The sequence below is a fragment of the Callithrix jacchus genome, chromosome 1 (assembly GCF_049354715.1).
Source record: "Callithrix jacchus isolate 240 chromosome 1, calJac240_pri, whole genome shotgun sequence".
NCBI lineage: Eukaryota > Metazoa > Chordata > Mammalia > Primates > Cebidae > Callithrix > Callithrix jacchus.
This window is the reverse complement of record NC_133502.1, coordinates 208,545,236-208,676,625: the sequence shown is the minus strand read 5'-3', so window position 1 is coordinate 208,676,625 and position 131,390 is coordinate 208,545,236. Positions and strand designations below refer to the sequence as shown.

Genomic DNA, 131,390 nt, shown 5'->3' with positions numbered 1-131,390 from the left:
GAGATGGGGTTTCACCATGTTAGCCAGGCTGTCCCGAACTCCTGAACTCAGGTGATCCACCGTCCCTTGGCCTCCCAAGCTTCTGGGACTACAGGTGTGAGCCACCACACCCCACCCCCCTGTCCTCTATCTTCACATCTCTCCTCTGAGGCCCAGCACAGCCCTCCTTTCCCCATCTGTTCAGCAGGTATTTCACTGAACACCTACTATGTGCCTGGCCCTGGGCTCTCAGGATTCAAAGCTGAACCCCTTCCAGTCCCCACTCCAAAGAGCTCATGGTTGGGGTGGAATCTGACCACAACCGCGTTAAGAAGTAGATGATGATGGCTCTAAGGGAAGCCATGAGGGAGCGCTGTGGGGGGCTGGCAGCTAGTTGCATGAGTGAATGAGGTGGGTCGTGAAGGGCAGGCAGGGAATCACCTGGCTTTCCAGCATGGGCAGAAGCTCTGGAATGAGAAGGCCAGGGCTGGGGAATCATGTTCAGGGCATGTGGGGGAAAGATGGGGATGAGGCTAGGAAGTCCGCAGGACCTGGACCATGGGGGGTCTCACTGGGCTGAGCACAGGGCTTGGACATTGTTGTATGGGAGGAGGCTGGGGAGCCAGGGTTAGAGGGAGAGTGATTACTGAGGCCAGATTTGGGCTGTAGAGAAGATGACTGTGGCACAGAATCGAGGGTGGGTTGGAGGGTTGCTCACCTTTCACTCAGGAACATAGTGGAGGAAGGGGTGTTTGTCACAGGACCTCCTTCTCCACCCGGCCATCCCCCTTCTGAAACTGCTGGCACCAAAGAGGGAGGAAGATTTGGACCAGGAGTGACTCACATCTGGAGGCCAGGCCAGCAAACCCATCCTGCCCAACCCTGCCTTCCCACCCCCGGGAGCACCTTCCTCCAGATGCTCAAAGCCCACCCTGGTACAGGATGAGAGGGGAGTGTGTAGGGCCGCAAGGTGGACCCAGAGAGGGGATGGTGTGTACCCCCACGAGTGCCCTGCCCTTCCTTCTAGACCAAGTGGCTGCTTGGAAACCAACCACAGCAGCTTCATTTTTTCCTCCAGGCCTCCCCAAAACCTCAACCATAGGAAGGGCTGGGTGGGGCCTGGCCCAGCTCCACTGCCCCTCCACCGTGCCTCCCCTCTCTGCCAGATCAAGGAATGGAGCATCTCAGGCGGAGTCCTAGAACGAGGGCCAGAGGTGCTTCAGGTGTGGTCTTTGCAGGGCTGGGGGCAGGTGGGTGTGGCCACTTTTCCAGCCCAGTAGTTGGTTTCTTGTGCCCTCAGGAGCTGCTCCTACAGCCTCCTCCACCCTGGAAAATGAGCCCAGCACCGAGGAGTGTTTGCTCTTGGATGGAGGTTCACTTCTCTAAAGTGTCTGACATGAGTAGGGCTGGCAGGGAGGCAGTGTGGCATGGTGAAGAGGTCCCCAGAGAGGCCTGTTTGGGAGTCTAGAGACTCGGGTGGTGGCCCTGCTTGCTATATCCCCCCGAGAGCCTCCTGGCAAGCTGCTTCTCCCCACTTGACTCTGTTAAAACGCACGCTCTGAATGAAGAGACCCCCAAACAGGCTTTGTGTGAGCAACACAGCTATTTATTCACCAGGGTGCAGGCAGGCTGGGGCCAAAAATGGAGTCAGCAAAGGGAGGTGGGATACGAGTTGGTTTTATAGGTTTGGGGTGAACAGTGGAAAGTTACAGAATTTACAGTTGGCAGTTTCTTGCAAGCTGGGGGGGGGGTCGTAGGGGGTGGAGTCACCAGGTTGGCCAAGGTCAGTTACAAGGTCCAATGGCCTTGTCAGCTGAGGCCGAACTAAGAAACAACAGAAGGTCTCGGGTTAGTTGGGTGCCGCTGGGGTGGATCCTTCTCCCTTCCAGCTACTTCAGGTTTTCTGATTCCAGAAGGCCCTCCAGAGGGGCATGAGTGATTCATGGGGTCGCCATACCTTATAGCCTCAGTCTCCCTATCTGTAAACCCGGGAGATGAAATCCTGCTTTCCCTGCACGAGGTGAACACAGGCTAGAACTGAGGTCCGTTGTACTAAACAGGTGATTCATTGCTTCATGGAGGCTCAGAATGTTTTCACTTCCTTCTTGTCTCTTTTCCCAGGCTCTTACCTTCCCTGGGTCTTTGCAGCACCTCTGGGAGGTCCACCTGTCATCCCTGACTGGTCCTCAACCGTCTCCTCTTGCCTAGCTTGGAGCAAGAAGCCTCTCCAGATTCCAGTGTCCTCTGTGACGGGAGCTGTGGTTTTCCTGGCCAGGAGGGAAGGCAGGGACACAGAGGCATCATGGACCTCTTCCCCCAAGTCCTCAGGGCCTCCTAGGGGCAGCGCCCACTTATCTTGCCAGGCCCTGTGCCCGGCACCCTGCTTTCATTATCTCCCCTCTCCCCTACTCTGTGTCTGCCAACTGGGTTGAATTTCTGCACAGTGAAGTGAAGCTGCAGTTAGAATCAGGAGAAGAGCCAGGCACAGTGGCTCACACGTAATCCCAGCACTTTAGAGGCTGAGCTGGGTGGATCAGGAGTTCGAGGTCAGGAGTTCAAGACCAGCCTGGCCAACATGGTAAAACCCCGTCTACTAAAAATACAAAAATTAGCCAAGCGCAGTGGTGGGTGCCTGTAATCCCAGCTACTCGGGAGGCTGAGGCAGAATTTCTTGAACACAGGAGGTGAAGGTTGCAGTGAGCCAAGATCGAGCCACTGCACTCCATCCTGGGCGACACGCCAAGACTTTATCTCAAAAAAAAAAAGAGAGATGAGAAGTGAGTTCTGATTTGGGGACTGAATGGCTGCGACTGTACCTGAGGTCCTGGGCTTCTCTGAACCTGGTTCCAGGCATGATAGGTGGGAATAAGGCTGCTGCTTGGAAGATTACAGGAGTGATGTGTAAGGAGGGACTCGATCTTAGTGCTTCCTCCTATGCCCCCCAAGGCCAAGGCCACCACTCCAGGGATTCTCCTCTCCACTAACTGTCCTGAAGTAGAGACAGCCAGTTCTCTGGAATTCCTTTGTCCTAGGCTTGATCTTGGCTGCTGCATAAGAAATGGGCTCAGCTTGGTCCAGACAGGTCATCCAGGCCAGCGCAGCCCTTCCTGCCCTGCCAGGAACATGGGGTGGAGGTGGGGAAAGGGAGGCTGCCCCTCCTTCAGCTGGCAGTGTTGAGGAGGGCGGCCCACAGAGGCACCATCCACACCCACAGCCAACCTGGCTGCTCCAGCCAGGAAAGGTAGGGGAGGTCAGAGCCAGCTCCTGAGTCCTAGAAGTCAGAACGGGGAGGAACTCTGAGACACCGTGCCTGACCTGCTCCCCATTTAATGATGCAGTGTAATGTCGGGGAAACGACCCAGAAAGGGTGGCCACTGGCCCAAGGTCACAAAGGGAGCAAGGGCCGACCTGCTTTCATCTGCTGAGCCAGCAACACCTGGGCTTGAAAAGCTGTATTTTCCCTCCTGCTCTATGAAGGTGGGGGATGTCCCTGGCAACCTGGGTCGTTTTCCAGCCAGGTGGCACTGCAGCCCGCACCCTCAAGCCTGCTCATCCATTCTCTCCTCCCAGCCTTTGTCCGGACAGCCCCCTCCACACCTGCCTTTGGCCTTCCCACTCCTTGTTTGTACCTCTTCTGACTGCAGGCCCCAACCCTCCGTTAGGGCTCCGCCCTCCTCTCAGGTAAGGTCCAGGTGCGGGCCAGTCCCTTTCATTAGCCTCCCCCCCAGGCTCAGGCCGGAACTGTTACAATGCTTTTAGCATCTTATTTTATATTTATTTTATACTTATTTTATGATGTTACTTTTGAGACAGGGTTTCACTCTGTCACCCAGGCTGGAGTGGATTATAGCTCACTGTAACCTCAAACTCCTGGGGTCAAGCAATCCTCTTGACTCAGCCTCCTGAGGAGTTTGGACTGACTACAGGTGCGCACCACTGCGCTTGACTAATTTATTTTTACTTTCAGAGACCCAGGGTCTTGTTATGCTGCTCAGGCTGATCTTGAACTCCTGGCCTCAAGCAATCCTCCCATCTTGGCTTCCCAAAGTGCTGGGATTACAGGTGAGGCACTGTGCTCAGTGAGCATTTTATTTTGAAAATAATTGGGCCGGGCGCGGTGGCTCACGCCTGTAATCCCAGCACTTTGGGAGGCCGAGGCAGGTGGATCACGAGGTCAAAAGATTGAGACCATCCTGGTCAACTTGGTGAAACCCCGTCTCTACTAAAAATACAAAAAATTAGTTGGGCATGGTGGCGCGTGCCTGTAATCCCAACTACTCAGGAGGCTGAGGCAGGAGAATTGCCTGAACCCAGGAGACGGAGGTTGCGGTGAGCCGAGATTGCGCCATTGCACTCCAGCCTGGGTAACAAGAGCAAAACTCCATCTCAAAAAAAAAAAAAAAGAACGAATGAAAATAATTGTTGACACACAGGAAACTTAAAAGCTTTTCAAGAGTTTAGAAAATATCTGACCAGGAGTGGTGGCTTAGGCCTGTAATCCCAGCACTTTGGGAGGCCAAGACGGGTGGATCATAAGGCTGGAGTTCAAGACCAGCCTAGCCAAGATGGTGAAACCCCATCTCTACTAAAAAGTACAACTTTAGCTGGGTGTGGTGGTGCGTACCTGTCATCCCAGCTACTCGGGAGGCTGAGGCAAGGAATTGCTTGAATCTGGGAAGCGGAGGTTTCAGTGAACCAAGATCATGCCACTGCACTCCAGCCTGGGTGACAGCCAGGCTTCATCTCAGAAAACAAAACAAAACAAACAAACAAACAAATAAAAATCCTACTGGTTGGGCGTGGGGTCTCACGCCTGTAATCCCAGCACTTTAGGAGGCCGAGGCGGGAGAATCATGAGGTCAAGCGTTCGAGACCAGCCTGACCAACATGGTGAAAACCCATCTCTACTAAAAAATACAAAAATTAGCCTGGCGTGGTGACATGTGACTGTTATCCCAGCTACTCAGGAGACTGAGGCAGGAGAATTGCTTGAACCCGGGAGGCAGAGGTTGCAGTGAGCCGAGATCACATCATTGCACTCTAGCCTGGGCAAGAGTAATATTCCCTCTCAAAAAAAATACAAATACAAATATTAGCTGGGTGTACTGGCAGGCACCTGTAATCCCAGCTACTTGGGAGCTGAGGAAGGAGAATCTCTTGAACATAGGAGGTGGAGGCTGCGGTGAGCCAACATTGTACCGTACGCTCCAGCTTGGGCGACAGAGACTCCATCTCAAAAACAAACAAACAAAAATTATTCATCAGATAGTGAAGTTTTTTATTCTTCTCACTCTCAAAAGAGTGGTGTATTTTTCCTGTGCGCAGGTCTCTCATCAGGCCCCATTTTAAGTGCTCCGTAGCCCCCGTGGCCAGTGCCCCCCTCCCGACATGGGACAGCACAGGTCCAGCGGCCTCCCCAGCAGACAGCAGGCAGGGAACGAGGCCGACCCCAGAGGGCCAGGCCACAGCAGGGGCTGAGCATGTCTGGTGAACGAATGCCTGGGAGAATGGATGCCAGAATTCACGCATGAGGCCATGAACAGGGCTAGGAAAACTACCAACAGAAGGGAAGCATGTGTCTTAGTGCACCCGGTGATGCTTCAACAGCATGACCGAGACGGGGAAATTTACAATGAACGGAAATGCGTTGGCTCCAGTTCTGGACTCTGGGAAGTCCAATGTCAAGGCACCAGCAAGTTTCCGGGGCCTGCGAGCTGCACTGTCACGTTGGGGTGAAGGTTGCTGGGGAAGCTCAGGGGATGCTGCAGACAGAGCGGCCTGGGATGTGGAGTCACTGCTGCTCCACCACAGGGGACAGAGGAAGCAGGAGTTTAGTCTGACACGCTGCCCCTCCAGCTGGAGGGGAAGAGACAGAGAGAGGGGCTGAAGTCACCCTTGAATAACAACCCCAGTGGTAACCATCCAGTGGGGCCGGCACCCACAGCCTCATAGTCTAGTGTCAGTGCCACCTCTTAGGGCCATTGCAATAGCAATTAACACTGAACATGAGCTTTGGAGCAGACAGACTCTCAAACCAAAGAAGGGGGATGGAGGAAAGGAGCAAGATCCCCTGGGCTCTGTCCTGGCCCCTCCTCCCCCTGCCCCACCCCTGCACTCCTCCTGCTCAGTGTCCCACAGCTTCCCCTGCCCCCTCCTCTTCTCCCAAAGCCTCAACACCACCCAGAGATGAGATTCCTCCATTGGTTCTGAAAGTGGAAGCTGCATAGTGACCAGGAGTACGAGGTCACCTGGTTTGTGTCTTGGAGCCCCTGCCCAGTGTGTGCAAGGAATGTGGCCGAGTTCCTGACTGAGGATGGGAAGGTCACTCTGACCATCTTTGTGGCCCGCCTCTACTACTTCTGGATCCCACATTACCGGGAGGGGCTTCGCAGACTGTGTCAGAGAAGAGACAGTCCACATGCCACCATGAAGATCATGAGATCATGAGTTATGGCAGTGAGAAGTAGGGGTTCAGGGGTGTGGGAGGGAGTGCATGAGGGTCTGCGATGGGTGGGTCTGTGATGCCAGCAGAGGCCAAGTGTCCCAGGGGAGCCTGTGGGGTCAGGTCTGGCCCTGAGTGTAACTAACATCCCGGAGTAGGTCTGGGAGGGGAGGGCCCCAGGGTCACAGGAGAGAGGCCAGCTGGGCCTGACTGCGTTCTCTCTTCTTTTTCTCAGAATTTCAACACTGTTGGGACAATTTCGTGGACAACAAAACAGAGACATTCGCTCCTTGGAATGAGCTGCCTAAAAATTATACATTACTGCGCATCACCCTGGGGGAGGTTCTCACACCTGTAATCCCAGCACTTTGGGAGGTCGAGGCAGGTGGATCACGAGGTTAAGAGATCGAGACCCTCCTGGTCAACATGGTGAAACCCCGTCTCTACTAAAAAGACAAAAAATTAGCTGGGCGTGGTGGCGCGTGTCTGTAGTCCTAGCTACTCGGGAGGCTGAGGCAGGAGAATTGCCTGAACCCAGGAGGCGGAGGTTGCGGTGAGCCGAGATTGCGCCATTGCACTCTAGCCTGGGTAACAAGAGTGAAACTCCGTCTCAAAAAAAAAAAAAAAAAAAAAAAAAAAAAAGAACGAAAATAATTGTAGACACACAGGAAACTTAAAAGCTTTTCATGAGTTTAGAAAATATCTGGCCAGGCGTGGTGGCTCAGGCCTGTAATCCCAGCACTTTGGGAGGCCAAGGTAGGTGGATGATCACTTGAGGCCAGGAGTTCGTCTGGAACTGGTGGGCACAACTGTAATACCAGCTACTCGGAGGCTGAGGTGGGAGAATCGTTTGAACCTGGGAGGTGGAGGTTGCAGTGAGCTGTGATTGCACCATCGCACTCTAGCTTGGGCAATGATACAAAACCTTATCTTTTTTTTTTTTTTTTTGAGACAGAGTTTCCCTCTTAATGCCCAGGCTGGAGGGCAATGGCACAATCTTGGCTCATCGCAACCTCTACCTCCCAGGTCAAGCAATTCTCCTGCCTCAGTGTCCCCAGTAGCTAGGATTACCGGCATGTGCCACTACGCGAAGCTAATTTTTTTTTTTGAGTAGAGACAGCGTTTCTCCATGTTGGTCATGCTCGTCTCGAACTCCCGACCTCAGGTGATCTGCCTGCCACAGCCTCCCAAAGTGCTGGGAGTATAGGCAGGAGCCACCCACCTGGCTAAGACCCTATCTTAAAAACAAAACAAAAACAACAACGAAGTCTGCAGTTGGGAGTTTCTACAGCAGATTTTATATAGCAGTAGCTCAGTACAATCATCAAACAGCTAGGTTCTTGTGTAATCCTGGACTGCGGCTGTATAGGCTGTCCTTGCTCTTAGGTTATACAAGCTGAAGAATTTTCACATGGTGAAACCCCACCTCTACTCAAAATACAGAAATTAAGCAGGTGTTAGCACCTGTAACAGACTCTCAGATGGTTCTGTAAACAAGCTGGGCACAGTGACTCACGCCTGTAATCTCAATGCTTTGGAAGGCTGAGGCAGGCAGACTGCTGAGCCCAGGAGATGGGGGCTGTAGTGCGCTAAGATTGGCATCAATATGGTGACCTCTTGGGGGAGGCAACCACTAGGTCGCCTAAGGAGGAGCTAACTGGCCCAGGTTGGAAACAGAGCATGTCAGAAGTCCCACAGTGATCAGTAGTGGGGTCCTTCCTGTGAACAGCCAGTGAGCTCCAGCCTGGGCAACATAGTGAGACCCTGTCTCTAAAACAAAACAAAACAAAAAGGAGACCCCGTCTCTACAAAAAAAAGTTTTAAAAATTAGCTGGGTGTGGTAGCACGTGCCTGTGCTAGCTACTCTGGAAGCTGAGGCAGGAGGATCACTTGAACCCAGCAGTTAGAGGCTGCAGTGAGCTGTGGCCACACCACTACACTCGACACTCAGCAAGAGTGAGACCATCTCTAAAACAGTAAGAAAAGTCAAACATATATAAAGCAATTAAGCAAACTGGGCAAGTACTAACAACTGGTAAATTTAGGTGAAGGATGTAGCGGTATTCATTGCATTATCCTTGCATCTTTTCTATTAATTTTAAACTTTTCTTTTTCTTTGTTTTTGAGATGGAATTTCTCTCTCGTTACCCAGGCTGGAGTGCAATGGCGCGATCTCGGCTCACCGCAACCTCCGCCTTCTGGGTTCAGGCAATTCTCCTACCTCAGCCTCCTGAGTAGCTGGGACTACAGGCTGCACCACTTTGCCCAGCTAAATTTTGTATTTTTAGTAGAGACGGGATTTCACCTTGTTAACCAGGATGGTCTCGATCTCTAGACCTTGTGATTTGGGAGCCTGGGCCTCCCAAAGTGCTGGGATTACAGGTGTGAGCCACTGAGCCCGGCCTATTTTTAAACTTTTCTAAATTACAAGTTGGGGAAAAACAAACCCGCCAAGTTCTTCCAGTCTTTCTACTCTGCTACCTGCAGCAGTCACCTGTAAATGCTCAGCCAAACCTGATCACAGAATGGCTGCCACAGCTCCCAGCACCACACGCAAAGCCAAGAGTGACTCCTTCCTCTATGTCCTTTACAAGTGAGGCAAACATTCCCAGAAGTCCCTTCATGTTTCATTGGTCAGAAGAGTAGCCAATCACTGACCCAGAGGAATCAAATTACTGTGATTGGTTCACACTCAAGCTTTAACCTCATTAGGACTTAGTGCTCAGAGCCCAAGGACAGTGGCTCACACCTGTAATCCCAGCACTTTGGGAGGCCAAACACTTGAGGTCAGGAGTTTGAGACTAGCCTGGCCAACATGGTGAAACCCCACCTCTACTCAAAATACAAAAATTAACCAGGTGTGATGGCAGGTGCCTGTCATCTCACCTACTCGGGAGGCTGAGGCAGGAGAATCACTTGAACCCAGAGGTGGAGGTTACAGTGAGCCAAGATCGCACCACTGTACTCTCTTGCTCTGTCTCAAAAAAAAAAGAGGGCCCGATGTAGTGGCTCATGCCTGTAATCCAAGCACTTTGGGAGGCTGAGGCGGGTGGATCATGAGGTCAGGAGTTTGTGACCAGCCTGGCCAACATGATGAAACCCTGTCTCTACTAAAAATACAAAAAATTAGCCGGGTATGGTGGCCCACGCCTGTAATCCCAGTTACTCAGGAGGCTGAGGCAGGAGAAACGCCTCAGGAGACGGAGGTTGCAGTGAGCGGAGATCATGCCATTGCACTCCAGCCTGGGCAACAGAGCAAGACTCAGTCTCAAAAAAAAAAGGAGCATCTTCCCTGAGCTTCCTGAGGTTGAGACCTCATCTTCCATCTTCCTGTCTTCCTAACTCCCTCTCAGTGTCTCCAGCATCCTACTGTCAGCCAACACACGTTCAAATCCTGCATAAGGCGAGCTGTCCAGCTGTGCACCCACAGTAAGTGAACATCACACTTCTGACCCCCAATTTCCTATTGTAAAGGAATAATTCGAACATGCCAGGTTTTCCACAGCACTGCAGTCAGTCAGTATACAAGACTCAGCAACGTATAAAGCCCTCTTGACTCAAGGTATCACCATACACAGAAGACACTGGAATGGGAATGGGTCATTTCATTCAGGGAAGAATGTGGCGGGCCAGCTCCAGGGAGAGCAGGTTCCGGCAGGGGGTCTGCCTCCCTCCCCAAGCACAGACTTGAACACATGTGAACACTCCCACTCGCACTTTATTAAGTACGGGAGGACAGGTCACAACAGGGGTGGGGGTGGTGGGGAAGGCCCAGCCCCCACCCACCATCACTGGCACACAGTAATAAATAAATAGCTGGGAGTGGGCATGGGAGAGAGGTGCTACTGCAAACACTGACCTTGAGGAGGGGACACAAAAGCCCCCATTGCGAGCTGTGGCCATCAACACCGGACGGGTGCCATGCCCAGGAAAGGGCAGGGCTCAGCCACAGAAGCCGAAGGGCATCAGTCTTTGTAAAGGAGGGGTGTCTTCAGGACGTGGACCACTCTTATTTACTGACTGAAACCTGGACCCCTGGCTGGTCCTGTCAGACCCAGATTATCAAGGGGCCACTGTCTCGCAGGCTTCTGGATTGTTCTGTTGAGGATCTAAAAGACCACTCACTGGATCACTATTACTTACTTGGGGTCCCAATGGGTCCACCCAGGGACCTAAGACATGCAAAGGTCACTGTCACTTAGGCTTCAGATTGGTGCACTCAGGCTCCAGGACCCGAGTTTTGGTCCTTAGGAATCCAAACTGGTACCCTACAGGACCCAGCATCAGCGAGTCACTATCACTTCGCCTTTGGATTGGTCCACTCAGGACAATAAGGGTTGTGGTTACCTAGACCTCTGGTTGGCAAGGACCCAAGGGCCAGGACCTGAGGGGCGGGGAGAGCTCTAGAAGCCCCAGGGAAGCAGGAGAAGACTAAGTGCTCTTAGGGCTGGAGGAAATCTTCAGGGGGCACCAGAGCCCAGATTTCAAGGAGGGCAGGTGACAGAGCAGGAAATAAGGCCACCTGGCTGGATCAGGCCAAGATGAACCGGTAGGGGACCAGCTTCTGGGATAGCAAAGAGTGCCCAGCCACTGCTGGGAGGGTACTGCAAGGGCTCTCAAACCTTCCCTGGGTCCCAGCCCCACCCAGATGCAGAACTGGGTGAGGGAGCTGGTGGTGCCTGACACAGCTTGTGACCCACTGCCTCCACCTACGGGATCAGGGAGTAGGGAGGGGTGGGCCTGTGGCTGCAGGTGCAGTGGGCTCAGTCCTCCAACCCCTCCATCAAGTCTGCGATGCTCTCCACATAGTAATGGGGCACGAGGTCGTGCTGGCCGGCTGCCAGGTAGGCCTGGGCCTCTTCTAGGCGGGAGACTCCTGTAAGCGTGAGCACGGTGGTCATGCCGCAGCGGTGGCCGAAGAGGATGTCGGTCTCCAGGCGGTCACCCACCATGAGCGTGCGTGCGGGGTCCATGCTGAAGTTCTCCGTGATGCACTCGAACATGTAGGGGCTGGGCTTGCCCACCACCAGGGCCTGGCGTCCCGAGGCCGTCTCCACCGCAGCAGCCAGGCTCCCAGCGCCTGTAGGAAGATGGAGACGCAGTCAGCTGGAGGGCAGCAGGGACTGCATCAGGCCCTGAAACTGAAGTCCAGGGAGGCAGATTGGCACTGGTGCAAAATTAGCTGCAGACATGAGCCAGAAAGCCCACTTCTGAGTCTTAGTGTAGTGGCTAAGGGTAGAGGCAGCAGCCAGATGCCTGTGTCTAGACTCCATCTCCACCATTCTGGGAAGGCTAGTTCACTGCTCTGTGCCTCAGTTTCCCCATCTCTAATATGGGGATGTCCATGGCACTTATCTCTTGCGGGTATTGTGAGGACGGGTGGAGCTACTGCAGGTCAACAGGGCCGGGTTCGGTCAGTCCTGCCCGAGGCTCGCGATTTCACCCTACAGCTGTGGGCCTTTGGGCAAACCACTCAACCCCCCACCGACTTTCTCCAGACTCCTGTGAAAGCTGAATCCAAGGAGCGCCCACCTCCAAAGGGGCGCTGGGCATCACAGGGGCAAGTGCTTCGTAAATGGAACAGCACTTAACAAACAGCAGTTAAGTTCCTGGTGCAAAATTCATGCGCCTGGCATCAAAAACCGGCAGGGTCCCTCTGGAACACAGCAGGGCACAGAAATATTTGCACCTCTGACCCAGTCCGCCTTCCCTTGGGAAAGTGATAACAAGAAGAGAATTCCAACTGGAGACAAAAAGCTGCAGGCTAGAAGATGTCTGGGGCGGCAGTGACTAAGAAGCCAAACTATGGAACACGCCCAAGTGTCAGACAATAGGAGGACTGTTGAGGACTAAAAGCAGTTCTGCCTCCCAGCCCAGTACCATCCTGTCTCACACAGTAAGTCCACTGTGCCTGCCCCACAGACATGTCTTTGTGCCAGAACATTCTGCCTTCACGATAATGTCCCTGAACAAATGATGATGATAATCACCATTTACTAAGCACATTCTAAACTGCCTGGCCTGTGCTGGGTGTTTATGGAAGCCCATTTTACAGATGAGAACGCCAAGGCTCAGGGACGTTAAGTAAATTGCCAGGGTTGCACGGCTTCCTAAGTGGTAGCAAAAAGATTTGCATTCAGGTGGGTCCAACCCAGCTCTGACCTGGGGGTAAAAACTGTTTCACTGTAAGACTTGTTAAAGGAAGGTACTATTAAAAGTCAACTTCTGGGAGGATACAGTGGCCCATGCCTGTCATCCCAATACTTTGGGAAGCACAGGTAGGAAGACTGCTTGAGCCCAGTTCAAGCAATTCAGGTTTCAAGACCAGCCTGGGCAACACAGAAAGACCCCATCTCTACTTAAATAAATATACATACATATATATAATTTTAAAAGTTGGTGGGGTGCAGTGGCTCACACCTGTAATCCCAGCACTTTGGGAGGCTGAGGCAGGCAGGCCAGCCTGACCAGCATGGTAAAACCCCATGTCTACTAAAAATACAAAAATTAGCCAGGTGCAGGCTGGGCATGGTGGCTCATGCCTGTAATCCAAGCTCTTTGGAAGCCAAGGTGGGCGGATCACCTGAGGTTGGGAATTCAAGACCAGCCTGACCAACATGGTGAAACCCCATCTTAAAAAAAAAAAAGAGGCCGGGCGCGGTGGCTCAAGCCTGTAATCCCAGCACTTTGGGAGGCCCAGGCGGGTGGATCACGAGGTCAAGAGATCGAGACCATCCTGGTCAACATGGTGAAACCCCGTCTCTACTAAAAATACAAAAAATTAGCTGGGTGTGGTGGTGCGTGCCTGTAATCCCAGCTACTCAGGAGGCTGAGGCAGGAGAACTGTCTGAACCCAGGAGGCGGAGGTTGCGGTGAGCCAAGATCGCGCCATTGCACTCCAGCCTGGGTAACAAGAGCGAAACTCCATCTCAAAAAAAAAAAAAAAAAAAAAATGAGCCAGGCGCAGTGGCGCATGCCTGTAATCCCAGTTACTTGGGAGGCTGAGGCAGGAGAATCACTTAAGCCTCGGAGGTGGAGGCTGCAGTGAGCCGAGATCTCGCCGCTGCAGCACTCCAGACCGGGTGACAGAGCAAGGCTCCGGCTGAAAAAGAAAAGAAAAGAAAAGAAAAGAAAAGAAAAGAAAAGAAAAGAAAAGAAAAGAAAAATCAACGTATTCCAGGTGCAGTTGCATTTAAAATAGATAAGCAAATAAATAAAAAGGCCCAGACTGGGCAACACCATGAAACCCTGTCTCTACAAAGAAAATAAAATGAAATAAAAAATAAAAAATTGGTCTTTGTGACGCCGACCCCCTAGTCCAGGGCAGTCTTCACTGCTGTCAGCTTGCAAATTCAGCCCTGCAGGGGAGGCAGGAGCAACAGGTGGCCCCTCCATTGTGGAGGGTTTGGGTTAAGACAACAGCAGGTGGCAGCAGAGGCTAATTGGCAGTGGTCAGTGTGTGTGGACGTGTTAATACGCCCCTGAGGGTGTGGACTCTCGCTCTGTTGCCCTGCCGGGAGTGAAGTAGCGTGATCTCGGCTCACTGCAACTTCCACCTCCTAGGTTCAAGCGATTCTCCTGTCTCAGCCTCCCAAGTAACTGAGACTACAGGTGCGCGCCACCACACCCAGCTAAGTTTGTATTTTTAGTAGAGAAGGGGTTTCACCCTCTTGGCCAGGATGGTCTTGCTCTCTTGACCTCGTGATCTGCCTGCCTCGGCCTCCCAAAGCACTGGGATTACAGGCGTGAGCCATCTCACCTGGCTGACCCAGACAGTCATTGATATTAAATCCTGGGGTTACAGGATGGTATTGAGTGAAGAGAAGTAGACACAAGATTATGGTGGGGTGTAGTGTATACAACTGTAGTCCTAGCTACTCTCGAGGCTGAGGCAGGAGGATTGCTTGAGCTGTGATCATGCCGCTGCACTTCAGCCTGGGTGACAAAGTGAGACCCTGTCTCAAAAAAAAAGCCAATTTATGGCTGGGCGCGGTGGCTCATGCCTGTAATCCCAGCACTTTGGGAGGGCCAAGGCGGGTGGATCACCTGAAGTCAGGAGTCTGAGACCAGCCTGACCAACATGGTGAAATCCCATCTCTACTAAAAATACACAATTAGCTCGGGGTGGTGGCACATGCTTGTAATCCCAGCTACTCCAAAGGCTGAGACAGGAGAATTGCTTGAACCTGGGGGGTGGAGGTTGCAGTGAGCTGAAACTGTGCCATTGTACTCTAGGCCTGGGCAACAAGGGTGAAACTCCGTCTCAATAAATACAAAAAATTAAAGAAAAAATGGGGGAGGGGGCTAAAAAAAAAGTTGTACAAACTTACAACTAAATGATAATGCTTATTTTTAATATTTATCTATTAAATAAATAATAAATAAAGAGTCTCGCTCTGTCACCCTGGCTGAAGCACAATGGAGTGATCTTGGCTCACTGCAATCTCCGCCTCCTGAGTTCAAGTGATTCTCCTGCTTCAGCCTCCCAAGTAGCTGGGATTACAGGTACCCGCCACCACACCTGGTTAATTTTTGTATTTTTAGTGCAGATGGGGTTTCAGCATGTTGGCCAGGCTGACCTCAAGTGATTCACCCGCCTCAGCCTCCCAAAGTGCTGGGATTACAGGCATGAGCCACCGTGCGTGGCCTAAATGATAACGTTTAAAACTAAGGTAGTAAGTCCTCAGAACTCATCACTTCTTAACTACAATCACACTGGACTGCCCTCTGCTCCTGAGGTCCCACCATCCCTTGCGATGGTGGAAATCTCGTATGAAGGTGTGTGCTAATGCACATCTCTTCCAACCCTGCGCTCAAGGACTGCTTCTCCCGAGGTCCCACCATCCCTCCCGAGGTCCCACCATCCCTTGCGATGGTGGAACTCTCATGTGAAGGTGTGTGCTAATGCACATCTCTTCCAATCCCATGCTCAGGGACTGATTTCATGTTGGTAGCTCAAGATCGGCTGTACTGAGAATATTTACAGCACAGAAGCCAGCAAATGGTATAATCAAGGCTTTCCTTGCTGTTAAACATTTCTCTGTGCACCACTGTATGACCCCAAATGCTCCAGGCCTCCTGTCTCCCCACAGCCGCAACACTGCACTCAGTTAAGCCAAAGGCAAAGATAGGGAAAGGACGGGGAAGGGGAACAAAGGGGAAAACAGGTGGGGAGAGCAAGAAATCCTCGGCCCTGCTGCCCCCAGCTGAGGAGGAGGAACTTCCCAGAGTTACAGGATCAAGGCCAAGGTAGGCCAGAACTCATGCTTTCAGGCTGGCCCATGGTAACACCCCTGGGAGTTCTCCCGGCATCTCACATCTTGTGACCTGCCTGGCTTTTTTTGTTTTGTTTTTTAAGATGGAGTTTTTTTGCAATGGCGAGATCTCGGCTCACTGCAACCTGTACCTCGTGGGTTCAAGTGGTTCTCCTGCCTCAGCCTCCCAAGTAGCTGGGATTACAGGCATGCACCACCCCGCCCAGCTAATTTTGTATTTTTAGTAGAGACAGGATTTCATCATGTTAGTCAGGCTGGTCTTGAACTCCTTACTTCAGGAGATCCACCTGACTTGGCCTCCCAAAGTGCTGAGATTACAGGTGTGAGCCAACACACCCAGCCAGTGACCTGCCGGTTTTAAGAACTTGGGAGGGAATAAAAATTAGCTGGGTATGGTGGTGTGCGCCTGTAATTCCAGCTACTTGGGAAGCTGAGGCAGGTCAATTGCTTGAACCCAGGAGGCAGAGGTTGCAGTGAGCTGAGATAGAGATCACACCATTGCACTCCAGCCCGGGCAACAGAGTCTCAAAACAACAACAAGAGACCGGCCGGGTGTAATCCCAGCACTTGGGAAGGGCAAGGCGGACAGATCATGAGGTCAGGAGATCAAGAACATCCTGGCTAACACAGTGAAACTAAAATACAAAAAAGTTAGCCAGGCATGGTGGCACACGCCTACAGTCCCAGCTACTTGGGAGACTGAGGCAGGGGAATCCCTTGGTGAACCCTGGAGGCGGATGAAGGCTGCACTAAGCCGAGATCACGCCACTGCACTCCAGCCTGGGCGACAGAGACTCCCTCTTAAAAAAAAAAAAAAAATCCTGAGATGTTTAATTGGCGTTAGAAGAAAAAAGAAAAAAAGAGAGGGAGAGAATAAAAGCTATGTGCTCCTCTGGTGAGCAATTCCTTCTGGGATGGGAAGGGCTTCCAAATATAAAAAATGCCCAGCTAATTTTTATATTTTTAGTAGAGACAGGGTTTTGCCATGTTGGCCAGGCTGGTCATCCCAAAATGTTCTTCTGAGCTCAAGAATGGCCCCAACTCTGTCCTTCCCACCAGGATGGAGCTGATCACCTTTGGGCCCTGTGTCCCACTCCCTTCCTTCAGCTAGTATTTACTAAGGTCCAACCACATGTAGACTCCGGATAGAGCAGTCAACACTACAAAGACCCCGACCCAGGGGAGTGGGCCTCCCAGCAGGGGCATCTAGGAACATCACAGGCCACCATCATCCCACTCCCCTCCACTCTGTAGTCCCTCTCGGCTGGCTGCATGCCATGCTGATGATGTATTCCTAAGACAGTGGGCTTTTCTATTTGTCAGCTCAAGTGGCTGCCATGACAAGATAAACACACAACTGAAAAGGTTGGGGGGGAACTGGGGGTGGGATATTTGCATTATTTCAGCGATAAGCACAATGGAGGCTTATGAATATTTTCACAGCACACCGTTTCAAAGCCACATCATTAAGTTGTGCACAAACAACACGGAATCGCTTTATTTGCTAAGCCTCTGCCTCCCCCTCCAGGCTATGGGAGTGACAGCAGGATGGGTGGGCGGGCACAGCCGGGCGGTTACTGAGACCACAGGGGTCTGGATTCCACAGAGGCCAGAAAGGCAGGCAGGAGCAGGGTCTGGTTTCTCCCTAGCTCCTTGACAACCAGCCTTCCAGAGCCTTGGGGAACCTCTTAACCCACAGCCTTAACCTAAGCCTTAAGGCCTCCAGGGAAAAGCTTTTCAGAGCCATGGCCTAGGGCAGGCAGGAGCTGCTGCAGCTGAGAGCCCTGACCAGAGAACCCTCAACACAGATTTATGGGGAAACTGAGGCTGAGGTGAGACCACATACCAGGAAGTGTGCAGCACAGCCAGGAGACTACAGAATCCCTCTCCGCCACACTGTAACACTGGGTTTACACCTGGCATATTATCACTCTGCCTTGCATCATGCCTCCTCCAGAAGTCTTCCCAGATACCCGTGGCTCTAGGCCCTCCTCACCACCCCACCATAATCCTGACAATCCGGGTCAGGAGTCAGCAAGCAGAGAGGGAGTGACAAGAGATGTGTCCACGTCCCCAGTCTACTGACTGGGTTATTAACCTGTCCACACACACTGACCACTACCAATAGCCTCTGCTGCCACCTGCTCTTGTCTAAGTGGAGGGGCCTCCTTTTGCTTCTGCCTCCCCTGCAGGGCTGAATTCCCAAGATGACAACACTGAAGTGTCCTGGACCGGAGGTCGGTGTCACAAAGGCCAAATTCAGGTTCCCACACTCTGTCACTCTATCACACTATCACAGAATTCTGCCCCACCCATCATAGGGGTGACATTGGGGGGAAGGCCTGAGATAACTGTTTCTATGTGTCAGAGCTGAAACACCAATTCCCAGAGGCAGGATGGAGGCATGTATGTGGGGACACAGGAGGTGGAGAGGCTCACTATATATGTTCTTGAGCAGCTCACTTCCCTTCTCTTAGCCTCAGTTTCTTTCCTTTTTTTTTTTTTTTAAAGACAGAGTTTCCTATTGCCCAGGCTGGAGTGCTGTGGTGAGATCTCAGCTCACTGGAACCTCTTCCTGGTTCAAGTGATGCTCCTGCCTCAGCCTTCTGAGTAGCTGGGATTACAGGCATGTGCCATGATGCCCAGCTAATTTTTATCTTTTTAGTAGAAACAGGGTTTTGCCATGTTGGCCAGGCTGGTCTCAAACTCCTGACCTCGGGTGATCTGCCTGCCTTGGCCTCCCCAAGGGCTGGGATTACAGGCATGCTCCACCACAGCCCACTTTTCCTCTTCTTTTAGAGATGATGTCTCATATGTTGCCCATGCTGAAGTACAGTGGCTTTTCACAGATGCAATGATAGCACACTACAGCCTGGACCTCCTGAGCTCCAGTGATCCTCCAGCCTCAGCCTCTTGAGTAGCTGGGACTACAGACCATTGCCACTGCACCCGGCTGCCTCAGTTGCTTTAATTGAGAAAGGAGGCAATAACTCCCATCTCCAGAGTAATTTGGAAACCAAAGAACATACACCAAGCTGTTTTATTAAGCTCTCTGTAACATGGGGGACTCTGGCTACAACTTACATCATCTGAACACCTACTATGTGCCAAGTACTCAGCTTGATCATCGCCACCTGGATGAAACTGGCACAGTGGGCATTGCCATTTTTCACCCAGGCAGAGATGCTTGGAGGTTATGTAACTGAACACGATTACACAGCTGTGGAGCTGGAGATGGACCTGGAACTGAGGTCGAATTCCACCCCCTTTGCTCCCCACACACCTGCCTACACCCTGCCTCTGGGAATGGTGTTTCAACCCTCACACAGGGGACAATCCTCCCAGGCTTCCTCTCCAACCCCACCCTGATGGTGGGTGGGGCAGAATTCCGCCCAACTCCCAGAGCTACAGCGGGTCTCAGTTTCCTCATCTGTCCAACGAGGACCCCACTGCGGCCCCTCACAGGATGGCGGCTACAGGAATTACCCACCCACCCACACACCAAAGCACCCTGGGCCTCCCTCGCACTCTCCGGTTCCCCACCTGCCACCTGGAGACGCTCCTTCCCCATCCCTCATCCCCAGGCGGGGAGACGAAAGAAAGAGCAGGTGGCCTCATCAGCTTCCCCGCCAACCCCGTGCTCACCAGGGGTCCGGCTGCCGTCGCTCAGCGGGTGCCATGGGTCACGGTCGGTGGCCACGAGCAGGCAGTCGGGGTCGCGCAAGTGTGCACACGCCTCGCTCAGCTTGGCGAAAGAGAAGTGCTCGTCGTAGCCCACGAGCACGGCGCGCACGCGCGGGGCCTCGCCGTCCCCAGCGCCCAGGTCGTCGCCGGGGTCCCCGGCCAGGCGCAGCCCCGCGGCGCGCAGCTCGGCGCACAGCCCTTCGCCACCCAGCACGAACACGGCGCCTGGCGCGTCCGGAGGCCCGGGCAGGCGCTGGCGCAGCAGGCGCGCAGCGCACAGCGCGGAGCTGAAGAGCTGCTCGGCGCGCAGCCCCCTGAAGCCAAGGCGCGCGAAGCGCAGGGCCAGCTCGGGCCGCGCGCGCCGGCTGTTGTTGCTCACGAACAGCGCCGCCTTGCCGGCCCGCGCCAGCCGTTCCAGCAGCTCTGGGGCGCCCGGCACGGCACGCTCACCGTTCCACAGCACCCCGTCGCAGTCGAACAGGACCCCCTGCGCCCGGCCCAGCACGTCGCGCAGGGCCGCGCCGCGCAGCCTCTCGCAGCGAGCCATGCAGCCACCTGGCTGCCAGCCTCCCGCGCTGCGCGCTCTCCGCGGGCACGGCGCGCTAGTCCTGGCACGTTCCCCGCAGCAGCCAATCGGCGCGCCGGAAGGACCGGGGGGGCGGGGAGACGGCCTGTCCTGCCGCCGATGGGGGCGAGAGTCTGGGAGAGGAGCGAGGCTGTGAGCGAACGGAACTTGGAGAAAGGGGCGCAATCTTGGCCACCACCGAGGGCAAGGGACCAATGAAATGCTAGTTTGATCTTTCTCCCCATCCCCTGGCTTTGCTGAGCCAGTCGCCGCTGAGTTTCAACGTCGATTACTCTCTTATAGGGGGTGGGAGACTGACGCTCTTCTTAACCAATAAGAATCTAGAAATATAACCAAAAAAAAAAAAAAAAAAAAAAAAAAGAATCTAGAAATAGAAAACGCGAGGCGAAAGGCCCCGGGCCCTCCAGCCAATCAGAAGCTTAGGAGAGCTGGTTGCTAGGAGAAAAACAGATGCCAAATGAACTGCCTTTGGGTCAATTTTCATTGCCCTCTGAATCGTGGACGCTCCAGTTCTGAGCGAAGTCCCAAGAAACGTGTAGGTATGATGAGGTAGGAGGCACATGGTGCTGGGACCCTTGGTCTAGACCAGTGGTTCCTCACATTGCATTAGAGTCTCCTGGGAACTTATTTTCAGGTATCATTTACACACAGTAAAATGCATAGATATGAAATGTACAGTTCAATGTTTTTTGACAAATGCTTTAAAAATCAGCGATGTGTAGCAGGACAGATTCTCATGTAATTGTTATGGGTGAGGACTGGCCGTTTTTTGGTTGGTTGGTTGAATTACAGGGGTTCTCCTGTGAGGCTAGCGTAGAGAAACGCTGGATAGAGACAGGGAGGCTGTCGCCGGAGCACGCCTGGGGAGGGCTGGAGCCAGAGTGGCCGGGGTTGATTTCCCAGGATGGTGATGGCGCGACCCAGGCTGGCTGGGGCCCTGTTTTAGGGAGGGGGCTTGTGATCTGGAGGCAACCACAGGTCTTGGGGCCTTTGAGGAGCCACTGGTCTGCGGTGTGGGGATGAATGGTGAGCTGCGGTGTCACAGTTTTGAAGTTGTCTGCCAACTTCAGAGGAGGCTGTGACCTCCAGGAGCACAGGAGCTGTAAAGATTTGGGAAAAATCGTACCTTGTAACCCAGTCTTTGAGGCTCAACTACCTCCTATTCCCCAGTGCCCCTGGCCTTTTGGCTCCTGGCCTTTGGATAGGTAGTCTCCTTGGCCTGAACGTTCCTTTTTCCTTAAAAAATTTCACCTTCAGGTCAGTTCCTGAAAGACTTCCCTTAAATATCGCCTCCTCCAAGAAGCTTTCCTTAACCACCCACCCCATACACACGAGTCTAGGTTATATGGCCAACCCCTCACTTGGCTAATATGGGCTCCCAGTGCAATGACACTTGATTTTTTTTTTTTTTTTTTTGAGACGGAGTTTCGCTTTTGTTGCCCAGGCTGGAGTGCAATGGTGCGATCTCGGCTCACCAGAACCTCTGCCTCCTGGGTTCAGGCAGTTCTCCTGCCTCAGCCTCCTGAGTAGCTGGGATTACAGGCATGCACCACCACACCTGGCAAATTTTTATATTTTTGGTAGAGGCGGGGTTTCTCCATGTTGGCCAGCCTGGTCTCCAACTCCCAGCCTCAGGTGATCCGTCCATCTTGGCCTCCCAAAGTGCTGGGATTACAGGAATGAGCCACCACACCTGGCCAAGACAGGGTCTTACATTGTCACCCAACACGCCACTATGCCCAGTTAATTTTATGAAAAAAAAAAAAAATTTTTTTTTTGAGATGGGGGTCTCACTATGTTGCCCAGGCTGGTGTAGAACTCCTGGGCGCAAATGATTTTCTTGCCTTGGCCTTCCAAAGTGTTGGGATTACAGGCATGAGCCACTGTGCCTGACCAGACACTTGATTTGAATAGTCACTCCTGCCTGTCTGTTCAGGAACTCCTCGGGTGCAGAGTTAAGTCTGGGAGCTAGCTCGGCCTGGCACAGAGATTTAGGGAAAGTTTGAGGACAGATCCATCCCTGCTCCTTGGGGAGCCTTGCCAGCCTTCTCCCGGAAGGAGAGTGAGGGGTCCAGGAAACTGGGAACGGTAGGCGCTTCTGTGGGCCAGGGGTGGTTCTTCGGTGTTCACAGGAGAGCAATGCTTCCGTGGTGGGAATCTGGGATATTCCCAAATGAGGAAAAGGGTTAGAAGTTAAGTCAATGGCCCAGAATGTGAGGGACAAGCCAGGCTTTCGAGTCAGAGCTAGGTCCTAATCCCAGGCCCCTGCTGACTGCCGTGGGACCTTGGCAGGTCACTTCCGCCTGAGTCTCGGTGTCCTCACTGGAGAGGGGTAACGGTACTTACTGTACTAGGAGATTAGGTGGAAATATCCACAGAAAAGCAGTGTGTGGTGCAGAGAAAGCTCTAAACATGTTTGCTGTGATCTCATTTCAGACAGGAAGAAAAGAGGCAAAGAATATGTAATTTTTTTCCCTTTATAAAACTGGCTTCTTTATTTCAAGGACAAAGCTATCATTTGGGCAGCTGTTCTGGTTTTGACCAAAATAATTTATTTACCGGCCTTACAAAAAATATGTTGGCAAAGAAGAATGAAAGTCCTGGAGGAGCGGGAATGCCTCTTCTTCCTTCCGGTGCCTCCCCCAGGATCTGCCGGAGAGTGGAGTCCAGTTCGGGGTCCCCAAGCCCAGGGTGGATGAGGAAAAGGTCAGGAAGCGGACTGTCCTGAGCCCTCCTGGCCATGGGGGCGGGCACAATGGGCACAAAGGCACTTGTGGGCAAAGGCTGGCGCCCCACATCCCTTGGGAGGCAGGAGAGCTGTTTTGGGAGGGCCAGGTAGGGAGGGAAGGGATGCTGAGGGTGGCTCAGGGAAAAACTGGCCACTCAGTTGGTCTCTGAGGCAAGACTCCTGGGGCGGGGCTGAGGGGGGATAGTTGGGGGAGTGTGGACCCCACACACAGCCTCAGGGGCTCCTCCCTCTGCTGTGGCAGCCCCCAAGTCCACCTGTGCTGGGGTGGTCAGAGAGGCTGGGCTGGGGGAGGCTGGACCTGGGGAGGCTGCGCTGGGGGAGGCTGGTGAGCGCCGGCTTTGGCGCCGGGCAGGCTGAGGGGGGATGGGGGGCAATGGCGGTGGCACCGTGGGGGCCCGGAGGCTGCTGCCAACCAGACGTCGGGGCAGGGCTTGGGGGGTCCCAGGGCTTCCAGAGCCAGGAGGCAGGGGTGGAGCTGGAGGGGAGGAGCGCGTGCCAGAGACCTGCGGGGGTGGCATGGTGGGCCGGGCCGGCGCTGGGCGCTTGGCTGTGGAGGAAGGAAACGGGGAGGAAGGTTGAGCATCCACGTGGCCTGTGGTGACTCCACCAAGCTCCGTGCCCCTCATAACCTTTGCATCCGCCATTCCCCCTGCCGGGAACAGTTTCCGAGGCTGGCTTCTCATCATCTAGACGTCTCCTTGTGCCCTTCGCCCCCTCGGAGGCTCCCCGAACACCCTAGCTACAGCAGCACCCCATGCACACCCCAGCTGCTCCATCGCATTTTCCAGTTTCATTTTCTTTGCAAGACTTTTTGTCCTCTGAAATTATCTTGTCCATTTATTTTTTATTTTGGAAACGGAGACTCACTCTGTCGCCAGGCTGGAGTGCAGTGGCGCAATCTTGGTTCACTGTAACCTGGTTCAAGCGATCCTCCTGCCTCAGCCTCCTGAGTAGCTGGGACTACAGGCATGCACCACCACGCCCAGCTAATTTTTGTATTTTTAGTAGAGATGGGGTTTCACCATGTTGGCCAGGTCTCGATCTCTTGACCTCATGATCTGCCCACCTTGGCCTCCCAAAGTGCTGGGACTACAGGTGTGAGCCACCATGCCCAACCTAGTTTTTATTTTTTAAATTTTGAGACAAGGTCCCACTGTATTGCCCAGGCTGGTCTTGAACTCCAGGGCTCAAGCGATCCTCCTGCCTCCCAAAGTGCTGGGGTGACAGGCATGAACCCCTGTGCCTGGCCTACCTTGTTCATTTTATTTTACTGTGGACTACCTGCCAGTCCAGATCACGAGGCTCCCATAGCTGCTCCGCCTACTCCTGGCTGTTCACTGTCCACTCAGCGGGAGCACTCCACTGCCTCTGGGGCTAGGCAGGGCCACCCAAAGGTGTCAGTCATCCTCTCACCTGGCTGGCTCTGGGCCGAGTTGACAGGTGAGTGTGCCAGAGGGGCTCAGAAGGAGGACCCTGGTTTCTTCCCACCCCTGCTGCCTCCTCTCCTTCACTGCCACTGCCCTGTTTTCTTGTTTTTTTATTTTTTTTTTGAGACAGAGTCTCACTCTTGTCACTGAGGCTGGAGTACAGTGGCACAACCTTGGCTCACTGCAACTTCTGCTTCCCGGGTTCAAGCGATTCTCCTGCCTCAGCCTCCCAAGTAGCTGATTTTACAGGCTCCCGCCACCATGCCCGGCTAATTTTTGTATTTTTAGTAGAGATGAGGTTTCACCATGTTGGCCAGGCTGGTCTCGAACTCCTGGCCTCAAGTGATTTGCCTGCCTCAGCCTCCCAAAGTGCTGGGATTACAGGCGTGAGAGCCACTGCGCCTGGCCCCTTCACTGTCCTTTGAAGACCCTCTCCTTCTACTGTGCTGTGCGACCTCTGGGCTTCTGGAGGGACGGGACTCCGGTGCCCCAGTACTCACGCCGGCTCCTCTTCAGTGGCCACTAGCTATGTGCCAGGACCAGGCACTTTCTGCAGCACCACTGAAGGCTCCATGCAGCCCCATAAGGTAAGTGCAGTTATTGTCCCATTACACAGAGGAGGAAGGCGAGGCTCAGACAGGTGAACTCACCTGCCCAAAGTCAAAGAGCTCAAATCTAAACTCAGAGCGCCCAGTGGCAAAACCGGGGCTTTTGATCACCTTGACTCCTGCCTCCCTGGCTGCCTAAAAAGATAGGAGGACCTGGGACTGCCTGTCCCCTCCCACAGCCAACTCACTCCTCCGAGCCATGTCCTCCACTTGGGTAGCTGTCTCCGGGGGGCTCCTGGTGACCTTGGGGGAGGCTGGTCTGGGCGGCACCTCAGACTCTGTCCTGCGGAGGGAAGGAGAGGATGAGGCAGACCTGGCCACCTCCCAGAAGCCTCATGGAATCCTGGTGAGGCTCCAGCTGCCAGGTGGAGTCTGGGTCCTCCCAGCACCCGCTCTCTACCACCTTGTGGCTGCTCCTGGGATCTGTCCCCAGGCCACACACCCCTGCCAAAGATGCTTCTGGCATTGGTAGGGGTCTGCGTCCACTGAGCTCCTGGCTGCTTTGTGACTCTGTGATGGAGTCCATGTTCCTCCAGGGACTAGGAGGGAGCCCCACCTGCCTGGGCGGTAGGACACAGGCCCTGACCTCTGCCTCAGCTCAGGGCCTCCACGTGCTTTTTCTGTGGGGGAAGGAGTCTTGTACTGTCACCCAGGCTGGAGCGCAATGGCACGATCCTGGCTCACTGCAACCTCCGCCTCCTGGGTTCATGCGATTCTCCTGCCTCAGCCTCCCAGGTAGCTGGGATTATAGGCACGCACCACCACATCTGGCTAAGTTTTTGTATTTTTTTTTTCCCCAATTTGTGTTGTCACCAATTTTTTTGTATTTTTAGTAGACACAGGGTTTCACTATGTTGGCCAGACTAGTCTGGAACTCCTGACCTCATGATAGGCCCGCCTTGGGCTCCCAACATGCTGGGATTACAGGCATGAGCCACTGTGGCTGGCCAGTCGTTTCTTTTGAGACGATTCTTGCTGTTGCCCAGGCTGGAGTGCAGTGGCATGATCTTGGCTCAACCCATCCTCTCCAAACTGGGAGATCTGGTCTTTGAGATGAAAATACTAATCAGGCAGGGCCCATGCCTATAATCCCAGCACTTTGGGAGGCCAAGGCGGGTGGATCACCTGAGGTCAGGAGTTCAAGACCAGCCTGGCCAACATGGTAAAACCCCGTCTCTACTAAAAAACACAAAATTAGCCAGGCATGCTGGCAGGTACCTGTAATGCCAGCTACTAGGGAGGCTGAGGCAGGAGAATCGCTTGAACCTGGGAGGTGGAGGTTGCAGTGAGCCTAGATTGTGCCACTGCACTCCAGCCTGGGCAACAGACTAAGACCTTGTCTCAAAAAAAAAAAAAAGACTAATCATTACATTTCCAAAAATTCAGCTTCTAGTTCTGAGACATGGGGCCTCAGGCAGGCTGTCTGTGGGACTGCCACAGGAGCCAGCCATTCATACCACTCAGTCCTCACCTTTCCTTGGTAGCCGCTAAGGCCAAGGCTGGGGCTGGAACCAGAGCTGGAGCCGGAGCTGGGGTGGTGGCTGAGGTGGGCATGGTGCTGGGTGGAAGCTCATCAGAGGTCAGCCTGTCACTGACCGTGTCCTGGAGGGTGACGGCTGAGAAGAGGCCTGACACGTTGAAGTCGATGTCTGGGGACAGGAGTAGAGATGGCTCTGAGAGACTGCGCCAGGCTCCCCTCCACCGGCTGGGCCGCCTTCCCCTCCCCTGAACCCATCTGGACCACAGTCAGCTTCCCGGCTCCCGTGCAGCCCCATTGTAGAAATGGGAAACTGAGGCTCAGATTAGAGACACAACTTCCTCCCGGCCTTAGGGTGAGTTTGTGGGGCTGCTGGGGAGGGAGCAGGGCAGAGGGAGGGCACCCTGAAGGGCATCCACTCAGACAAGAGCTTCACCTCCAGGGAAGAGGGTGTCTGCGTTCTGGATCAGCGCCTCAACTACGCCCACCACCTGGATGGAAGACACGGAGGCTGCGTCCAGCTGGGCCTGGTCCCTGGGACAAAGAGACGCATCCACTTAGCAAAGCGTTTGTGACCCCAACTCTCTGTCTGGCCCTGTGCTGGGCACTGGAGACACAAGGGTCCATCATATTAAGTCCTTGTCCTCAAAAAGCCCACAAACCACCAGTGTCACGCACATGCCAGATGTCCCCGTTCCTTTACCCTGACAGACATCACTCATTAATAAGGACCTTCTCCCTCATGGCTGTGATCTAGGCTGCCTCTACCAAGCAAATGTGATCAGCATGTGGAAGGAATCTCTGTGGCCACGTGAATAATGAGGACTCCTCACTGCACTTTGCACTTGAATTTTATTATTTCTTTTTCTTTTTTTTTGAGACAGAATCTCGCTCTGTTGCCCAGGCTGGAGGGCAGTGGCGCGATCTTGGCTCACCGCAACCTCTGCCTCCTGGGTTCAAGCGATTCTCCTGCCTCAGCCTCCCAAGTAGCTGGGATTAACAAGCGTTTGCCACCATGCCTGGCTAATTTTTTGTATTTTTAATAGAGATGGGGTTTCACCATGTTGGCCAGGCTGGTATCAAACTCCCGACCTCAGGTGATCTACCTGCCTTGGCCTCCCAAAGTGCTGGGCTTACAGCACGTGAGTCACTGCACCTGGCCTATTCATTTTTAGAGACAGGGTCTCCTTCTGTCACCCAGGCTGGAGTGCAGTGGCACTATCATGGGTCACTGCAGCCTTCATTCCCTGGGATCAAGCTGTCCTCCCACCTCAGCCTTCTGAGTAGCTGGGACTTCAGGTGCAGGCCACCATGCCTAGCTAATCTTTTTAATTTTTTATAGAGACAGGGTCTTGTTAAGTTGCCCAGGCTGGCTTCAAACTTCTGGGCTCAAGTGATCTTCCCACCTCGGCCTCCCTAAGTGCTAGGCTGACAGGCATAAGCCACTGTATTTGGCTTACACTTTACAGTTTATAAAACATTTCCCAGCTGAGTGCGGTGGCTCACACCTGTAATCCCAGCACTTTGGGAGGCCAAGGCAGGCAGATACCACCTGAGGTCAGGAGTTTAAGACCAGCCTGACCAACATGGAGAAACCCCATCTCTAATAAAAACACAAAATTAGCCAGCCATGTTGGTGCATGTCTGTAATTCCAGCTACTCGGGAGGCTGAGGCAGGAGAATCGCTTGAACCTGGGAGGTGGAGGTTGTGGTGAGCCAAGATCTTACTATTGCACTCCAGCCTGGGCAACAAGAGCAAAACTCCGTCTCAAAAAAAAAAAAACCACACCCACACACACACTGGCTGGGCGCGGTGGCTCACGCCTATAATCCCAGCACTTTGGGAGGCCGAGGCGGGTGAATCACGAGGTCAAGAGATCGAGACCATCCTGGTCAACATGGTGAAACCCCGTCTCTACTAAAAATACAAAAATTAGCTGGGCATGGTGGCGCGTGCCTGTAGTCCCAGCTACTCGGGAGGCTGAGGCAGGAGAATTGCCTGAACCCAGGAGGCGGAGGTTGCAGTGAGCCAAGATCGCACCATTGCACTCCAGCCTGGGTAAAAAGAGCGAAACTCTGTCTCAAAACACACACACACACACACACACACACACACACACACACACACACAATTTCCCAGTTCATCATATCACCCAATTCCCAAAGCAAAAGCCCTCAAAGTTTGTGTAACACTCCCCCAGTTTACAGGTGAGGAAATGGAGCTTCTGAGGGTGACTTCCTCAGGCCCATCTCTGGAAGGTGGAGGGGTGGAACTATTAATAGAAGCTGATCTCTGGACTCCCAGCTCCCACAGCAGGCTGCTAAGCACCTCATCACCACCACTGCCCAGAATGCCTCAGAAATGAACTGCTCAATCCACTCGAAAATGGGGACACCAAGACCCAGGGGAAAAAAAGGCAAAAAGATGGCCGGGGTGGGATCTGCCTTCCTCCTGTCGCCTCCCCCAACCCGAGGCCCCTCACCCTTCTTTCTCAGGTGGCCACAGCAGGTTGGGTCCCAGGACGATGGCGATGTTGCTGGGTGTCATCTTGTTTACCTCCTGCTCCTCGGCCAGCCGTGCCAGGAACTTCATCAAGTACCTAAGGGTGGAGGTGGGCTTGGGCCAGGGCGCACCCAGCCCTGCTAATTCTCCAGCCCAGGGTTTCCAAAGAGTGCAAAAGACGACGCCCAGAATGGTCTAACATTGTCATAGTTAAATCAGCTCATCCACTGAGTGCCAAGCCTGTGGCGGGCACTGAGCTAAACCTACACGGTGGGGACTGTGACAATTGCATTTTCCAGATGACGACACAGAGCTGCCTGCCCAGAGATGGCACGTGAAGCCAGGCAGTATGGCTTCAAAAGTTCAAGGTCTTGTTTATTTCAATGCCTCGCATAAAAACATACAACTTATTCAGTTAGGTGCAGTGGCTCATGCCTGTAATCCAGCACTTTGAGAGGCCGAGGCAGGTGGATCATGAGGTCAGGAGTTTGAGACCAGCCTGCCCAACATAGTAAAACCCCGTCTCTACTGAAAATACAAAAATTAGCCAGGCATAGTAGCACGTGCCTGTAGTCCCAACTACTTGAGGGGGCTGAGGCAGAAGAATCGCTTGAACCCAGGAGGCAGAGGTTGCAGTGAGTGAGATCACACCACTGCACTCCAGCTTAGGTGACAGAGTGAGACCCTGTCTCAAAAAAAAATTAAAGGCCAGGCGCAGTGGCTCATGCCTGTAATCCCAGCACTTTGGGAGGCCGAGGCGGGCAGATCACGAGGTCAAGAGATCGAGACCATCCTGGCCAACATGGTGAAACCCTGTCTCTATTTTAATATTAAAAAATATATTAAAAAAATAAAAAAATATATATATGTATATATATAAAATATATATATATGACTAATCAAAGCTGCATTTTCAGAAATATTTTCTAGGATACAGCGGCAGGGTCAGGCTTAAGCCCAGGCCCCTGACCCCAGCTGGGCTGTGGCTCTGTGGCAGGCTGGGGAGGCGGGCTCCGGCTCACCTGAGGTTGCAGAGGTTCTCGGGGGGCAGGTGGCTGCACACCTCTTGGAGGGCCTGTAGCCGGGCCCCTGGCTCCTTCAGGCTGAGGGGGAAGTGGAGAGACCTGGTCAGCCGGTGAAGGCCACACCTTTGTATCCTCCTCCTCCTCCCCCTCCTCTCCCTCCTCCAACATCCTCACCTGGCTGCTCTCATCCAGTCTTCATAGAGGTCGAAGGTCATCAAGGGCTCTGGCAACTCCCGAAGGTAGGACTTGAGGGCGCCTGAAGCAGGACCGGAAAGGGTCAGAGGCAGTCCCCACCCCACTCTCCCGCTCTCCCGCTCTCCCTGCAGAAGGAACCTCTGGCTCTTGTTCACACTAACTAGGTCTGATCGTTTCTTTGGGCTCCAGGCCCTTTTAAGAAATTGAAGGATAGCGATCTTGTCCCCTGAAAATTGTACAAACATTTTGGGGGTGGCTCACGAGGGACCCTAAATGTCCTTAGTCTCCTCGGCAGAATATCAAGTCTTAAAGCCAGGCTATCTTGGGATCATTCAAGCAGCTGCACCCCTTCACCCCAGCCTCCTGCCCAGGGCTCACGGGATGAGGCACCTGCCACGGCGTGCGGGTCAGAGCAGAACTCCTCCAGGCTGTGGGGGTCCAAGGCCATCATCTGCTTGAGGCGCTTCAGCACCGAGGCCCCAGCAGCCAGACGGAAGAGCCCCTGGGTTGGAAAGGGAGCAGGTGGGAGTCACAGAGGGGTGGGTAGGGCAGGACAGCCTGGCTCCCCTGTAGCCTGGGCTGGGCCTGTGTCCCCACTGGTCTGGCCAGTAGAGTGGGCACCACAGTGTCCATGGACTTCAACTCTCAAGGTCTAGAATTCTGAGCAAAGGGTGGGGCTGGGAAGTCTGGGAGGAGCTGGGAAAAATCATGGGCAAATAGGAGCCCAGTTGAAGTGGAAGGGAGGTCAGGCGCCGTGGCTCATGCCTGTAATCCCAGCACTTTGGGAGGCCCAGGCAGGCAGATCACCTGAGGCCAGGAGTCTGAGACCAGTCTGGCCAACATGGTGAAACCCCATCTCTACTAAAAATACAAAAAAATTAGCTGGGCATGGGGGCGAGCACCTGTAATCCTAGCTAATTGGGATGCTGAGGCAGGAAAATCACTTGAACCTGGGAGGTGGAGGTTGTAGTGAGCCAGGATTGCACCACTGCACTACAGCCTGGGTGACAGAGCCAGATCCTGTCTCATAAACAAACAAAAGGGCTGGGTGCATGGCTCAGGCCTGTAATCCCAACACGGTGGGAGGCCGAGGCGGGCAGATCACCTGAGATTAGGAGTTCAAGACCAGCCTGGCCAACATATGTGACATCTCATCTCTACTAAAAAATAAAAAAATTAGCTGCGCATGGTGGCAGGGGCTTGCAGTCCCAGCTACTCGAGAAGCTGAGGCAAGAGAATTGCTTGAACCCCGGAGGCAGAGGTTGCAGTGAGCCAAGATTATGCCACTGCACTCCAGGCTGGGTGACAGAGCAAGACTCCATCTCTCTCAAAAAAATAGAAGTGTAAGGGAGAAAGGAGGCCCCGGGGGGATTGCTGGGCAGCTCAAGCCTGTTTTGGGGTATCTGCCACCTCTATGGTGTATCTTCAGGACAGGGGGCAACATATTCACAGCAGATCCAGACCCAGCCAGTGTGGGGCAGTGGAGCATCTGGTTTCAGAAGCACCTTCTCATATGACTCTGGGCATGGTTACCTTTCCACCTCTGTCTCCCTCTTGTGAAATGGAGCCAGTAAGGGCTCCCTCCAAGTGTTACTGTGATAAGCAAAGGAACCAAGGAACGTAAAGGCTTTCAGCACAGCGCCTGGTGCACGTGAGCATCGACGCGCGGGAGGGAGTGTAGATGCTGCAGGAGACAGCCATGCCTTCTCCCAGGGACCTGGGCTCAAATGCGGGAATCACAGCACCGGGGCAGGGCAGCATGTGGGGGGTTTGGGACAGAATGAGGGCCCCAGTGTTCCTTCCCCATCTGCCTCAAGGGGCCCCACCTCTTCCTTCATGCCCTCAGAAAGCAGCATCATGACACAGGCCTCGATGGGCAGGGCAATCTCCCGGCCCAGCTCTTGAAGGTGACTTGCCAACGACACCCCATACATCCTGGAGAAGGGGGCCGTCATCGAGGAGGAGTGGTCTGCAGGGATGAGACAGATCAGCGGCCCATGGCCTTCCCACCGCAGGCAGTCAGGCAGGGGCACCCCTGATGTCTTCAGGGTGGTACCACCTGCTACTGACTGTCCAGGCACACATCTGAAATCATCTATCACATCTGTGGACTCGGCCTGCCTCCACTGCCTCTGCCCTAGACCTAACATGCCTGGCTCTAGTCCTGTCCGCTTCATTCCACCCTCCACAGGGCACCCAGAGCAGCCTCTCCATCACAGATCAAATCCAGCTCTTGGAACCCATCCATAGCTCCTTGGTGCCTTTCAGATGAAGTACCAGCTTCTCAATAAGCCCCAGGCAGGGCAGGGTCAGGGACGCGGCATCAACGCGGCTATGGCCCCACCTGCTTGGCCGTGGTTCTCCCTCAGCTCAGTCAGAGCTGTGTCCAGCGAGCTCAGTGACCTGCGATGGTAATCGGCCTGAATCTCCAGGAGCTGTGGGGACGAAGGGACACCCTGAGTGGCAGTGAGGGAAGCCGAGCCTTCCCCAGGGTCCTTGAGAGCAGGCACCCCTTCCACCATCTCACAGGGTCCCAGTGATCCCTGGCTCTGGCATTCAGCCCCCGAGTTCTGGATGGCTGGGGCCCCATCTTGGACTCACATGAATGAAGTAGTTGGCATAGGAGTCCTCCTTGGTAACGAAGTGGTACAGATCAGCCAAGTACTCGTCCTTGGGGACAGAGAGAGGAGAGCTTATATCAGGTGAGGCTGGGGGGTCTAGAGGGGAAGTGGAGGCTTCCAGGGGTTGGTGACCTGCCCCAGGCCACACTACTACAGGTGGAAGTTCCCAGCAGGGCTCCTCCCTCTGCCGAGTTTGGTGCTTGGGGCCAGCCCATGAGAACCCCCTCAAACTCTTCTGCTTCTCAGCCCCATCTCTGTGTCCCCATTGCCTTAGCACAGTGGCCTGTACTCACCATCCAGCCATTCATTCATTCACTCACTCACTCACTCAGCAAACACACAGAGACTCAGGGAACAGACAAAGGCTCCGCCTCCCCATGTTATGCTAGAATGTAGACAGAAAAGGCTACCAGGGAATGGCGGAGCTCTGCCGCCTCCTGGCCACATAGCTGAGGCAAATCATGTCACCTCTCTGAGCTTCAGCTTCCTGGCCTGTGAGATGGGCCCGGCACCCACCCCTGCCACCCCTGCACATCCAGGGAACCCACGTGGCCCTCACCCTGCACTGCTCCACCTTCCTCTTCAGCTCCTCCTCCTCCTCCTTCAGCGTCTCCACCTTGTTGGCCATTGTCGTGTGGCTGTGACTACCCGGGCCGCCTCCCAGGCCTTGACCACTGCCTGAATTCTTGGCTGCCTGACTGAGCCTGGGGATGATCCCAAGGTGAGCTGTCACCTGCCCTGCTGCATGTCCAGAGCCAAGTGTGCCCTCTATAGAGCAGACCACAGGATTTAGAAGCTGCAAATCTGAGTGCTCCACTGGCCGGGGCCTCTGCCCAGCCTGGGCCGTGGGTGCTCTGGGTCGCCCCCTGGTGGCGAATTTGGTGATCACAGACACCCAGCAGAGTGGAGAATGGGGGAGCCACACTGGCATCTTGCAGAACTGTTTATGGCCATCCGAGGCTTTTGGGTGGCCCCAGTACCAGCTGTGAGATGCACGGGCACACCCTCACAGATACCCTCACCACCTGTGTTCCTAGGGACCAGGCGTGCACAAGCACATCCAATGTACTTAGCGAACCCCTCGGCATCCTGGTGCGGCCATCCCTGTGGGCTGACCCAGAGATGAGTCCCCTGAGTGGCTGGGGCTCCCACCTGCTCTTAAGCGTGTTCCAGTCGGACACGAGCTTCTGGAGGCTTTTCTTGTGCTTGAGGATGGCTGGCAGCTCCTCCTGGGGACAGGCAAGGGAGTCAGCATGGTGGAGCAGAGGGAGCCGAAGCTGGGGAAGCTGGGGGCTGGGAGCAGAGCACAGGCTCACCTCACTCAGCCTGCTGAGCGGCTGCAGGACGTCCCTCTCCAGGGTCATCTCAAACTCGGCCAGGATGCGGGCCAGCTGGTTCTGGATGGCACAGCTCATCTCCAAGGCTTTCCTGTGGACACAGCGGCCCATGGGCCCAGGCTCCCGCCGCCCTCACCTCCACTGCAGACTCTTGATGGGGCCTCTCCTCCCTCCCTTCTGGCCCCTCCTAGATACCCTCCCAGGCCTGGCTACCTTCACTGACCTGGGCACCGTCCCCAGCCTGGTTATTCTTCTGATGTGAACGCCCTTACCACCTGCACCCCCTCCCAGCTGAGACTGCGTCTTGGTATAACCAGGTGAGGGCTGGGCACCGTCTGTGCTCACCCCATGCTGGAATCGGGGTCCAGTTCCTTGAAGCTCTCCGCCATCGTGGTAGACAGAGCCATGAGGGGAAGCTTCTTCTGCAGGGAGGGCGAGGCCGGCGGTGAATGTCCATGCCTCCCTCCACCCTGCCTGAGCACCAGGCCGGCCCCTTGGGGCAGGGGAGGAGGGAAACCAGGAGGGCCACGGTCACAGATAGAGTGGAAATGAGATGACAAGGCATGGTGGGGATGACATTTCCCTGAGACCATGTACACAGCCCCTACCCATCTGGGGGCCCCTTTTCCTCTTTCCAGAAGCCATTTGACTGGGTGGGAAGGAATGAACAAGTCCCAGCAGAGACTGGGACACTAAGATGCAGGGAGGGCAGGGAGCTTGCCTCAGTTCACACGGGTGGAGGGAGAAAACAGGAGGGGAGCTGGCCTGGGGGTGGGGGCCCTTTCCCCCGTCCCAGGGCGTATGTGTGTGGCTGACCTGCTGAACTCAAAACTCCCTACGCCTCCCCATTTCCTTGCCTTGGTCACACTGAATTGTCAACTGGTTCCAAAACATGCCCGCCCCCACACTCCCACCCCATCTGGAGTTATGGAGAACACCAGCTCTGGGAGCAGAGACCAGGGTTCAAACCTCTGTTCTGCCACTTACTAGCTATGTGACCTTAGGCAAGTAACTTTACCTGTAAGCCTCCAATTCCTCATCTATAAAACAGTACCTTCCCCTAGGACGTTACCTGTGTTCCATGAGACAATGTGCTAACATGTTAGCAGCCTCTTGATTAATATACAAGTATCCCACAAAAGCCAGCTCAATTGCCACCTCCTTCAGGAAGCCCTCAGAGGCTGCCCAATGGAGAGCCTGCTCTGCGTGCTGATTGGACAGAAGTTCAGGTGCTGTCAGAGGCCTGGCCTTGGCTTACGTGGATTGGGGCACAGAGAAGTGGGGTAGAGGTGAAGAGGAAGGTACAGGGCCGCTTCAGGGCAGTGCCAGAGGGGCCTTGGAACAGAGCAGCCTCCATGCCCTTGTGCCAGATACTCAGACTGGCAAGGAAACCCCAGCCCCAGCCTTGCTTCCCCATTGGACAGGCCCCTCCTTCCTGGGACTCCCGCTCACCACCCGCTTGTCCATGTCTGCCCCACTCTGGCCCTGCAGACAGGCCTGCAGGCGCTTGTGGACGTTGTGGGCCGCTCGCTTGGCCGGCTCCAGCCGCTGTTCCACCTGGGAAAGAGGTGTGATTAAGGATCAAGAGAGAGGCCGGGCGCGGTGGCTCACGCCTGTAATCCCAGCACTTTGGGAGGCCAAGGAGGGTGGATCACGAGGTCAAGAGATCGACACCATCCTGGTCAACATGGTGAAACCCCATCTCTACTAAAAATACAAAAAATTAGCTGGGCATGGTGGCTCATGCCTGTAATCCCAGCTACTCAGGAGGCTGAGGCAGGAGAATTGCCTGAACCCAGGAGGCGGAGGTTGCGGTGAGCCGAGATCGTGCCATTGCACTCCAGCCTGGGTAACAAGAGCAAAACTCCGTCTCAAAATAAATAAATAAATAAATAAAGGATCAAGAGAGGCTGTCTCCCACTGAGCAGGAAAAACTTTCTCCTGTCCCCTGGGGACCCCATGGGCAACAGCTTAAGGAATGACTCAACAGGGCCCCTACCTGGTGTCCCCGCCCCAGCCCTGTGCTCCAACAGCCTGCACAGGCCTGCCTTCCCATCTGGCCCAGGCACATACCTGCAGCAGGTCCTCACCCAGGAACTCAGCGGTCTCCGGGGTGCTGCGGGAGCGGGGAGAGTGCTTCTGCTGAGCCTGCCTGGGTTAGGATGCCCCCTGCACCCCCCATCCCCGAAGCAGGCCACCTGTACCCCAGTCCTTCCAACGTCCCTCCCAGGTGCGGCCCGCCCTGGGTGGCCCAGTTGCTTCATCCCAGTCGGAGCACATTCCATGGGGGTGGGAATAGGATACTTGGGTTTTTCCTCCTCCACCCAGAGCCCCATCCTGAGAGAGGGCGGGCAGACAAAACTGAAGAGGAGGTTGGGAGACCTGCCCAGGGCTCAGCTTTGGGACACAGAAGCCTCTCTTCTGCCCACCCCCAAATCATCAGCCCACCCAGGGAAGAGGAGGATTAGCTGGCCCCAAGAACGGGAAGTCGGGGAGCTCAGACTCCTGGGCGCAGTCACACAGCACTCTGGACTATAGCTGTGGGCAGGGGTGCACGGCCCTTGGCCCCCCACCTCAGGACACACAGGGGATGCTGAGGCCCACGGCAAGATGGCCTGACTGCCCAGGCTATATAGGGATCTGCGCCAGTGTGAGACTAGAACCAGGTCTCTGGACACCCAGTTCCCTCCCCGGGCCCAGAGAATGGGGAACTCCTGAGGCTGGGGGAAGAGGAGCAGAGAAGACAGGCCCTCAGAGGCTCCCCAAACTTCCGGCCCCCGGGCCACCAGCTCAAAGGCTGGGTGGGGGCGGGAGCTGGGAGACCTGGGGACGTTTCCACCTGAGTCTGGGAAAAGGAGAAACGAGACAGAGAAGCAGGAGGCCCCAGGGCTGGGGGGAGGGGAAGGGACGCGGCAGGCCCCTCCTCCCACGGGCCAGGACCCGACTCCTTCGCCCGCCCCAGGTCTGCGGCCCCAATCGACCCTCCTCCCACCCGAGCCCAGCAAGCAGAGATGGTGAACTGGCCCATTGTCCAGAGGGGACAAGTGAGGCCAGGAGGATCATTCACTCAGAGACTCATGGAGGGAGGCAGAGAAGTCCCAGCGTCCTAGGGCAGAGCCCATTCTCCCGCCTGAAGCCCCCTCCAAGCCGATAAAAGGGGTGGGCACCCCTCCCCCCAAAGGCAACCCCTGCTCCTCCAGCTCTGCCCGAGACTGGGACGCCGTTCAGAAGGGAGGAAGAGAAGGCAGGACTCTGGCCGCTCACAGGGGGGCTGCCCAGCTGTCCCCAGCCTCCCCCACCCCGTCGCCCCCAACCCTTTTACGCCCCTTCAGGTCCTGCGGACTAAGAGTGGGGGCTGGAAGGGGTGACACTCACCGTCCCAAGCTGCCCGTCTGGGCCAGCTGCCGCATGCGGTGCAGCTGCCTCTTCATCATCTTGGGGGCGGGCTGGGGGCTGCGGGGTCACGGCGGGGGTCGCAGGCCGGGCAGCCCCCGGCCCAGCCTGCCTCTCCCGCGGCGCGGCTCTCGCCCCGGATGGGTGGGCGGCGCTCTCGCTTCCTGGGCCGCCGCGCGGATCTCGCTGGCGGCCGGCTCTCTCCTCCCCCGCTCACGACTCCGCCCCCGGCCCCCAGGTCACTCCTCTCTCCAAGTTGGTTTCCGCGCTCTGCCCCGGCTTCCGGGCCCCCGGCGACCCCCGGCCGGGCCCCCGCCGCTGAGTGTCCGCCGGCCGCGGGCCGTCCACAGGTGGCGCCCGGCTCCTCCTCCCCGCCCCGCCCCGGTGGCGGGAAGCAGGTAAGCCCGCTCCTGCCCCCGCGCCCGCAGCCCGCCCCAAGCGGGGTGCCCGCCCCGCCCGCAGCCAGCCGGCCCGGGGTATAAACAACCTTTGCACCCTTCGCAAAGGAGAAAGAGGGTGCCGCGCGAAGGAGGGGTAGGCCTTTCTGACCTGTCTAGCCCCTCTGGGCCTGCAGGGGATGCTGCCTGCTCTCCCTCCCGCAGAGGACCTCTGCCCCCGCCAGAACTAACCCCCCAACCGCTGGATAACTGACTGGGAGCTTTGGCTTCCTGGGGCCACGGGCTGTTGTGTGGCCGTGGACAAGTCCCTGGAACTCAGGACTCGCTGTCTGTAATGGTCTGTCTGATGGGCCAGCTGCCCTGGGCCTGCCCATCCTGCAGAATGGATGAGACACTCTGCCTGCTCCCTTTAAGGGAGGTGCATTCCACCCTCCAGCCACCAGGAACCCTCCCAGAGCAGTTCCCCGACACCCAGTTCTCCACATCTCTCGGCAGTTTGCTCCGTCGGTGAAGCTCATCACCTCTCATTCCTCCTGGCAAACAGCCTCAGTGCCCCTTCCTTCTTGTAGGGCAATGATGTGGGTGTTGCTCTTACCCTCTCAAACTCACTAGTTCTCTTTGGCCCTCCACTCAACACAGAGTTAGGCATACAGTAGGTGCTCCGTAACTGCTGGTTATACAAGATGTGAGAGCCTTTGGGGAACAGTAGGCTCTCCTTACCGTGCACCCCTGTGGCATCAGGAGCCGCAGGGGCGGGGAGGAGGGGAGGGTGTGCCTCGGAGTCCCGCCACACCCGCTGCACTTTGCTTTGTTAGTTTCAGTTTAGTCTGAGACTACTTGAGCAACCAGCGTGCCCGTGCTGACGGGGCGCCAGCAGACCTCAGAGGCAGGACCTTGGCCCCAGACATCTCCATACTCTCTGTGCCCAGCTCGGGGCCTGGCACACTCACTGGCTGCTTCTCTCCTCCCTAATGGGCAGGCCTCACTACAGGTGGGAGGAGCCTCATAACAGCTCTCAGCTATGGCGAGAGCCTCCCAACTGGGAGCCCACCTGAGCGTGGAATCCTGGTGGGAAGTTGCGAGGCTCCAGGATCAAAGTTCAGGCCAGGATGAGATGCCAGGCAAGGTTCCCTCCCCCATCTCCCTTTTCCCAACGTGGCCAGTGACTATGGGTGGCACGGTAAGGGAACCTCAGGTAACACCCTTTCAGTCCCTCAGAAAGTCTCTGGACTACGTGGTGCCCCTGCTCTGTTCCAGCCAAGCCTCCAGCCCAGACCACACTGGGCCCGGGCTTGTCTGTTTCTCTAACTGGTCCGAAGCTCCTTGAGGGCAAGGCTTGGCTTGTACCTCTGTCCCTCCTAGATTTGCCCAGTCCTGAGGCCCAGCTCTGTCCTGGGGAGGGGTCAGTACCTGTGGGTTGTAGCAGCAGCTGGGGTGGAAACCACCAGAGCCTTTTTATCAGGCTCAGCTGTTGTCCCCATCCCTGTCCTGGTCTCCAGACTCCCCTTCAGCCAGACCCAAGGGTCCTGGGCAAGAGGTGCCTAGCTTTTCAGAGTCGGATTCAGGCAGGGCTGCTGTGCCTCCTAGCTGGGTGATGGGTAGATTTTAGGCCCTCCCTTGTCACACTTGGATGTTGAATCATAGAAGGACGGACTCTCCAAAGGCAGTGAAGGTTACAGGCTGCTTCTTAGAAGAGTGTTGTAATCAGACTTACGGACTCAGAAGTGTTCATCAGTGGGTGTCGGGATCATGGCCTTTCTAAACTGCAGACACAGAAGGGGGACCACAGAGGTCCCCAGCCAATCCCTCCTGGGGCTCTTCCCCAATACAGGGGCCTGTTGACCGGGGTGGTTATCTGGCCGGTCAACAGGCCCCTGTATTGGGGAAGAGCTGGTCTTAGCTGGCTCCTGCTGAACCTTTGGGGGCCCAGCAGTGTGCCTGTCACAGGGTCTCAGATAGCAGGAAAAGAGACAGTTTAAGGGTGTGGAGGCAGCCAGCTGGCCAGTCTCTGGCTCTCACTAGCTGGGTGACCTCAGGTGGGACACTTCACGTCTCTGAATCTCAGCATCCATCCTCCTTGGTAAACTGGAAACAACAGTACCTACCTCGCAGAAGGGTTAAGTGAATTAATATATGATAGATACTTAGAAAAGTGCCTTGCGCTGTTTCTTGTCACCATCATTATTCGGTTTGCCAAGTCAGGAATGGAAAGACCCCCCACCCCCATTCCTGCCCCAGTGACCCCTGTGTGTGTCTAGCTGCTTCAGGAAAGTGAGGCTTTTTCTCACGTGCTATAGCATATCCTCCAGCGAGGCTGGTATCACTGTCCCCATTTTACAGGTGAATAGCCCGAGGCTTCTGGCCCCAGGTCCCCAGCTGGGAAAGTAGTAGAGGCCAAGCTAGGAAGCAGATCTGACAGTCTCCTAAGCCCACGTGGGCTCTCCTGGTGTATCAGACCCAGACAACATTGCCTGGGAGCTCCAGAAATGCTTGGAGCAACCCCTGTGGTTGCTTTGAGTCACCTGGCAGCCTCTGTGCAGATTTGTCTATGAAAGCTGTCTGGGCAGCGTGTGCTGGTAAGGCTTGAGCAGGAAGTGGTCAGGGAGGTCAGCGACTGGGTGGTGGTGACAGCAGGGGTCAGTAGCAGGGGCTGCAGAAGCAAAAACATTCCATTTGAGACACTCTGACAAGTCGCTTGTTTATAGCATCCAGCAGTGCTGCTCTCTGTGTGGACTTCCACCCAGAGCACCTGGGGCCACAGTGAGACCTTGGGGGCTCTAAAAACTCCCTCCCCTTCCTCCACAAGCTCAAAGGACTTTGCAGGAAATCCTGGGGTGGCGCAGAGGTCTGAGGACTCCATTTGAATCCTGATAGCCCTGGAGAGTGTGGATTGAGTCCAGCCCCAAGAGGACAGCCTGACAGAGGCGGTGCGGAGGGCTCGGGAGGTAGGGGGCAATGTCCCATCTGGTAGACATCTCAAGACTGCAGGCCCGGACTCAGTGCCTAATGTGCGACTTCTCAGCCTCACTTCCCGTTTCACAGGGCAGTTAGAGGCTTAAGGCGGGAGGCTGCAGGCATCAGGTCTACCATGGTGTCAGGTCTGGGGGCTCCTCTGGCCTGCCATGCTGAGCCGGTGCCCTGGTTGGGAGGCCCAAAGAGACTTGGGGAAGGGGTGTGTTGAGAGACAGGCAGACTGGGCACAGTGGCCCGCCACTGCAATCACAGCACTTTGGGAGGCCGAGGCAGGTGGATCTTAAGCCCAGGAGTTCCAGACCAAGCCTGGGCAACCTGGCAACACCCCGTCTCTATAAAAAACAAAATTAGCTGGGCGTGGTGGCACATGCCTGTGGTCCCAGCTCCTGAGGAGGCTGAGGGGGTAGGATTGCCTGAGCCCAGGACGTCCAGGCTGCAGGGAGCTGTGTTCACAACACTGCCCTCCAGCCTGGGTGACAGAGAGACCTTGCCTCAAACAAAAACCAAAAAACCCACCAGGCAAGGGCAGGCTCCCAGGCTCTCGCCACTTCTCCATAAACAGATGATCAGTGTGCTGTGGTTGCTGAAAACCAACATTAACTGCTGCCTCAGCCAAACCAACAGAAATGGAAGTGTGGCTTCGAGGTCTGGGAAGTCCCACTGCTCTTGGCATGGCACTGGGGGCGGGGTCACCCTTCAAGAGACCACTGAACGCGCCCCCCAGTGCACCGCATCCCAGCCCGAGACTGCGGAGTGCAGCAGCCCAGACTCTGTGTGTGGCAACACGGTATGTGGGGAAGGCTCCTGCAGGGAGTGAGGCCCAGGGTCCTCTCCTCTCGTTAGACCCGCACCCCAGACTCTCAGGCAGATGCAGGGCTCCTAATGATATCCCATGTCTTTGCTCTCAGGGAGCCACACTGGCTCACAAGTCCTTGCCAGCTTGTGAACTCTTGGGATGGGGCTGGCCCAGGGGCTGCTCAAGAAGCACTGGCATGACTGAGGGGACGGGTGGGTTAGGGACAAGGCAAGGGAGAAGGCTGCAGCAGGGCCTTCTCCAGGGCCGCCCGGCAGAGGGGCCCCTTGCTTGCGGATGAGTGTTAGAGAGCGCACAGGCTGGTGGGTGGGTGTGCCGGGCAATTCTCCAGCTGTCACAACCGTATCAAACGAGAGGGGTTCAGCTGTCAAGTTCTTGTTGGGAAGGCTGAAGGGACCCCTACCTCCCTGTCCCCGGAACAGCCTGGCTCCTTTGCCTAAGGACTCCTCAGTCGGGCCTTATAGCTTATTGAGTCCCTCTCCCCTTTTCCAGCAAGGAAAGCATCTTCCTCAAAATCACACAGCAAGCCAGTGATCCAGCCAGAACCAGCCCCAGACTCCCAGCTCACAGTGCCACCTGTTCCCAATGCCGACCGGACCCCTCCCCACCACGGCCAGTGACAAGACTGCGCTCCAGGTGGGCTTGGGCACCCCAGGGGAATCCTGCAGGCAATGTGGTTTCATTTCAGGTAGAAGAAACTTCCAGCTGGAGTTATTTCCCGGAGACATCCCAAGTGTGGAGGCGAGTCCTGCAGGGGTGGTAGGGAAAGAGGAACGAGGCCACGTGGCTGGGACAGGGTATCGGAAAGCCTCCAGGGGCTGTGCCAGGGTGGGAGTCCTGCTGCAGGAACCTGATAGGAGGCTCCTGCAGGGCACAGCTAATGCCTCTGGTCCGCTCAGCAGTAAGGCAGATGGGGAGGAGCTCTCAGTCTGCACTTCCAGGGCCGGCCCGGCAGAGAGGGGCCCCTCGCTTGTGGAGAGCGCGTAGGGTCGGGGGCAGGGGCATCTAAGGAGAAAGGTTCAGCCGCCAGGTTCTTACTGGGAAACTACTAGACTAGACAAAGTGAAAACGGCTTCTTAAGTGAGGGCTTCCCAGGGTCTTTATGGGCTCATCGGCTCAGGAGAAACCGGGGCAGCCGCCCCCCACTCATCTAAGCAGGGACGGCTTTCTTGCAGGGCAGGCCTTCTACACAACGGGGCCCATCTGCCCTTGCCAGAGGGCTCTCTCAGCTGTGTGGCCTCAAAGCCCCACCTGAGCCTGGACCCCAGCCTCCTGAGTTGGAGAAAACTCTCATAGCACTACGTGGGGTGGGAGAGCTGCCGCTGGGAGGGGAAGGGGGCCTGCCCAGCTCCAGGTCCCTGGGTCTGCATGGAAAAAAACTGTGGTTGTCGCTGGGCTTCCTGGGACCATCTGGGGAGAGGGAGAAGCTGGGCTAGACCTCCCTCCTTCCGGGGAGCTGCGGCACCGAGCTTGTGTGGAGGGCTGAGCACAGCAGGAGGAAGTTGTAAGCAGCCAGGGGCCTCCCCCTCAGCATCTGCAGCAGCTGGAGCTCCTACCAGTCTCTGGCGCTCCCTTGCTTCCAGCTGGGACGGCCCTGGCCCGCCACAGCCCAGGGCCCTCTCTGGTGACTCAGCACTGACCACAGGCCCCTTTGCAGGGCCTCTTCCTGTGCAGGGCCCAGGGATGGTGGGGAGGGGTCCCAAGGCCCGACCTCCAAAGACAGAAGCAGAGAGCTCTACAGGGCAGCCCCAGGGACCCTGAACTTGACCCTTCCTGTCTCCCTCAACCTCTGAAGGGCCACAAGAGCAGCGGGTCCAGGAAAAACGAAGTTTTATTTTCATAAATACTCCTGTTCTCACTCACACACTGACCCCACTTCTGACCACGGACAGATGGATGGACAGACGTGAGACACCCATAGGAGGCCCCAGCAGAGGCCAATGAATGAAGGGGAGACACTGAGAACTCTAGGACCCCCAGATCCCCTTGCTGGGACCATGAGCCTCTGGCATTACCCTTGGGCCCCCATTATCCCTCAGGGGGTCCAATGGCAAAGGGAGACCCCCAGGAGGAGTAGGGGCCGGGTGGGGATCCCCCAGCCTGGCCCCAAGGCTGTGACCACAGGGCCAATCCGGAAGAAAAGCAGAGTCAAACCACACACCAGAGTGCAAACAGCTGGGGGCATAGGCGTCACCCCAGTCACCGGGTTCCTATGGAGGAGGCCTGAGCTGGTCCCCAGCTCCAGCATGGCTCCCGAATTATGGCTGGGCCTTCCCATAAGGCATAAGAGACAGGCGGGGAAGAACCCACCCCAGCTGGGGTCGAGGCTTGCCTGAGGTCCTGGCCCTTCCCCGACAGCTGTGCTTCTTCCCCGCGACCCCAAGTTCTTCCAAGGCCACGCAGCCCCTCCCTCTCCAGGTCCCGTGATGGAGACCCCCGCAGCGCAAACCCAGGCCCAGCCTCTTACTGGGTTTGGCTCAGCAGGGGTCGGGGGCGGAACAGGACGGGGAGGAGTCACTTGATGGCTACCGAGGTGTGGGGAGAAGCACCAGGCCTGGGGGTGAATGACCACGGGCAGCAAAGGGTGGCCCTGGCCACCACTGCCTTCCTCCAGGCTGACAGTGACCGGTCCCTCTGCCCCTTCCTCTCTCCAGCCCCTCTCTGTTCTAGAGGCTCCCCCAGGTTTCGGGTGGGGGGAACTGGTCCACATCCCCCATCTCGTTGTAGGTCTGGTCGCCCATGGTGAACGTGAGCTTGTAGCGGAGGCGAACCTTCTCCTGGGGCAGAGATGTTGAGGCAGAGGGGTCAGAGCAGGAGAAGCAGCTGCCCCCACCCTGTAGCACCACCCTGGGGGTCCCTCACCTTCTGGGGGTTGGCAAGCAGCAGGACCTGGGTGATAGCTGAAGGGTGGACGATGGGGTTAAACGCTGGCAGCTCTGTGCCAGAGGGTGGCTGTAGCTTCACCTTCATAACCTGTAGGCAGGGCGCAGGATGGGCACAGCTAGCCCTGGCCACCTCTGCTGCTTTGAGGAACCAGCCCAGCCTGCCAGCTCCCCTCTGGGGGTCCTGGGGCTCAGTCCTTTGGGTGCCCCCTTCCACCCCCAGACCACCCAGCAAGGGAGGGAAACCTGCCCTCTGCCAGTGGCTCCCCACCTAGCCCCATGTCAGCCTGCCTTGAGAGGAGGGAGGCATGCCCTGTCTGCCTGGCTTGTCACCTTGGGGACAGCTGACTGGAACACAATGTTTCGGATGGGTTGGGGTGCGGTGCTCAGCATGGAAACCACCACCACCAGCACGTCGGAGCGCCCTGGCAGTGGGTCGCGGGCAAAGTGGAAGAGGACTCGGAAGCCGTGCTGGTCATATACAGTCACAGGCAGGATGCTGCCTGTGGGAGAAGGTGGGAGGGCAATGGGACAGCTAGCTGGAGCGCAGCCCCGCAGCCCACACCCAGCTCGCCTCAGGCTCTGGCTGCCGCACTGCCAAAAGCAAAGGCCTCCCTCAGGGCTTTACCTGGACCCTGGGTGGCAGTGCAGAGTGGTGCCCAGAGAGGGCAGATGAACCCCCAGTCTGACAGTGGAGGCAGGACACCCACCCCAGAGCTGAGTCGCAGCCCAAGTTCCCCTGGTGCCGTGTGGCTGCTTCCTGGACTGCTGGGGCGAGGGACTCTGGGTGAGGGTGAAGCTCACCCCGTCACTCGCCTTCTCTGAGCTCAGGTGAGAGGTACAGCTCTACCCACTATTGGGGGACAGTCGGGGTGGTATCTTTGGTCACAGGGAACTCACAGAGGGCAATGCTGAGAGGACCACCCGACTTCATGTGTCTGCTCTGGCCCAGGGCTGGGCCATGGTCTCCCTACTGCTCCCTACTGCTTGGATCCAAGGCTCCAAGCCCAGCCTTGGATCTGGATCTTTATTCTGTAATTTGGGAGAAACTCCAAACCTCTTTGTGTTCTGGGCCCTGCCTTCCTGGGGAGGAAGAGGCCCAGGGTACACTCCCTAAGAGGTCGTCTTGCTTGTGTAAGCCTGGAGTTTATACAGCAGTCTTGTGATTGCTCTGGGGCAGATAAGGAGTAACTCCTGGGGAGGGGAGGGCCTTGCTCAGAGATCCCCACTGATTGGCCAGTGGCAGAGCCAGGGGAGGTCCCACCTTCCCACCAGCTTCCTCAGAGCTCCCAAGGCAGCGAGCTGACCCAGCCCAGCCTGCGCCTGCCCCTGCCCCAGCCCTACTCACTGGGCTTGATGGACTCCAGGGGCACAGTGATGCTGGCCAGTGAGAGCTCAGTTGGTATGGGCTGCTGTGGAGGCCCAGGGCGCTCCGGGGACACGGTGTGGAGAAGGCTGGTGGCACTGGAGCTGGGGGAGCTGCAGCTGGCGCTCTTATTCTGCAGGTCCCGGAGTGTGAGCCGGGGGGCTGGCTGCTGCTTCTCCCTTAATTGGGGGACAGTGCATTAAGAAGTGATTCTTGGCCAGGCCTGGTGGCTCACGCCTGTCATCCCAACACTTGAGGAGGCTGAGGTGGGCGGATCGCTTGTGCTCAGGAGGTTGAGACCAGCCTGGGCAACATGGCGAAACCCCGTCTCTATAAAAAAATTTAAAAACAATAGCTGGGTGTGGTAGTGCACACCTGTGGCCCCAGCTACTCAGGAGGCTGAAGTAGAAGGATTGCTTGAGTGTGGGAGATGGAGGTTGCAGTGAGCCGAGATCACACCACTGCACTCCAGCCTGGGTGAGAGACTCCCTCTCAAAAAAAGAAAAAGTGATTCTTTGGTGATCAAGAGATAGTGACACAGGAAAAGCTGGGCTTCCAGGCTCTGTCCTGACGCACGGCTGTCTCTCTGGCCTTGGGTCTTCTCACCTTTAGAAGGAGCAGCTCTTGTTCTCCCTTTACCCTGCACCCTGCCTGCTCGCTGGCCCTCTGGGCCTTTGGCCTTGCTCTAAGGAGCTAGGAGTGCCTGGGGGAGGCCAGGTCAGTGGGCCCAGGTCTCTCTGTCTCATAAACTGTGCTCTGTGAGAGGGGCACTGGGCTGCCTTGGGCACTGCTGTGTTTCCAGAGACAGGTGTAGTGCTTGGAATCCGCTGCTTCTAAACAAGCCAGCAATGAGCCTCTCCCTGCTGGGCCTGGACAAGCCCAGGAGAAGCTGCTGGTTTGTGGCAACAGGGAGTGCTCCCCACCCCATGCCAGCCATGGTGGGCCCTCACCACCGCACTTGCTGGGACTCCGGGGGCAGAGATTGCTGCAGGAGGGTCTTCCCCAGGAGGTCTAGGTCATCCAGACCGCTGCTTGCCAGCAGGGATGTCTGTGCTGGGAGTCGGCTTTCCATGCTGGGGGCCTGGGCCAGAGCAGGGGCTGGGGGCTCCGTGGCATCCGACGACTGTGGGGCAAAGGATGCAGGTGGGCGGGGCTGTCTAGAGGTGTCGGCGCCACCTGAACCTGCCCTGAGGCTCAGTGTCCTCCTTGCAGATGACATCTGGGAAAGCAGCCACAGAGGCGGGGACCCCAGACCACCCATGTCCATGATGCAGGGTGGCTGGATCTAGCTGGGGGTTCTACTTTCCAGGGACCTCTGTCACCCTCCAGAAAAGAGGGATCACCCATCTCAATCCCAAAGGCTGGGCTGCAGTCCTGAGGCTGAGACTTGGAGAAGACACAGCTGGAAGTGAGGAGAGGCCCTCTTCCCTGGGTGGGTGTCTCTAGGCCCTGGGCCACCCCCTGGCAGAGCCTGCTCATGCTTTCAGTTTCCCCAGGCCGCCTGTCTCAGCTGCCCTGACTCTGGGTCTTCAAGAGGCCAGGCTAGTTTGTGGTCCCCTCCTACCTGGAAGCTGTTCCATGCCGTACCATCCAGGCTTGAGCCTGAAGCGGGTGTGGGGTCACTGAGGCCTGAGGGGAAAGCAGAAGAGAGGTGAAGGAACTGGGCTGACCCTGCAGAGGCCAGAGCGCCAAGGGGCATGTGTGCTGATGTGGGGCTCCCTGCCCCCTTTCTGAGGCTCTGCACGGAGGGAGAAACCCACGCTTTCAGAAGCAACCAGCAGCAGAGCAGAACTGGAAACCAAGATCCCGGCAGCCCCTGGTGCTGACCCCGCACGTTTTCCCTCTTCCCAACCAGGCCATTCTGCAGCTACTGTGCACACAGACAACAGGACTTTCATCTTCACTCACTGGCTGGCAGCAGAGAGCAGCTCTGTGCCCGCCTGAAGCTAACTGCCCACTCGAGGGACACCTGCCGGGCTAGACACCATGCTGGCTGAGCCACAGTGTCCCCATGAGTACAAGAACAGGGCTTGACTGGGGGCAATGCTGAAGGTCCTGTCAGCCTTGGCATGTGCCAGTGAGGCTGACTGGTACCACAGAGGGCTGGGGGATCCTGTGGATGGCCCTGGAACTAGCTGCGGATGGGAAGGAGGCAGCAGGTCACCAGCCAGCCTGACCTCTGCCTGCCCTGGAATACTGTCAGCCAAGTTCACCCCAGATCTGACCTAGAGAAGATAAGTGATCTCGTTTCTAGCAAATCCTGAAAAAGTGAGGTCCAAACTGAAGCGCTACCTGACAGGCAAAGGCAAGAGTACCAGGAGGCTGGGGCAGCTGGATCTCTTCTAGCTCTGCCTCTTAGAGGCCGGAGATCAAGTGTACTGATGATGCCCTGGATGTGTCAGGCCCTGTAGATGCTTTGAAGGTTGTCTGATTAATCCTCAAACCTTCAAAGGGAAGGGCGAGGTTCTCAGCCCTCTTTTAGGATAAGAAAATGGACTCAGAGGCGTTAAATGACCTGCCCAGGGTCACACAGCTGGAAAGTGGCAGAGTCTGGACTTGGACTGAGCATGGCCTGACTGCCAGCATCTGAACACAACTTTGACACTTGGCTGTGTGATCCTGGCGGGGTCGGGGGGAGCGGAGGTGACAGCCTCATCTGCAAAATGGAGACAGCAGCCAGGTGCAGTGGCTAATGTCTGTAATCCCAGCTGTGTGGGAGGCTGAATAAGCCCGGGCAACATTAGCCAGTGCCTGTGGTCCCATCTACTCGGGAGGCTGAGATGGGAGGATTAGTCAAGGACAGAAGTTTGAGATCAGCCTGAGCAATATGGTGAGACCCCATCTCAAAACCAAAGAGAGGTGGGCGCAGTGGTTCAAGCCTGTCATCCCAGCATTTTAGGAGGCCGAGGCGGCCATATCACTTGAGGCCAGGAGTTCAATATCAACCCGGCCAACACGGGGGAAACCCGGTGTCTTTAAGAAACAAATTAACCAGGTGTGGTGGCACACACCTGTAGTCCCAACTACTCAGGAGCCTGAGGTGGGAGGATCGCTTGAGACGGGAGAGGTCGAGGCTGCCTGAACACCCTCTTTGACAGACAGAAACCCTGTCCCACCCCTGCCACGGAGAGCAGTGAGAACCAGCCCCCTCTGTAGCCCCAGGGCCTGCTCTACTCCCCAGGCACAGGCTGCAGGCTGCCCTGGCACTTCTGGCTCCTGCGCCCCCACACTTTGCCTCTGAGAGGAAACCAGAAGGAAGCTGGTGGCTCAGGGCTCTGCCGATGCGACTTGGGGACAGGAAGCGCAGCGCGCACCTCGCTTCTCCTGTGGCGGTGGCACCGCAGCTGCTTGCGGGGGGTCTGGTGGTCCTGCAGTACTTCCCTACTCACCAACTGCAGCTCAGGTAGCTGCCGCCCAGGGCTGGCTCCACAGGGGAAGGTAAACCTTGTATAAGCGCTCGTTCACCATCCTTTACCTCTGTAGAATGGGGTAAAGGTCTCCCTGAGGTTACCCTTGGCTCTGAATGAAGAGGGGAGGCTGCGTGGGGCTTGTTTAAGTGGCTTCAGGGAGGGTACTGGCTGGTGGCTTCACAACGGGGCTCACAACGAGGCCTCCTTCCCTCAGCTCTCCCTCCACACCCCAGGTCATTTTCCTTTATTTGCTTATGGACAATGAGTCAGAGCAGCAGAGTCGCTCAGAGTGTGGCTTCAGGATCAGAGCCTAGCTCACGTCCTGGAGCCTTTTCTGCACAAGTCACACAGTCTTTTTCTTTTGAGATGGAGTCTTGCTCTGTCACCCAGGCTGGAGTGCAATGGCGTGATCTCGGCTCACTGCAACCTCTGCCTCCCCAGTAACTGGGACTACAGGCATGCATCACCATGCCCAGCTAATTTTTGTATTTTTAGTAGAGACAGGGTTTCACCACGTTGGCCAGGCTGGTCTCAAACTCCTGACCTCAGGTGATCTGCCTGCCTCGGCCTCCCACAAGTGCTGGGATGACAGGCGTGAGCCACCGCGCCTTTCTACACTGCCACCTCCTCATCGTGCAGTGGGGCTATTCATGGCACCTGCCTGTGGGGACTGTGAGGGTCGTCTAAAACAGGACAGAGTGCAGCAGTGGGCACTGCACCTAAGGAAGCCCTCCTGGAACCCAGGCAGACCCTGCCCAGGGTGGCCTGGGCTCCTGTTGCTTCTTCAAGGCCTTCAGGCCTGGTTTTTGCTTCAGAACTGGCTCAGGAGACCACAGTCTGAATCTTGGCTTCCAATACATCCCTGAGGAGTCCGTTGATCAGGCGATCGGGCCTAACATCTCTGCTCTTCATCCCTTCAGCGGCTGTGAGGAGGCGGCTCTTCTGCAGCTCAGCTCTCGGAGGGGGCTGCTGCCCTGAAGTCAGCTGGAACCACTTTGCTTCTTCCCCGGGGTGAGCCTGATCCCTGCTGGGCTCTGGAGCCTAAGCCTGCCAGGAGTAACAGCAGGCCTGCCCCTGGACCAGCTTGGATCACCGTGTCCCTTGTGCCCGGGCTTCAGCTTCTCTGGAGCCTCTGGGTGCTGTGGAGCCCAGAGCCCTCTCTCTCTTCTTGGTGGATAAAGAAACTGCTGAACTTTTGCCCAGGAAGTTCCTAACTGTAAGCTCTCACCTGTTGCAGGGAAATCCTCAGGCTTCCCCCTGGCTGCCAGAGCCTGAATGCTGGCTTAGAGGCTGCCAGCCTCACCCTCTGGCCGTGTGGCCTTGCACAAGCTCCCTACCTTCCGCGAGCCTCCATTGTGAAATGGGCCTAACGCCCATCCACGTGGCCCACAGGATTCAAGCCTGCGGTACGTGGTGCTGGTGTTCCGCCAGCTGCTAGTGGGTCCTGGGATCATGCCCCACTTGCTGCTGAGCCCACCCTCCTCCAGGCCTGGCCCCTTCCTCACCCAGAGACATGAGCTCGTCATCAAGCAGGGAAACTGAGGCACTGGGCTGCTCGGGGCTGGCCTGCTCGCCAGGGCGGGTGGGCATGGCTGGGTAAGTGGTGCCCGCAGGCGGGAGATCCAGACCTGAGAGATCCAGCAGGGCCGAGGTACTCCCTGGGGTGGGAAAGAAGAGGCTGGTTAAGTCCTGGGTGTACATGTGTCTCTTGGAGTCCACAGCGTTGTGGGGAGCAACACCCAACCCTCATGCTTTACTGCTGGCCTCCTGCTTCCCCGTCCTTGGCCACCCAGCCCCTGCCTGGAAGCTGCTCAACAGGACCTGTCTTTGGCATATGCTGGTACTTCTGTCCAGAATGTACTTCCTTCTGAGCTCTCCTGGGCAAATTGCTACCCATCCTTCATCCTAGGCCCTGCTGAAACTTGGCTGCTTGCGTGCAGCGCCTCCATCCCCACTTTTCCCAAACAGAACCAATTCTAACTCCTTCTGTGGCCCCCAAGGCTGCCATCTTATCCTTATGAGAACTGGGTCTGTAATGTGTACTGCCCTAACCCCTCCCACTTTCAGCCTCGGGGCTGTTGCCCAGCACTATACAACAGGTGCCAGATTTGTCGAGTGAAAGAAAGCCTTCCTTCTACCCCTTCTACCGCCTGTCCTCACCAAACCCTGGGCTCCCCCGCTCTCCCACATCCAGACTGCTTCCCCACAGCTGCGTGCCTGGCACAGACTTCACCCCAAGCTCTTTCCCTGGGGCCTTCCCCATCTTAAGGGGCCAGGGTCACCCTGGCAGTCAGTCCAGCAGCTCGGAGACCAGCACACCACCCTGCACTCTCTGTGCCCCTCCAGCCTGATGGGTCCCCTCCCAGCTCTTCTGCCACGTCCTCACCAGGGATGGAGCCGGCTGTGGCGTCACCATTGACCTCCTCGCCCCGTACCAGCTGCTTATACAGGTTGATCACTTGAGTGAGGTTGTCATTGGCCTGCAGGATCTCAGCTAGAACAGGCAGTAGGGGAGAGGCCAGGCTGAAGGACTGTGGGGCCTCTGGGTGGCAGGAGACGAGCACCCCACATCCATCCATCACAGCCTGTGTGTGAGGGGAAGGGACGGGGCAGGGGAACATGCCATCTCTGCTGAGACTCTGATCTTCCGCTACCTCCCTGGTTTCACCTCCCACCCGCCCCTCATTCACTCCCTGCCATACTGCCTGGCTGTCTCTGAATACGCTGGGCTCGCTCCTGCCTCCAGGCCTCTGCTCCAGCTCTGTTCTCTGCCTGGCGTCATCCCTTACTGCCTTCAGGTCTTCACAGAAGGGTCACCTCAGGAGGCCTGTGCTAACCCCTCCTGTGCTACCGCATCCCGTCCCTGCTTATCTTCCTCCATGCTGCTTACCACCGTGACAAACTGTGATCATGGACCTGGTTACCGTCTGCCTCCTCGCACTAAACTACCATGAGGAAGTTTCTGCCAACTTTTTTTTTTTTTTTAAATATAAATATATCTGTAACAGAGACAAAGTCTCACTATGTTGCCCAGGCTGGTCTTGAACTCCTGGTCTAAAGCAATCCTCCCACCCCTGCCTTCCAAAGTGCTGGGATTACAGGTGTGAACCACTGCTCCCAGCCTTCTGCCAACTTTGATCACTGCCAGATCCCTGAGGGCCTAGAACAGTGCCTGGTACCAATCAGGCCCTTGGCAACACTGCTTCTCTAGGTGCCAGGGCGTGGGGCAATCTGAGCAGCAAGCCTTGTGGGTGGAGCTCCTGCTTAACAAGGGAGTGGAGGGTACCCAGACCGCGGCCCAAGTGGCCCAGACTGACATGTGGGCAGAGATCAAGGAAAAGAACCTGGTATGTGGCCTTGGCATAAGCCTTCAGGCTCAGGTCTGGAACTGCCCAGGCTGTGGGATGCACTCTTAGCTTCCATTTTCCCTCACCAGGGAGGAAGGTCCGGGACAGATGGCCCTCCGTCTCCCTGACTCTGCCACTGTTCTGCTTAGCCCCAGTTGTGAAAGGGGACGGTTCTGCCGCCTGTGCAGCTGCTGGCAGTAAATGAGATGCCATAAAGGGGGCTGGTCCATATGCCCCTCAGAGCGGGCGGCCCCTGCTCTGTATCCTCAGAATGGAGAAACCCAAGGTCGGTGCTGGAGAAGAGGGCCCCCTGGTGGTAGCTCCTTCCAACTGCAGCTAGTCAGCAGGGCCTGGGGTAGGTGGGGGTAGGAGGTGGAGGGAGAGTAGGGGACCTGACCGCAGCATCTGCCACCGGCTCACCTAAGGCCTCATCATTGTCCTCTGTGTCGCTGGCCAGTCGGAAGAGCGTGGGCCGCATCCGCTCACAGCGCTGGTACAGTTCCTGAGGGCAACAGGGCGGGCGGGTCAGGGCCCAAGTGGACTGTGGAGTGGGCAGGGAGTGGGGAAGGCGGGCGCACCTTCATGAGGTCCTCGCTGCTACCGGCTGCTGCACCGCCCTGGCTGTGGCTCATCACCATCTCTGTGAGCAGTTTCACATTGTTGTTCACCTCCTCAATGGCATTCACCCGCTTCGAGATCTTCTCCATCCGCTTCTGGTCCTGGGGACACATCAGCCAAGGGCCCCTGAGAACCTGTGCCCTGCTCGGCCTGGACGAGGCACTGCCCCCGCCACTCGAGGGTGTGTGCTGGGATCCAGGTGATGGCTGGCTGACTGTGGGTTGAGACTCTTGGTGGGGCTTCAGCAAGCCCTGCCAGGAGCCCCTCATGCCCAGGAACGGCATGCTGGCCCAAGGAGCCCCTCATGCCCAGGAAGGGCATGCTGGCCCAAGAAGCCCCCACTTCCCAGGTGTCTGCACAGGCTCATCAGGATCTCCAGGGATGGCCCAGGAACCTGGGTTTCCAGCCCCCTCACCAGGTGCTTCTGAAGGCCCAGGGCCCTAGACCTCCACTGTGGTTCTCAGTGACTCGCCCTCCTTGTGTTTGCCCTTTCAAAGGAGGTTTTTGTATTTTATAGTGAAAGGGGACCTCTGTGGTCACTAGGTGCAGCCTAGAAATGAGCATGAAGACCCTTCCAGTGTCCATTGGTGCCTGGCAGATGAGGGAGACTGTACCTTTAAAGGCTGCTCTTAGGAGCAGCCCCACTTTCCCCTGCTCCTCCACTTACTGTGCGTGCCCCTCCCTTGCAGAGTAAAAGGTGGCCTCATGCAGTCCTCCCACTTTGGCCTCCAAAGTGCTGGGATTACAGGCATGAGCTACCACATCCAGCTTTGAAACTTTTTTTTTTAGCACTTTGGGAGGCCGAGGTGGAAGGGTCATTAAGTTCAGGGGTTCAAGACCAGCCTGGGCAACAAAGGGAGACCCCGTCTCTACAAAAAATAAAATTAGCAGGGCGTTGTAGCATGTGCCTTTGGTCCCAGCTACTCAGGAGGCTGAAGGGGGAGGATCACTTAAGCCCAGGAGGTCGAGGTTGCAATAAGCCACGATCATGCCACTGCACTCCAGAATGAGACCCTGTCTCAATTAAAAAAAAAAAAAAGTTTCAGCAGGCACCCACAAAACATATGCATATTTACTTTAAAATTAAACATCTGGCCAGGCAGTGGCTCATGCCTGCAATTCCAGCACTTTGGGAGGATGAGGTAGGCAGATCGCCTGAGCCCAGGAGTTTCAGACCAGCCTGAGCAACATGGCAAAACCCCTTCTCCACAAAAAACACAAAAGCTCACACCTGTAATCCCAGCAGTCTGGGAGGCTGAGGTTGGGAGTTCAAGACCAGCCTGACCAACATGGAGAAACCTCATCTCTACTAAAACTACAAAATTAGCTGGGCATGGTGGCACATGCCTGTAATCCCAGCTACTCAGGAGGCTGAGGCAGGAGAATTGCTTAAATCCAGGAGGCAGAGGTTGCAGTGAGCTGAGATTGCACTATTGCACTCCAGCCTTGGCAACAAGAACAGAACTCCACCTCAAAAAAAGAAAAAACAAACAAACCAAAACCAATTAGATAGGTGTGATCGCTCACATATTGAGTGCCAGCTGCCTGGGAGGCTGAGGTGGAAAGACTGCTTGAGAGGTCGAGGCTGCACGATCATGTCACTATACTCCTGCCTGGGCAAGCGACTAAGTCCCTGTCTCAGGGTCTCAAAAAAACCTCCTCATATACATACACATATACACAATTATGTTATTTATATATTTTTAAACATATACTGAGGCCTAATTCATTTCTAACTTTTGAGGAAGAGGTAGCCAGCCTCCCAAAGGCCCATCCAGAGCAAGTCACCCAGGCTGCCAGGAGTTCTTCCCTGCACACACTGGTCCCCAGCATCAGTCAGCTTCTCTGCTGTGACAGCCCTGGGTCACTTTGGGGCTCCCTGCATGTGCTGACACACACAGCCCCATCTCGGGGGCCCCGCTCAACACCCCCATCCTGCCTCCTCCCCGTACTGTGGGCTCGGTCGCTACCTCCTGCACCATCTCTTTGATGAGCTTATTGGCTGCACGGAGGTCTTCGGGGTGGGAGCTCTTCAGCAGGCGGGCTAGCATCTGCAGAGACAGAGGGGTGTGACCGTGAGAGCAGCACGTGGGCCAGGGGTCAGAAGGCTAGAGTCGCATTATGGCTCCCCACTTCCTGCCTGTGAGACCTGAGTAAGTTCCTTAAGCCCTCTGTGAAATGGTGAGAATTTACTGACACCTGGGAGGGTGGCCATAGGCCAGCGGAGACGCTGCACATAATGGGCACACCACAGTATGAGGCAGACATAGGTCATCGACAAGTGGCACCTCGCATAGCCCCACAGTTTTCTGAGAACGAGAACCTTAACAGTAGGGGCCATCCGGGGCCGGGGCCGGGGCCGGGGCCGGGGCTGGGGCTGGGGCTGGGGCTGGGGCCATCCGGGGCTGGGGCTGGGGCCATCCGGGGCTGGGGCTGGGGCCATCCGGGGCCGGGGCCGGGGCCGGGGCTGGGGCTGGGGCTGGGGCCATCCGGGGCCGGGGCTGGGGCTGGGGCTGGGGCCATCCGGGGCTGGGGCCATCCGGGGCCGGGGCCGGGGCTGGGGCTGGGGCTGGGGCCGGGGCTGGGGCTGGGGCTGGGGCCATCCGGGGCTGGGGCTGGGGAGCTTTTTACTTTAACCTCTTTACTTTAATCTTACCTCCTCCTATGCTGTTTAATTTTTCACCCACAAGTTTTATTAACTTTAACAAAAAAATCACTAAAATTCTTATTGAAAAGGTCAAAATACATAGAGATATGTAAACTCCTGATAAACCTATGAAATGCCCTCAAACCAACTCCAGGGACACCAGACGCACTCCTGTGTGTGGGGGTGCTGTATGGGACATACTCAGCACATATTAAGTACCTAGTAAACAGCACCCATCCCCCACAATGGTACCTGGGCTCAGTGTGTGCCACTGTTCCAAAGGCTGAGGCCAGGGCAGCCAAGGGTCAGGACCCTCGGACCCGCACCCGGGCTCAGAGTCCCCATCTGTGCCTCCCTGGAGTCTTACCTTGGATTTCTCCTCATCTTCAAAGATCACATTCTTGGGCCGTGGAGGAGGAAGGGGAAAAGTGGTGTCATCTGGAAGCTTGGGGTCAGACTTCACAATCCCTGGATGAGATGAGTGTCAGAAAGGCTGTCAATATGTCCCGGGCCAGGAGTAGGAGGTGACATGGGATGGGGGCAGGCAAGGGTAGGACAGAAAAGGAAGGTCAGTCTTTCACCAGCATGCTGGCTCTGGACTCTGGGTGGCCTGGGCCTGCTCCTGACTGCATCAACTTGCCTGGGGGAGATGGTTTGGGGGACATATATTTTGAGGCCACTCCCTGGAAACCACTCTTTGAGGGTAAGCTTGATTTGAACCCACCTTCTTTCCACCTAAGCTAGCCTCAGGCAGAGCACAGAAGGCCCCGCTAGCTCTATGTTCTGGTTAAAGGAGATAAAGGACAGACCCATGACCTTGCTGGCTCAGAAGCCCCCGAAGCTGTTGGAGCCCCAGCTCATGGTGGGGGAGAGGGGGCAGGCCCCGGTCACCCCCACCTTCTATGTGCCTGACTCACCCTGCTTCTTTAGCATCTGGTAAGCCTCTGCGATTTTCGCCTCCTCGGGCAGGCCCACTGTCCAGCTGTAGAGGAGCTCCAAGATCTTGTTCTTCACCTTCTCTGATGTCCGAGAGCCCAGATACTTCAGGGACACAGCACCACTCACTTCAGCCTCAAGCCCTGTCCACACCTTACTGCCTCCCCAGGACTCCCTGGGAAGCCCTCTGGCCTATAGGGTACTCACCACCCCACCCAAGCTGCCTGGGATAGATTGAGTTCACCTACCACCCTTGCCACTTAGCTGTGTCAGCCTTCAGTGTCTGTTTCCCCACTTGTTAGGTGGCACTCCGGCGAGGATGCAGAACTGACATGAGGGACAGGCCTGCTTGCAGTCAACTCTAGGGACTTAGCTTTGACATCCCAAGAAGGAGGAGCCAGAGGGCTACAGGCTGCCCAGGGAGGGACAAGTGTGGGACTGGGAGGCCCTGGGCTCACTCCCCATCTCCTAGCAGCAAACTGAGCTGGGAAAAGTGGCTCTCACACCAGAGTCCCCTCTTGGGAGGAGAATGGGAGGCCATCTGGGTCATTCAGTAGCTCTGGTTAAAGGATGGGTCTGGGCAAGGAAGGGCTAAGGGGGTGGGGCAAGGAAGGGCTAAGGGGGTGGGGCTGACGCTCAAAGAGCTTAAGAAATCACGGTTGGCTGGGTGCCGTGGCTGACGCCTTTGGGAGGCTGCACTTAATCCCAGCACTCTGGGAGGCCGAGGCGGGCGGATCACCTGAGGTCAGGAGCTCGAAACCAGCCTGGCCAACATGGTAAAACCCCGTCTCTACCAAAAATACAAAAAATTAGCCAGGTGTGGTGGTACATGCCTGTAATCCCAGCTACTCAGGAGGCTGAGGCAGGAGAATTGCTTGATCCCAGAAGGCGGAGGTTGCAGTGAGCAGACATTATGCCATTGCACTCCAGCCTGGGTGACAGAGCAAGACTCTGTCTCCAAAAAAAAATAAAAAATGTCCACGGTCTATAGAAAGACTCCCTGGGCTGAAGACCAGAGCTGGGGATGGCCTATCTGGAGCCAGCAGGCTCTACCACTTGGGTCTGTGGCCTTGGATGCCAAGGCCCAAAGAGGCTGCTCTTGTGTGGTGGGAAAAGGGAAACCTGCCAGAGACCTGGTAGGGTGCTGCGGTCAGGTCCACAGCGAATGATCTCAGGCCAGGGATCACTGACACATCCAGCCATCTGTCAGCTGCATGTATCCCCTGGAATCATTTTTCCCTAAGCACCAGCCAGTTCCACAGCTGCCCTGCCCCTGGCCAGCCTGAAAACACTCCTCCCTGAGACCCCAGGCTGGCCAAAATGGGTATGAGGGGAGGGAGTTGAGAAGGGAGTTGTGTTTGTGCTGGGTCCGAGTTCTAGTCGGGGGCTGAGGTGGCACCCCAGCAGGAGGCTCATAGAAAGCGGCAATCACTCCACGCCCTCAAGGTCCTCTTTCCTCTCCCCACGTCCAACAAGGCAGGTCTGAGCTTGGGCTGAGAGCACCAACCTTGGGAGACACGACCTTGATGAGCTCATTGAGAAAGCGGAACTTGCCCACTTCATCGTGGAACCGCTTGCCGCAGCTCTTCATGCAGGTTTCCAGCACCTGTGCGGGGGGGGGGGGGATGGGAGGGGACACCCAGGAAGCATCAGAGGTGGCGGCCTCCCTCCCACACTTTGGCCAGGGCCCAGAAGCCCATGGTGGACATTTAGAAGACAGAGAATGGCCTGTGAGGATGGAAGATTCTGAGTCATAGACGCCTCTGGGACTGGTCTTCACTCCCTGGGGGACAGGGTCAGGCCCTACAGTGCACAGCAATGCCCAACCTGTAGCAATGCTCTAGACCCCTCTATAGCTTAGGCCCCGCATCTGAGTACCAGCTGCACTTTATTTTCTTACTGTGTTTCCTTTTTTTTAAAAAACAAAACAAAACATATAGGCCAGGCATGGTGGCTCCCACCTGTAATCGCAGTGGATCATGAGGTCAGGAGATCGAGACCATCCTAGCTAACATGGTGAAACCCCGTCTCTACTAAAAATACAAAAAAAAAAAAAAAAAAATTAGCCAGGCATGGTGGTGCTCGCCTGTAGTCCCAGCTACTTGGGAGGCTGAGGCAGGAGAATTGCTTGAACCCAGGAGGTGGAGGCTGCAGTGAGCCAAGATCACACTACTGCAATCCAGCCTAGGCGACAGAGAGAGACTCTGTCTCAAAAAAAAAAAAAGAAAAGAAAACATAAATAGACAACATCTACCTTGGCCTTACCCTAAGCTGTATCTATGAAATCACAGGACTCATTATCCTCGGAAAAAAAAAAGTTAAAACAAATATATAAATAATAGGCCAGGTGCAGTGGCTCATGCCTGTAATCCCAGTACTTTGGGAGGCTGAGGCGGGTGGATCATCTGAGGTCAGGAGTTCGAGACCAGCCTGGCCAACATGGTGAAACTGTGTCTCTACTAAAAATACAAAAATTAGCTGGGCATGGAGGCAGGCGCCTGTAATCCCAGCTACTTGGGAGGCTGAGGCACGAGAATGGCTTGAACCCAAGAGGTGGAGGTTGCAGGTTGCAATGAGCCAAGATCGTGCTACTGCACTCCAGTCTGGGTGACAGAGCGAAGACTCCATCTAATAAAACATCTAATAATAACGATGATGATGGCGATTTGAAGACAGGCCTCGTGCTGCTGTCTGGGCTGGGGTGCAGCGGCACAGTCACAGCTCACGCAGCCTTGGACTCCTTGCCTCAAGTGAGCCTCCGGCCTCAGTCTCCCAAAGTGCTGAAATTACAGGCATGAGCCACTGCACCCAGCTAAATACCTACATATTAAAACAGAAACTGTTTCTCTGCCACTACTTAAAACCAGCTTTGCTCTATGGTGAGTTTGTATGTGGCCCATGCTGGGGCCAGAGACAGTACACCCTTCTCCTCTGCTTTGAACAGATGCAAAGCCTCAGGCGGAGCCCAGGCACCGCCTCTCAGCTCTACAAACATGCAGATCCTGGATGCGGTACTCCAGGAGGGTGGCCTCGGCAGGTCTGGGCAGGGCCCCGATTCAGTGTGTTGAACATGCTTCCTGCTCGCAGCCAATGTGCAGCTGGGGCAAGGACCCCCCCCGCCCCGGACCAGGATGACCCTAGGGGCCTTCCCTCAGCAAGAGGCCTACATGTATGGATGCTGGGGTGGGAGGCCAGCCCGCTGGCTGTGGTGGGACCCTTAGGGCAGGTCTGGACCTCCGTCCTGGGCCATCTTAGCACAGCTCCCTTGGGCTCTGAAGAGCCTTATGGATGCCAAGAACCTCAGTCTTGGCCTCCCTCGCTGTCATCACATGGCAGGGGACGGATAGCAGCCTCTCCCCTTCTTACTGTTAGGGCCTGGATTGCCTCCCACTCCTGTGGGGACTGGATCTTGTGGGCCAACAGCCGGGTGGCGAGCGGAGGCCTGGGTGGGAGAACAACACGGAGTCAGAGTCACCATGGGGTCCCGGTCACCCTAGGGGAGGGCCACCATCCCAGCCCCCAGGACTACAGCCCTCCAAGGCTTCTGTGGGCATATGCAAAGGCCCAGCTCCCTCTCAAATCAGATGTGGCCTGGGATTGTGGCGTGGCAGGGCAGGGCCAGGCAGTGAGTGCAGGCGGGGACCTTCAAAAGGTGTAAGCTCAGCCCCTGGGCTGGCTTGACTACGAACTCTGATGTGTCACATCCTTGGCTGGGCTTGCCAAAGAGACAGCTTCAATATGCCACGAGAGACGGGCAGACACAGTTCCCTGGAACTCAGGGTGGCAAAGGATGCTCTGCTGTGGCAAATCAGAGCAGCTTCATGGTGGAGATGGTGATATCCGAACCGTAAAAGGCCCGTCACCAGTGACGGTAACAGCTCACACGTGCTGAACACTGGTCATGTGTGAGGAGCCGCCTGTGCACTTTCCTGCCACAGCTGCATAAGGCAGGCAGCACCATCATTCCCGCTCACCATGGGAAGTTCCTTCAACTGGGAAGGAACTGAGGCTCAGAGCAACCACTAAGGTTACTCAGCTAAGAGAGTGGATGGGACCCGCACCCAAGCAGCATGACTCCGAAGCACACGCACCACTGTCTGTGGTTCCCAAACTTTAGTGTCACCTGGGGAGCCCACTAAGAATGTCCACTCCTGGCTGGGTGCAGTGGCTCACACCTGTAATCTCAGCACTTTGGGAGGCCATGGCTGGTGGATCGCCTGAGGTCAGGAATTCAAGACCAGCCTGGCCAACACGGTAAAACCATGCCTCTACTGAAAAGACAAAAATTAGCCGGGCATGGTGGCGAGCGCCTGTAGTCCCAGCTACTTGGGAGGCTGAGGCAGGAGAATTGCTGAACCTGGGAGGCGGAGGTTGCAGTGAGCCGAGATTGTGCCAATGTACTCCAGCCTGGGCGACACAGTGAGACTGCGTCTCAAAAAACAAAAACCAAAACAGAATGTACATTTCTGACAAGCATTCTAGGTGATTCTTTGTTTTGTTTTGATGGAGTCTCACTCTGTTTCCCAGGCTGCAAGGCAGCGGCCCAAATTACGGCTCACTGCAATCTCTGCTTCTCGGGTTCAAGGAATTCTCCTGTCTCAGCCTCTCGAGTAGCTGGGACTATAGGCACATGCCATCATACCCAGCTAATTTTTTTTTTTTCCTTTTCTGAGATGGAGTCTAGCTCTGTCGCCAAGGATGGAGTGCAGTGGCGCGATCTCAGCTCACTGCAACCTCTGTCTTCCGGGTTCAAGTGATTTTCCTGCCTCAGCCTCCCGGGTATCTGTAACTACAGGTGAGTGTCACCACGCCCCGCTTATTTTTTCTATTTGTAGGAGAGACATGGTTTCACTGTGTTAGCCAGGATGGTCTCCATCTCCTGACCTCATGATCTGCCCTCCTCGGCCTCCCAAAGTGCTGGGATTACAGGCGTGAGCCCATGCCCAGCTAATTTTTGCATTTAGTAGAGACAGGGTGTCACCATATTGGCCAGGCTGGTCTCAAACTCCTGACGTCTGGTAATCTGCCCGCCTCAACCTCCCAAAGTGCTGGGATTACAGGCATGAGCCACTGTGCCCAGCCAACATTCTAGGTGATTCTAACACAGGTAGTTCTGGTTCTTCCTTGAACAAAGGGCCTTGGCCTCCTCCCGGTTGGGGGACATGCGGTTCTCCCTCTGGGTGGTCCCTCCCCATAAAGCACTGGCTTCAGGTCTGGCAGGCCTGGGTTTTACCAAGCTCAGGACTAGCATTTTCTCTCTGTGAGATGTGGGGGCAGATCTGAGTCCTCTGAGCCTTGATTTCTTTACCTGTTAAATGAATCCAGCAAGGCTCACCACGCCACAGAGTGACACACAAGCAGCATTCGGTACCAAGTCCCCAATCCTCATCACTTTGTGACTATGTTAAGAATGAAAACTGGGTCTCCATCCACCCAGGCCACACTGTACCCGAGACTGGGGTCTGGAGAATGCACAGCAGGTGCAAACAAGTGGGGCCGGCCACCTACCCCTCAAAGTCCTCATTGAGCTGCTCACAGAAGCCGTTGATGCTGGCCCAGTCGAGCTCCTTGTTCAGGGGGTTTGTGGCTCTGTCTAGAAAAGGAGAGCAGAGGTCACTGTGGCCCAGCAGTGGGATCCCCGCCCTTCCACTCCTGACTCTGGCAAAGGTGTGGTCAGGAGTGGGAGAGGAGTGGGACTGAGCACGTGGGAAAGCTCTCCCCTTGCCTTCGTGCCCCGACAGCCTCAAGACCTGAGCGTGGGTGTAAACGAACAGATGAGCACAGCTGCTCTCCAAAGAATTTAGAGACTGTGGTCAGGGTCCTTCCCTTCCTCTCCACTCCTCCCACCCTGCGGCTGGACCCCTCATGCCAGCCCCACCTCCTCTGATTTGGCTGAGTACAGTGTCCCCACGATTCTCACGGAATTGGAATTTATGCTCAAAGGAGATGCAGAAGTAAGGGAGAAAACATCATGGTCCTGCCCTCAAGGAACTGCGTAGCTGGGAAGTGGGCCACGGGAAGCTGGTTCTCAATAAAGCGTGACAGAGGGACGCTAAGGAGCTGTGGAAACCGGGAGGAGGGGATTCAGTTCAGTTTGGGGCTAGGGAGGCTGCCTGGAAGAGGCAACACACAAGCAGGGACCAGGATGACTCACCCAAGCTGGAGCTGGCCCACCTCTGACCCCACTCATGGCTGCATGGCCAGGAAAGATGCGGGTAACCGTACGAGGCAGAGCATGAGGGGCCTCAGTAAGGACCGTGAGTTTTACCTCCGGCCAGGTTCAAAAAGCCCTCATCCCCTTGGAAGTGGCTCAGTGTCCCTTTCCCTAATCCTTTCCTCCTGCCCAGGGTAGCAGTGCTGGGTCAGTTCTCTCTTCTGTGTCCCCCAGCTGGCTGCGACACTGAACCCCAGCCACTCATGTCCAAACCTGTCTCCCCTCAGCAAATGAATGAATGCATGAGCAGTCAGCTGCAGGCAGGCAGGGTTGAGGTTCTGGGGAAGTCTGAATCCAGAAATGGGCAGTGGCAAAAAAAAGAGGGAAGACAGATATACAAGAAGTGGGTGGTAAACATGACCAGGCAGTTACCCCTTTAGCCCCCAATACTGGTTAAACAACAATCTAGGTTACATGCTTCCCTGAACCTCCATTTCCCCAACTTGTAAAGTTGAAGTGAAATATGGAATTTTTTTTTTTTTGAGACAAAGTCTTGCTCTGTCACCCAGGATGGAAATGCATGGAGGGCAGTGACAAGATCTCAGCTCACTACAACCTCCATCTCCCAGGCTCATGCGATTGATTCTCCTGCCTCAGCCTCCCGAGTATCTGGGATTATAGGCATCCACCACCAGGCCTGGCTAATTTTTAAAAAAATTTTAGTAGAGATGGGGTTTCACCATGTTGGCCAGGCTGGTCACAAACTCCTGACCTCAAATGATCTGCCCACCTCAGCCTCCCACAGTGCTGGGAATACAGGTATGAGCAACTGCGTCCAACCGAAATGTAGATTTTGGATGACAAAATAGTTTTTGCATGGGAAGGCCATGGGGGCAGCCAGAGCCCGACCTTCATTTCTCCACAGCTGGCCTCTTCCCAGCCAGTTCTGCCCAAGCCTGAGCACCGAGCTGAGGGTGTGGAGGGACCCAGCCCAGGCAGTAGAACAGAGAAGGATCTGTGGACAGGAGACTGGGGACTGACCCAGCCTGTGGTACCTACTCTGGGCCATACGTTACGGCAGGGGGCCCAAGGCCCTGGAATTCCAGTGGCTGGCAGCCATTCATCCAACTCAAATTTAAGTATTCTGGGTGCTGGGGCTCCAGCAGTGAACAAAGTCCCTGCCCTCCTGAAGCTCACTGCCCAGCAAGAGAAACAATGAACATTCAGATTAACAAACCCAGCGTACTGCAGGCTGTTTTGAAATGTTACAGAGCAAAGCAGAGCAGGGATAAATGCAGAAAGCCTCGGGATGGGGGGCTGCTCTCTGGGAAGGCTCTCAGAGCCCTGGGGAGCTGCTCTGTGGGAGGGCTCCCAGAGGTAATGCTGAGTTGAGATCAGAAGGACAAATGTTCTCTCTGGGCCTAGATCTCTGTTACAGGAGCCCCCAAGACTCTCCAGTCCCTCAGAGAAATGAAGCCCCTGTTGACCCCCTGGGATACCATGAATATGACCCTACCCACCCCAGGGGTAAGGGTAACTGCCCACTCTGCCTCTGAGTCCCAAAACAAAGCCTGGGGAACACCAGCCTAATGTTGGAATCACTGCCCATTCAATGACATCCAGCTGGAAGACCCTAAAACAGGAAGTCCCTTCAAGTGTCAAAGACATGTGAGTCAGAGTGAGGTCAGAGCAGCTGATTCTGGACCACTCCTGGGTCAGACGCCAGTGAAAAGGAAGGGCAGGCATCATGAGACTTCATGTTTCTCCCCCTGCATCTGGCTTAAAGCCAGGGCTTCCAGGTCCAAGGAGATCTGACTGACCTCCTTGGTCCTTGGCCCCTGACCCTTAGCCCTTGGCCCCTGACCCTCAGCCCTCTTAATTCTACCCGGGGGGGTACCCTTTCTAGCAGGCAGTTGGGGAGAACACTGAGAGAGGGAGGGAGGTGTTTCACAACAGGGTAAGACTCCACCCTGTCACTCCACAGTACTGGCAATAACAGCAGTTACCTCAACAGCCCGGACACCTGTAAACTCAGCACTTTGGGAGGCCAATGTGGGCAGATCACCTGAGGTCAGGAGTTTCGGATCAGCCTGGCCAACATGGTGAAACCCCGTCTCTAATAAAAATACAAAAATTAGCCGGGTGTGGTGGTGCATGCCTGTAACCCCAGCTACTCAGGAGGCTGAGGCAGGAGGATCACTTGAACCTGGGAGGTGGAGGCTGCAGTGAGCCGAGATCATGCCATTGCACTCCAGACTGGAGGACAAGAGCAAAACAGTGTCTCAAAAGAAAAAAAAAAAAAAAAGCTACCCTTCACCTCCACCCTCCACAAAGGAAGAGAGATCTTACAATTCTGCAAGGACACAAAGGGGAAGGAAAGGAGAAAATCCCAGTCCCAATGTATCAGGGCCCAGCCAAACCCAGGTATCCCTAACTTCTGCCTGCTTTTACAGTCTCTGGACTCTCAGAAAACCGCCCCTGTTGCTAAACCTGAGAATTTTTATGACCCACAGCTCAAGTCCTGTGTCTGAGATCAGTCAGCCCCAGTTGCTGCTGAGACCCAGGTGGACACTTGAGGCGTTCACAACAGTCCAGGGCTGCTGAGTGCCCCTTTTCCACCCGCTTCCCCTCTGCTGGCCAGAACGATTCTGAAACAGCCCTGGAGATGATGTGGTTCTGGGGCCAACCTCATGGTTCAACTCTGCTCAAGCCTGGCTTAAAAGGGGCCAGCCATGACCCCAAACCATGCTGCTGGTGTGCCCGGGTCCAAGAGGCTTCCCTGAGGCCCTGGCAACGACGGGGCTCTAAAAGCAGTTAAAACCTTGGGAAGAGCCTTCACTAGACCAGGGAGAAGCCAGCCACAGTTTTCAGGGGCAGAGTCCAGGAGCACGGCTGTGAGAGTGGAGGATCATCAGGGCTGTGGGTTAATGAGCTCAGGTGGAGGGTTTGGGGCTAGGAAGCCTAAGCAACAGGAAGCTGTGTCTGAGAAGAAATAAGAAAAAAGGGATGCAGAGGCCTCTGAAGGAAGTTCAGTAAGAGCTGGGAAGGCATCTTGGAGGCTGAAGGTCGAGGCTGAGGGTAGTGACAGGGTGTAAGACCAGATCTTCCCAAGCCTGCGGGGTGTGGGGGTTTCTACTGTGTGGCCAGAGACCAGGAGCGGGCGGCGGGAAGAGTCATATGGGGCAGTGGGTCCTTCCTTCCTGGACCGGGTAATGATTAGATGTGAGTAGTTGTGGGCACCAGGTACGCCATGCAGGGCCAGAGAGTGGAGGATTCCGGGCCTGAGAATGGCAGGGTCCCTCCCTCCCGGGTATGAGATGCTACCGGGGGGGCCGCTACTCCGTGCAGCAACGTGAGCCTGGGGGGTTGGAGGCCGCTCTCTCCATCCCAGGGGTTCCCAACGCAGCTCACCCCCCCTCCCAGGGGTCGTGGCCCAGGGACCGGATGGGTGGGCGGCGCCAGCTCCCACCGCGGGGCCGCGCAACAGCAGGGGTCCTCCATAGCTACGGGGTCTGAGGGGCCAACTCAGGACACCGCCCCTCCCGGGCCGGGGGCGGGGCGTGAGGAGGGGGCGCCCCGTACCCCGCCCCTGCCGGGAAGGGGACCGCCTCGTGCCCCCGGTTCCGGTTCCGGTCCGGCCCGCGCCCCTCCCGGACACTCACTGATTCGCGCCTCCAGAGTCTCCGGCTCCATCGCGGGCTCCATCCGCCACGGGCCCCCAGCTTCGGCACCGCCCCCCGCCTCCTGCAGCTCTCGCGGGACCTCCTGGGCACCGCCCTCCGCCGATTAAAGCGGCAACGTCGGCCCCGACGCGCGGGAGCGGCGCACGGGCGCGCTCGGCACCATAGAGAGGTCTACGAGCTCGCCTAGAGCGTCACCTACTTGCCTAACCCCTCCCTCAAGCGGCGTCTCTGTTGTGGCTGGGACCGGCCGCCTGCCTTCCCGTTCTCGGCGCTCAGGCGGCAGAGGAAGCGGAGAGACTGGAGGCTAAGGGCAGCACCATGGAAACCCCAAGGGACGGTCTAACTCGTTCTGCGTCACGGAGATGTCTGTGACCGCCTCCGGAAGAAAGCTTTGCGGCCATGTTGCTGAAGGGCTCTGAAGTCACTTCCGGAGCCCTGAGCGGGTACTTCCGCTTGTAGGCGAACGTGGGAGAATCCCTTAAAAGGGCGATAAGGTGCATTGGCCGCTGTGAAAATGACGAAAATAAGTCAGTTTCTTTTCTTTCTTTCTTTCTTTCTTTTTTTTTTTTTTTTTTTTTTTGAGATGGAGTCTTGCTCTGTCACCCAGGCTGTAGTGCAATGGCGCGATCTGGGCTCACTGCAACCTCTGCCTCCCAGGTTCAAGCGATTCTCCTGCCTGAGCCTCCTTAGTAGCTGAGATTCCAGGTGCCCACCACCACGCCCGGCTAAGTCGGTTTCTTGAGTGCTTACAGTATTCTGTGCGTTGTCCTAAGCACTGTTGGCAGTTAATCCATATACTCCTGTCTCCTTACAACAAACCCACCAGATAATTAGTCGGCCTGAGGCCGCCTAAGTGGCATATCCTGAACCCTGTACTGTCTCCTCCATTTATTAATGAACTCTTTGCATTTGCTTTGCTCTGTAATGGGCACAGGAGGAGAAAGACAAGACCAGATATTTAATACAGTGTGATAGGGGAAGCCCATGGGGTAGTGGGAACACAGGAGAGGCTTCCTCCTCCAAACTGGGGTGGGGTGGGTGGGGCTGTCGTCAGGGAAGGAGTCGTGTCACGGGAGGTTTCACAGAAAGTATTTGGTTGAAAGACAGTCGGATTTCTCCACGTAGAGTTTGTGTGAAAAGATATTCAGGGAGGAAAGGAAGGATGAGTCCGGGGAATTTCAATGCGGCTCCCAGAGGGTATTTGCAGGAGATGCCTTGGAATTAGGCTGGGGCAAGACCAGGTCAATGTTTATTTTCTTTTTTCCTGTAAACTGCGTTGGAGGTGTCATGACAGTTTAACGGACGGTAGCAAAGTCAGGCTTTTGCTGTAGAAAGGTCCAGGCAGCAGTGGGAAGAAGATACCGGTGAGCGCCAGACTGGAATCGGGGAGGACAATACGAACAGACCTCCTAAGCTCGGCGCCTTTTCTCCTGTATCTTCCTCTATCAAAGACGTCCCTCACCTTGTGACGTCACGACCTGGCGACGCCGGGTCCCCGACTCACCTGGGTCCATCGCGCTCCGTCTGTCGCCCCCTCGCGGCCGGCTGGGAAACCGGCCCGTGGCGAGCTCCAGCGGTCCTGTGCTTGGGAGGGTTAAAGCTCGACTGAGACTAGGGAATCTAGCGAATCCAGTTCTGCCTCGGCGAGTGACCTCGACTCACCTTGCAGAACCGCAGTAACCTCGTCCGGGAGATGAGGAGGATGTGCTGGGTCAGTTTTTCCCCTAAACTCAACCATTCAGCAACTGGGATGCTTTTCTGAATTCTCTCCCACAGGCCATTGAGATTATACAGGAAAGTGATATGTACGTTTATTGCATTCCTCGACAAAAGCTGCAACACAGTGTATACTTATAGCTTTTTGTGTCTTTTGTTACTGAAATGTTTTCTGAAGCTTCTACAATCCCCCTTCAAGAAGGGATTGCGTGTTCTCCCCCGTATCTCTCCTCCAAGTTTGCAAGTATGCCTACCTCCCAGCTCCTCTTCCCCGACCCCAGCCCTCCCTGACCAACATTTCCAGTGTTGGAGGGGTTTCCTAGGAAAGAGCTGAGGTGTTGAATCCTTAGAGGTCAGCATGGCTCAGTTGATTGTAGCTGAGCTTTACCTGCCCTTCTCAGTGGTTCCTCAAGTCTCTCAGGCCTGAAGCCGTAAGTGGGGAGCTGGGGTCAAGTTCTGCTTTACTTCCAAGGTGCTGCGGGCTCTGCCCTGCTGGTTTTCTCTGGCTCACCACATATGTCAAAGTCCCTTAGAGAGGCTGGGCACGGGGGGCTCACAGCTGTAATCCCAACACTTTGGGAGGCTGAGTCAGGAGGATCACTTGAACCCAGGAGTTTGAGACCAGCCTGGGCAACCAGAAAAATAAAAATAAAAAAAATAGCGCTGAGCGTGGTGGTACGCATCTATAGTCCCAGCTACTCCATATGATAGGAGGATCACTTGAGCCCAGGAGATCAAGGCTGCAGTTAGCTGGCCCAGGAATGTCTGCCCAAAGTTAAGAGAACCTTAACCTCTTCTGAGTCCACCGCATGCTCCCCAAGCCAACAGTTCCTGCCTGCTGTGGCTCCCCAAGGACCTTAGATTTGAGATGAGCTTATGTAGACTCACTTCAGGGTCTAACTACATGGTATGGACATGGTGTGGACCATCTCTGCTGCAGAGATGGGACTCTGGTCCCCAGGTTCCTCTGCCCCAGCTCTTCATAATATCAGCTTCTCCCTACTCTAGGTGTTCAAGTATACCAGGCGGGGTCATGTTTGCCAGTGACTGAATTGTGTGTCAACCCAGTTGGTGGACAGATGGGGCTGGGAAATGATGAGTCTGAGCAACTCCCTTTTCCCCACCCCCAATGCCTTTTCATTGGGTAGGAAGATGTAAATTACAGGGGTGTGGACACTGAGGCCAATGCTAAGCCCTTACCCCACTGGCCAGAAGGAAAATAGACACCCTGGATTTTACCAATGAGAAGGCAATATGCAAATACTGCCGTGTGTTAGTTGGCTGGTGGCCAGTTGCTGCTTTTCATTCTTGTGCTCTAGCACTTGGAGTTTACAGCGTGACTTTGAGGTCGAGGATACATAAGAAAGCAATGAATGATTCAGTGCCCACCTTGTGCTGAGTCCTTGGCAGGAGAGGAGAGGACGTTGTGGGGAATAAGAGAAGCAATGCGCTGCCCTGGTAGAATTTACATCCAAGTAAACTACTCAGCCCATAAATGAACAATATATTTTCAGATCCGATGGTGCCACAGAGACAATCAGCTAAGAAGCTGTAGGCTGGCAGGGCTGGCATAAGTCCTGTGTGGGTTTATTCAAAGTGCTGCAGAGGAGGGTGAGAGACCAATTACCCTACAGGTGGCTGAATGAGGGTAAGACTAGAAGGGGCAGTGAATGGAAAATGAGGAGGAATTTCCTCCCCAAAGGTGGCAGGGGGGAGATGGTGTTTGCTAAATAAAATCTTTTTATTTATTGTTGATATGGAGTCTCATTCTGTCTCAGGCTGGAGTGCAGTGGCGTGATCTTGGCTCACTGCAACCTCTGCCTCCCAGCTTCAAGCCGTTCTCCTGCCTCAGCCTCCCAAGTAGCTAGAACTACAGGCACACACCACCATGCCCAGCTAATTTTGCTTGTTTGTTTATTTATTTATTTATTTATTTTTGAGATGCAGTCTCGCTCTGTCATCCAGGCTGGAGTGCAGTGGCACAATCTCGGCTCACTGCAACCTCCACCTCCTGGGTTCCAGCGATTCTCCTGCCTCAGCCTCTCGAGTAGTTGGGACTACAAGCACGCGCCACCATGTCCAGCTAACTTTTGTATTTTTAGTAGAGACGAGGTTTCACCATGTTGCCCAGGCTGGTCTCGAATTCCTGACCTCTAGTGATCCACCCAGCTGGGCCTCCCAAAGGGCTGGGATTACAGGCGTGAGCCACTATAGTGGCGCTGCTAAATAAAGTCTTTAAAACGGGGGCGGGTGGGGGAGGATGGCGAGGCTGGAGGGAAGGAAGTGCAGGTGGGATGGTGCAGAGCTGTGTGACTTTGGGTGAGTCATTTCACCTTCCCAGCCTAGGTTGCCGGAGGGTTAGAAATAACATGTACATGGCTGGGTGCGGAGGCGCAGGCCTGTAATCCCAGCACTTTGGGAAGCTGAGGCGGGGGGATCACCTGAGGTCAGGAGTTCAAGACCAACCTGGCCAATATGGTGAAACCCTGTCTCTACAAAAATACAAAAATTAGCCTGGTGTGACAGCAGGTGCCTGTAATCCCAGCTACTCAGAAGGCTGAGGTGGGAGAATCACTTGAACCGGGGAGGCAGAGGTTGCAGTGAACTGAGATCAAGCCACTGCACCGAAGCCTGGGAGACAAAGGACACTCCAGCTCAAAAAAAAAAAAAAAAAGAAGAAATAACGTACATTACCTAGCACATGGTAGGCACTCTATAAATTCTAAATAAAGAAGCCTCCGCCTGTCTGGGCAATATGGTGAGACCCTATCTCCAAAAAAAATTTAAAAATTAGTCCAGCATGGTGGTGCCCATACTTGAGAGGCTGAGGTGGGAGGATGGCTGGACCCAGCAGGTTGAGGCTTCAGTGAGCTGTGATTGTGCCGCTGCACTCCAGCCTGGGGGACAGAGATAGGCTCTGTCTCAAAAAGAAAAAGAAAAAAACGCTCCAAACGGTGGCTGCTATTGGTATATCGGGAGAGGCCCTCAGGTTCATCCCTCGGTTTAGGGCTTTGGTCTTAACCCTTTTGCTTCCCTTCCCCCAAAGCATATACTTTCAGAGCACCTGTCTTCACCTTTCCCTGCCTTGTCCTCCCTGCAGCCCTGCACACTGGCACTTTGTCTCCCTGCCACCCTGCAGGACAAGGACTTCAAGGAAAGCAGGAAAGACCTGGATCAGCTCCAAGGAAGGACTTCCTCGTCTTTCAGAGTTGCAGCTGCTGTGGGGAGGGGATCAGAATGCAGTGCTCACAGAGTTAGAGAATTCTGGAGAGGGAAGAAATCTTGGAGATCATCTCTCTAGTCCACAGTGTTTTCATCTTTTGTGGCAGATACCCAATTTAAGAAATACATTTACATCAGGATGGGGTGAATTCAGGTTTTGTGGAGCCTGAAACTTGTAAAAAAAATTGTGGAACTTCTAAGAAAAAAGGATGTAAAATGACCAATGCGAAATTATGTATTTATTTAGAGTAAGAAATAAATTACAGACTTTAAAATGTTGGCAAATACCATAATCATTGAATCAGAACAATAAGATATTTTTACTTAAGCACCTGACACGCCTCTGTAATAGATTTTTCTCTACAATCGTGGGCTACATGCTTGTTATGTAGCAATGATTTTATTTTACATTCTATTTCTATTTTTAATTTTTTGAGATAGAGTCTCACTGTGTCACCCAGGCTGGAGTGCAGTGGCATTGACCTCAGCTCACTGCAATCTCTGGTTCCTGGGTTCAAGTGATTCTTCTGCCTCAGCCACCCAAGTAGCTGGAACTATAGGCATGTGCCACCACGCCTGGCTAATTTTTGTATTTTTGGTAGAGGTGGGGGTTTCACCATGTTGGCCAGGCTGGTCTCGAACTCTTGACCTCAGGTGATCCACCCACCTCAGCCTTCCAAAGTGCTAGGATTTAAGGCATGAGTCACCACACCCAGCCCTGTTTTTTTGTATTTTTAGGAGAGACCAGTTTTCACCATGTTGGCCAGGCTGGTCTCGAACTCCTGGCCTCAAGTTATCTGCCCGCCTTGGCCTCCCAAAGTGCTAGGATTACAGGATGACCCACCATGCCTGTCCTCTATTTTTATTTTGTTAGAGATGGGGTCTTACTTTGTCATTCAGGCTGGAGTGCAATGTCATCATCATAGTTCACTGCAGCCTTGAACTCCTGGGCACAAGGAATCCTCCTGCCTCAGCCTCCCCAGTAGCTGGGACTGCAGACATGCACCACCATGCCCAGTTTATATTTTCTTTCCTTCTTTTTGAGAGGGAGTCTGGCTCCATTGCCCGGGCTGGAGTGCAGTGACATAATGTAGGCTCACTGCAACCTCCATCTCGCAGGTTCAAGCAATTCTCCTGCCTCAGATTCCTGAGCACAAGGTGCTCAGGTATGTGCCACCATGCCTGGGTGTGTATATGTACATATATATATATATATACAGTCTCTGTCGCCAAGGCTGGAGTGCATTGGTTTGACCTCGGCTCTCTATAACCTCCACCTCCTGGGTTCAAGCAATTCTGCCTCAGCCTCCAGAGTAGCTGGGATTACAGGCATGCACCACCATGCCTGGCTAACTTTAGTATCTTTAGTAGAGACGGGGTTTCACCACGTTGTCCAGGCTCAGGTGATCCGCCCCCCTCAGGCTCCGAAAGTGCTGGGATTCCAGGCGTGAGCCACCGCGCCCAGCCTCTAACTTATCTTTTCTATAAAGGGAAAGAAAAGTCAGCTTTCTGCCATCGTTGCTCAAAAAATGTGTTTTACTTTTTTATTTTGGGGAAGTGTTTCTCAGTGTCTTCTTGTGTTGTTGGTAATGTGTTACATGCTGAGACACAGCCCCGTGTGTCATGTTGTGTGTGCCGTGCAAATCATGAAGTGAAGAACATTTGCTGTTTGCAGCACGGCTTCAGGCTTGTGCTCTACGAGAAAGGCATTCTGATTGATTTGACAGCCTATGATTGCTAACAAAAAACCAAATCTTTTGTGGTACAGTCGTAATTACATATGCAACGTTATTAACTATATTCCCAATAGGCAGGAATTCTGTTCTAACCAAGCATCAATGGGAACTGAATCGTCCATTTATAATTTAATGCATCTGATCATTAGAAGAATTTTCTTTTTTCTTTTTCTTTTTCGAGACAGAATCTCGCTCTGACACCAGGCTGGAGTACAATGGCGCAATCTCGGCTCACCGCAACCTCTGCCTCCCAGGTTCAAGCGATTCTCCTGCTTCAGCCTCCCAAGTAGCTGGGACTACATGTGCACACCACCATGCCCGGCGAATTTTTGTATTTTTAGTAGAGATGGGGTTTCACCATGTTGGCCAGGATGGTCCCAATCTCTTGACCTCGTGATCTGGCTGCCTCAGCCTCCCGAAGTGCTGGGATTACAGGTGTGAGCCCGCGCCTGGCCAGTTGGAAGGATTTTCTACTGACTAGCTTCTGCTTCCCTACAGTACAGATCTCGTTTCTCCTCCCTGGACCACATTCTTTGCATGTCGGGCATCTAGGATATAAACCGTGGTCACAGAGTGATTCCTCTCCCTGCACATTTAGGTCAGGATACCAGGTGTGTTGGTGGAGGGCAGGGGGTAGGAGTGTTTCTGGAAGCCATTCCTACACTGGGGCCACTAGTAATCATGTAACTATCATAGAAGTGACTGTGAACCTTAAAACTATAACCCACTGATTTGAATTTTTTTTTTTTTTTTTTGAGGAGGGGTCTCATTTTGTTGCCCAGGCTGGAGTGCAGTGGTGTGATCTCAGCTCACTGCAACTTCCACCTGCTGGACTCCAGTGATTCTTCTGCCTCAGCCTCTCGAGTAGCAACAATTGCAGGTGCACACCACCACGCCTGGCTCATTTTTTTAAAAATATATTTTTAAAGCCGGGCGTGGTGGCTCACGTCTATAATCCCAGCATTTTGGGAGGCTGAGGCGGGTGGATCACAAGGTCAAGAGATCGAGACCATCCTGGTCAACAAGGTGAAACCCTGTCTCTACTAAAAATACAAAAATCAGCTTGGCATGGTGGTGCGTGCCTGTAGTCCCAGCTACTCGGGAGGCTGAGGCAGGAGAATTGCTTGAACCCAGGAGGCTGAGGTGGTGAGCTGAGATCGTGCCATTGCACTCCAGTCTGGGTAACAACAGCGAAACTCCGTCTCGAAAATATATATTTTTTAAGTAGAGACAGGGTTTTACTATGTGTTGGCCAGGCTGGTGTCAAACTCCTGACCTCAAGTGACCCACCCACCTCAGCCTCCCAAAGTGCTGGGATTATAGGCATGAGTCACCATGCCCGGCCAATTTCAAATTAAGTGTATGTTCAACTCAACCTGCCATTAGTGGGGTCTCAAAGTGCTGTGGCCACCTCAGTATCCCCTTCACCAGGGGAAGTGTTTTATCCTGGGAATTCCCAGTAGTCCTGTGTTGTGTATCTCTTCTTTTTTTGAGACGGAGTCTCACTCTGTTGCCCAGGATGAAGTGCAGTGGCGCAATCTCAGCTCACTGCAACCTCTGCCTCCCAGGTTCAAGCACAAAGTCAGTGCTCATTTATCCCTTGCACAAAGGGCCACGCTCACAGATGGTCATCCAGCTTTGCTCGCAAAAGTCAAAGATTAGAAACACCTAAGTGACCACCAGTAGGCGACTGGATGAAAATGTCTAAGGTGGAATACGTCCCAGCTTTTAAAAAGTGAAGAGTGAGGGCCGGGCACGGTGGCTCCAGCCTGTAATCCCAGCACTTTGGGAGGCCGAGGCTGGTGGATTACAAGGTCAAGAGATCGAGACCATCCTGGTCAACATGGTGAAACTCTGTCTCTACTAAAAATACAAAAATTAGCTGGGCACGGTGGCGCGTGCCTGTAATCCCAGCTACTCAGGAGGCTGAGGCAGGAGAATTGCCTGAACCCAGGAGGCGGAGGTTTCGGTGAGCTGAGATCGCGCCATTGCACTCCAGCCTGGGTAACAAGAGCGAAACTCCGTCTCAAAAAAAAAAAAGAGAAAAGTGTGCGGGGCACGGTAGCTCCAGCCTGTAATCCCAGCACTTTAGGAGGCTGAGGCATCACCTAAGTCAGGAGTTCAAGACCAGGCTGGCCAACCTGGTGAGATCCCCGTCTTTACTAAAAATATAAAAACTTAGCTGGGTGTGGTGGTGCACGCCTGTAATCCTAGCTACTCACGAGGCTGAGGCAGGAGAATCGCTTGAACCTGGGAGGTGAAGGTTGCAGTGAGCCAAGATCTCGCCACTGCACTCCAGCCTGGGCAACAGAGTGAAACTCTGTCTCAAAAAAAAAATAATTATAAATAAAAATAAAAAAACAAGAGAAAAGCGGTTCACTGATACGGAACAATTTCCGAGATACGTTGTTAGCATCGTGGCTCATGCCTATAATCCTAGCACTTCGGGAAGCCAAAGCAGGAGGACTGCTTAAGCCCAGGAGTTAAAGACCAGCCTGGGCAACATGGCGAGATCCTGTCTTTACAAAAAGTGTAAAAATTAGCCAGATGTGTTGGCACGTACCTGTAGTCCCAGCTACTTGGGGTGGGAGGGCGGTTGAGGCAGGAGAATCACTTGAGCCTGGGAAGTTGAGGCTGCAGGGAGCCATGTTTGAGTCCCTGCTCTCCAGCCTGGGTGACAGAGTGAGACCCTGTCTGAAAAAAAAAAAAAAAGCAGTGTGTCTGGCATGTTTTCACCTGCATGGCACACAGAATATCCCTGGAAAGAAGCATGAGGGGACTGAGAAAAAAAGGAGATTTGCTTTTCCCTATAAAACGCTTTTGAGCCGTGTGAAGTGTTTTAATCACATGCTTGTCTTAATTTGTCATTTTTTTTTTTAAGGTAGAGAGGTTCAGCAATTGACCGTTTTTCTTCCCAATTTAGATTATTCTTTTAGTGGCCAGCAGGGGGAGGCAAATGCTTTCTCTCTTCAAACATCTAAATCTTGACAACCACCTAAAAAAGGGGTGGCTGTAATCACTCCTCCAGAGGCAGGAGAATCGCTTAAACCGGGAAGCAGAGGTTGCAGTGAGCTGAGATTGTACCACTGCACTCCAGCCTGGGCGACAAAGCAGGACTCTGTCTCAAAAAAAAAAAAAAAAAAGTGGAGGCTGTACTTTGTGGCAGGGGCGTGGAACTCACCTTATAAGTTGGGGCTTTAGGCTGGGTGCGGTGGCTCATGCCTGTAATCCTAACACTTTGGGAGTCTGAGGCAGGCAGTTCATGAGGTCAGGATTTTGAGATTAGCCTGGCCAGCATGATGAAACCCCATCGCTACTAAAAATACAAAAATCAGCTGAGTGTGGTGGCAGGTGCCTGTAGTTCCAGCTACTTGGGAGGGTGAGGCAGGAGAATCGCTTGAACCTGGGCGGAGGTTGCAGTGAGCAGAGATTGCGCCATTGCACTCCAGCCTGGGCGACGGAGCGAGACTCCATCTCAAAAAAAAAAAAGTTGGGGACTTGAAAGGTAGTGAAAATAAGTTGCTATTATGAACTCCAGGGAAACCACGATTTTAAAAAATAGCTTTATTGAAATATAATTCATACACCATACAATTCGCCCACTTAAAGTGTGAAAAATCGTTGGTATATTACATTATAAAGGCTGGGCAAGGTGGCTCATGCCTGTAATCCCAGAACTTGGTGAGGCTGAGGCAGGTGGATCACTTGAGCTCAGGAGTTTGGGACCAGTCTTGGCAATCTGGCAAAACCGAGGCTCTATCAAAACTATAAAAATTGTGGTGGTATGCGCCTGTGGTCCCAGCTACTTGGGGGGCTGAGGTGGGAGGATGGCTTGAGCCCCAGAGGGTGAAGCTGCAGTGAGACGTGGTCATGCCACTGCACTCCAGGCTGGGTGACAAAGTGAGACCCTGTTAAAAAAAAAAAAAACAGCTATTAATTTTTAAAAATTGTGGCAAAATATATATAACTAAATTATTCAATCTTAACCAATTTTTTTGAGTTGGGGTCTTGCCCTGTCACTCAGGCTAGAATGCAGTAGCACAATCAAAACTCACTGCAGCCTCAAACTCCAGAGCTCATGCAGTCCTCACACCTCAGCTTCCCGAGTAGCTGGAACTACAGACTCACACCACCATGCCTGCCTCCATTTTAACCATCTTCTCTTTTGTTTTGTTTTTGAGACGGAGTCTCACTCTGTCTCCAGGCTGGAGTGCAGTGGCACGACCTCAGCTCACTGCATCCTCCACCTGCTGGGTTCAAGCCATTCTCGTGCCTCAGCCTCCTGAGTTAGCTGGGACTACAGGCATGCACCACCACACTCAGCTGATTTTTGAATTTTTAGTAGAGATGGAGTTTCACCATGTTGGCCAGGCTGGTCTCGAACTCCTGACCTCAAGTGATCTACCTGCTTCAACCTCTCAAAGTGCTGGGATTAGAGGCATGAATCACCATGCCTGGCCAATTTTAACCATCTTTAAATATCTGATTTGGTGGCATTACACTATTGTTACCCAGGCTGGAGTGCAATGGCGGGATCTCGGCTCACTGCAACCTCCGCCTCCTGGGTTCAAGCAATTCTCCTGTCTCAGCCTCCTGAGTAGCTGGGATTACAGGCACGCGCCACCACGCCCAGCTAATTTTTTTTGTATTTTTAGTAGAGACGGGGTTTCACCATGTTGACCAGGATGGTCTCGATCTCTTGACTTCACGATCCACCCGCCTCGGCCTCCCAAAGTGCTGGGATTGTAGTCGTGAGCCACCACACCTGGCCTAATTTTTTTTTTTTTTTTTTTTTTTTTAGAGACAAGGTCTCACAATGTTGTTTAGGCTGGTCTCGAACTTCTGGATTCAATCAGTCCTCCTGCCTCGCCCTCCCATAGTGTTGGGATTACAGGTGTGAGCTACCATGCCCAGCTTCTTTCATCTGTTGGTAGATGCTTGGGTTTTTCCACCTTTGGTCTGGTCAGTAGTGTTGCTATGAACATCGGTTTACAAATATTAGTCTGAGTTCCTGCTTTCAATTCCTTTGGGTATGTACATAATTGGGAGTGGAGTTGCTAGATCATATGGTAATTCTATGCTTAGCTTTTTGAAGAACTGCCAAACTATTTATCATAGCAGCTGCAACATTTTATATTCCCACTAGCAACATACTATACAAGAATTGAAACTTTTTTTTTTTTTTTTTGAGAAGGAGTCTTACTCTGTCTCCCAGGCTGGAGTGCAGTGGCTCAATCTTGGCTCACCGCAACCTCTTCCTCCCAGGTTCAAAGGATTCTTGTGCCTCAGCCTCCTGAGTAGCTGGGATTACAGGCAGGAGCCACCACGCCCCACTAATTTTTGTATTTTTAGTAGAGACAGGGTTTCACCATGTTTGGCCAGGCTGGTCACAAACTCCTGACCTCAGGTGATCCGCCTGCCTCGGCCTTCCAAAGTACTGGGTTACAGGTGTGGGCCACTGCACCTGGCCAGGAATTGAAACCTTAATTTATAAAACCAAACAGGTGTCAGTTGCTTGCTAGGAAACGGAGAACCAGTGCTGAGGTTTCTTTACCTCTTGGCAAAATTGACTCCTATGCTGGGCTGAGGAGGACGTGCAGTGAGAAGGCCGGAGAGGGAAGGCCTGGAGGACTCTGGAATTCTGCCGGGAACAAAGGCAGGCCAGTGAAACCCTCAGCTTGGGAGGTGGGTGGTAGGGGCAGGAGGAGGTGGCCGAGGGGGAAACTGAGACCCAGAGATCCTTAAACATTGAGCTGGAGGTCATCGTGCCCAACCTCTTGCTGCAGCTGGGAAACGAGGGTTGGGGGTTGTCACTGTCACGTGTGCAGAGGGAGAGAATGCTGGCTCCGGACAGGTCCCAGGTGAGCGCCTCATTAGTAAGCTCACGATGCAGGCGAGGGGCCTCGAAATGGCCCAGTGTGTGTGGAATGCTCAGTAAATGTCAGATAATAGCTATTAAACACGGAATAATGATAGTTGAGTACCTACTATGTGCCATATTCTGTATGCCAAGCCCATTACATACATTCGCTGGGAAACTGAGGCTACCTGGCCTGCCCAAGGTCACACAGCCAGTAAGAGGCAGCGAGGACTTGAGGCCAGTGTCGTTCCATGAAGGTGCCTGCGCCGGCGGCAGCTCTGGACGCCCAGCCACAGTCTCATCTGCTCTGCTTCGGCCCGTGGTCTCCCCAGGGGCTCTGAGAGTTAGGTGAGGATTCATGGCTGGTCTGTTTGGTGGGTCTCTAGGGTTTTGAACTTACCCTGCAAGGGTATGATGGGGCCCAGGTCCTGCTCCCATCCTGAAAAGAAAGGGTCGGTTTCTGAAACGGATTTTTTCCTGAAGGCTTGTTCCTGTTGATTTTAGGGGCCCCTGGAATCCTTTGGATTCTGATTCTGGGAGGTGGGTCTTGTGGCTGCTTCTCCTGGAGGACGGAGGCTTATGTAGGTAGGGGGTACTGCTGGGGTGGCGGGAGCCCAGATGGTCCCGAGACTGCGGCCATCCGGAGAGCAGTGATGCAGCAGGGGTTGCGTGGTCCAGGGCAGAGCCAGGGCCGACTGTGAGAGGGACGGGATTGTCCCCAGGGACAGACCTCAAGAAGAGGGGGATTTCCTGTGGTCTTGGGTGCTCAGGGTGGACCAGAAGCCTTGGGAGTGAGTGTGCTTCTGAGACTGGCGCCCCACTTGGCGGAGGACCTCCTCTGGTTGTTTACCACAGTAGAGACAGATAAATGCTCCTCTCCCAGCTTGGCAGACACAAAGATGGAGGCGGATGTAGTCCTGCCCTTGGCAGATACAATCCTGCCAGAAGCTGGGGGCGGGGTGGGAATGCTGGGGTGAGCAGTGCTGCTTCATTGCTTCTGCTGTTTTACTCTCTCCTCACCATCCCCAGGTATCCGCCCGCGTGGACAGCTGGGACTGGGTGATTAAGCTGTAGAAGGCTCAGGCAGGGCATGGTGGCTCATGCCTGGAATCCCAGCATTTTGGGAGGCTGAGGCAGGTGGATCACCTGAGGTCAGGTGTTCAGCCTGGCCAACATGGTGAAACCCTGTCTCTACTACAGATACAAAAATTAGCTGGTGTGATGGCAGGTGCCTGTAATCCCAGCTACTCGAGAGGCTCAGGCAGGAGAATCACTTGAACCTGGGAGGCAGAGGTTGCTATGAGCCAAGATCGCACCACTGCACCCCAGCCTGGGCAACAGAGTGAAACTCCATCTAAAAAAAAAAAAAAAAGGCTCCACTGTCCATGGAAAGACGGTGTGGCCTGGGCCAGGGAGAAGGAATTGCACTCAGTGTGCTCAAGACTCAGGTCTCCCTCTCTGATGAAAAGCACTGAGGGACCACCCAAGTCACAGGAGCAGCTTGGTTTACGTCTTCAATTTCTAAAGACACAGAGATGAAAAATCTTCTTGTCACTTACAAGAAGCTGGACACAGAACACGATGATCTTTTCTGTAAATCCACCCAGCACCGCATGTGCGTAAGTTGGTGTGGTCCTGAGAAGGAGCCTTCCTGGTCCAAAAGGCTGAGATAATACACCAGGGAGGGGGCAACAGGGATGGAGGGAGGGGCCATGCCTCACTGGATTGGAGCCCCTTTGGGGCCCTATGATGAGTACTTCCAGCTGCCCATCCACCATCCACCCATCCACCCCTCCTTCCTCCTCACCCATCCACCCATAGTCATGTACCTTTTTTTCTTTTTTTTTTTGAGATAGAGTTTCACTCTGTCATCCCGGTTAGAATACAATGGTGCAATCTCCGCTCACTGCAGCCTCTGGGTTCAAGTGATTCTCCTTCCTCAGCCTCCCTAGTTACTGGGATTACAGGCACCTACCACCACGCTCAACTAATTTTTGTATTTTTAGTAGAGACAGGATTTCACCATGTTGGCCAGGCTGGTCTTGAACTCCTGACCTCAGGTGATCCATCCACCTTGGCCTCCCAAAGTGCTGGGATTTACAGGCATGAGCCACTGTGCCAGACACCATTCACCTTCTCATCCGCTCAGGTACCCATTCATCTATCCATCCATCCGTCTATCTGTTCATCCATCTACCCACTCACCTTTGAGTTAAAACTGAAGTGTTAAGGTCAAACTGCGTTGCTTTCCTCTGCTCTGATAGTACAACAATCAATACAAAAGACTTCTCTGACCAAATGGTGGTGCGGGAGGGGGGTGCGGCATTCTCCAGCAGCAAGCAAGGGTGTTGGCCGCCAAACAGCTGGTGTCTTCTGATTGAATTCTGACACCGTCTACCTGCAGATGGCGTCAGATGCCGCAGGTCGAGGGCTCAGTCCCACAAGACTGACTCCCCTCTCCCTCCACACCAGTTGCAAGTCTGAGCCTCTGGCCTTCAAGTGGGGATCCCACAACCTCTCTTTGGGTTCAGTTAATTTGCAGAGCGGCTCGCAGAACTCAGGGAACCGCTTATGTTTACTGGTCTATAAAGGATGTTAGAAAACATACAGATGAAAAGATGCATAGGGCAGGTTACAGGGAAGGGACGCGGTGCTTCCGCCACCTCTCACCTGCGGGTCCCATCCTTCAGAAACCACCATGTGTTCAGCTATCTGAGAAGCTGCGCAAACTCTATCCCCCTGGGCCTTTTCTGGGGACTTCACTGTGCCAGCCTGATGGACCTCTGAGTAGAACTGTGAATGGGGAAAAGGATCTGATCGAATATTCATGGACTAGTGTGGAACCCCAGCAAGGCCTGTGTGTTCAGATTCTTCTTGGCCTCTGTGTGCTGCACTTCTTACTCCAAGGGATGGGGCAGGACCCCTTCTGAAATGAGGGTCTTATGACCCATAATCAGACAACGTAGCTCAGAGCATTTCTTCAAGGAAGAATTTCTGTTCTTTTTGTTTTGTTTAGACAGAATCTCGCTCTTGTCACCCAGGTGGGAGTGCAATGGCATGACCTCAGCTCACTGCAACCTCCATCTCCCAGGTTCAAGCGGTTTTCCTGCCTCAGCTTCCTGAGTAGCTGGGATTACAGGTGCCCACCACCACCATGCCCGGCTAACATTTTGTTTTGTTTTGTTTTGTTTTTGAGACGGAGTTTCGCTCTTGTTACCCAGGCTGGAGTGCAATGGCGTGATCTCGGCTCACCGCAACCTCCGCCTCCTGGGTTCAGGCAATTCTCCTGCCTCAGCCTCCTGAGTAGCTGGGACTACAGGCACGAGCCACCATGCCCAGCTAATTTTTTGTATTTTTAGTAGAGACGGGGTTCCACCTTGGTGGCCAGGATGGTCTTGATCTCTTGACCTTGTGATCCACCCGCCTCGGCCTCCCAAGTGCTGGGATTACTGGCTTGAGCCACCGCACCCGGCTGATATTTTTGTATTTTTAGTAGAGCCAGGGTTTTGCCATGTTGGCCAGGCTGGTCTCGAACTCCTGACCTCAAGTGATCAGCCCTCCTCAGCCCCCCAAAGTACTGGGACTACAGGCATGAGTCACCATACCTGGCCAGAATTTCTGTTCTAAGACAGAAAGGCAGGGGAGAATTCCTACCTTGAGGAGAGAGAGGAGCAGGTGAAGGAAGGGCAGGCGAAGAGAGTCTGTTTTCTGAGCCTGTTCCTGAGGCCGAAAGCACCCCAACATTATAACAAGACACTAACAAAGGCTGTCAGTTATGAGCCAGAAACCATGGGCAAAAACCCATTTTATGTATATATAGAATAGTGTCACAGCACCCATCCAGCCATCCAACTGTCCGTCCACCCACCCACCTTTGAGTTAAAACTGACATGATGAAAAGCTCAATCCAGCCAAGAGCTTCGAAAGAGTCCCAGGCGGAGGGAACAGGACAGAAGGACAGAAGGACAGAATGAGCCTGGTGGATTCAAAGATGTCACCGTGGCCAGGGGCCGGTGGGGTGAGACGGGGCTGCGAGGTGGGCAGGACCCGATCTCAGGGGGCTGGTCAGCTGAGAGGGGTCATCGTGGACAGGGGGCTGGTGGGGTGAGATGGGGCTGCAAGGTAGGTAGGACCCGATCTCGTGGGGCTGGTCAGCTGAGAAGGGAGTTTGGATTTTGTTCTAAGTACAAGGAGAAACCTGGAGGGTTTAAAGCAGGAGAGTGGGATGTTGTCATTTACTTTTTTTTTTTTTTTTTTTGATATGGAGTCTTGCTCTCTGTCCCAGGCTGGAGAGCAGTGGTGTGATCTTGTCTCACTGCAACCTCTGCATCCCAAGTTCAAGTGATTCTCCTGCCTCAGCCTCCCAAGCAGCCGGGACGACAGGCTCATGCCACCATGCCCGGCTAATTTTTTGTATTTTTAGTAGAGATGGGGTTTCACCGTGTTAGCCAGGGTGGTCTCAATCTCTTGACCTTGTGATCCGACTGCCTAGGCCTCGCAAAGTGCTGGGATTACAGGCGTGAGCCACCACGCCCGGCCATCATTTACATCTGACAAAGAACCAGTGGTTGATGGAAGGACTGTGGGGGCAGGAGTGGGGAAAGGGAGACAGCTAGGTGGCTTCAGCCCATTCCCTCCTAAGTCTCCAAATTCCTTTTTCCTTCAAGGCCCCACCCTGATTCCAGGTGACATGGGATGACCCCAGAGCTGCAGGGGACCTGGGTGGTCCTGGAGGGACACTAGCTGGGGAGGGTGGCCAGGTGTGGCCAGTGGTTCGGGTATAGAGAGGGGCCCTGGAACCTGGCCATCAGGTTAAACAGGAAGATCCCTGGGCGGGATGAGGCGACAGCTCTGTGGAAGTCCCCTGAAAGAGAGACAGTTGGCTGGTCAGAGCTGCAGGAGCAGGGGACCCCTAACCTCAGGCACCCTAAACATCCTGGAGACCTGATAGTCATATATGTAGATCCAGGATGGTCTCCATCTCTTGACCTCCTGATCAGCCTGCCTCAGCCTCCCAAAGTACTGGGATTACAGATGTGAGCCACCTTTGTATAAGAAATTTCTTATATAATCAGAAAAAAAAAATAGTTTTAGGTTGAAGAAAAAAATATATATATTTTTTGAGAGCAGGGTCTTACTCTGTCACCCAGACTGTGGTGCAGTGGCATGACCATGGCTGACTTCAGCCTTGACCTCCTGGGCTCAAGTGATCCTCCCACCTCAACCTCCCCAGTAGCTGGGACTGCAGGTGTGCTCTGCTGTGCCCAGCTAATTTTAGAATATCTTTTGTAGCTAGACATCAGGCTCACGCCTGTAATCCTAGCACTTTGGGAGGCTGAGGCAGGTGGGTCACCTGCGGTCAGGAGTTTGAGACCAGCCTGGCCAACATGGTGAACCCCATCTCTACTAAAAACACAAAAATTAGCTGGGCATGGTGGCTCACGCCTGTAATCCCAGATACTCGGGAGGCTGAGGCAGGAGAATCATTGAACCCAAGAGATGGAGGTTGCAGTGAGGCAGGATGGTGCCACTGCACTCCAGCCTGGTTGACAAGAGCAAAACTCCATCTCAAAATAAAAATAAAAATATATTATCTTTGTAGAGATTAGATCTTGCCAGGTTGCCCGGGTTGGTCTTGAACTCCTAGGCTCAAGCGATCTGCCTGCCTTGGCCTCTTCAAGTTTTAGGGTTACAGGAGTGAGCCCCGTACCTGGCCCCCAGATTTTTAATATATGAATATATTCATCTGATGAAGCTGTAAGATAGAGTTACATATGTGTGCACACATATTTATGTATATCAAGTATGTATATGTGTGGAGGAAGGGGCTCATGGAGGCAGAAGTGTCTCAGGGACACAGAAGTCATAATGGGGCCCTGGGAGCCTGTAAGCAGAGTGTTCCCACAGTCCCTAGGGCTGAAACACAGCTGCCAGGTGGAGGTAACTGCTTCCTCCATAGCTGACACAGGTGGGGCACTGGGCTCCTGATAATAATAAATAGTGTCCATTAAGTATTAACGAAGGGCTTGGCGTTCTCTCTCTTCATCCGCATAGCACTTAGTGTTCTCATTTCACACCTGAATTCAGAGGTCACCTGACTTGGCTCAAGGTCACACAGCTAGGAAGAGGTGGAGCCAAGAGTTGAGCCCTGTATCATCCACCAAGTGAATTTTTTTTTTTTTTTTGAGATGGAGTCTCACTGTGTTGCCCAGGCTGAAGTGCAGTGGCGCGATCTTGGCTCACTGCAACCTCTGCCTCCCGGGATCAACTGATTCTCCTGCCTCAGCCTCCTGAGTAGCTGGGATTACAGGTGCCTGCCACTGTGCCTGAATAATTTTTTTTTGTAGTTTTAGTAGATATACGGTTTCACCATGTTGGCCAGGCTGGTCTCGAACTCCTGACCTCAGGTAATCTGCTCACCTCGGCCTCCCAAAGTGCTGGGATTACAGGCATGAGCCAAGCTCCTGGCCTGTAGCATCATTTATTATTACTTAGCCAATCCTGTATTACTGACGTCTCACATTCGAACTCCTCCCGGATGATGGTGATAAGGATGACTGCTATTCCGTTCATCAGTCAGTAAATATTTACTGAGCACTCTTGCTGAAGGCTGAGAGCAACTAGCTGACCATCTGGCTTAATCTAGGGTAACATTTACAGTATTGAGTGGAACACCTTAAAACCTGTGAGAAATGGCCAAAGCAGCAGCCAGAAGAAAATTTAGAGCCTTCAATACATTTACTAGGAAATAAAGAAGACGAAGAACGAGTGAGTGGGGCCAGGCTCAGTGGCTCACGCCTGTAATCCTAGCACTTTGGGAGGCCGAGGCGGGTGGATCACCTGAGGTCAGGAGTTTGAGACCAGCCTGGCCAACATGGTGAAACTGTATATCTACTAAAACTACAAAAAAAAAAAAAAAATATTCAGGCACAGTGGCAGGCACCTGTAATCCCAGCTACTCAGGAGGCAGAGGCCGGAGAATCACTTGAACCCAGGAGATGGAGGTTGCAGTGAGCTGAGATCGTACCATCGCACTCCAGCCTGGGAGATAAGAGTGAGACTCCATCTCAAAAAATATATATCAGTATAGTATTATAAAATGTCTGTGGACATGAATGGACCAAACATTCTTTTTTTTTTTTTGAGACAGAGTCTCACTCTTGTCGCCCAGGCTGGAGGGCAGTTGGTGTGCACCCACCAGGTTCAAGTGATTCCCTTGCCTCAGCCTCCTGAGTAGCTGGGATTATAGGCGCCTATCACCACACCCGACTAATTTTTGTACTTTTAGTAGAGATAGGGGTTGGCCATCTTGTCCAGGCTGGTCTTGAACTCCTGACCCCGTGATCCACCTGCCTTGGCCTCCCAAAGTGCTGGGATTACAGGCGTGAACCACCATGCCCAGCCAAAGACTCTTTAGTCAGGAGAGTGGCCTTCATGAATATCATTTTTCCTACCAACCTTCCAATAACAATTGCTCGCCAAATATATTAGTTACCTATCACCGTGTAATAAATTAACCCAAAAGGTAGGGACCTAAAATTAGAGACACGTTTCTCATGGTCTCTTTGGGTCAGGAATCTAGGTGGGCTTTAGCTGGGAGCCTCTGGCTCCGGGTCACGCAATGCTGTGGTCAGGGTGTCAGCTGCATGAGTGGTCTCCAGGCTGGTGTGGGGTAAGATCCAATGCTAAGTTCACTCACGTGGCTGTTGGGAAGTCCTGGGCTTTATTGGTGGTTGGCTGGAAACATCCTTGGCACATGAGTCTCTTCATACAGCTCCTCACAGGGTGGTTTCATTGCTTCTTCCCCAGGGCAAGAGCAGAGCAGACAGCGAGAGAGACACTGAGGCCACAGTTTTTTTGGAACCTAACCTTGGAAGCGACATCTCATGGCTTTTGCCATATTCTAGTATTCTTTTTTATTTCATTAAAAAAAAAATTTTAAAGATGGGGTCTTGCCATGTTGGCCAGGCTGGTCTTGAACTCCTGACCTCAGATGATCTTCCCACCTCGGCCTCCCAAAGTGCTGGGGTTACAGGCGTAAGCCACCATATTCAGCCTCTTTTTTTTTTAGGACAGATTCTTGCTCTGTCACCCAGGCTGGAGTGGAGCGGCACTATCTCGGCTCAGTGCAACCTCTGCCTCCCAGGTTCAAGCTATTCTCCTGCCTCAGCCTCCCGAGTAGATGGGACTACAGGTGTGCACCACCGCGTCCAGCTAATTTTTGTATTTTTACTACAGACAGGGTTTTACTATATTGGCCAGGACGGTCTCCGACTCCTGACCTTGTGATCCACCTGCCTCTGCCTCCCAAGATGCTGGGATTACAGGCATGAGCCACCGAGACTAGCCTTTTTTCTTCTGTTTCAATCTCTCGCTGGTATAAAATCTATACACAGCAAAGTTCTTCAGTCATACTTGTGGCCATGTTCCCTGCCTTTGAACATTCTTTTAAAACAAGTGAGCCCTAAACTCCTTTTACTCTGTGTACTTTCTGAAACCTCCTCCAGTGAGCTAATATTATTATAATCAGAAAAATGCCACCTTTAAAAGGTACAGTTTCTGTCGATTAGTTTCCATGGAGAAAGTGTTTTAAAACTCCTTATCTTGCTGAGGCTTTACCGTGCCCCTGGGGGAAAGGCCGAGAGGGGATTAATTTCCTTGTGGGTGGAAAGAGGAAGTCACTCCCCACTTGGAGCTGGCCGGGTACCGAAGGTGGTATCCTACGTGGGCACTGGGCAGGGAGCCACTTGCAGGCTCCTGGCACCGAGGGCCCTCGGCAAGGCCAGCTCCCCACACCGTGCCCGGGGTGGCTGCCGTCAACTCTGATGGAAAATGCTCTGGCTCGCCAAATCCTGAACTCTAGAAAAGTTCTCCTTCTGGGAAACTGCCCTACAGACGGCGTCACGATGTAGTCAAACTTTATGTCCAAATAGATTTAATGCAGCATTAATGTGAGTGTTCTGCAGACGGAAATTGGCTAAATAAATTCGGTTGATGAAAGGTAGAGTGTTTCACAGGCGTTGAAGTATGATTCTGAAATGTAGATTTGTGGTCATTAATGTCTCCCAAGTGAAGAGGATGAACAATTGCACGGACAGAGGGGTGTCTGTGACGTAAATGTGTGGAAAACCGCCTGGAAGAAAACATGCCAAAAGAGTAAGCCGGTTCCCTGGTGGCGGTGGGATTATGAGTGATTCTTCTTCTTCTTTAATACCTCTAATTGTCTGGCCAGGTGCGATGGCTCAAGCCTGTGATCCCAGCACTTTGGGAGGCCGAGGCGGGTGAAGCACAAGGTCAAGAGATCGAGACCATCCTGGTCAACATGGTGAAACCCCATCTCTACTAAAAAAAAAAAATACAAAAAATTAGCTGGGCATGGTGGCGCGTGCCTGTAATCCCAGCTACCCAGGAGGCTGAGGCAGGAGAATTGCCTGAACCCGGGAGGCGGAGGTTGCGGTGAGCCGAGATCACGCTATTGCACTCCAGCCTGGGTAATAAGAGCGAAACTCCGTCTCAAAAAAAAAAAAAATCTCTAATTGTCTATAGTAAGCCTGACACTTACATAAGTAACGGAAGTCAAGAGCGAAGCGTTTTTGTCCTCGGTGTCCCCCACTCAGCCCTCCCATTCCTTCTCCACTTTTATTTATTTTTTCTTTGAGTCAGGTCTCACTCTGTCGCCCAGGCCAGAGTGTAGTGGCACAATCTCAGCTCACTGCAACCTCTGCCTCCTGGGTTCTACTGATTCTCCTGCCTCAGCCTCCTGAGCAGCTGGGACTAATAGGCACCCACCACCATGCCCAGCTAATTTTTGTATTTTTGGTAGAGATGGGGTTTTACCATGTTGACCAGGCTGGTCTCGAACTCCTGACCTCAAGTGATCCACCCACCTTGGCCTCCCAAAGTGCTGGGATTACAGGCGTTAAGCCATCGCACCCGGCCCCTCCGCTTTTGACCATTTGTTGTAAATATTCTGAGATCTTTTCTTTGACTCCATGGATTGGTTTCGAAACCTACATGTCTGATCAGATAAATAATAGGGTGAGGGAGGAAGAAAACAGTATTCTCTGAAAATGAATCATGACATCATAGAAAATTAGGTTAGGCTTTTTTTTTTTTTTTTTTTTTTTTTGCAAAGCAAATCTCTCTTTTTACAGACAGGGAAGCTGGGCTCACTGAGGGAGCGCTGTCAAGCGGCCGCATTGGGTTTGTTGTGGAGCAGAGCTGGGGCTGCCTTGCCTCTCGGGCTCTGGGAGTGCTGAGGATGGGGAGGCTGGGCTGGAGAGGGGCCAGGAGGATGCTCGGGGCGGGCTGGGGTGGAGCTGGCTGAGGAGTCTTCTGCCTGTTTGTTCTGGGTACTGGGAGATGCAGGCGGGGAGACACCGGGTAGAAAGGGCAAAGTCCTCATTTTTGGCCTTGGGGGAGTTAATGTCTAATATTCTAGGATATAAGCTTGACCACGAGTTGAGACCCTGAGCACAGGCCTCCAGGAGCCGCTGGGAGCTGCCGCCGGGAACTGTCGCCACGATGGTGAGGACACCAGCCCCCAGCTGCCTGCACCACTGCGTTCATCTATGTCTTTGCCTTGGTGGGGGCTTTTAGGGAAAACCATTGTTGTCCCTCTCTGGGCCTCAGTTTCCCCATCTGTGCAGCAAAGAAGTTGGACAGGGGTCTTTATTTTTAAACAGTGTCTTGCTCTGTCGCCAGGTGGAGTGCAGTGCTGGCGATCACAGTGCTGGAGGTCACTATAGATTTGACCTTCTTGGCTCAAATGATCCTCTCGCCTCAGTGTCTTGAGTACCTGGGACCCCAGGCATGCAGCACCACACTACCTAATTTTGTTTCTTTTTTTTTTGAGATGGGGTCTTGCTCTATTGCCCAGGCTGGAGTGCAGTGGCACGATCTTGGCTCACTGAAACCTCTGCCGCCTGGGTTCAAGCAATTCTCCGGCCTCTGCCTCCCAAATAGCTGGGATTACAGGCATGCGCCACCACACCTGGCTCATTTTTTTGTGTTTTTAAAGTAGAGACAGGTTTCATAAAGTTGGCCAGGCTGGTCTTGAACTCCTGACGTCAAATGATCCTCCCACCTTGGCCTCCCAAAGTGCTGGGATTACAGGCATGAGCCACTGCGTCCGGCCTATTTCTTATTTTTTGTAGAGATGAGGTCTCACTGTGTCGCTCAGGCTGATCTCACTGGGCTCAAGTGATCCTCCCGCCTTGGACTCCCAAAGTGCTGAGATTCCAAGTGTGAGCTACTGTGCCTGGCCTTCACTGATCTTTAGGGAGATAAAAAATCTCAGCTTGGGCAACGTAGTAAGATCTTGTCTGCTATAGGTGCATGGTACTATGCCCCGCCTTAAAAAATTAGCTGAGCATAGCGGTCCGCTCCCGTAGTCCCAGCTACTTGGGAGGCTGAGGTTGGAAGATCACTTGAGACCAGGAGATTGAGGCTGCAGTGAGCCATAATTGCACCATTTATGGGTGACAGAGTGAGACCTTGTCACACACACGCACACACACACACGCACTCACACACACTCACACGCACATGCACACTCACACACATGCACGCACTCCAAGGCTTGGAGAGTGAACTGCCCAAGGCCACAAGCTGCAAATGCAGAGGGCTGAGTAGATCCCCACTGAGGTCCCTGATTCTTTGATTCTACACCTGTCCCTGCCATAGCTTACTGTGTGGCCTTGGCCAAGTCACTAACCCTCTCTGAGCCCCAGTTTTCCCCACATCTGTGGAATGGGCTGATAGGCAGCATCTTCTGAGGATTAGATGGTATATTCATTGCCTAAGGTTGCAGTAACAAGTTACCACCAAATTGTGGGTGGCTTCGCACAATAGATGTTTATTCTCTCTAAACAATGTCTAAAGCCTGGAACCAGGGGGCTACAGGGCTACACCCCTGCTGAAGGTGCTGGCGGGGGGCGGGGGGGTCCTTTCTGGCCTTTTTCAGCATCTGCTGGCTCCTGGCATTCCTTGGCTTGTATCCTTGTATCATTCTAATCTCTGCCTCTGACTTCACATGGCCTCCTCTGTATGTCTCTGTCTTTGTGTCCATATTTCTCTCCTCTTTTTTTTTTTTTTTTGAGATGGATTCTCACTCTCACCCAGGCTGGAATGTAGTGGCGCAGTCTTGGCTCACTGTAACCTCTGCCTCCTGGGTTCAAGTGATTCTTCTGCTCAGCCTCCCGAGTAGCTGAGATCACAGGCACGTGCTACCACGCCCAGCTGATTTTTATATTTTTAGTAGAGAGGGGGTTTCACCATATTGGCCAGGCTGGTTTCCAACTCGGGACCTCGTGGTCTGCCCACCTCAGCCTCCCAAAGTGTTGGGATTCCAGGCGTGAGCCACTGCGCCTTGCCCGTATTTCTCTCTTCTTATGAGGACATAGGTTGTATTGGATTTACGACCAACCCTAAACCAGTATGGCCTCTGACCTCTTAACTCGATCACATCGGCAAAGGCCCTATTTTAAAGTAGGTCACATTGAGGCCAGGTGCAATGGCTCACACCTGCAATCCCAGCACTTTGGGAGGCCGCAGGCGGCAGATCACCTGAGGTCAGGAGTTCAAGACCAGCCTAGCCAACATGGTGAAACCCCCATCTCTACTAAATACACAAAAAAAATAAAAAATTAGCCAGACGTAGTGGCAAGCACCTGTAATCCCAGCTGCTTGGGAGACTGAGGCAGGAGAATCGTTAGACGTGTGTGTGTAGGGTACATGTCTGTGAATGCCTGCTGTGTGGCGGACACACTTGTGTTCTGCTGCTTGTTTGAGTCCTTTTGGGACTGTCCTCACTGGGTAACCTCATCTCCTGGAGATAATGCTGTTTGCTAGCGAGAGACTGACTTTAATCCCATCTGCCTGGCCCCAAGATCTGGACCCTGCTATTACATTAATTGCAGACTTGGGGGTGTTAGGTGTCCAGCCTCCAAACCCCACTTTCTCTAAAGCACGGAGGTTTTGCCCCCCAGGGGACATTTGACCCCGTCTGCAGACATTTTTGGTCATCACAGCTCAGGGGAGGGTGTCACTGGCATCCAGTGGGTAGAGGCCAGGCCAGCCCCAACAAAGAGATGCCTGGGCCAGGCGAGGTGGCTCATGCCTGTAATCCCAGCATTTTGGGAGGCTAAGGTGGGCGGATCACCCGAGGAGGGGAGTTTGAGACCAGCCTGACCAACATGGAGAAACCCTGTCTCTACTAAAACTACAAATATTAGCTGGGTGTGGTGGCGCATGCCTGTAATCCCAGCTGCTCGGGAAGCTGAGGGAGGAGGATCACTTGAACCTGGGAGGTGGAGGTTGCAGTGAGCCAAGATCGTACCATTGTACTCCAGCCTGGTTAACAAGAGCGCAAAGAAATAGCAACTGTCTGACGTGCCACTGTCACAGCCCACTGTCCCCCGCGTCTGGTTAAGCATTGCTGCCTCTTCTAGATGGGCCGAGACCTCGTGCCTCTAACACAGTCATTTTCCATCTCACATTTTTGTGTCTGGGGTTCTGCTGAGGGCAGTGTGATTTCATCACTTGAACACTTTGTGAGTTTCACAAAGTGAAACTGGGAAGCACTCTGCCATTTCATAGATGGGCACACTGAGCCTCACCCAACTGGGCCCTGTGCCTCAGGCTGGGGTGGATAAGAGCAAAACAGGGCAGGGCATGGGGAACTCTGGGAGGCCATGATCCAAGCCTCTGGCTCTGCCGCTTCCCGACGTGGTGGCCTCCTGTGTCCTCATGTGGGCAGGGGGATTGTGAGACCTGCAGCTAAGCTGGGGTGAGGTGGGTGAAGGTGCTGGGCAAGCGTGGGATTGATTTTCTGTGGGGACTGTTTCTCTGTTGGCCCAGGGGGAATTTGAGGTTAAGAACATGGACATGAAGCTGGGGTCGACCCTGAAGATCACAGGCAGGATCGACGACGGCGCTGATGGGTGAGCAAGGTTGCGGGGTGGGGGTGGTCCCCAGGCCTGGAACAGGCAGGGCGGGTGGGGCAGCCCTGTGGAGTGGTCAGGCCAGAGGGACCTCTTTCGTTTCTTTTCCTTTTTTTTTTTTTGAGACGGAGTCTTGCTCTGTTGCCCAGGCTGGAGTGCAATGGTGCGATCTCAGCTCACTGCAACCTCCGCCTCCTGGGTTCAAGCACTTTTCTGTCTCGGCCTCCTGAGTAGCTAGGATTACAGGTGCGCACCACCACAGCTGGCTAATTTTTGTATTTTTAGTAGAGATGGGGTTTCACTATGTTGGCCAGGCTGGTCTTGAACTCCTGACCTGTGATCCATCCGCCGTGGCTTCCCAAAGTGCTGGGATTACAGGTGTGAGCCATTCCGTATGGCCAAGGGGCCCTTTTTCACACCCTTCTCCCCACACCCCTGCTGGCTACCTTTCTGTGGGGTCTGCCTTCATGCCTGAGGCCAGGTTTGGGGACCTGCAGAATTTCAGACTTGATGCCATATGCTCTGTTCCTTGGCCCCAACAGACATCGAAGGGGCAGGTGGAGAAGCCCCTGGAACTCTGCCTGGCCCCCTGCAGGGCAGATACCTCTAGGGAAAGCCCAAATCCCCAGAGACACTACAGTCTTTACCCAGTGGAATGGCCATGGGCCAGTCTTTGACGCGCATAAAACTGGGGCAGCTGCCAGGGGATGCTGAGTGGTCTCCCGGGGACCCTCTTGGTTAGAACCAGAGGCCTCAGACACCACCTCGGTGACTCACTGTCTAGCGAAGGGCTCCCTAGCCTGCAGAACCTGTCAGTGCGTCTTGGAACTGCTCTTTATCTACTTTTGGTTGGGGAGGGGGCAGGCAGGTGCAAGTCATAGGAGCCAAGAGAAGGCCAGGTGTGGTGGCTCGCGCCTGTAATCCCAGCACCCTGGGAGGCCAAGGCAGGTGGATTGCCTGAGGTCAGGAGTTCCTGACCAGCTTGACCAATATGGTGAAACCCTGTCTTTACTAAAAATACCAAAATTAGCTGGGCGTGGTGGCGGGTGCCTGAAATCCCAGCTACTCGGGAGGCTGAGGCAGGAGAATCGCTTGAACCCGGGAGGTGGCAGTTGCAGTGAGCCGAGATGGCACCACTGCACTCCAGCCTGGGAATCAGAGGGAGACTCCATCTCAAAATATAAGAAGTAAAAATAAAGGAGCTAAGAGAAAAATGACCTCTTTCTCCTAGGGTTCCTCAAATTGCCAAAATGTGTGATACCCTTGGTCTGAGACTCCTGAATGAAGGTACCCCATGACCCAGAATGCCTCACTTTCAGGAACCCTGAAGGTCTAACCAAGGCTCCTGTAGTGATCCTGCCAAGAAGTAATAACACCCCGGTTACTTCCCTGTAGTGATGGGGAACTCACCACCTTAGGCTGGCTGTTTGTGGTGAAATGTAATAGGTCTTCAGGTATCTAAGAGATAGCATTTAGTCTCCCAGGAGAGCCACCCCTAATTCCTGAAGCTGTCGCCATCAGCTGCCCTTCCACCAACAGCTTTGATCCCTGCTCCAAATGGAAATGCGCCCCCACAGCGCCGAGTCCGGCCCAGGTGTTACCGCCCTTGTTTTAAGGCACAGACCTCAACTAACACGAGCTTTGATTCTTCCAGCTTGTGGTCCACAAAGATCCTCCAACCCAAGCTGCTTTATCCAGGCCTGAGCCCTGAGCCCTAAGCCTCACCTGCTACCCCTTCCCCTGCAGCTTTGTAATTAATCTGGGCCAGAAGACAGACACGCTGAACCTGCATTTCAACCCTCACCTCAGTGAATCCACCATTGTCTGCAACTCGCAGGATGGCAGCAACTGGGGACAAGAACAACGGGATCACCTGTGCTTCAGCCCAGGGTCCGAGATCAAGGTGAGGTCAAGGGGAGGGCCCAGATGGGAGGGAGTCTGGCCGGGACACAGATGCTGGCACCGTTTGAGCCAACAGGCACTGCCCTGGCCCATTTCCGGGTCCTCCTGCCTCCTTGACACCCTCCCTCTCTACAGTTCACGGTGACCTTTGAGAGTGACAAATTCAATGTGAAGCTGCCGGACGGGCACCAGCTGACCTTTCCCAACAGGCTGGGCCACAGCCACCTGAGCTACCTGAGTGTGAGTGGAGGATTCACCTTGTCCTCTTTCAAGTTAAAATAAAAGACCTCCAGCCGAGATTCCCCGTCCTGGGTTTTCTTAGGAGTCCCACCAGGATCAACAGCCCTTGGGTCCTGGGTGCGTCCCCTACTGCTGTCTGCAGTTCCTGCCCCAAGGCCAAAAGCAAGCAAAATAAGCCATTGAGTCTTCCTGTGGCAAGAACTGTGGTTTGTGACTCAGTCTCCTGGGTCCCTCAAGTTTACAAAAACACTGGATACCCCTGGTCTGTGGACTCCTGAATGAAGGCACCCCATGATCTAGAATGTCCCGCTCTCAGGGATCCTGAAGGTCTAGCCCAGGATCCCGTAGTGATCCCACCACACATCCTCTGGTCACATACCTCGACTGCCAGGGAGCTCACCACCTTATGTTGACTGTGGCTAAATGTAACAGGTCTTCAAATACCTAAGCACGGGGTTTCTCTTTTCGTGCATTTTAATGCTCCTGGCATTTTTATGATACAGAGGAGGCAACTGAGATACAAGGACCCCTGACTGCCACGCTGGGAGGCTGAGACATGCTCCCAACAGTCCTATGCAGTGCTCCTGTCTACCTGCCCCCACTATCGCCAGAGCAAATGCCACCCTGCCCTGTGGGATTATGGGCAGACACCAGTCCCAGGCACCTGGGCCAGCGACCATTCCGGAACTGCAGATAAGAGCTCCCACCTGGGCTTCTTATCACAGGGGCATTCCAGCCTGGTTACTCATTACCCTCCCCTTGGTGCTCCCCTCTCCTCCCCTGCTGGGGGCCTCGATGGGGGGTCCATGGCTTTCTAAACTCCCTGGTGGGGGGACTTAAGCAGGTGTGGAGCGGATGCCGTTCTCCCAGCTGCCCAAGCACCTTGCAGGACGCCTTTTATCAAAACAGCCTTATTTAATCAGGTCCCAGAGGCAGGTCTGGAGTATACAGGCAGGTGGGATTTCTCCCCGTGAGCTCATACCTGACCTTCCTGGGATAACTGGGAGGCTGGGAAAGTGGCCTGGGATAGGGCTGTCACAGTTGCAGTGGGGATACTCTGGGATGAGCTGGGGGCAGGCGGTCCCTTTGGGAGGTGAGACAATGGCCTTGTGTGGTATACTCCCTGCCCCCCACCCCACACGGACAGCTTGGTCTGGCACAAAGGCCACACTGTGAGGCTGGCCCCTCCAGCTGGTGGGGGTGGCATGGGGTGGGGCCGAAGGAACAGCTATTAGGTCCAGAGTGGCAGTGGGGGGAGGTGGTCAGCCTGGCAGGCCCCTGGGAGCTTCCAAGTCCCAGAGCAAGCCTGGCTGTCCCTGTCCTTTCTCCCACATCTGTCCTGCAGAGGCAGGGAGGAACTTGGGGCAACTCGGCTTCTCCCCTCTCTGGTGTGGCAGGAATCAGCTGTTAGGTGAGGGGCTGGCTCTGCACCTAGGTGGGGCCCTGAGAACAGGCCCCAGTCCCTCAAACCTTGACCTCATCATCCTCTTCAGCATCCGCAAATTCGAAGGTGTGTGTTTGCACTGTGCTGGGCACCGGGGTCCTGGTGCCCACCTGGGGTGCCCTCCACTCTTTGTCCAGGCTCTCCCAGGAGGCCCGGGCTTGGGGTAGCACCTCCACTCGCTCCTGCCGCGTATATGGGTAATGGAGGTCACCACCCCAGCCTGCTCCCCAGTGCCTGCTGAGGGCTGGGTCAGCAGGTCCTCGGGGACCCCCTCCCACTGGGCTGGCCTTCACCTCCACCACTGGGCCCAACCCGGCTGTTACCCCATTGGGACAGCGTCCACGGGGTGTGGAGCTTGCGGCAGGGGCTGGGAGGTTTGCAGTAGGAGCCGGGGAGTTTGCAGGAGGGGGTAGGGGGTTTGCAGCAGGAGCTGAGGGGTTTGCAGCGGGGGCTGGGGTCTCAGCTGCAGGGGTTTCCGGGAGGCTCATGACCCCCAGCAGCTCGCTGAGGAGCGAGGGCCCAAGGTCGAGGTCCAGGCGGAAGGACAAGAGAGAGTCAGAGCGGCGGAGCCCCGGCTCAGAGGGGAAGGAACCATCCCGGTCTCCGTCATGCGGCTTTTCTGAGCGGGGCAGGCGGGAGATTGTGCAGAACCCAGAGTCCAGGCCTAGAAAAGAAATGGGCAATGGGCTCAGAGCTGGGGTCCCTCACCAGGAATTAAGGAGGGGGGACAGGACCAGTCCTGGCTTGCCGTGTGGCCTCTGGCAAGCCCCTCCCCTCTCTGGCCTCAGTTTCTCCCATCTTTCCAATATAATACACTCCATGGTCTCCTGTGTGATCTCCTGTCTATCCCGAACTGAAAGGCGTCACCCTCATTTCCACTCTGCAGATGAGGCAACTGTGACCTCGGCCATGGCCAGCTCCCTGCCATGACGCTGGCCGATGGCTGCAGGGGAACCCAGAGCACGAGGCTGGTCTGTGGACACAGGATGGGACCAGCAGTCAGGGTCTGATTGCATAGAAATGAAGGACAGACACATGCTTTCCCAAGGTCATCTAGTCCAGCTCCTGCATCCAGGACCACAGACCTGAGACATAATCGTGTTTCTGTGGATGGGTCCTCCGTGCGTTCTGAGCAGCCAGTCGCCTGTGGCAGGAGCATTAGAGTATTTGCCCCAAAGGTGGGAGTGAAGCCGCAAGGCAGGGAGTGGCCACAAGGTGGCAGCAGGGGCCCATGGTTCCCAGGTGAGCGCTTCCCTAACAGCCAAGGTGGCGCTTCTGGCTGGGCAGGAAGGGCCCTGGCTTGCGGGCCCCTGTGAGTGGGTTTCCAGATTTGTCGAGTTACAGGAAACCAAGTTCAAATAACAACTGCTCTGGTGTCCCGAGCACCTACTGCATACCAGCCCCTGGGCCTCTCCTGGCACTGGATCTTAGCAATGACCCCAGAAACTCATTATCTAGGTGAGGACTTGAACTTATAGAAGTCAGTTGACTTCCTGGAAATCAGGCAGAACTGGATTGGAATCCAGAGCCCCGGCGACCCTTCACCTCTCCATAGTATCATTCTGACATGTGGTTGAAGCGGGCGAGAACAGGAGGTTGACTGGTTCTGCCGAGGCCGAGACGGGGAGGTGCTTGCCGCGGTCACAGCAAGTGAGGGGCAGCTAGAACTCAAACTCCACCCCCTCGCTCTCAACCCCGGGTGTTTTGGGGAGCCAGCCTGTTCCCACCTCTGCAGCCCCTCCCCATCTATGATGTGGGGTTTGGGCCTGACCTCTGTGGTGAGACCAAGGGACCTGGGGAAAAGAGCTCATTCGGAGCTTGGAGGAGCCCCTGAACCCCTCTGGGCCTCAGCCTCAGCCTCTGAAAAGTGGGTCAGTAACCCAGGTTCTCACCGTAGCTGGAGCGGCCATCTGTGGAGCTGGCAGGGCTGCCGTCGAAACTGAGCTTGCCAACCACGAGGCTGTCGTAGGTGGCCTGGTTGAGCTGAGGCAGGGAGATGGCGTTCTTGATGATGGGGGAGATGGCTGGTGGAGCCGGTGAGGGCGCAGGTGGAGACGCCATCCTCCGGGGGAGCGCCCCCACCCTCCGCACCAGCTGCAGCTTCTTGGCCAGGAAGCTGCGGGGTGAGCGATGGGTGCCCCCGGAGCTGCCACCATGGTTGCTGAGGAAGGAGGTGTCCCCAAAGACGTCTCCGCCACGGCCCACGTGCATGGTGTGGCGGAAGTCCCCGAGTGGGGGGCTGATCATGTCTGCAGTCAGCCGCCTCTTTCCCTGGGAACTGGACACCCAGCCCACAGGTGAGAGCTTGCCCAGGCTCATAGTGGGGGCGCCTCCGCCCCCCTGGGGGCCAGGCATCAGCTCTGGCGGCTCACAGCCACTAGTCCATGCCCACCAGGGGCTGGGGGAGGGAGGTGGGTTGCGCTGGGGACCGGTGCTCAGCTCCTTTGCCCTGGAGGAAGCTGTGGATGACGCTCTCCTAAGGTGAGGTCCCTGAATGCTGAGGCTGTGGGGGCTCCATGGCTCGTCTCTCCCCGGGGCCCGGCTCCCAGCCCCTCAGAAGCAGCTGTAGATGTTCAAGCACAGAGAAAGCACCCCCAAGGGGGTCAGCTTCTCTCCTGCCCAGGGTGGTTTCCTGGAAGGAAGACAGAAAGGGTGGTGACAGCAGGCCCGGGGCAGAGGAGGAAATCCGGGGTCCAAACACGGGCAGCTGAAGCGGACAGAGAGACAATCAACCCAACCACATGGATGGAGGGGTCCGGCCGATGCGGGACAGAAGCCAGGCACAACGGGACTCAAGTGAGTCCGTGTATAGAAAGTTCCAGAACACAGCCAGGCTTGGTGGCTCACACCGGTAATCCCAGCACTTTGGGAAGCTGAGGCAGGTGGATCACCTGAGGTCGGGAGTTTGAGACCAGCCTGGCCAACATGGAGAAACCCTATCTCTACTAAAAATACAAAAATTAGCCGGTGTGGTGGCGAATGTCTGTAATCCCAGCTACCAGGGAGACTGAGGGAAGAGAACTGCTTGAACCCAGGAGGCAGAAGTTGCGGTGAGCTGAGAGTGCACCACTGTACTCCAGCCTGGGCAATAAGAGCAAAACTCCACCTAAAGAAAAAAAAGGCTGGGTGCGGTGGCTCACGCTTGTAATCCCATCATTTTGGGAGGCCGAGGCAGGTGGATCACGAGGTCAGGAGATCGAGACCACCCTGGCCAACACAGTGAAACCCTATCTCTACTAGAAATACAAAAAATTAGCCGGGCGTGGTGGTGCATGCCTGTAGTCCCAGCTACTCCAGAGGCTGAGAGAGGGGAATTGCTTGAACCCTGGAGGTGGAGGTTGCAGTGAGCCAAGACTGCACCACTGCACTCCAGCCTGGGCCACAGAGCAAGACTCCATATCAAAAGAAAAAAAAAAAAAAAAAAAAAAGAACAGGCATAACCAATCGATGCCATCAGAAATCAGAATGATGGCAGTGTCCGAGCAGGTACTGACTGAACAGAGGACAAAGAATTCATCGAGCTATATGCTTAGCTGTGTATCAGGAAAAACAGAAGCACCCATTCTAAGTCTGAGCAACATAATGAGACCTAGTTTCTACAAAAATATTTAAAAGCACTTCGTTGGGCGTGGTGGTATGTGCTTGTGGTTCTAGCTACTCAGGAGGCCAAGAAGGGAGGATTGCTTGAGCCTGGGAGATCGAGGCTGCAATGAACCGTGATTGTGTCACTGCACTCCAGCCGGGTGAAAGAGCGAGGCCCTGTCTCAAAGAAAAAAGAAAGCGCTCATTCTGCAGGTCGACTTATGAAGCACTTACTAAGTGCCAAGACGTCACCTGCATCATCGTTTAAACCCAATACAATACTCCTGAGGGAAGCACGATGTTAGAGAGGGGAAACTGAGGCACAGAATGACGTAACTTGCCTGAGGCTACATCATAGGAAACAAACAGGCCCCACATCCCAGAGCCCTGGAATCCCAGGCTACACTGCCTCCTGCTGCAGCATTAAGTCACCTCCCTTCTCTGTGCATTAAAACCTCTGCCACCCAGAGATGGCAGGAGGGAGCGGACGCCTCGCCAAGGCTTTGTGAAGCTGGGTAAACGGTCAGAGCAGAGGCTCCTCTGAACCCTCCACCTTCAAGGAGCTTCCTGGAATAAGGATCCTGTGGTCAAAAGTGGCTTTTTTCAGCTGCCCCCTCCATGCATGAGCATATTCAAGGGTCTGAGAAGGCCCGCAGGAAAAGACTATCACAGTTTGTCAAATTGCTGTAGGAGCCTTGTTGTCAGGGAACAAGCTTTGGAAAAAGCTCAGCTAGTGCCAAAAGCTATTTCTTGCCCATCTCTCCCTTCCTGATTCCCCACCCCCACCCCCACCACAGACACACACACACACACACACCCTCCCAGTTCCAGCCTCTCTAAGGATCGCTTGTTCTGACCTCTTCCTTCTAGTATCATACCAAGTCCAGGCTAGAGGGCACCTGTGCTCCTTCGGTCTCACCTCTGGTTTTCCTGTGGCCCAGAGAGGACCAAGCTGGCTCAAGGTCAGATCTAGAGCTAGTCGAGACTTGAACTCAAAGCCTCTGACTCACAAGCCCTTCACTGGCTTGTGGAACCCAGTCTGGCCTTATGAGATCAGCAACGCACTGGGAGGGTGAGGCGGCCGCCTGGATTTTCCTGCCTTCCTCCCTCGGGCACCCAGCTTGGGCTCTGCACTTAGCAAGTGCCAAATTAATGCCAGGTGAATCACAGATCTCTGCGATAACCCGGCACGGTGAAACATCACCCCGACCCCTTCTGAGAGTGGGAGGGCAGGCTGGGTACCCGGTGTCCTCACACTGTGACCTTGGGCAAGTCACTTACCTACACAGACCTGGGACCTCAGCTGATCAACGTCAATCATGATCCTTAACAAGAACACCTACATCTGTGGCTCAGCCAGCTTCCTTTTTTATAAACCACTGCTGCCTCCTCCAAGCATAAACATCTCAATACTGCCCTTCGGATGTTATTTGAAATTCAAAATAGGTTAAATAACAAATAAGAACAAAGAAGGCAATAGGACAAAGCTTGCTTTGTTACTGGACTGCATTCTCTTCCCTTCCCACCATCTGATCCTCCCCCAACCCTAACTCCTCCCCCTGGATGGTGGAGGGGGGGGTGCTTCTGAATCATCCTTTTCCCTCCCTGGCACCCCCAGCACCACGACGTCCTCATGGAATGTTTGCTGAAGTTCTGAAGCGCTCCACAGATGGCCAACCATTACATGATGTCATCTGATTCTCCAACAACCCCACAGAGCTGCAGGGTGGCCCGTCTGACAGGGAGCGCTGAGGTGCGGAGGGAAGGAGGAACTGTCCAGGGTTAAGTGACAGGTTCGTGGCAGGGCCAAGTTTCCCTGCCCAGCAGGGTTTAAGGATGTGTCTCTGGGGGAAGGAATGGGGGTGGGGTGGGGTTCCTGAGCTGTAAAATGTCATGCAGAAGGGTCTGCCATGTGGCCTCACCCACTTGCCCCCACCCCAGCTCCCTGACTTTTTTCTTTTAAGACTGAGTTTGGCTCTTGTTGCCCAAGCTGGAGTGCAGTGACGTGATCTCAGCTCACGGCAACTCCCACCTCCTGGGTTCAAGTGATTCTCCTGCCTCAGCCTCCCCAGTAGCTGGGATCACAGGTGCGCACCACCATGCCCAGTTAATTTTGTATTTTTAGCAGAGATGGGGTTTCTCCATGTTGGTCATGGCTAGTCTCAAACTCCCGACCTCAGGTGATCCACCTGCCTCAGCCTCCCAAAGTGCTGGGATTATAGGCATGAGGCACCTCAACCAGACTTTTTTTTTTTTTTTTTTGAGGCAGGGTTTCACTCTGCCACCCAGGCTGAGTGCAGTGGCTCCATCACAGCTCACTGCAGCCTCAAACTCCCAGGCTCAAGTGATCCTCCCAACTCAGCCTCCTGAGTAGCTGGGACTACAGGCACACCCCACCATGCTCAACTAATCTTTTTTCCACTTTTTGTAAGGACAGGGTGTCACAACATTGCTCGGGTTAGTCTCAAATTCCTGAACTCAAGCTATCCTCCTGCCTCAGCCTCCCAAAGTGCTGGGGTTACAGGTGTGAACCACCACGCCTGGCCTCCCTGACTTCTTAAGGCAGGACCTCTTCTCCCAGCAAGAAGGGCTCCTCCTCCTTGAACTCCCATGGTCACTTTTGACTGGAGGGACCAGCTTCCTCCCCAATCTTGTGATGATCCCATCTTTCAAATGTTTCTGGGCACCCCCCAAGAGTACCCCCCCCTCCATTCCACCCTGCCTACTGTGGTAGAGAGACCCTGCAGCACAATGGGGCTGAGGGCAGGGCACTGCTCCTGGGATCCGTCTTCCCACGTGGAAATGACAGGTAGTTCCCTCCCAGGGGAGTTGTAAGGGTAGAAATGTAATGAAACCCTCAGATGCTGGAGCAGGGCAGCTAGGGGTTTAAATCTGTCACCTTTACACTAACATCTCTTATTCCAGGAACCCCTGGTGACAGCCATGTGGCATTTACTGCTAACCACAGGGCACTCACTGCTGGCCATCAGGTGTGCCTCACCTGGCACTGGAGTAAGCAGGGCTCCAAGTGTCCTGGTGCCAGGTTCACCTCCCCTCACCTGCCCAGGAATAGCGCCTGTTAGTGTTCAGCTCACCCCTTTTACAGATGGAAAAAACGAGGCTCAGAAAGGAGGCATTTACCCTCAATCACAGACCAACATCGCTGGTAAATGCCCCAGGGTGGGGGTGAAGGTGATGGGGAATGGGGAAGGGGAGGTGGAGGGCTTGGATGCCCAGTCCTGAGCAAGGCATGGGTTGCGGTGCAGGCCTGGAATACAGGAGACCCAGCTCTGCAGATTCGGTGCCTGTGACCTTGGCAAGGAGGTCACCACACAGCCTCGGTGTCCCTGGAGTCCTTATATTTACCGTGTAGATACAGTCAGGGCCTGGGCGCAGGGCCTGAGCTCACTCAGTGGTGGAATGACACAGGGACAAGTTTTGGAGCCAGGATCGTGCCAACAGGGGTCGCTGTGGATGCACATGTGCTCTGGGGGAGGCCAGGGGCGGCTCTGAAGGGCTCCGGGGCGGCTGCAGCCTGGCATTCTCCTGGGGGCCACCCGCAGGCCGCAGGGCTGGCCAGGGCCCCACGTTTCATCCTAGAGGTCTCTGCTCGGGTGCACACAGCCCCCTTCCTGCGGGCATCCAGCTGGGTGACACCCCCCCCACCAACCGCTGGACAGCAGCTCCCCCAAACCTGCGCTGGCCCCTGGGATAAGGGGTTAACCCGAGGGGCTGGCTTCTCCTGCCCCTCAAAGTCCAGACGTTTCAAGGTTGAGAGATGGGGAAACTGAAGCCAGAACGGGGTAGCTAGTTGTCCTCAGGCTCGCTAGGGGACCCGGTCCTCCGTATTCCAAGGGGGGCACCATGGTCCATTAGGGAGCGACAGGGACAGTGGAAAGGAGTCGCGCTTCGTGCCCACCGCCCCGAGTTAGAGCCGAATCAGCCCTGGACCGCACGAGGCGGAGCGGCCGCGGGCCGCATCTCGGGTCCCCGCGCCACGTTTCTTGCGGCTGCGGCCTCCGGACCAGTCCCTTCTCATCTCTAAGCCTCAGTTTCCCGGTCTAGGAAAAGGGCCTCGAAAATCGCGGGTCTGGCACGGCTGGGGCGAAGGCAGAACGATCTGGAGGGCGGCCGGGATTGGAAGTCCAAGAAGGGCTTCGGCCATCCCACATTCTCTGCGGGGACGGGCTCAGGACGCGGAGGGTCGCTCCGCCGGGGAAGGGGCCGGCTGGCTGTCTTGGCCAGAGGGGAACCGGACGGGATGACCTCATCCGCGGCTCCAGCCTGGAATGCGGCGGTCGGGAAGGGGGCAGGGTGCCTGTCCATCTCCCTGGGTCCCCCCCACCCCCCACTTCCCGCTCTCCGCGTGGGCCTCGGCGGAGGGGAGACATTCCGCGGCGTCGCCCGCCCCCCGCCCCGGCCCTTCCTTTCCAAGAGCAGGAAGGCGCGGAGATGGCCCCTGTTCGGCCCCTCGGCTCGCCCCCTCCGGGCGCAGTTTGGCAGCTCAGCCCCGTCCGATCTTCTGCCCTGTCCGCCCGCCCGGAACGCACGACAGCCTGAAAGCTCGGAGTTTCCCCGCGCGGCTCCGCGGCTGTGCCGGGCCTTTCCGTGCGCTCCTGGAGGCGCCTCTCCCGGGCGGGTCCCCTCCCCGTCCCGGCCTCGGGAGCCTAGGAGGGTGCAGAGCCCCCGCAGGCGCCGGGACCCACCGGCCTCCACGGACCGCCCCCGCCTCGAGACCCGCGCGCCGCGGCTGTTACCTGGTTCCGTGAGCCCCGGGGGCGCGGGACGAGGGCGGACTAGTCGTCGGCAGCGGCGGCGGCCGCGCGTCCCGGCTGGCAGCCCGGGAGAGTCGCTGGGCCGGTCTGCGCCGCCCTGGCCGCAGGCTCCGCGGGCTGGATCCGGGGGCGGGGGCTGGGTGTGGGTGCTCCCGCCTCCCGCCCCTCTCCTCCCGCCCGCGGGCGGGGCCCAGACCTCTCCCCGGCCCCCTCCCCGAACCGTACATGCGGCCGAGAGCTGGCAAGGGGGACACGGCAGCGGGGTGGCCAGGCCAGGCCTCTGCTCGCCGCCCCAGACAGGGCCAGCCGGGGAACGCGCGGTCTGCCCCGGGGAGACGACTCCGGTCCCCGGCCGCCAACCCCTCCCCACAGGTTCCCCGCGTGGGCTTGGGGCGTCCAGGCCTGATGAGCTCTCCTCCCTCCTGGGCCCTCCAGCCGCTCCCTGCGGGTGTTTGGGGAACCAGGAAGCTCGATCTGAGGCCCTGAATGCCTGGGCCTTTAAACCTTGATTTTTACAAGCTTGGGATGCCCACTCCCTTCCTCCCCATTCCCATTCCCTTACACCCGGTCCAGGCCCTGCGGCGCCAAGGAGGAAGACAGCCACACTGGGGCGCAGGCCAGGCAGGCACTGGTAGAGTGAGGTGGAGTGGCCGTCAGGGCCAGGACCCTGGAGCGCGGCAGCCTGGGTTCCTGTCCTGCCTCAGTCACTGCTTACCTTTCTGTGCCTCAGTTTCCACATCTGAAAGTGGGATAGATAATAGCATCAGATGTGTTAAGTATTCTCTGCTCTAAGAGCACCTGGGAGTCTTGCTCGCAAGTAAATGAGATTGCATCTCAGAGACTTTACAGATCCCACCACCACCTCCATGGGGGGCAGGAAATCAGCCCTACCCAGGACCCTGTGCCATCCTCAAGGAGGGGAGATAGATCTGGCCCCTGCCTCCCGTTCTTGTGCCCTCCTCTGACTACTCCCCTCTGACTATAGAGTCCTCTGGGTGTCAGGGCACAGAGAGGTCCCTAACACTGCCTGGGGGGCATGGGGGCTCAGGAAAGCTTCCTAGAAGGATGATACCTGAGTTGTCTTTTTTTTTTTTTTTGAGACAGAGCCTCACTCTGTTACTCAGGCTGCAGTGCAGTGGCACCATCTCCACTCACTGCAAACCTCCATCTCACGGGTTCAAGCGATTCTCCCACCTCAGCCTCCAGACTAGCTGGGATTACAGGCACCCACCCATGCCTAGCTAATTTTTGTATTTTTTAGTAAAAAGGGAGTTTAGCCATGTTGGCCAGGCTGTTCTTGAACTCCTGACCTCAGGTGATCACCCGCCTCAGCCTCCCAAAGTGGTGGAATTATAGGTGTGAGCCACCATGCAGCCGTGAGCTAAATCTCCAAGGACATGTAGGCCGAGGGAGGGGCAGTGAAAATGTACGGTGTGCAGCCGGCAGAGGACAGCACAGCAAAGGCTGGGAGCCAAGGACCCGGATGAGGAGGCAAACCCGGCTGGAGGAGACGGGCTGAGCGCTGTCATGGCCAAGGATGAGGAGCTGTATTTACCCGCAGGTGGAGACAAGGTCTTTACTGTCCACCCAGGGGCTAGGCTCCCTGAATCCCCATGCTGGCCACCACGGGAAGGAGTTATTTCCACAGCTGAACAAATGAGGAAACAGGCACAAAGCATTCTAGCATTTGCTCAAGTGGCACAGCAGTAGGAACTCTTTCCCTGGGGGCCAGCCCAGGAGCCTTTTGTCCCATGGAGAATTGGAAAAGCGTGGGGACAGTGAGCCAGTAGGCAGCCCTGGCAGGTATGCATTTGGAAGTCTAACTGTCAGCCGGGCACAGTGGCTCACGCCTGTAATCCCAGCACTTTGGGAGGCCAAGGCAGGCAGATCACGAGGTCAGGAGATCAAGACCATCCTAGCTAACTCGGTGAAACCCTGTCTCTACTAAAAACACACACGAAAAATTAGCCAGGTGCCTGTGGTCCCACTACTTGGAAGGCTGAGGCAGGAGAATTGCTTGAACACAGGAGGTGGATGTTGCAGTGAGCCGAGACCGACAGAGTGAGACTACATCTCAATTAAAAAAAAAAAAAAAAATCTGACTGTCGCACCCAGGTGTGGTTGTTCACACTTATAATCCCAGCACTTTGGGAGGCCAAGGCAGGCGGATTTCTGAGGCCAGGAGTTTGAGACCAGCCTGACCAATATGGTAAAAACCCCGTCTCTACTAACAATACAAAAATTAGCCAGGCATGGTGGCAAGTGCACCTGTGATGCCAGCTACTTCGGAGGCTGAGGCAGGAGAATGGCTTGAACCTGGAGATGAAGGCTGCAGTGAGCTGAGATCGTGCCACTGCACTCCAGCCTGGTGACAGGGAGACTCTGTCTAAAAAAAAAAAAACAAACAGAATTCTGACTGTGAGTGGCGAATGCACTGGAGGGACAGTGGAGGAGGCAAAGAGCTAGTACTACTGTGGTCATTACCATTAATAGCTTCGGTCGTAACCAGCACTTATTGAGCGCCTGATGCATACCAGGTCCTGTGGCCCCTTGACATGCATTATGACATTTACTCCTTGTGAGAGCCCCACAGAGAGAAAGTACTGCCATCATGTCCCTTTGGCAGAGAAGCGAAGTGACTTGCGTCAAGCCCCCTCCTTTGACAGGATGGCCATACTTTCCAGTTGGCCTAGGACAGGCCCAGATTACACATACTGTTCCAAGTGTGATTATTAATAGCACTTCCTTTCATTCTCAAAGGTGACCTGGTTAGACAATCAATTACACATCACTCTAATCAGAGGATCCCCAGAGCAGCTGGTAAAGGAGGTGGTTTGGTGCAACGCCAAAGGCCCTGAGCTCAACTCCTGGCCCAGTGGCTGACCGTGGGCAAAGCACTTGGCCCATCTCAGCCTCAAGCTTCACATCTCTGAAATGGGCTTAATAGCAGTGCAGGTATTTACTAGTTGCAGGGGTGTTGTGAGCCCCAGGCAGAGCACCGAGCAAGCAGTCTTGATGGAAATGGTTACAACCTGCCCCACGCTTGCTCCATCCTCTTCACCCCTGGGCAGGGAGGGCAGGCAGGAAAGAACACGTGAGAACCTCCCGACTGTATGCTGCACACTTTGTCTTCTCCAGCTCATTGGCAGGCAACCCATGAATCAGAGATTCTTGCCCCTTTTTACAGGTGGGTAAGCTGAGGCGGAGCGGGGTCCTCTCCCTCCTTGCAGCCTGTCTCCAGATAGAAATCTATCTCCATGTAGGCTGTGCCCTTGTTCCTGGCTCCACTCCTGATTTAAGATCTGACAGTTTTTCCCTCTGGAAAATGGGAGAAAGGGAGAAGTTTCAACATCCCCAAGAAGGATCCAGGGTTGGGCAATCCCCATTGCTTATGCTTGTCCCCTCCCCCAACTTCCTGCAGTCCCCTTCTTTCTCTTCAAGAGGCTGCGCCCAGGAGTGCAGGGGTTAACCCTGGCAGAGCTGTAATCGCAGTGCAGAACGCAGAACCGCAGAACCGCAGAACCAATGCCTCCCAGGTGGGACTGGGAGCTGCCAGATGAACCGACTGAGTGTCCGGAGTTCAGGTCCCCTACCTCCTGCCCTGTCTTGAAGGAATCAGCCTTCTCAGGCTGTAGTCGGAGAGCTCAGCTGCCCCCTCCCCTCAACCCAGCAGATTGGGTTGGCCAAGGCAGGGGGCCTAAGGAGGCAGTTCCAGGGCAGGGAGCCAGGGAGGACAGGGCAGGGCACAGCTAGGGACCCAGGGATGCCAGTGGCTACTTCCAGGTTCCAGGGAGGTTTGGAATGGGAGCTCTGAACTGAGGCCACAACTATCAGCCCCTTGCAGCCCCTCCCTAGGGTACATGTCATTTTTGTGCCTCGACGTCCGGCTGAGGTTTTGCTGAGTTAATGCATCTGCTTATTGACCAATTGGTTGGTCTTTCCCATTCTTCATCTCTTGAGTGTCCACTGGTCCATCCTTCCGCTGATGCAATTGCTCATTCAACCATCCGCCCACTGGCGACTCCCCTGCCCACCCGTCTGCCCTCCCCTCCGTGCACCCATTCACCCATCTACTTCCCATCCATGTCCCCATCTGCTACTCACACACATTCAATCACTCAACCACTTACTTACCCAGCCCTCCGCTGACCCACTGCCTGCCCCCCATATATCCATCACTTACCCACCCATCCAGCTGCCTACCCACCCATGCGTCCTTCCACCCCATTATCCATTTACCCACCGGTGCACCCACCCACCCACTCTATCCAGCATCGCTTGATCCACTGCCGACACCTGTGGCCACCTACTCACCCACTAGTCCGTTTACTCCCTCCACCTCCATCCTGTAATGCCGCTACTGACTCACACCTGGCCTCTGCTGACCAATAATAGGTATTTGAGCATGTCCTCATCTTTTTCACACACATGCACTTCACTCACCTCATCAGTGGGCTACCTGGAGACAAAACACCCTTGAACACCGCTTTTGTGTGTGAGACAGAGTCTGGCTCTGTCGCCCAGGCTGGAGTGCAGTGATGCGATCTTGGCTCACTGCAACCTCTGCCTCCCGGGTTCAAGCAATTCTCTTGCCTCAGCCTCCTGAGTAGCTGGGATTACAGGCATCTGCCACCATACCCAGCTAATTTTTTTTTTTTTTTTTTGTATTTTTAGTAGAGATGGGGTTTCGACACATTGGCCAGGCTGTTTTCGAACTCCTGACCTCAGGTCATCCACTTGCCTTGGCCTCCCAAAGCGCTGGGATTACAGGCATGAGCCACCACGCCCGGCTGAAGACTGCTTTGAAATGTCACCTCCTCCTGGAAGAACTCCTTCAAAATGAGCCTCCGCGCTGCATCTGTTCCATCCTCCATGTTGGTATCTCTTTCCCAGTGAGATCGACGATGAGATAGTGATGTCCATGCGTGCTCTGTGCTCCCGGCACACTAGGAAATGAATGATCGGGACCAACATAGGAATCCTTGTTCCTCGTTCCTTGACTGAGTCCCACAAGGGTAGGTACCCTCCTCCTGGGACCCCTTCAGGGATACTCACTGGCTAGACCCCTGCAGGGGCTCAGACACACCTGGACACTGCAGAGCAAGGGGGAAGCTTTGGACTCTTAAGAGGTTTGTGCTATGACCTAGTTCCCCAGAAGTGACCTCGCACCTAGGGGAAACTGACAGAGGGCCAAGGAAGCTGACTCCAGCTCTCCCCTCTGCCATCCAGGTGCCTTTCCAAGTCAGACAGACCTGAGTGCAATCAGGCTTTTGCCTCTCACTATCAGAGTGACCTTGGCTAAGTCAGTCCCCAGCACTGGTGTCAGTTCCATTATTTGTAATAAGCCATAAAGTTCAAGTTCACTGCCTGACCTGTGATTACTATGGTCTAGGAAGGGTAGTTGTTACTATGACTTTTTCCTTTCCTTCCTTCCTCCCTCCCTCTCCGTCTCTCTCTCTTTCTTCCTTCCTTTCTTTCTCTCTCTTGCTCTGTCACCCAGGCTGGAGTGAAATGGTGCCATTTCAGCTCACTGCAACCTTCACCTCCCAGGTTCAAGCAATTTTCCTGCCTCAGCCTCCTGAGTTGGTTCGTTCGTTCTTTCTCTTTCTTTCGTTCTTTCTCTTTCTTTTTTCTTTCTCTCTCTCTCTTTCCCTCCCTCTATCTCTCTCTCTCTCTCTCTCTCTCTTGCTGTCACCCAGGCTGGAGTAAAATGGCACCATTTTGACTCACTGGAACCTTCACCTCCCAGGTTCAAGCGATCTTCCTGCCTCAGCCTCCCAAGTAGCTGGGATTACAGGCATCTGCAAACACGCTGGGCGAATTTTTGTATTTTTAGTAGTGACAAGGTTTCACCATGTTGGCCAGGCTAGTCTTGAACTCCTGACCTCAGGTGATCCGCCTGCCTCGGCCTCCCAAAGTGCTGGGATTACAGGCGTGAACCACTGTACCCGGCCATTTCTTTTTTTTTAAATGGAGTCTCCCTCTGTCACCCAGGCTGGAATGCAGTGGTGGCGATCTCAGCTCACTGCAACCTCTGCCTCCCAGGTTCAAGCGATTTTCATGCCTCACCCTCCCAAGTAGCTAGGACTACAGGTGCCTGCCACCGCGCCTGGTTAATTTTGTATTTTTAGTAGAGACGAGGTTTCACCATGTTCGTCAGGTTGCTCTCAGACTCCTGGGCTCAAGAGATCCGCCCGCCTCAGCCTCCAAAAGTGCTGGGATCACAGGCGTGAGCCACCTAGCCTGGCGTATGATGACTTTATCATTTTCCCTTTACGGGTAGGCAGTTTCATTGAACACATGCTCAATGGGTATCCGCTGCAGCGGGCCCTGGGTTGGGCACCGTGTGAGGGGTGGCAGTAAGGAGTGTGGTCTCCCTCCTCTCAAGACACTTAGATCTGCTGGGGAAGTCAGGGGCCAGGACACTGGTGGTGACGAAAGGCCACGGCAGCGGTAGACGGGGCAGGGAGGCAGAAGATCACCTGAGGAGGGCCAGGGAGGCTTCCTGGAGAAGGTGGCATTTGAGTTGGGCCTTCTGCCTTGGGGTAAGATGGTCTGTAGGTGAGGCTGGGGAGAGAACCGGCGTCAGCAGAGAGGTGGAGGTGCGAATGGGCACTCCTGAGGGCGGATGGTGACCTGGTGCTGGGAGGCTGGAAGTTGCACTGGGTCTAGTGTGGAGGAGTGGGCAGAGGCACTGAATGCCACACACAGGGAGGGTAGTGGCAGGTGCTAGGCTGGGCCACTGCCCCACCCAGAGATGGCGACCCTTGGGGATCACAGACCTGGCGGTGGCTCAGGATCCTTGATGGGGCTTCCTCGTTAGCAGAGGCTGGGGCAGCCCTGCCTGATGCTGTTTTTTGTTTTCCGTGCAGCCCTTGACGACAGGAATGTGTTCTGAGGGAGCCAGGAGATGGAGACCCTTCCGGCAGGACCCTTCGGCTCTTTGGTACTTTCCTTCAACTCCAGATGCTGGAGAACCAATGCTTGGTCGCGGGTGGAGTTGGGGAAGAGGCATGTTTCAGGCTTCTCAGAAGCTCCTGGGGGCCAGGCGTGGTGGCTCATGCCTGTAATCCCAGAACTTTGGGAGACCGAGGCCAGCAGATCACTTGAGGTCAGGAGTTTGAGACCAGCCTGGCCAACATGGCACAACCCCATCTCTACTAAAAATATAAAAATTAGCTGGGCGTGGTGGCATTTGCTGGTAATCCCAGCTACTAGGGAGGCTGGGGCAGGAAAATCGCTTGAACCCAGGAGGTGGAGGCTGCAAAGAGCTGAGATGGTGCTGCTGGGTGACTGGAAAAAAAAAGAAAAAGCTACTGGGGCCACTGAGGTCCAGACAGAGTAGTGTGGAGTCCTGGGTTGCCGCATACGCCGAGGTTGGTTCCAGTGTGGGTGAGACCATCTGTTGAGTTTGTGCCATCTCGGAGCCTAACAGGGTGAAACAGGCTCACCGACAGGTAAGGCTCAGCACTGACATGGCAGGGCTTCCAGGAAGACTGCCTGGAGGAGGCAGGATGAGCAAGGCTCTATAGATGGATGAGGCTGTGTGCACACAGTGACAGCCAGGCTGGGAACCCGAAGTGTGTGTGTCTGACACGGGTGTATGTGGCCAGGGTGTCAGCCACAGTCAGACATTCGGAGTCAAGGCCTGACCTGAGGCTAGGGGGTGGCCTGGGGGCTGGGTGATGGCAGATGCGTCCCTATCTGTGTCACTCAGCTGCTCCTGGAGGTGATGCCTGGGTGTGAAAGGATTCTTTGGAGCTGTAGGGTCAGGATGGGAGTTAATGCCAGGGGCATTTTGGAGGGCGTGGCTGTGAGGCCCAAGGGGAGGGCATGTCTCCAGGAGACAGCTGTCAGGGCCGGAAACGCCTCTGAAATTCCAGGCTCTGGGAAAAGGGCCGGGCTGTGGAAGAGCTTTCTCAGGCGGAGGCTTCCAGACAGACCCAGCTCTGGTTTCTTATTCACTGGTCTGCAGGGAAATGGGGGTGGGGAAGCCCCCCTAACCCCTCTGGCTCCCTTTCTCCTGGAGAGCAAGAAGTTGGACGGGGGTTGAGGAAGGATGTGGGGTCAGCTCCTCCAGCCCCACCCCCAAGGAGGACAGACAGATGGATGGACTGAGGGTGGAGTGGGGGTCTAAGGTAGCTGTAGTTTGCAGGCCTGGGGGGTGGGGCGGCCAAAGGGGTCAGGACCCGGCGACCCCCTTGTCCCTGGGTGATGGGAGTGGGCGCTCCAGACCTGGGCCAGGTGGCTGGGGCCTGGGTGGAAGGGTGCTGGGGAGGGGTCCTCTAGGAGACCTTTGTTCTCATTGTGAAGTGGGTGGGGTGGAGAGAGGAGGGGCATGGAGGGGGGGACAGGAAAAGCGTTTGAGGAGCAGAAACAATGGACTATTCTCTGTGGCCCAGCCTGGCCCAAGAGATAGGCCCGTGGGCTTCAGGCCAGCCCAGACCATCTCCTGCATGGCCTCCTCCAGCCTGGCCCAGCCCTGAGGGCTTCACGTGGCCCTGCCCGCGTAGGCTGTGGGGGCACCTTCCTCACCCCCATGGCCACGCACGCATTCCTGGACACATGGATCTCTCTGTTTTTTTCCTAACAAAAGCCCGTCCACTTTGGTTAATGAAGCCCTTCCGTGTTCATGACCTCCTTAGTGTGACAGAGACAGAAATGGACTAGGGAATGCTTCTTGCCCACGGCACCTGACTGCTCGTCAAAGAGCTGGGAGTCGGCCCTGGCGCTCCTGGCTCCGGGTCCTGGGTTCATCCACAACCTCCTAAGCCCTAACCTTGTCCTTAGCCCCTGGTGTCCTCCTCTCTTTTCTGGACTGATAAGAAGAAGAGCAGAAGCGGGAGCGTTGACTGGGCATCTCCTGATTGCCATACACAGCTCAGAGCCTGACATTTCACTTGTATCTGCTGTGATCCTCACCAAACCGTGGAGCCGATGACGACACGGGGCCAAGGAGGTAGTCACCTCTCACTGGAAATGGTCACACTGGATTGCAGTCCAGGTCTGTCATCTCTCTGTGGCCTGCTGCCTTGAGGACAAAGGCTCTGGGACCACGCACGCAGGGATCGTGATCTCTCCTGGTCTCCAGGGGCGAGGAGGAAACATCCATGCTGTACACACATCCTTCTGGGGCAGGCATTGTTCAGAAGCATCCCTGACTGATGGCTGTTGCCTCTACTTCCATCCCTTTGGTGACTGGGAGCTCACCACTTCCCCAAGAGGACAGCTGTGCCAGCCAAGAATTTCTCCCTGAAATGGAGCCGAAATCATCTCCCCCGTGACCTCTGCTCACTGCTCCTTCCACCTCTGAGAACAGAGTTCTCCAGCCGCTTCCCTTTGCCAAAGAAGTCAGAAGACCCGGCTCCAAGTCCTCTCAGCTGTGGATCTGGGCAAGTTCTTGAGCCTCCCAGGGCCTGTTTTCTCATCTGTCAAGTGGGAGTAACAACGCCTGTGATCAAACACGTCTGTGAAAGGACCTTTAGAAACACAGGTTGGGGCCGGGTGCGGTGGCTCACGCCTGTAATCCCAGTACTTTGGGAGGCCGAGGCAGGCGGATCATGAGGTCAGGAGATCAAGACCAGCCTGGCCAACATGGTGAAACCCCATCTCTACTAAATATGCAAAAAATGAGCCAGGCATGGTGGTGCACGCCTATAGTCCCAGCTACTTGGAGGCTGAGGCAGGAGAATCACTTGAACCTGGGAGGCGGAGGTTGCAGTGAGCCAAGATCACGCCACTGCACTCCAGCCTGGGCGACAGAGCAAGACTCTGTCTCAGAAAAAAACAAAACAAAACGAAGAACCACAGGTTGGGGGTGTGTCATGGTCATTGCAGAGGCTCCAGCTCCTTGTACTTTTCTGTAGTTTGATGGACTTAACTCACACCACAGGAAACATTCATAAAGCACCAGCTCGGCACCTGGCAACGGGGCACAGCCGCTGCCTCTGTTTTTTTTTTTTTTTTTTTTTTTTCTTTTGAGACAGAGTCTTACTCTGTAGCCCAAGCTAGAGTGCAGTGGTGTGATCTTGGCTCGCTGCAACTTCCGCCTCCTGGGTTCAAGCGATTCTGCTGCCTCAGCCTCCTGAGTAGCTGGTACCACAGGTGCATGCCACCATGCCTGACTAATTTTTTTGTAGTAGAGATGGGGTTTCACCATGTTGCCCAGGGTGGTCTTGAACTCCTGATCTCAGGTGTTCGAGACCACCCTGGGCAACATGGTGAAATGCCCATGGACTCCTCAGCCTCCCAAAATGCTGGGATTACAGGCATGAGCCACTGGCCTGGCCCAGCCACTGCCTTTGAACTCATAAATTCACACTCCCAGCTTGCAGAGACGGGACGCGATGGTTTAGGGTTTTATGTGCAGAGTCACCTTTATGAATTCATAAAGACTCTGACAACATTCTTATAAGCAAGTGGAGGATCTCTCAGGCAAGGAAACTGCCCAGAGAGGTGAAGTAACCTACCTGAAGTCCCACAGCACTCTTCCACAGGGGATTGACATTCTCACGAGGCCATTCCCTGAGTGGGTCTGCAGGGGTTAACCGGGCTGGCTGGCGCCTGCCAAGCAGGAGGGGGGATCTCGCAGAGAGTGAGGGTTGGGGAATGGGCAGCCTTTCTGGGTCTCTGACTCCTCCTCAGGGGGCAGCTTGAGCCTCTGCCAGCCTCTTGTTGACTCAGCCGGCCTCTCTTCTGCCAAGGCCTGCTGGCCAGAGCTCCCACGGGGAGGGTCAGGCCACATTCTTCTCTGGCTGGAGCCTGAGGGATGGCTGGCACCTCCTGGTGGAGTCTGTGTGCTGGAGAGCTCATCTGGTCTGTGGGCACTGGGACAGATGCTGGGGTGAGGTAGGAAATGTTTTTTTGCGGGGGGGTCAAGGATGGCTTCCCAAAGGACCACCTCAGACCTAATGAATTAGGCTGGGAACCGGGCGACTTGGCTGCATGGATCAGCTTCGTCTTTTTTTTTTTTCTTTTTTTGAGACAGGGTCTTGCTCTATTGCCCAGGCTGGAGTACAGTGGCATGAACATAGCTTACTGCAGCCTCGACCTCCTGGGCTCAAGTGATTCTCCCACTTCAGCTTCCTGAGTAGCTAGGACCGCAGACACATGACACCGTGCTTGGCTTGGCTAATTTTTTTGTTTTTGGAGATGGAGTCTCACTATGTTGCCCAGGCTGGAGTGCAGTGGAGCGATCTCATCAAGCGATTCTCCTGCCTCAGTCTCCTGATCGGCTAAATTTTAAATTTTTGTAGAGAAGTGGTCTTGCTATGTTGCCCAGGCTGGTATCAAACTCCTGGGCTCAAGTGATCCTCCCGTCTCAGCCTCCCAAAGTTCTGGGATTACAGGTATGAGCCACTGCACCTGGCCAGCGTTGCCACGAATGAGCTGGGTGATCTTAGTGAGACACTTGAATCATCCTGTGCCCCACCTCAGTTTCCCCATCCATCAAATGGGTATATGGATAAAACACCCTGCCTGCCTTTCCCCACAGCTGTTGGGAGGATCAAAGGCAAAAACAAGTTGGGCTGGAGGGAACGCCCTTTGTAGGGCAAAGGCCCACACGTGCAGGCTGGCCAGCCTGGCGTTCTTTTTTTTGAGACAGAATCTCACTCTGTTGCCCAGGCTGGAGTGCAGTGGTGCAATCTGATCTCAGCTCACTGCAACCACCTCTTGGGTTCAAGCGGTTCTCCTGCTTCATCCTCCCAAGAAGCTGGGACTACAGGTGTGCGCCACCACGCCCAGCTAACTTTTTGTATTTTTAGTAGAGACAGGGTTTCACCATGTTCACCAGGATGGTCTCGATCTCTTGACCTCGTGATCTGCCTGCCTCGGCCTCCCACAGTGCTGGGATTACAGGCGTGAGCCACCGTGCCCGGCAACCTGGGGTTCTTTAGGGGAGCAAGTGAAGGGAAGGGGATGCAGAGGCCGTTCTCAGCTGTGACCTGATCTGCCCGACATCCCTGCCTCTCCCCGCCTGACATAGTGACACTGATGACAATAGCACCTCCTGCCAGGCGCACAGTCCTCGAAGGTTTACCAAGTCCTTCCATTCCCATGCCGGTCACCTGCTGCCTCAGGGCCTTCGTGCTGCCCTTCCTTCTGCAGAGGATACTCTTCCCCAAGATAAGTGAAAGGCTGTTTTCTGCTCAGCTCAAATGTCCCCTCCTCAGAGGCCTACTGGACCAGGGACCTAAGTTGAATTCTTGGCTAGGCATGGTGGCTCACACCTGTAATCCCAACACTTTGGGAGGCCAAGAGGGGTGGATCATCTGAGGTCAGGAATTCGAGACTAGGCTGGTCAACATGGTGAAACCCCGTTGGTACTAAAAATACAAAAATTAGCCAGGTGTGGTGATGTGTGCCTGTAATTCCAGCTACTTGAGAGGTTGAGGTAGGAGAATCTCTTGAACCTGGGAGGCAAATGTTGCAGTGAACAGAGATTGCACCATTGCATTCCAGCCTGGGCAAAAAGAATGAAACTCCATCTCAAAAAAACAAAACAAGCCAGGCGCGGTGGTTCACACCTGTAATCCCAACACTTTGGGAGGCCAAGGCGGGTGGATCACCTGAGGTCAAGGAGTTCAAGACCAGCCTGGCCAATATGGTGAAACCTCGCCTCTACTAAAAAGTACAAAGATATTAGCCGCGTGTGGTGGTGCACACCTGTAATCTCAGCTACTCAGGAGGCTGAGGCAGGAAAATAGCTTGAACCCTCTAGGCAGAGGTTGCAGTGAGCCAAGATTTCACCACTGCACTCCAGCCTGGTATGACAGAGCGAGACTCCATCTTAAAAGAAGAAATAAACTAAAACAAATTAAGTTCTCTCCCACCCCTGCCCCCCCAGTACCCTCCCTTCCGTGCTGTTCCTCTGTGTCTCTAGTGACTGCCATGACCTTGCTCAGGGGACCGTCTTCCCCTATGACATTAAGCTCCGTGAGGGCAGGGATGGTGACTGTCTGGCTCATCGCGGTGTCTAGTGACAGACTGCAGCCTTCCGAGGTAACTGTCATTGTCTTCCTTTGCAGAGAAGCTTAGAGAGACCTAATGACTTGCCCAAGTCCGCACAGCTGAAGGGATGGACCCAGGACTGGCCAGGCCTCTTAGATTCCAGTCCGTGGCTCTTTCAAGAAATGCCCTACAACTGCCACACCTGTGTCCTCTGCAGGCCCTACCTCCCTGGAAAACAGAGAGGGCGTCTTACCCCTTTGTCACCCCCCATGAAGTCCAGCCCGCACCTCCTCCTCACACATAGTCGGCGCTGTGCACGTATTTATTTGGAGGTCACGGGAAGAAGGAGCTGCTGTATCCAACACGCAAAGCCTGGCTGTGGCTGCCACCCTTGTGGGCCTCTGTGCCTTCACCAAGGGACTAAGGACTAATGCCTCTGGCCCACAGTGGGACATTCCAGGGGCCTCCTCACCCCGCTCAGGCAGGCCGGCTGGCCCAGCAGCTGTGGGGTGGCCGGATGCCCCACCCCTGGCGCCTTTGGGCCCCGAGCCCAGGCCGCAGGCTGAGCTGCTGACTGGCACTGCTCCTTAGGTTTGGGTCAGGAACACCGCAGGGATTTTAAAAATAAAGGGCCTTGAGACAGTGGCCTGGCCCAGGCAGCCATGGGGCGGGGCGGGGGCCAGGCAGGGACGGTGGAGGATTGCTGAGCCCACAGCAGGCAGCAAGGCCAAGGGGGCCTCCTTTTCTCCTCCCAAACAGTGCTGCTCTTCCAGGAACACCTCCTCCCCAGCTATTCTAAACATGAGTCTCCAGTATTTCCTGAGCACCTACTATGTGCCAGGCCTCGGTGGCAGAGGGGTGGATCCTCCAGAGGCTCTTCCCTGTAACTGCATGGCTCTCCTCAGTGGGACCCCTCCCTTCTTACTCAACCTCAGGCCACGGACTATTTATTGAGCACCTACTGTGTGCCTTCACTCTCTGGTGGGCTCTTTCCCACTCTGCTCTCACTCCCTCGGGCACCTCCCCTGTTCAGCCCATTTCAGTCCCCTTCTTTCTCATCTGGCTCAGCTAACAGGAAACGCAGCTGCCGGGGAGGTCAACAGCCCCCGGCCTCCAGAGCCCAGCGCAGCACACACAGGGCCTGTCTACATGGTGCAGCGGGGAGGGGGGGCTTCCTGTTTACGAGAGTCACAAGGACCCTCGGGTGGCGCTCGGACAGGCCTCCAGGGCAGCCCCTCTAGTCTAGATCTAATCTCTCCCTAGGAGGGGCCACCCAGCACCCCCACAGGCCCCAGGCGGCTAGTTCAGACCCAGGCCACTACCACCCGCCCCCACAACCTGGGGTGGTAGGGAAAAGAGGAGGAGCGAGGAGTCTTGGGAACAGCCTGGAATGTGGGAGTTGAAGGTCCGCAGGAAGCATCCCGGGCTCCAGGCCCCCCTCCAAGTCTGGATGCCCCGCCCCAGTCCTCTCCTCCCATCCCGGGGCCTCCCCAGCTCTGATGGGGGCGGGGCTGACGGAGCCAGGAAGGAGGAGACCAGATTCCTTCCCTTCCCGCTGGGGCATGAGGCCACAGCTCTGGCTTGACTGTGCTCTGGCGGACTCAGTCTCTCCATTCCTAGGGCGGGGCGTGGAGCCAGCTCCCGGGTCAGCCCCCATCTGCTGCTGCCTCCCTTTTCCCCCCACCCCTGCTGCCTCCACAATCCCAGAGACTGGGACTAGCAGGGGAGGCCTCCACGGAGGGGTGGGGCTGGCCAAAGGTGCCCATGGGGAAACAAACAATCCTGCCAACCTCCCGCTCCAGGCAGCCCCAGCCAATCAGTCCCGTGGTTGCCCAACGGTATTGACCGAGGGCCTGAGGGTCACGGCCACTGGGCCAGAAGAGGCCGGGCTGAGGGAGACCGCCCCGTTCCCCACTGCTCCCTCACCTAACCCCAAAGGAGGTAGGTGACCCCTGTCCTCTGTCTCCCCTCTCCAACCCTAGTCCCTTAGGGACAAAATGATCAATGCTTGAGGCAGTCATCCCCCAGAGGTTGTGGGGGCACATTGGAGCTAGCTAGCTCAGAGGAAGCAGTCAGGGAGGGCTTCCTGGTGGAGGCCACCCTCTCAATATAGAAGCCTAAAATTGGGAAAGAGTGTGTCTGTCCCAGGAAACAACCTGGCTAACGGCATGGCACTTCTAGGGAAATGCTAGTGACGTGATAGGGTTGGAGAAAGGCACAGGTGAGGGAAGGAGGGGAGGTTTTAGGGAGTGGAGGTTTTAGGGGGTGGAAGGATAAGGTCATTCGTCCCAGTTGACTTTCTGTGGCTCTGGAGCGCCCTCTTTTGCCCCAGGCAGGAAGGCAGAGGGAAGCCGGGTAAAGGAACCACCACAACTTGATGTGGCTTTGCAGAGTTGGCGAGGGGACGGGCCTGGGGACTGGGACCAGGACTGTGTGACCTTGGGTGAGTTATGAATGGGCCTCAGTTCCCTGGCCTCAGTTTCCCCCTCTGTAAGATGGAGCTAAAAATAACTGCCCCAGAGGGTTATTGATGGATGAAATTAATTTACATTTTAGAAAGCACCTGGCACCAGTGAGCACGCAATTCCAGTTGGGAAGCATTATTATTAATGAGAAGTAGAGAAAGTTGGCTTTACCTCCAGGACGTGTCGACAGGTGGGCGGAAGGCGTTTCACCCGAAGGCTCTTCAAAGAACGACCTGATACTCAGCCGCTAGGATTCCCAGACCTGCCTGATCCAAGAAACTCCCTGGGGCTGTGGTTCAAAACGTCAGCTTCTAGCGCAGGTCGGTGGCTCACACCCGTAATCCCAGCACTTTGAGAGGCCCAGGTGGGTGGATCACCTGAGGTCGGGAGTTCAAGACCAGCCTGGGCAACATGGTGAAACCTCATCTATACTAAAAAAAAAAAAATCCAGGTGTGGTGGCGTACCTGTAATCCCAGCTACTCAGGAGGCTGAGGCAGGAGAATCTTGAACTTGGGAGGCAGAGTTTGCAGTGAGCTCATATTGCACCACTGCCCTCCAGCCTGGGTGACAGAGCAAGTCTCCATCTCGGGGGTGGGGGGGGGGAAAAGGCCAGGCATGATGGATCACCTGAGGATCACGCCTGTAATCCCAGCACTTTGAGAGGCTGAGGTGGGTGGATGACCTGTGGTCAGGAGTTCGAGACCAACTTGACAACATGGTGAAACCCGTCTCTACTTTAGTAATACAAATTAAGTACAAAATTAGCCGGGCCTGGTGGCGAATGCCTGTAATCCCACCCACTCCAGAGGCTGAGGCAGGAGAGTCACTTGAACTTGGGAGGCGGAGGTTGCAGTGAGCCGAGATCTCGCCATTGCACTCCAGCTGGGCAGCAAGAGCGAAACTCCTTCTCAAAAAACCCAAAATATCAGCTTTCCTTCTTGAAGTCTGACAGGGCAGGTATGTGTGGGACAGGTCTTGGGATTTCTAAGGAGGCCCCAGGCCTGAGCCTTCTACCAGGCAGGTGTGGGGAACATTCCTCTCTGATGACAAGGACTCACTCCAGATGATTCCTCCTTAGGAAGTGAATCCTTCAAAATGCTTTTGAAAACCCTGCTGTTTATTGGGCCTGTATTGCCTGCTGGCGCTGCTCTGAGTCTCATCCGAGTTGATTCCTCTCCTCACCACAATCCTGCGTTGCAGTTGGTACTTAGATTTGCTCCCGTTTCACTGATGGGGAAACTGAGACCTATAGAAGCTAAGAAACTTGCCCAAGGTCACAAAACCCTGTGACTAGTGAGGCGTCCCCTTGAGAGCTGAGCCTGGACACAGGCTCTTCCCAATTGCTTGGCAGTTTGCCAGCCAGCCTCAGAATCCCTCAACACTTGATGAAATTCCTCCAGGAGTCTTGGGTAGGGGCTGGGATCCTTACTTTTCACTCTTTTGCCCTCTAAGTTTGTGATGCTTGAATCAAGAAATGGCTGAATGCTTGAGGCTCAGAGTTCGAGACCAGCCTGGGCAACACAGTGAGACTCCATCTCTTAATAAAATAAAGAAAGAAAATAAGCTAAATGAGCCGGGCATGGTGGTGCCACTCAGGAGGCTGAGGCAGAGGATCGCTTGAGCCCAGGAGTTTGAGGCTGCAGTGAGTCGTGACTGTGCCACTGCACTCCAGCCTGGGCCCCAGGGCCATTCCCAGTCTCTGCTTTAAACCCCACTGGGGAGGCAGAAGACTGGGGTTCACCTTCCTAGCCCCTACTTACTTTCTTTGGGGTGGTCTTGGGTAGTTCCCTCGCCCCGAGTTTTGGTTTCTGTATCTCTAAAATGGGGATACAGCACCTCCCTGGATACCACCCCTGAGTTCCCTGAGACGGGACTTGGGAAGAAGGTTTGCGAACCCCCTTCAGGCTGTGGGTTCCTTGGGACCCAGGGGTGGTGGGCCCAGGGTTAGGAGAGTGGACAGTCCAGGAGTTGCTCAAGCTTGTGTGTCCCCAGAGCTAGGCTCTTTCCTAGTTAATGCCACCAATACTCCAGTGGCTGGGGAGGTCACACCTCGAGGGCAAATTAGGGGGTGGCAGGAGCAGTAGGAAGTCTGGCTGCGTGCCTGCCTTCTCCCGTCCACCCCACCTGACACCCAGCACGCCCTGGCTGGCAGTTGCTAGTGATTCACCAGCTTTAAGCCCTAGTTTCATTTGTAATCAGGAAACGGGCCACTAGAGAGCCTGGGGCACTTTCTGGTGAGCCCAGACACCCTCCCAGAAACCTGGAGGGGAGGGGGAAAGCCAAGGGCCTGGTCCCAGAGAATTTGCATAATTTGTTCTTTGAGGAGGGTGAGAAATCCCCAGGGCCCGATTTCCCTGGAAACCTTTCGCTCATGAGCTCATTCATTCTCATTTATTAAACCCCTGCACTGCGCCAGTTACCAGGGACCTGGGCAAGTACAGTGAAGTTTTCTGGGAGCTTCCGGGAGGGAGAGACCACCATGTAATCGGGGTAACCCTTGTGCAGCACAGCGAGGGAAAATTTGGAATCAATGTGTTTACAGACTTTGAGATCCACGGAGGAGAGGGTGGCGAATTTGGGCTTGGTGTGGTTAAGGGGAGGTTCAGCAGTTCTGAGGCACCAGGAGGGGTGACAGAACAGGCTGGGTTGGGCTCCTTCTGCCACTTCGGAATGGTTCTTCACCCATCTGGACCTCGGTTTCCCATCTGTGAGCTGGACCCAGGAATGGTGCCTTTCTCCTGGGGTTCTTATGAGAATTCAAGGGGTTAACACATGCTGGGTTAACACATCCCAGCACTTTGGGAGGCTGAGGTGGTCAGGAGTTCGAGACCAGCCTGACCAACACGGTGAAACCCCGTCTCTACTAAAAATACAAAAATCAGCTGGGCTGGGTGGTGCGCACCTGTAATCCCAGCTACTCAGGAGGCTGAGGCAGGAGAATTGCTTGAACCTGGGTGGCGGAAGTTGCGGTGAGCCGAGATCCCGCCACTGTACTCCAGCCTCACTTTGCGACAGAAAACAAATTGCTGACACATGTGTCACAAGTAAGTGCTTTAACACCATACACCTGCTGCATGGTCAGCTTTGTGATGTTTTAGCTGATGCCATTGCTGAGTGGTGGGTACTATGGAAGGGGCTGCCCAAGACCTGGATTGGAGCATGCCTGGCAGACAGGGAGAGGATGTGCCCGGTGAAGGCCACAGCCTGTGCCAAGGTGGTGCCATGTTGGTCAGGTGTGTAGCACATGGATGTGTTGGACACTGGTGGGGTGAGGGGTGGGAAGGAGCATCTGAAGATACTATCATTCCCTTTGGACATTCTCCTCAGGGCAGCAGGGAGCTATGGAAGGCTCTTGAGCAGAGGAGTGACATGATAGAGCTGAACTCCAGGGCTACAGAGTGGTGATGGACTGGAGCGGCTAAACAGGGGCAGAGGGAGCAGTGGAAAGGCGGCACAAGAAGCCTGGTGAGAGATGGGGGGTCTGAACGAGGGCATTAGCTCTGGGAATGGAGAGGCCAGGAGAGGACTAGTGGGGGGACCTGGAGCTGAGCTGACAGTGATGGAACGAGGAGTGAGAAACACAGCAGGCTGAGGGAGGCGGAGGAGTGCAGGTGCCCTGGAAGCACCACCATGCCTGGCTAATTCGTATGGGTTGGGGGGTGGGACTCACTATCGTGCCAGGCTGGTCTTGAACTCCTGGGCTCAAGCCACCCTTATACCTCAGCCTCCCAAAGTGCTAGGATTACAGGTGTGAGCCACCTCACCCAGTCTTTTTTTTTTTTTTTTTTTTTTTTTTGAGACACAGTCTTGCTGTGTTGCCCAAGCTGGAGTGCAGTGGCAAGATCTCGGCTTACTGCAACCTCTGCCTGCCGGGTTCAAGCAATTCTCCTGCCTCAGCCTCCGGAGGATCTGGGATTATAGGCATGCATCACCACGCCTGGCTAATTTTCGTATTATTAGTAGAGATGGGATTTCACCATGTGGCCAGGTCCGTCTCAAACTCCTGACCTCAGTGATCTGCCCACCTTGACCTCCCAAAGGGGTGGCATTACAAGGTGTGAGCCATGATGTCCAGCTTACCCAGTCTTCAGTCACCTCTTTAAAGACCTTACCTCCAAATATGGTCATATCCTGAGATACTGGGGGTTAGGACTTCAACATACCGATTTTTGGGGAATGCATATCAGCCCATGGCAGATAAGCAGGGGTACAATTTTGATTGAAATGTTATATATATGAATAAGTGTATGCAGAGTAAGGACAAGTATACTAATACTTTTCGGAGAGGATGTTGAAGGAAGACTTTTTTTTGAGACAGAGTCTCGCTCTGTTGCCCAGGCTGGAGTGCAATGGTGTGATCTTGGCTCACTGTAACCTCCGCCTCCCAGCTTCAAGTGATTCTCCTGCCTCAGCCTCCCAGGTAGCTGGGATTACAGGCATGTGCCACCATACCCGGCTAATTTGTATTTTTAGTAAAGACAGGGTTTCTCCATATTGGTCAGGCTGCTCTGGAACTCCGGACCTCGGGTGATCCGCCCACCTCGGCCTCCCAAAGTGCTGGGATGACAGGCGTGAGCCACCGCTTGAAGGATTGAAGGAGGACTTCGAAGTGTCTGTGAGAGTTGTCCAGGGGATCAACAGGGGAAGGGCATCCCAGACAGAGAGCCCCCAAAGCAAGAGTGCAGAGGTTGTCAAAGACCCTGTGCGTTTGGAGAGCAGTGGGCGCAGTGGAGTTTGGGTTTGGGGGAAGGTGGGGGGGCCAGGAGTTTGGGGCCTTGGGCACCATCCTGTACGCTATGGGTGGTGGGGCCAGCGAACCGAGTGGCAGGAAGAGAATTTAGACATCTCTGTTAGTTTCCTGTGGCAGCTGTAACAAATGACCACAAACTTGGTGGCTTAAAACAAGACAAATCGGCCAGGCACAGTGGCTCACACCTGGAATCTCAGCACTTTGGGGGGCCAAGGCGGGTGGATCACGAGGTCAGGAGTTCGAGACCATCCTGGTCCACATGGCAGGACTGAAACCCCATCTCTACTAAAATACAAAAAATTAGCCTGTGGTCCCAGCTACTTGGAAGGCTGAGGCAGGGGAATCACTTGAACCTGGGAGATGGAGGTTATAGTGAGCCGAGATCACGTCACTGCACTCCAGCCTGGTGACAAAGCAAGACTCCATCTAAAAAAACCCACCACCACCACCACCACCACCACCGACAAATTTATTCTGTCCATGCCAGGTACAGGGCACTTACCTGTGGTCCCAGCACTTTGGGAGGCTGAGGCAGGAGGATTGCTTAAGCCCAGTAATTGGAGACCATCTTGGGCAACATGGTGAGACCCTCATCTCTACAAAAAACTTTTAAACATTAGCTGGACATGGTGGTGTGTGTGCGCTGGGAGTCTCAGGTCCTTGGGAGGCTGAGGTGGGAGAATCGCTTGAGCCCAGGAGGTGAAGGCTACAGTGAGCTATGATCACATCAGTGCACTCCAGTCTGGGCAACAGAGCGAGACCCTGTCCCTGAAAAAAAATTGAACAAACAAACTGGTTAGTTCTCAAATCTAGAAGTCTGAGATCAAGGCGTTGGAGGGGCCCCGCTCCCTCTGAAGGGCTAGGGGCAAATCCTTCCTGGCCTCTTCCCGCTCTGGTGGCTCCAGGTATGCTTGTCTGTGACAGCCTCACTCCTGCCTCTGCCACCGTTTCCGGGTCGCTCCCTCTGTGTCAGCTGCTTCTCTTCTTTTTCACTTTTGTTGCCCAGGCTGGAGTGCAGTGGCACGATCTCCGCTCATTGCAACCTCCGCCTCCTGGGTTCAAGCCATTCTCCTGCCTCAGCCTCCCAAGTAGCTGGGATTACAGGCACCTGCCACTATCCCTGGGTAATTTTTTTAATTTATATTTTTAGTAGAGATTGGGTTTTGTTGTGTTGGCCAGGCTGGTCTCAAATTCCTGACCTCAGGTGATCCGCCAGCCTCAGCCTCCCAAAGTGCTGGAATTACAGGCGTGAGTCACCGGCACCCACAGGAGATCCTTATCTTCATTACATCCACAAAAACTCTTTTCCAAATAAGGCCACATTCCCAGGTTCCAGGTGGAAGTGTCTTTTGCAGGATGGTCACAGGTCAACCCACTGCAAAATCCCCAGGCAGCGCTCTCTCCCACGTTCCTGTCCCCCTCGGGGCTCCCAGCCCCTCCAATCCAGCCTCCTTGAGTAGGAACTGTGTGATCCTCATTCACCTTTCCACCCCTAGGGCCCAGAGTGGTCAATATGTTTGCAGATATAACTTCCTCTCCTTCCCTCCCTCCAGTAACTGAGGCCACCAGAGGCCTGAACTGGCTGCACCTGCGGGACGAGGGCGCCACCGTGTGTCCAGCTTGGAGCAGTGTGGTTGCAGGCTTGAGCCCAGCCCCTGCCCTGCTGACAGCCACTTACAGAACGCCTGCCGCCCGCCAGTCACTCCACACACATCGGTCCTCTTCCTCACGGCCACAAGATAAAGAGGGAATTACTATCCAGCTTTTCAGATGAGGAGACTGAGCTCAGACCCTGCCAGGGTCACCCAGCCTCCAGCTGCCGCCTACTCCAAAGCCACACCCGGGACATGCTGTGGACAGACAAAAACCAGACCTCTGCTTGGGTCTGGGTGTGAATCTTCAGCCTTCTCAGGGTGTCCTGTTTCCTCTTCTGTAAAGTGGGGATGGAAGCAACGACCTCCCCTGCCAGGTAGCTCCTTCCCCGTCTCTGGCCCCGAGAGAAACCTGTAGACCCCTGAGGATTTGGCCAAGGAGTCCTGTGGGTCTTGCGGGAATGAATTTTGGGGGACACAATTCTGAGTACTTTCCAAACACTGGTCTTTTTGAATGTTTTGTTGTTTTTCTCTAAGCATTTACATATGTGTGAACTATTTAGTGATTTTAAAAATATGCTTACTGGGTTAAAACTTTATGTAGGGCTGGGTGCAGTGGCTCACGCTTGTAATCCCAACCCTTTGGGAGGCCATGGTGGGTGGATCACTTGAGTTCAGGAGTTCGAGACCAGCCAGGCCAGCATGGTGAAACCATCTATACTAAAAGTACAAAAATTAGCCAGGCATGGTGAGGCATGCCAGTAATTCCAGCTACTCAGGAGCCTAAGGCAGGAGAATCGCTTGAACCTGGGAAGCAGAGGTTGCAGTGAGCTGAGATCGCGACACTGTACTCCAGCCCGGGCAACAGAGTGAGACTCTGTCTCAAAAAACAAAACAAAATGAAACTAATTTTATGTAGTCCTCAGTTCCCCTCTAAAAGACGACAGCTGGCTGAGCGCAGTGGCTCACGCCTGTAATCCCAGCACTTTGGGGAAGCCAAGGCAGGTGGTTCACTTGAGGCCAGGTCTTTGAGACCAGCCTAGGCAACATGGTGAGACCCTGCCTCTATTAAAAAAAAAAAAAGGCCGGGTGCGGTGGCTCATGCCTATAATCCCAGCACTTTGGGAGGCCGAGGTGGGTGGGTCACGAGGTCAAGAGATTGAGACCATCCTGGTCAACAAGGTGAAACCCTGTCTCTACTAAAAAAATACAAAAAATTAGCTGGGCATGGTGGTGCGTGCCTGTAATCCCAGCTACTCAGGAGGCTGAGGCAGGAGAATTGCCTGAACCCAGGAGGCGGAGGTTGCGGTGAGCCGAGATCGTGCCATTGCACTCCAGCCTGGGTAACAAGAGCGAAACTCCGTCTCAAAAAAAAAAAAAAAAGTAATAAAATAAATGAAAACCAAGAGCGAATGGCAGTTTCCTCCATATTCATTCTCCCAGAGATGATCTGGGATGATTTATATATGTACGTGTACGTATGTATGTATAAGTAAACATTATATGCAGATACAGATACCACACACATGGTCCCCTTCTTTTCTAAAACAATGGTGGCAGACGACATACGCTTCTGTACTTTCTTTTGCCACCTAATGACATTTTTTACATTAATTTTGCATATGATTCCATACAGTTGACCTTTGCGGGTCGTGTTAGTTTGGGCTGCCTTTACAAACCGCAGGGCTGAAACAGCAGAGATGGATTTCCTCACAGTCTGGAGGTTGGAAGTTCAAGACCGAGGTATGGCGTCTCTCCTTGGCTTTCAGACGGCCACCTTCCTGTCATCGTTCCTCTGTACACTTCTGTGTCCAAATCTCCTCTTCCTATGAGAAGCAAGGGTGCAGTGTTAATCGATAGTATAGATATGAAGTAAGTGTACACAGAGTGAGCTCGGCATGTAGCCAGCAGCCAAATAAAGACCTAAAGCATACTGGGTTAGGATTTGTCCTAAAGACCTCATTTTAACTTTTTTTTGAGACAGGATGTCACTCTGTTGCCCTGGCTGGGGTGCAGTGGTGAGATTTTGGCTCACTGTAACCTCTGCCTCCCGGGTTCAAGTGATTCTCCTGCCTCAGCCTCCTGAGTAGCTGGGATTCCAGGCATGCACCACCACGCCCAGCTAATTTTTGTATTTTTAGTAGAGACCAGGTTTCACCTGTTGGCCAGGCTGGTCTCAAACTCCTGTCCTCAAGTGCTCTCTCAGCCTCCCACAGTGCTGGGATTACAGGTGTGAGCCGCTGCACCCATCCTTTCATTTCAACTTAGTCACCTGTTTATGTTTTGTTTTTGTTTTTAGAGACAGTCTCGCTCTGTTGCTCCGGCTGGAGTGCAGTGGCACAATCACGGCTCACTGTAGTCTTGACCTCCTGGGCGCAAGCCATCCTCCTGCCTCAGCCTCCAGGTTAGCTGGACATACCACCACCACACCTGGTTAATTTGTACTGGGGGGGGGTCTCACTATGGTGCCAGGCTGGCTTGAACTCCTGGGCTCAAGCCATCCTTATACCTCAGCCTCCCAAAGTGCTAGGGTTACACTGCCAGCCTTTGTTTCTTTTGAGGCACAGTCTTGCTCATTCGCCCAGGCTAGGGTGGAATGGCTCAATATCAGCTCACTGCAACCTCCGCCTCCTGGGTTCCAGCAATTCTCCTGCCTCAGCCTCCTGAGTAACTGGGATTACAGGCATGCACCAACACACCCAGCTAATTTTTGTGTTTTTTAGTAGATATGGGGTTTTGCCATGTGGGCCAGTTAAAGACCATGAGGTCTTTAACTCCTGACCTCAGACGATCCACCCACCTTGACCTCCCAAAGTGCTAGGGTTACAGGCATGAGCCACAGCGCCCAGCTTCCCTAGTCTTCAGTCACTTCTTTAAAGACCTTATCTCCAAATACGGTCACGTCCTGAGATACTGGTGGTTGGGACTTCAACATAACGGATTTTTGGGGAACACGTCAGTCAGCCCATGGCAGAGAAGCAGGGGTACAATTTTGATGGAAATGTTATATATATGAAATAAGTATATACAGCGTGAGCACGCCATGTAGCCAGCAACCAGATAAAGACACGCAAGGCAGCCAGCCCCCATGGACCCCTGCAAGCCCGCTTTCAACAGTTCCTCCCATAAGGAAGGCCTGTCCTGACCTGGAAGACTTTGACCTGGTTTTGTCCTCTGTGTAAGTGGAATCCTGTCCTCTTTTCTGTCTTCCTTCACTCAACATGATGTTCATGAAATTCATCCACGATGTCTGCAGTTTTACATTTCTTATTTATTTGCACGTAGCACTCCACTGTGTGAATATACCATACCGCTTTTTTTTTTTTAGATGGGGTCTTGCTCTGTTGCCCAGGCTTGAGTGCCATGGTGTGATTGTGGCTCACTGCAACCTCCCCTTCTCAGATTCAGACGGTTCTCATGCTCATTGTGGCCTTGACCTCCTGGGCTTGAGTGATCCCCTTCGGTAGCTGGGACTGCAGGCATGTGCCACCATGCCTGGCTAATCTTTAAATTAGTTTTTGTAGAGACTGGGTCTCACTATGTTGTCCAGGCTGGTCTTGACCTCCCAAAGTGTTGAGATTACAAGTGTGAGCCGCCATGTCCAGTTATGTATGTATTTAGATCCTATTTAATTTCCCACAGTAATGTCATTTTATTAATTAAAAAAATTGATATAACTCACATACAAGAAAATTCACCTGTTTTGAAGTATATAATTTAGGGGGGTTTTAGTTTGTTTGTTTATTTATTTATTTATTTATTTATTTATTTATTTTTTTGAGATGGAGTTTGGCTCTTGTTGCCCAGGCTGGAGTGCAATGGTGTGATCTCAGCTCACTGCAACCTTCACCTCCTGGGATTCAAGTGATTCTGCTGCCTCAGCCTTCTGAATAGCTGGGATTACAGGTGCCTGCCACCACACCCAGCTAATTTTGTATTTTTAGTAGAGACGGGGTTTCACCATGTTGGTCAGGCTGGTCTCAAACTCCTGACCTCAGGTGATCCACCTGCCTCAGCCTCCCAAAGTGCTGGGATTATAGCTGTAAACCACCGCACTCAGCCGGGTTTTTAGTATATTTAAAAAGTTGTGGCTGGGTGCGGTGGCTCACGCCTATAATCCCAGCACTTTGGGAGGCCAAGGCGGGTGGATCACCAGGTCAAGAGATCGAGACCATCCTGGTCAACAAGATGAAACCCCGTCTCTACTAAAAATACAAAAATTAGCTGGGCATGGTGGTGCGTGCCTGTAATCCCAGCTACTCGGGAGGCTGAGGCAGGAGAATTGCCTGAACCCAGGAGGCGGAGGTTGTGGTGAGCCGAGATCGTGCCATTGCACTCCAGCCTGGGTAACAAGAGCGAAACTCTGTCTCAAAAAAAAAAAAAAAAAAGTTGTGCAATCATCACCACTGCATAATTTCTCAATATGTTTTCACTCCCCTCAAAGCCCCATACAGCAGCCGCCACTCTCCATTCCTGTCATTCTCCGTTTCCCCTTCCCCTGGTCACTAGCAACCATTAATTACTTTCTTTCTCTATGGATTTGCCTATTTTGGACTTTCCATATAAATGGGATCATACAATATGTGGCCTTTTGTTACTTAGCATAATGTTTTCAAAGTTCATCCATGTGGTAGCACGTATCAGAACTTTCTTTTTTTTTTGAGACGGAGTTTTACTCTGTC

At 54.5% G+C, this 131,390-nt stretch overlaps 6 protein-coding genes and 2 long non-coding RNA genes across 17 annotated transcripts; 3 read left to right on the top strand and 5 right to left on the bottom strand.

The window, feature by feature from the left end:
* Positions 1 to 10,121: 10,121 nt before the first annotated feature.
* Positions 10,122 to 19,968, bottom strand: PDXP (pyridoxal phosphatase). The gene is made up of 2 exons (XM_002743754.6): positions 19,342 to 19,968; positions 10,122 to 11,501 (listed from the first exon to the last, which is right to left on the bottom strand). The coding sequence occupies exons 1-2, from the start codon at positions 19,925 to 19,927 to the stop codon at positions 11,185 to 11,187; spliced, it is 903 nt and encodes a 300-aa protein (XP_002743800.1). The 5' UTR covers positions 19,928 to 19,968; the 3' UTR covers positions 10,122 to 11,184.
* Positions 19,969 to 22,432: 2,464 nt separating this feature from the next.
* SH3BP1 (SH3 domain binding protein 1) lies at positions 22,433 to 37,460 on the bottom strand. Of its 2 annotated transcripts, none has more exons than XM_035272197.3 (18): positions 37,284 to 37,460; positions 35,982 to 36,024; positions 35,361 to 35,465; positions 34,254 to 34,330; positions 33,888 to 33,999; positions 33,724 to 33,800; positions 33,131 to 33,275; positions 32,552 to 32,620; positions 32,295 to 32,385; positions 31,777 to 31,919; positions 30,329 to 30,452; positions 29,930 to 30,011; positions 29,753 to 29,833; positions 28,711 to 28,827; positions 26,664 to 26,761; positions 26,222 to 26,399; positions 24,939 to 25,033; positions 22,433 to 23,262 (listed from the first exon to the last, which is right to left on the bottom strand). In XM_035272197.3, exons 1-18 carry the CDS (start codon positions 37,340 to 37,342, stop codon positions 22,850 to 22,852), a joined length of 2,109 nt encoding a protein of 702 aa, XP_035128088.3. In that variant the 5' UTR covers positions 37,343 to 37,460; the 3' UTR covers positions 22,433 to 22,849. The 2 variants fall into 2 exon arrangements, with proteins under 2 accessions (XP_035128088.3, XP_035128102.3); XM_035272211.3 differs by having other exon boundaries at positions 30,341 to 30,452.
* LOC128929020 (uncharacterized) lies at positions 37,317 to 50,341 on the top strand. Of its 4 annotated transcripts, none has more exons than XM_078340212.1 (4): positions 37,317 to 37,699; positions 41,979 to 42,122; positions 47,044 to 47,142; positions 47,590 to 50,341. In XM_078340212.1, the coding sequence occupies exons 1-4, from the start codon at positions 37,317 to 37,319 to the stop codon at positions 47,729 to 47,731; spliced, it is 768 nt and encodes a 255-aa protein (XP_078196338.1). In that variant the 3' UTR covers positions 47,732 to 50,341. The 4 variants fall into 4 exon arrangements, with proteins under 4 accessions (XP_078196338.1, XP_078196342.1, XP_078196347.1 ...); XM_078340216.1 differs by having other exon boundaries at positions 47,044 to 47,166; positions 50,065 to 50,341; XM_078340221.1 differs by having other exon boundaries at positions 47,044 to 47,166; positions 47,590 to 47,716.
* On the bottom strand, positions 43,300 to 66,946 carry GGA1 (golgi associated, gamma adaptin ear containing, ARF binding protein 1). 4 transcript variants are annotated; one of them, XM_035272238.3, is made up of 17 exons: positions 66,509 to 66,946; positions 62,201 to 62,285; positions 59,860 to 60,134; positions 58,200 to 58,298; positions 56,674 to 56,797; positions 56,124 to 56,224; positions 55,080 to 55,160; positions 53,070 to 53,210; positions 52,912 to 52,993; positions 51,531 to 51,638; positions 50,650 to 50,802; positions 47,299 to 47,363; positions 46,685 to 46,857; positions 45,717 to 45,913; positions 44,702 to 44,871; positions 44,349 to 44,459; positions 43,300 to 44,263 (listed from the first exon to the last, which is right to left on the bottom strand). In XM_035272238.3, the coding sequence occupies exons 4-17, from the start codon at positions 58,281 to 58,283 to the stop codon at positions 44,153 to 44,155; spliced, it is 1,701 nt and encodes a 566-aa protein (XP_035128129.2). In that variant the 5' UTR covers positions 58,284 to 58,298; positions 59,860 to 60,134; positions 62,201 to 62,285; positions 66,509 to 66,946; the 3' UTR covers positions 43,300 to 44,152. The 4 variants fall into 4 exon arrangements, with proteins under 4 accessions (XP_035128129.2, XP_035128118.2, XP_035128140.2 ...); XM_035272227.3 differs by having other exon boundaries at positions 60,059 to 60,134; XM_035272249.3 differs by lacking the exon at positions 66,509 to 66,946 and adding an exon at positions 66,171 to 66,452 and having other exon boundaries at positions 60,059 to 60,134.
* Positions 66,851 to 95,205, top strand: LGALS2 (galectin 2). Of its 2 annotated transcripts, XM_035272262.3 has the most exons (5): positions 66,975 to 67,023; positions 89,505 to 89,590; positions 92,924 to 93,006; positions 94,753 to 94,909; positions 95,044 to 95,205. In XM_035272262.3, exons 2-5 carry the CDS (start codon positions 89,588 to 89,590, stop codon positions 95,188 to 95,190), a joined length of 390 nt encoding a protein of 129 aa, XP_035128153.3. In that variant the 5' UTR covers positions 66,975 to 67,023; positions 89,505 to 89,587; the 3' UTR covers positions 95,191 to 95,205. The 2 variants fall into 2 exon arrangements, with proteins under 2 accessions (XP_078196365.1, XP_035128153.3); XM_078340239.1 differs by lacking the exons at positions 66,975 to 67,023; positions 89,505 to 89,590 and adding an exon at positions 66,851 to 66,972.
* Positions 95,206 to 96,043: 838 nt separating this feature from the next.
* CDC42EP1 (CDC42 effector protein 1) lies at positions 96,044 to 105,038 on the bottom strand. 2 transcript variants are annotated; one of them, XM_009010398.5, is made up of 3 exons: positions 104,932 to 105,038; positions 98,485 to 99,224; positions 96,044 to 97,256 (listed from the first exon to the last, which is right to left on the bottom strand). In XM_009010398.5, the coding sequence occupies exons 2-3, from the start codon at positions 98,945 to 98,947 to the stop codon at positions 96,613 to 96,615; spliced, it is 1,107 nt and encodes a 368-aa protein (XP_009008646.2). In that variant the 5' UTR covers positions 98,948 to 99,224; positions 104,932 to 105,038; the 3' UTR covers positions 96,044 to 96,612. The 2 variants fall into 2 exon arrangements, with proteins under 2 accessions (XP_009008646.2, XP_002743795.2); XM_002743749.6 differs by lacking the exon at positions 104,932 to 105,038 and adding an exon at positions 101,456 to 101,588.
* Positions 105,039 to 109,212: 4,174 nt separating this feature from the next.
* Positions 109,213 to 113,199, bottom strand: LOC144578107 (uncharacterized). The gene is made up of 3 exons (XR_013523231.1): positions 111,732 to 113,199; positions 111,432 to 111,516; positions 109,213 to 109,895 (listed from the first exon to the last, which is right to left on the bottom strand). It is a non-coding gene; the product is annotated as an uncharacterized LOC144578107 (long non-coding RNA).
* Positions 113,200 to 119,437: 6,238 nt separating this feature from the next.
* On the top strand, positions 119,438 to 129,948 carry LOC118147267 (uncharacterized). Its single transcript, XR_004733484.3, has 3 exons — positions 119,438 to 119,841; positions 120,457 to 120,685; positions 126,670 to 129,948. It is a non-coding gene; the product is annotated as an uncharacterized LOC118147267 (long non-coding RNA).
* The last annotated feature ends 1,442 nt before the right edge of the window (positions 129,949 to 131,390 follow it).

Bases quoted from the DNA above. Each gene is read 5' to 3' on its own strand.
- GGA1 (XM_035272227.3), bottom strand. From the start codon at position 66,551: ATGGAGCCCGCGATGGAGCCGGAGACTCTGGAGGCGCGAATCA. The intron at 55,161-56,123 runs GTAAGACTCCAG...CTGTCTCTGCAG, and splicing joins AAGATGAGGAGAAATCCAAG to ATGCTAGCCCGCCTGCTGAA. The intron at 53,211-55,079 runs GTAGCGACCGAG...ATGTGTCCCCAG, and splicing joins TCAAAGAGATGGTGCAGGAG to GACCAGAAGCGGATGGAGAA.
- CDC42EP1 (XM_009010398.5), bottom strand. From the start codon at position 98,947: ATGCCTGGCCCCCAGGGGGGCGGAGGCGCCCCCACTATGAGCCTGGGC. The intron at 97,257-98,484 runs GTGAGAACCTGG...TTTCTTTTCTAG, and splicing joins AGATGGCCGCTCCAGCTACG to GCCTGGACTCTGGGTTCTGC.
- LOC128929020 (XM_078340212.1), top strand. From the start codon at position 37,317: ATGCGGTGCAGCTGCCTCTTCATCATCTTGGGGGCGGGCTGGGGGCTG. The intron at 37,700-41,978 runs GTAAGCCCGCTC...CCCCTTTTCCAG, and splicing joins GCCCCGGTGGCGGGAAGCAG to CAAGGAAAGCATCTTCCTCA. The intron at 47,143-47,589 runs GTGAGGAGAGGC...CTTCCCAACCAG, and splicing joins TGGAGAAGACACAGCTGGAA to GCCATTCTGCAGCTACTGTG.
- SH3BP1 (XM_035272197.3), bottom strand. From the start codon at position 37,342: ATGATGAAGAGGCAGCTGCACCGCATGCGGCAGCTGGCCCAGACGGGC. The intron at 34,331-35,360 runs GTGAGCGGGAGT...CCCTCCCTGCAG, and splicing joins CAGACATGGACAAGCGGGTG to AAGAAGCTTCCCCTCATGGC. The intron at 30,012-30,328 runs GTGAGCCCTGGG...GTCCTGCTTCAG, and splicing joins CGTGGCAGGTGCCTCATCCC to GCGCCCTCAAGTCCTACCTT.
- LGALS2 (XM_035272262.3), top strand. The intron at 93,007-94,752 runs GTGAGCAAGGTT...CTTCCCCTGCAG, and splicing joins ATCGACGACGGCGCTGATGG to CTTTGTAATTAATCTGGGCC. The intron at 94,910-95,043 runs GTGAGGTCAAGG...CCCTCTCTACAG, and splicing joins GCCCAGGGTCCGAGATCAAG to TTCACGGTGACCTTTGAGAG.
- PDXP (XM_002743754.6), bottom strand. From the start codon at position 19,927: ATGGCTCGCTGCGAGAGGCTGCGCGGCGCGGCCCTGCGCGACGTGCTG. The intron at 11,502-19,341 runs GTGAGCACGGGG...ATCTTCCTACAG, and splicing joins CGACGGCAGCCGGACCCCTG to GCGCTGGGAGCCTGGCTGCT.